The sequence below is a fragment of the Sander vitreus genome, chromosome 21, assembly GCF_031162955.1.
Source record: "Sander vitreus isolate 19-12246 chromosome 21, sanVit1, whole genome shotgun sequence".
NCBI lineage: Eukaryota > Metazoa > Chordata > Actinopteri > Perciformes > Percidae > Sander > Sander vitreus.
The window spans coordinates 21,386,606-21,530,784 of NC_135875.1; the positions used below are offsets into that span (position 1 = coordinate 21,386,606).

A 144,179-nucleotide genomic window follows, 5' to 3' on the forward strand; every position below is an offset into this window, starting at 1 on the left:
ACGTACACGTTCCACCAAAACAAGTTCCTTCCCAAGGCTATTTTGCAGCGGCACCATGGCTTTTTCTGCCCAAGACAATTGCGATTGGTTTAAATAAATGCCAATAAACTAGAGCACGTTTTTCTCCCATCTCGGAATGCTGTGTGGACTAGCCAGACCCTCCTCCGCAGTAGAGGAAGGTCTGGCAAAGCGAGACTACCTTAACACTAGGGTTGGGTACCGTTCACATTTGTATTGGTACCGGTACCTCAATTTCAGTTCCGGTCCCCAGTGTTACCTTTTTTCGGTACTTTCCCTCTATAATAACAAAAATTATTTCAGTTGTAAAAATATTAACATTTTGTTATAGAACATTTTACACTCAAAACAAAATAAACTAAAATAAAACCCCTCCCTCTCGCCACACAAAGCCGTCCCTACAACCTATTACATCAAATAAATATTAATTTCTTACACTGCACTGTAACTTTAATTCTCTATTTGTATATGATTCTATTTTAGCCTGTTTTATGTTCATCATGACCAGGGCATAACCACTGTTGTGCCTGCTTGTCTCAGAGAAAGTGTAACTGCATCGCGACCGCTTTCGCCTCGCCATCATATGCGCCGTTTATGTTTTCCTCCGTGGGTGCTCACGGCCTTTAAAAAAAAAAGTAGTCAAAAAATGTTTGCATTTCAGAACCTTAGGAAATGGACAGCGGCCGACACTAACACACACGCCTATTAACTCAATAATAAAGCTGTAAAGTAGGCTATCTTTCAACTCAGGACAGCGCCACTTCTCAGAAATACAGAGAGGATTGGAGGTGAAAAGTTTAACTGACATGTAACCGCGATCAGCTTCGTGGGAAATGCATGCACTGTATAGTGGGGGGGTGGAGGGGGGTCACTAAAGAGGCGTTTTCATCCGAGAGACGCTGTGATTGGTGGATAGGATATGGAGCAGGGGACTGACAGTGACATAATCAATCACACTATGACAGATGCTCCACTTAGTACCAACTGCAATGTTTAATTTTAAATGAATGTAGCCTACTGGCAGTCTGGCACATGTGGGTGCTCAGTATTTTGCTCCGGAGCTCAAGCACCCACGGTATCGGCGCCTATACTCGCCATTAATATCATATTGCAGCGAATGCTGTCTGCGTGAAATTTTGAAAACTGTAACGTCACTTGCAACCGCTTTACCAGCGTTGCCTTGACTCACTGTGACTTGAACAAGCTGCAGAGCTGACGTAGTTTGCTCGAGTTTGCTCCGCCCGCACCTGTGTGTGTGTGTGTGTGTGTGTGTGTGTGTGTGTGTGTGTGTGTGTGTGTGTGTGTGTCTCGGAGCGCCGCTCTCTGTCAACATGCAAAGAGGACAGATAAGCTTGCCCTTACTCGCTCTCAGTTTCCGAAATTTGGCACCATTTGATTTAATGTGAATGAGCCGACATAATTCGGTCTGTACCCCAAAAAGTACAGAGTTCGGTACCCAACCCTACTTAACACGAACTTTGTGTAATTATTTTTGGAGTTAAAATGTAACACTTCTTAAAACTAAGCAGGGTTAGTTTTTCTCTTGCACTTGTCAGTAGTGATAGACATGAATTCTCTCACAGGATCGTTTGCTAACTATACAAGTGTTAAGACCTTTACACACCAGGGGCGTGACAGATAAATGACACGAAAAATGTGAATATTTTGCATCAAAACTATTCATACCTGCAGCAATGCAAATATATTCGTGTCAGCTCATCTACCGTGTGGGTGGGACAGTTTGTGGTCCCTCTGAGTGCGCTGCTGAAGCAACAGAGAAAGATGCGGTGTGAAGATATCAAGTCAATATACAGTAGCTAGAGTCTGCAGTTTGAGCACAAATAAATTTCCTCGGCTGCTGAGTGGAGTGACAGGGGTTAGCCCCGGAGACTCCAGCCCCGTTTCACCCTGTGCTGTTCGACCACGGTCGGGAAGCTGAAGCAGGAAAGGCTAACACTAAGCTACTGTAGGCTATTTATTAAGTTTCCTTTTAGCGAGTGAATTTAATTTCCTCTGGTAAAACAGGATGCAGCCTAGCATTTGTCTAGGGATTTTATTGTGAAAAGTAAGAACGGCAAACACTGCCTTTGTCAAAATTGAAAGTAGTAATAAAGTTTGCCGTCTATACAGCCTCTGTGTTGTTGTATTATGATCATAATGAGTAAACTTGATTGGTTGGTGTCTTTGTTCGTGATGTGAAAGCTCACAAAAATCAACCTCATTCCGAAAAACAACTACATTCCGTAAAAGTACTGAAAAAACAACAGAAAACAAGAAAAAGAGGCCTTTAACCCCATATTAACACTGTATGGTGTAAATATAGCTGTTCTGAATTACTCAAATTGCTTTAAAGAGGCGCTATGCAGTTTTGGCCAAAAAGCTTGATTTAACAACTGCCCTGATCTGACTGTCGAGCTTAAGATCAGAATCCATGTTGTGATTTGTATAGTCACAGGATGTACAAATAATAAGGTCACATGAGACACAGCCATATTCTAACCGTATACTAAGTGGGAACTATATTCTCCAAAAGTGGAAGCACTGCTACTTAGGCGGAGTGATTAGCGCAACACCGAAAAGCACAGTTACTTCTGTCAACAAAACCAATGTGAATAGCTAGTTAGTAGCGAACGTGACTGGTGATCATGGTATTATTTGTACACCCTGTGACTATACATATCACAACATGTAAATAGGAACATGTTTGCGTTATTTTGTCACTTATTCAGAGCAGTCGGCTAGTTGGAACCAGTTACCTGCATGATCTGTGCTAGGCTAAGCTAATGCTGGGGGTGTCAAGACAGCATTACAGCACGCATGGAGATGAGAAGGGTATCTATCGACTTGTCTAACTCTGGGGGTTACAGTGAATAAGCTAAAGTCCCAATAAGTCGGCGTGTTCAATTTAAGAGCCATTCAGGCCTTTATGTCATCAAGTCATTTAAGTAATGGTCTGATGTGTCATTGTGTCATTCTTTTTAAGAAACACATAAATCTGGTTATCGTCTGCATAACAGTGGAAAGACATACCATGCTTCCTAAGTATGGAACCAAGGGGGAGCAAATAAAGAGAGAAGAGAAGAGGGCCTAAAACTGAGCCCTGTGGGACCCCCACAAGAAAGAGGAGCAGAGGAGGACAGAGTCACCACAGCTGACACAGAAAGATGGATCTTCCAAGAAGAACCTGAACCATTTGAGTGCTATGACCTTGATGCCCACCCACTGCTCCAAACGAGAAATCAGGATTTCATGGTCCAATGTGTCAAACGCAGCACTTGTCCAGAGCTTGTTTAATGATAAAGTGGTTATATTGTTGTGGTTTTTATTTCTAGCTGTTATTTTGGAGCACTGCAGGCGGCCTCTCTGCTGGGGGTGTTGCACAATAACGCCAAGAACGCATCGTCTCAAACTATTAACACCGTTTTGTGTGCTTGTGAACTTGCAAGTTCATTCTTCCAAGAACAACCAGCAAGAACATTCTCCCCAAGAACACAAGTCCGTTCTCTGCATTCTTGAGATTGAGAAACAGCCATTAAGTTGTTACACTTTACTAATTTTGTGATTGGCGGGCTGGCTAGTTTGCTAGCTTGCCTGTTCAGTTCAGCATCATCTGTATTAGAGAAAACAATCAATTCATCCGATGTTTAAAGTGAATAAAATGGGCTTGCCAGCCTACTTACTGGAGTTTCACAACTACACATTTCCTTAACAAGTACAATTGTGGATGTATTATTTGCGTCCCCTTCAGAAATTGCTTTTGAGAAATTGTATGTTTATTGTGTGCCCCCCCCCCCAACTGTTAGATGAAATTTACGCCCATGTCTGGTAATAAGTGCCATAATTTATGACCCAACTTGTAGTTGAAACATCTGAATATGCATCTAAATGTGGTGTCTGACAGTAATTCGCCACATTCCAAGCTGGCTATTGTTTTTATTTTAGAAGGACCAACCTCTAAACGCATAAAACAATCATTTTCATAGTGAATGGCCAATTGACGCTGGTGTTGCTTCACTAGAGATTTTGTAAGCTTTTTGATTTTTTTTTTACAAAAATATATGTTTAGCTTCAAAATGCATAAAGTACATATGGATAAGAGGGGCCATTTAAAAAAAAAATACATCTTGGAAAGAGAATCATGAGGTGGTGTTTGGCAATCAATTTCTTATCAGGAATGAGGTCTTGAACATATGGTGGTCACAGACGTGTGCAGCAATGATGATGAAGGGAAAATGGAGTCAATTAACATCAAAAATCCTGAAAATCAACATTCTTTTCTAACAAACTCTATTATGGACTTTTGCACGCCATCTTTGAACCCCACAGCACCTAAGATAGTCAAATTAAATTATGTTGACAGATATTGGCAAATATTATGTGTCAGCAGATGAGAGCCAGGGATGGATTATTCTTCCAGAAGAAACTTTAGAGCTTGGTTTCATAATCTGGCTGCCTGTTTGTTTGGTTTGCTTTCACCACAAAGAACCTGTTTCTTCCATCTCACCTCCTTCAACATTCAACCTCAGGATGCCCAGGATATGTGTGTGTGTGTGTGTGTGTGTGTGTGTGTGTGTGTGTGTGTGTGTGTGTGTGTGTGTGTGTGTGTGTGTGTTTAAGAAACACAGCGGGTGATCAGTTAACCGAAAAGGAAGACAAAGTCACTCTAAAGGTCTAATACAAGTAAAAGTTACAAGTAAAAGTCTTGCATTGAAAATGTAGTATGTAAATAGTATGTAAGTATCATCAGGAAAATGTACTTAAAGTATAAAAAAGTAAAAGTACTCAATGCAGAAAAATTCTTACATTTTAGAAACTGGAAACGATCCAAACTGTCTTGTGTTTAATGGTCTAATCATTTCAGCTGGACTTGTAGGCTGTTATATTGTTGAGTAGTTTAATTTATAATAAAACATTGTGCATGTGTTTTGTGAGCAAAAATCCCGATTTGTAAAATAACTAGTAACTAAAGCTTTCAGATGAATGTAGTGTAGTAAAAAGTACAATCTTTCTCTCTGAAATGTAGCGGAGTAGAAGTAGAAAGTGGCATGAAAAGAAAAGACTCAAAAAAATAAAATACAAGTACCTCAAATTTGTACTTAAGTACAGTACTTCAGTACATGTACTTAGTTACATCCCTCCCCACCACCACACACACACACACACACACACACACACACACACACACACACACACACACACACACAGAGAGAGGCTTGTCTTACACCACTGTTTGTTTATAATTTCAATCAAGTCGTGGTCATCGCCAGCGAATGATTATGTGGTCATATCTGTCTGCACGCACACACACCCACAGCCAGAAACACCAGCCCTGTATGTAATGTAATCTCAGTTTGACATCAGAAAAACACACTTTTTACATACACACACACACACACACACACACACACAAACCTACGTGCGCAGTCACCCTGTGGGCCAGTTTAGCTTCTGAAGTGGATCCACTCTGCAGCTGTGTCCATTAGTCAGCGGGTCCAGGATAATGGATCCCTGCCAGCTTCCCCCTGTTTACCTCATCTCATTGTTCTTCCTCCGTTACCTCAAAGCACTCGTCCTCCAACTCTCTGAAGTAAAGTTTTCTCAACAGGACACTATACACTACAGTCTGAATATGACAACGTTGTGTGACACATTTGTTACTTCCAGTAATTGCACAGGTAACACGTGAATTATTGCATCATACTGCTAAAGAGTAACACACTGTCATCACAATGTAACACACAATGTCCATCTTTAGGTTCATTTCACTCTCTCATTAGTAGGGCTGGGTACCCAATTCAATACTTTTTAGGCACCCACCAAATTGCCTCTAAAGTATCGAGTATTGAAAAATTACTCAGAATTCAATACCCAATTTCATTACCTAAGCAGTAAATCTCATCACCGTCAGTGAGCCAATAAGCATGCAGCATGCTTCTACCAAAATCTAATAATGTTTGTGATTGGCTGTCTTACGTTACACGACAGGAAAAACTCTAGGTTACGCACTGTATGAGTGCGCTCCCTATGCACTCATACAGTATGGAGATGCAACATCAGTTATTCTCCCAAAACAGTGTGTTTATCCACCAAGCGTAGAGCCTCCCAGTTTCCACACAGTGTCCAACACAGAAAACGTCCAAAAAGTGACAGAGAGAGCCCGCTGAGCTGTTACAGCGCGCCGGTACTTTGTCTCTGGTGAAGTGTCTCATTTTGGATGATCTGGATATTCAGGGTCTCATGGCAGAGTTTATCAGCCGAACTCCATAGCGCAAATCTTGTGTCTTACATCTCTGCGTCTTTTTCCTGTCACCGTGCAGGCCCAGATGGTAGCCTATTTTTAGCCTAGTATGATAGTGATTTATGTATGCCTATTATAAAGAAACAAATAGTCTGTACCTTTTTTAGAATTTGTCACATACTGTCGGAAAAGAACGATTTTGCATAGTCTGTTACTTTGTGGCACTTAGGCCTTTTTTTGGCCGTTTTGCGGTTTATGAACACTTAATCTAGTTGTGGTTGTTTTAAAATAAACATACATTGTCATCTAGAAAACTGATCCTGGTGCATCGAGCTCCTTGTTTTAACAGACATTTTGATTATGCATGTATTGCTAATAATATATCATTTACATTGGTTGCACTATATAAATAACATTTTAGTTTATATGCACACATTCACACAGATATTTGATAGGCCTACTATTTTCATTGCTGGTTTTTGGAGTTCGCTGTGCAGTAGGTCCTATGTTGGGATATAGTTTGTATGCACCTTCAGCACAGTTGTACTTCATGGAGGGGAGGGGCGAGTGAGTTTTTAAAAGGAGACAGAGGTAGAGTGGTCTGCAGAATACGGAGCCTGTGTAACATAGTATCTTTAGACTGTACGTGGACCGCATTTTTTTTCATCATTTCTTTGTCTCGACTTATTCCACACCCCCATTGCCTCCCTCCGTCCCTTAGTTTCCGTTACCTTGAGAGCAGGGCCACGCCTTAACAACACTTAACAACAACTACTATTACTATTATAACTGGGTTAAGACATTTCATCTTCTTCATCTTTTGTCTTTCATTTAATCCTGTGGATACCCCTCCAGTACACTGTCTAAAGGCAAAAGTGTGTATAGCCTGCCCTCATATACAGTATAAGGGAAAGACCAAGCAGCAACCTCTGGTGATGAAAAATGAAGCCAACGCAGAAGTGCAAAAACTGCAGTTCCTCGAATAGCCACATGAGGCTGGCTCCAAAAGGAAGTCAATACCCATAGACCCCCATGTTAAAATGCCCAACTTTACAGCAGAACTTAACTAGCCTGGTCCTACCAGACTCTCATACATTTCATTTGTATAGAGAGTCTTCAACGTCATTGTTCTCAGCCACTCCCTCTGTTCACTGATTGGACCGCCAAATATTTGGCCGGAGAAATCCCAAGAATATACCGCAAACCCAGATGGAGTACTGAAGGAAAATGAAAATTGAGCAGACGTACGTAGGAGGGCGGAGCCAGGCTAGAACTTCTAGTACAAAAAAAAGGTGTTGTGGTCTCTATAGCTAAGTTCCTCCAGAACTGAACAGGTTTATTTTTTTTAAATCACCCGTTTATATGAAGTCTTAAAAGTATGCATACTTAAGGGCGTGCCATTTTTAGTGACAGGTGGCTGCCATTAAAGGAGATTGTCGGCTTTACTCAGCCTGTATGAACACCATCCACCTCCACCTCTTTGCCCATTTATGGATTAGCCGGGAGTTCGGCGACGTCTAGTCAGACCTATCGCCATAGCGCTGTGTCAGCGATGGAGTTTAGTCTGGCTACACCACCTATCTTTTTCTGGGATAGGGAGAATTGCTATGGCTTGTTTGTATTTTTTTAAACCAAAACTATGCTCCGATAGTGGAGCTAGCAAGAGGGGAGGGAAATCCGCTGCGTCTGTCACAGGCTTTATCCCAGCAATGTACGTCCGTTGAGCCAGACAATGCGACTTCTGGCACGGCCAAGGTGCCAACGGCCAGACCCACGGGAGCCGCCCACTTTGAGCTCTATTTTGGCTCTTCATAAACCTATGGGTGACGTAGACTACGCAGACTACGTCCATATTTTTTACATTTGGGAATAACAGTGCCCCGCACACTTTTGTCTCTCCTCTCCTCGAAAGCACTTTGTTGTTCAAAAAGTTATTGTGAAAAGAATGAAAAAATTGAGCCTAAGAGAGAAGTTCAAATGTTTGATTGTTGGTTTTTGGAAAATTGCAAAGCTAGTTGGCAGCAAAGCTGAGGGTAAAAGGGAGAATCTGACAATCTGAAAAGCACTTTGAAGTATACTCATGTCTTAACCAGAAACAACAACAAAATACTACTTTTAGGCCATTAAACTTTTAGACTTATCATGTTGTAATCCTAATCCGTGAAGGTCCACTTAACCATGGCACAAAATGCTTCACCTCAGTATAAAGTTCATCAAGTATAAAGCCCAAAATGGACATTTCTTCCACTTTTTTATTTTAGCAGTCATTGCAAAAGGAGCAAGTCTACTATCTTGAAACAAGGCACACGAGCATATCACTCTAGTATCAACATATCAAGCCGTATCTCAGCCCTGTGGCATTTTTCCTTCTCAGGACAAGTCATTTATTTTATAAACACATAAAATCTCATACATTTGAGAGTAGCTGTGAATTGAAAGATTCAATTTTTCAGCCAACTCACTCCCTGGCCACTTTTAGCCAGAAAATTGCTGGTCTGTATCTCTTGTTGCTGCCTTTACAGTATTTATAACCATGTATCATTTTATATCTCTGAAATATGGCAGGATTGGGGCCAGACTGCACAGATTGTTTGAAGATGTGATAGCAATATGAGCAATATGCCATTTTCTTTTGCACCCAGATCCATCTCTGTATTTGTCATGGTATAATGGGATGATTCAAGCTGATACGATAGAGCATAGAATAGGGGAAAAGTTGGAGCTACCTGCACCCACATTTTGACTCTCCCTGACTGTACATTTTAATGGAGCCTCCTGCTGTTCCACTCTTTGGAGGAGTAATGAATTGCATGGTGATGGGCTGCAGATGTGCGTTCCAACCCACAGGAAAACAAAACAATCTGTTGTCTCAAATCCCTTCCCAACCTGGAGGAATGGTTCATACACACTCAATGAGCTGACGGCCTTCTGATGTGTGTGGAGACAGCGCAGAGACACATCTTCATTGCCACTGATCCATGTGGGAGGATTGTCGGTCAGTGTAATGAATGAACTGTGATAGCAGTCCTTACTGGCTAACTAACACTTATGTAACTCCAGTTCTCATTTTTCTCTGGCGTTCTCTTTGTGGTTTTCTGCAGATTTTGGGCTGAAAGCAGCTTTGATGTGGCCAATAAGTCCGATCAAGTAATGAAGCTTTATTCCCTCTGGAAGAGAGCCTCATTTGGCTATAATAACCCACCCACAAAGTAAAGTGGACCAGCAGAGAGAGAGAGAAGAAGGATCAAGTCTCGCTACAAGAATGTGTAATTTTTATACTACTAATAAGAACAGTATTAACTAAGGGTTGGCCCCTTTGGTTTGACACTCTGTCCATCAAGTTCCAAATTGTAACACTGTACTTTATTATTTCCATTTTATTATGTGTGTTGTATTTCTTTCCTCCCAGTGCCCTCAGCTCTAGTCTGGATCAACGGAAGAACATTTTCAGGAGAGTTCTGGCAATGCAAGACTATGTCAGCTCAAACCATTGTGATAGCGTGCACCCTGCCAGCGGCCTTTTGAAGACTCAGAGGAAAGAAAAAACAAGTTGTGGGGGGAAAAAAAGACAAAGCTGTCAACTGATTAAAGAAAAGCCTCAAGACTACCGGCATTGCTTCTTAATTGTGTGATCAGTATCTAATATAAGATGCAGTACAACAGTATGAAGTATTAGAATTAGCTCCACCTTAATTAGTGACAACACTAACATGTTTACACATTATGCATTAACATTTACATTCAATAGTTAAAGTTATTATCCATATTTCATTGCATCAAATCCAATTTGATACTATTTAAGGCCAGCATTTAACAGGAAAAGTCATTCAATGTACTTGCATTGAATAGCAGTTATTTTGTCAGTGTTGGAGTCCACCGTTCCTGTGCTGGATTCAAGTCACGTACCCACGCTAAACAAATTCCCAGTAAATAATGAATGCATACTGAACATATTTAAATGCAGTGGACAGAAGTCAATGATACATTTAGTGTTACTTTGTATGAGTAAACGATACTTGGCTGTCTTCTTTAATGGAACAATGTGACCAGTGTTGTAGTACTTGGGATCGTCTTGGGCTTAAGACCGGTCTCAACACCACTTTTTGAAGGTCTCGTCTCGGAATTGACCGCATTTTTAAATCTATAGAGGACATAGGATATTATTTCAAGACCACAACTGCAGGGATATCACTAAATTGCCTTTGCATTGTCTAATTGTATGTGTTAACATCATTACTGTGATTAGATGTAAAACTTCCTGCTTCAAATGCAACCAATAACATGACTCCCACTTTGATGACTGCCCACCTTAACACACACTCCCAAGAAAGTGAATGCGGGAGACAGGAGAAGCTCTGGCTGTCTGGCACTAGTCTGGTCTTGGTCTCGACTCTGTCTCAACCCCTCAAAGTCTTGGTCTTGACTTGGTCTCGATACACTCTGGTCTTGGTGATGACTTTTTTATTTTTTTTGGACTACAAAACCGAATGTAACATCAGTCTCCCATGCACTGTAAATTGATTAATGGATTTATTAGAGAGCTCATTTTACAAAATACTGAGTAATAAAGTGAGAAATATAGACAAATAGAGAAAGGTGGTTTGACATTTAAACAAAGGATGATGTGATTGTTGATTTCATTATTAACTATTTCTATGTATTTATTTTCAGTTAGACTGTTGGAATGGTCAGTCTGCTTTGTCACGTTTTCTTACCGCTGTGGCATAGTTCCTATTTAAAATAATAAATGAAGCAGTCTACAACCACACACGTACCTGCTCCCTTCAAACCATCTTACATATTGAAGATGTCCAATAGGACAAGTACAGTCAGGTTAAGCATGAGGTATGCTTCTGCGTTAAATCTACGCCGTGGCGTAGGTACGTGGAGACACGTACCCTACGCCGAAGCCTGACGTGCACCTCTCAAAAAAAGTAACTACACGTCGTGGCTGCGCACGTCGCTTGGCCATGGCTTGGTAGCGTTGCATTTCCCCTAGTCTATATCCTTGCCATGTTTTCAAACACAGCCCTGGACATCGTGGTTCAAGATGGCGCTCTATTCATTGCAGTAAAGGCTGATCATGGTAATAATAATAAAGGTAAAGATAATTTACTGATACGGCTCTTTGAGCCTTTTTAATTTAAATCAAACTCATGCCAAAACCACCTCACACACAGACTTGCCATTCCCACCACTAACTACATATGTCACCTAATGAAACGTGGCAAAAATCTTAAAGGAGACATATTGTGCTAATTTTCAGGTTCATGCTTGTATTTTGGATTTCTACTAGAATTACTAACTAATATATGCGATAACTTGCATTGTAGCTTTTTTCGCTGCTGCTAGTCTATATCCCAGACGTTCCACTTCCGGGATTTCACTCATTTAGGCCGGATATCCGTTGCCTTGGATCTTTGTTGGTATTTTAAACTCCGGTGGATTTTTGAGGACTATGGTTAACTGCTCCTCAGATCTCTGCAAGGTAAATCCAGACAGCTAGCTAGACCATCTGTCCAATCTGAGTTTTCTGTTGCACGACTAAAACTACTTTTGAACTTACATGTTCCACCAAAACAAGTTCCTTCCCGAGGCTATTTTGCAGAGGCGCCGTTGCTCCATACGGCACTTAGCGCCGCCCAAGACGATTGTGATTGGTTTAAAGACATGCCAATAAAACAGACCACGTTTTTCTCCCATTCTGGACTGCTGTGTGGACTAGCCAGACTCTCCTCCACAGCGCTGTGGAGGAAGGTCTGGCGATGCGAGACTACGCTGCTGCTGACTGCAGCGTTCTTGCTTAATCGTGGACCAATTTCAAAGATTGTTGTCCCCATCAGTCAATTACATTGAAAAACTATGACTAAAAGACATAGGAAAATAAAGTCCAGGTAAAAAAAAAAGTATACGAAGTTACCCTTTAAGTCAATGATCTGAACCCCCCCCCCCCCCAAGGAAGGGAACAAAAGAGCATCCTAATTTAATTACAGCTCTCAACGTTCTTGTTGTCCTTGCTTTCATTCTTGGGATTTAGTTGTACCTTGGCAGTGTTTTAAATGTTTTTTCTTTTAAATGTTTTTTTTTTTTTTTTTTTTAATATGATTTCATTTTGAACTCTGTCTTATTTGTATTCCCCCATTATTCTGTCATTTATTCTCCTCCGTCTGCTACATTAACAAACTTCATCCTTTAATCCACGGAGCAATGGAGAGCAGACAGCAGTCACACACACACTCACAATCCATCATGAATAGTGAGTATACATTAAAGATGTATTTATGCATTCAGTCAAATTGCTATTTACAGCAGGTTTAAGGCTTATGTGATAAAGCGTGTGTTTTTTTGAGCACCTGATTTATGCAACTGCCCCTTAGCAATTGGCCTGACATTTAGTATGCCAAAAAGGATAAATACACATGCAGGCACACACAGAGAGCAGAGCTGTCAATTTGGTAGGAATAATAATCTTTGTGATTTGTATGTGTGTGAATGTGTGTGATGACTAATGAGGTTAGTAAAGTCTGTAAAGTCTCTTGTGATTGCAGAAATGTGTGACAGGCAGTTGCACTGCATCATTTACTGTATAAGCAGTCCTGATGTGGCTATTTTTTTATTTTAATTTTTTTTTTTTTTAACCTTTATTTATATTTAGGGGAGGTTCACTGAGAGGCAGCCTCTCTTTTGCAGGAACGCCCTGATCACATTCACACAGTTGCACATATTCACACCTGGAAGCTGCATGCACCTCAGCTCAAGGGCACCTCACTGCTCTTTCACTTTCCCACCCAGATTTTATCCTGTTGGTCTGGGGTTTCAACCGACGACCTCCCGGTCACAAGCTCTCTCTAACCTCTAGGCCACCACTGCCCACCACTGGCTATAATAGCTGCTCATCAGTGCTCCCTCAATCCCTTTACAGATAGCCTGTCATTTTATGGCGATGACCTTTAAACACACCATGCAGAAGCAATGTGACCCCTGCTGTGATAAGATCCAACAGCGAACACTTCTACTCGAAACTATCTACTTTCCATGTAATCCCTCAGACACACACACACACATACACACACTTTCCCACAGAACAGTATTACTGTACATAGCAGCCGATAAAGGGGTTTGTTAAGAATGCAGAGAAGAAGCCCGCTTGCTTGTTTTTGCGACTGACATCGTTACACCTGCTCGACTCTGATAGAAACTCTTCGACATTTAATGCGGTCATAAAAGCAAATGCACATTGTCAGAAAGATTTGTGTCCCTCTTGAGCATGCCAAGTGGCTTTTCCGGCAACCATTTATCATTTGAATCCTGCTCCCAATATGCTGTAGTTTCATGAATACTACATGGGGGCTGCTCACCACACGGTAGCACTTTCTTTTATTATCCAGTTTGACAGTCATAACGGAAAAAGAACATAAATAAACTACTTTAAAGTAAAAAATGTAATTAGGTGATATTACAGCTGTAAATACAGAGGTATAAAAGGCCTAACTGAGTGTGCGTTTCTGGATAACATCAGTCTGCGTGGAGGCCAGCTCTGCTTAGATTATATTAGATGCAAACTGTGAAAGTTGCCTTCCTACTGATAATAATTAATTAGGATGTGTGGATTGGATTTATTTCCCACTTAGCATAAGTTTTGGTGTGTATATTTGTTACAGAGCAGTCAAATAAAGCACCCAATCAGCAGAAGTGGTGACAAAAACCAACCTCATCAGTTGTGTAACAACAAATGAGTCATTTTTTACCCACAAATGCTGTGATTTATCTGAGGCAGGTTCTTTCATGTTGACTAACAACAATTTTGCTCATAAACTTGGCTGTTGCTTAAAATGCAAATGTTGGCAAGCAAAAAAAAAAGGAACATTGACCTGTAACTTATACTTTAAGTTGCCCACTCGGACATAGTGTCCATGTTAGCTGCGTGCTAACAAAAAATTATGTTACGTGTCCATATAGGCGTATTTTCACGGCAGGGATTGCCTTGCTTCCCAGCAGCTATCAGTTTCTCTTCACTGACCACTGAAAAGCAAAGAAAACAGGCTACACCCTCCTACAAGCCCGCTGCACCTGATTGGACGAATGCTTCATGTGGGGCTCTCTGCTCCCAGATTGCAAAACGGATCATAATGGCGTCTCGTTTGGAATACGATCTCTTATTTTTCTAAAATAGTTTTAAAACATGTTTCTGAAAACATTTTATGCAAGAAAAAAGCTATGCAGTTGATAAATCTGTCAATTTAATGTAATTTTAATGTAATTTCAGATCGACAACGGTCAACGACAACGGTTTTTGAAAGGTGTCAAGAAGGCTGCTCCACATTTGCATGAAGTTGCCTGGTTTCAACTTTATGCAAATGAGGAGCGGACGCCTCGACGCCCCACTTCTCTAAAGCCCCCCGCGACACTACCAAAATGCATTGCACAGCTGCTCCTACAGAAATAAATGGGAAGTGTTAAAAATAGGGCTGTCAAACGATACATTTTTTTTAATCGCTGGATTTCTATAGTTAATCGCTTTTTAGTTTTCAAGTACATATTAACAATCAAAAACAATTTTTACCAGTGTATCTTGATTGGGAATCAAATTAATGCAAATAAAGTTACTTTATGAACTTGGTTTTAAGATTTGTAATTATTTATTTACTGTAAACAAAAGAAAAATGTGTGAATCTGTCATTATTGCACAATTCCTCCAAGTACCTAACTAAAAAATAAAAAATACCTATCCTTACCAGAGTCAATATAGTGTTTAGTAACTCCAAAATTTCCCTGGTGGAGGTTGCTGAGGTAGTTCAACAACTCCACAGTGGCAAAGCCCCAGGAATTGATGAGATCCGTCCAGAAATGCTTAAAGCTCTGGGTGTGGAAGGGTTGTCTTGGTTGACACGCCTCTTCAACATTGCGTGGAAGTCTGGGACGGTGCCTAAGGAGTGGCAGACTGGGGTGGTGGTTCCCCTTTTTAAAAAGGGGGACCAGAGGGTGTGTGCCAATTACAGGGGTATCACACTTCTCAGCCTCCCCGGTAAAGTCTACTCCAAGGTGCTGGAAAGGAGGGTTCGGTCGATAGTCGAATCTCAGGTTGAAGAGGAACAATGCGGATTCCGTCCTGGTCGTGGAACAACGGACCAGATCTTTACTCTCGCAAGGATCCTGGAGGGAGCCTGGGAGTATGCCCAACCAGTCTACATGTGTTTTGTGGATCTGGAGAAGGCGTATGACCGGGTGCCCCGGGAGATACTGTGGGAGGTGCTGCGGGAGTACGGGGTGAGGGGGTCCCTTCTCAGGGCCATCCAATCTCTATACGACCAAAACGAGAGCTGTGTCCGGGTTCTCGGCAATAAGTCGGACTCGTTTCAGGTGAGAGTTGGCCTCCGCGAGTGAGGGGACAATGGCGCGGGAGATTGGTCGGAGAATCGGCACAGCAGGTGCGGTATTACATTCAATTTATCGCACCGTTGTGACAAAAAGAGAGCTGAGCCAGAAGGCAAAGCTCTCAATCTACCGGTCAGTTTTTCTTCCTACCCTCACCTATGGTCATGAAGGCTGGGTCATGACCGAAAGAACAAGATCCAGGGTACAAGCGGCCGAAATGGGTTTCCTCAGGAGGGTAGCTGGCGTCTCCCTTAGAGATAGGGTGAGAAGCTCAGTTATCCGTGAGGAGCTCGGAGTAGAGCCGCTGCTCCTTTGCATCGAAAGGAGCCAGTTGAGGTGGTTCGGGCATCTGGTAAGGATGCCCCCTGGGCGCCTCCCTAGGGAGGTGTTCCAGGCACGTCCAGCTGGGAGGAGGCCTCGGGGGAGACCCAGGACTAGGTGGAGGGATTATATCTCTAACCTGGCCTAGGAACGCCTGAGGATCCCCCAGTCGGAGCTGGTTAATGTGGCCCGGGAAAGGGAAGTTTGGGGTCCCCTGCTGGAGCTGCTACCCCCGCGACCCGACCCCGGATAAGCGGATGAAGATAGATGGATGGATGGATGGATAACTCCAAAATAATGTTGATCACCAGCAGCAGCCTGTAGCAGCAGGATGTATTACGAGGAAGTGGCAGCTTGATGATAAGTAACGGTGCTGCAAAGGGTCAGAATAGTAGCCTGTTAGGCACGACGCAAAGCCGAGTGAAGTGTAAAATAAATTAATAAATGCCGGCATGTGATTAATGCGATTAAAAAAAAATTTAAATTTTTTTTTTTTTATTGTTAACGCTGACAGCCCTAGTTAAAAATGACTCTAACAGTAGACACGTGTTTGGATTGGATTTCATAGATTTTTATTTATTTTATCAGTTTATTTGTCAGGGACAGTACATATAGGCATTGTAACCAATGCAATGTATATGGGACTTCTAGCCGTAGGCTAATTTGCAGTCCTTGTCCCTGGTTAGATTGAAAGTCATAATCCTTAAGATTTTTTGCTCATGTTGATTTGGCAACACCTGTGGTTACTGTGGTAACACTAATTCTTAATCTTAGTCTTAAAGGGCCCATACTATGCCAATCTACAGATTCATACTTGTATTTGTATTTGCTGCTGCTGCACTGATTGCCACTAACGTAATTCCGTGGTGTCCATACAATGACAGTAAAGTATCTTGAATCTTGTATTTTGTTTCTCCAACATGTATACATGCCTTAATGTTAAACACATTTTTAAAATCATAATAATCATAATTCATCTTTTCAAAATCTTTTTGAATTTTCAAAGCCCCACCCACCCACTTTCAAATTCTACCAAAAATATTTGCTTAACCCTTGTGTTTTCAAAATTTTTATATCAGAAAGATGGGTTTCTCTTTAACTATACCTAATTTTGATTACCCAAAAACAACATGGATGATTCCATACAATGTTTTCACAACGCTTCACCAATACAACAAAAGATCGGATCTCTACTTTTATTAAATTTTGGGTGTTTCATTAAATTTTTTAGCATTTGAAAAGAAAAAGTGATTATCCTTCCTTTAATATTAAGTCTAAATAATTCATAATTTCTGCTTTTTTAACTCAAGGATTATGTATAATTTCTTATAATTGAGGTTTATTGACCATGAATTCCAAAAATATGTGTAAAACTGGTAATAAATTGGTAGTGTTGTTAATACATGGTAGTGAAAAGAAGCGTTAAAAATCAAAAACTCTTCAGGAAGTGTTGATTTTCGACTCGGGAGGACGACAAGTGCATGGTCGAATGGAAGACATAACAAGGGTTAATAAGCTACTGTTTGGCTAGCCGTAAGATTCTGGCACCTTAAACCGCAGCAGTTATCCGTCAGCAATGTAACCTATAATAGGCAGAGTCTAGTTTACTGCTAGACTCACACACCCCAGGCATAATAGGGTAACTCAACGCTGCTTTTATATCAGAGATCAGAAGAGGTGAGGCTGCCTGTGGAAAACAGGGAAGGTGACAATCGGGTTTCATTGTTTCAGCAAAAGCCAAATATATAGCAGTTGTCACGGTTGTGGATTTCTGTTTTAGTTTTTGTTCTGTTTTATTGTGTTGATTTATTCTCTGTTTCCTTGTTGTTTTACTTTTCATGTTTCTGTCTTCTGTGTTTTACCTTGTGTCTATGTTTCATGCCTAGTGTCCTGTTTTATTTTGTAGTCTCTCTGTTTCTCCCATGTCATGTCCTGTTTTACTACCTGCCTTGTGTTTTTCCCACATGTGCGATTGTCTGCCACGCTCTGATGTCTTTCATCTGTTCCCCAGCCCTTGTGTCACCTGTCCCTTGTTTCACCCTTGTTGACTTGTGTTTAGTCTGTGGGCTTTCTGTGTCTGTTGTTTGTGGTTTGTCGTCATTCGTTGTCAGTCTGTGAAGTGTTCCCTCCTGTGTTCTGCTGTATTTTGTGTTCCTGGATTTGTTTCCCATTCCTTCCATGTTCCTTTTTTTCTGGATTACTTTACCAGCTCAGCTTACATGTTTGTAAGGCTCTTAGTGGTATCTATTAAATTAATATCAATAAAACTGCTGCACACTCCTTGCCTTCCTGCACGTGGGTCCAAGCCAGAAGCCTGACAGTACAAACCAACCAAAGATGGACCCAGCGGAACCATTTGAGGAAGAACTTAGTGACGTAACATATACCCTTGTCTGTGTTTATAGGGATTGGAAAAGAGCTCCTAGTTAGGAGGAAAAGGAAGCAGCTCTAAGGTTAGCTTGCCGTAAGTTTAACACAAGGCCCTGGCTCAGGATCTCCTTTCATGGGTGAATTCAGGACTTCCTTGATACCCCTAGCTGTGAGCCTTCACTCCAGCCTGCTAGCAGGTTGCGTACACCACATCCATGGTGGTCACCATCTTCCTCTTGGCATGCTCAGTGTTAGGTGACGGCATCATGGATCACATTCTCCAGGAACACCTTCAGCACACAAAAAAATGAGAAATGAAGGAATTTACGTGAACTCGTTATGATCCCATTCATTTTGACAGCCCTAATTCTAACTTTAAAGTTGCAACATTGTCAACTCACGTGGACACATCTTCACCTGAGTTTGCACTGCCAAGCATGAATTTGCATCTATTCACATCCACTCATGTCTTAAAACTTTATGTGCAGTCATTTTCCCTCCAAAATGCACTTCATAGTCAGTCCAAACTCACCTTAAAAACCAAAACAAATGCCATCAGAATAAGATGCTTTTTCACATTGATGTATGACATGAAGGCTGGGTCATGACCGAAAGACATCGGTGACATTTTCCCTCTTTAGCCTATATGAGCAGAAACAGAGGGCCAAATATATTGTTTGGCTTGGCTCACCCGCCCCCACCACCCTGGAGCAGATGATGTTTGATGACTGTGCTTGGGTGAAGTGCTGCAGTGGTACAGTAGGTGACATTGACCCTGACATATCCATTTAAAATAATGAATAATGGAGACTGGATACATAACGCTGGAACAAATGGGCAGCTTTATCTCTTTAGCTTTTGATTTATATTGAATGTGTGTTTGTGTCAGCAAGGTTGTTCTGTCAGTGTGTAATGTGTCTCAAGTCTCAGCGTTGCATATCAGTGTGTTGCACACACATGCCCGTTGCATGGAAATAGATGGCACAGGGGTTAGAGAGAGAGAGAGCTGAACACATTTCCTGCATACCTTTCTCTTACCCGTTCTCTCCGTCTTCTCCCTCCCACTTTGTGCTTCTGAGCGACAGTGCCTCACTAGCAGCGCTCTCCTGCGTCTCTCTCTCTCTCTCTCTCTCTCTCTCTCTCTCTCTCTCTCTCTCTCTCCCCTCTATTGCTCTCTTTCTATCTCTGGCACTCTCTCTCAATCTCTCTCACTCTCTCTCAGTCAAAGGGGGGGATTCTCCGTAACCAGCCGTAGCTTAATGTGATCCTCTCTTCTCATCCTTTCATTGATGTTCTCTCTCTTTTTTTTAATCATTTTCTCCTCTTCTGCTGCCGATGTCACAGCTGACAGTGTTTGGATGCTACCAAGGTGCACAAAGCGTAGAGGGAAAGGAAAATAACTTTTAAGCTGTCAGTGTAGCTTTTCTTTGAATCTACACATTTTGGGTTGGTTTATTTGCTGTTGAGAGACTAGTCAACAATGGAGGGATTTCTGTCATGTAGTGGATGACTCATTTGGGTTATTTTTTCCTTGGAGATTGCTGGATATAGATGTTCCGTTCTTTTTGTTCCACCTGTGTGTTTCACCTCTCAGATACCCTGTAGAATCTGTTGGGACTTTTATGGAGTGTGAAATTTTTGCAGTAAGTGTGAAGTTTGGAGGGGCAAAGTGAGACAAAGCATGGCTAATGGAACCACATCTGAGTGTTGAACCCTTCTGTCCTGGGAGGTAGTCCAGGTAAGACTGTTTGTACTCTAATTCACTTGCATGCACAGTGGAGTGAGCCTGACGGCTTCTGACAAATATTTACAAATGATGTTCAGCTTCGAGTCGGGTTCGGCCTGCTTTACATAATGCTTCAGGTTCTTTTTTGTAAAAAATATATTGTGTAAAAGTACGTATAGTTTAGTGATATATAGTTATTGTCTGACAGGGTAACACAAACTCAGTGCTTCAGCTTTCTTTAACTGTGTCGGGTTGGTATGGACATAAAAAATCATTGCCTGTCGGGTTTGGGTCTGGCTTGCTTACTACTCTCTCAGTCTCGGGTCGGGTGCAGACAGATTCTAGTAGGACCTTATTAGTAAGAACTGAAATGTAATAGTTACCCTGTCTGACTTTATCTCTGTGGCTGGTGCTTTTGAAACAACATATTTCCCAAAGGAACTTCCTTAATTAAATATGTCTTAATATTGACATTTTGGGATTAGAATGGACAAAGGGAGACATTTATGACTGAATATAAAGTTCTCCGTGTTCCCTCAAGAGTTGTATCAACTCTTAATACATTTGGCTCTTTCAACATACAGCTGGGTGCGTGCATCAAAGAACCTTGCATCATTTTTGCCTGTATCCTCTCAGAGGGTGATGCATTTTGTCATCAACCCGCTGAAATGCTGCTAATGTAAATAATACTCAGGTACAATATCACCCAATAAGTCATTAGAAATTCTTTAACTGTATGAATGTCTAATTTCATTAGTATTAAGCGATCAAAATGCAACCTTCCATCATTTTGTGTCTTTAATGCTTTACAAACCACAACAGTATGATTGCACTTCTGTTTACATTCAGTCCAGACAGTTGCCATCTGAAAACTTGTGTTACAAGAAGACACTTCATAGTGTTTTATATCACTGTAAATAAAAGTTAAATTGAATAAGCTTGGTGCTATTGTTAGAACTGCTTTCTAAGCCATAAGTAAAATGAGGGATTTCATTCATCAAATATGAGTGAGTTGGTCATGGTAGGTATCTACTTCTCCAAACGTGCAAGCAGTCAGAGGTTTAACTGAAAGAGGCAGATATTGTAAATGACTAGAAGAGAGAGCCTGAAAAGAAGCTTTGCATTGAAAGCAAGCTCATTAAAGCCTTCCCTAATGCCATCTTGTGTTACCAAAGAAAATCATGAATGGCATAAAATAAGCTAGTAAAGTTTCTCTGACTATAATAGCCACCATCTATTTGAGATCCAATTTAATCAAATAATAGTCCAAGGACCAGTCCAAGTTTGAAGACAAGGGTTCATTTTTTAATGTAATTTCCCTATACAGTTGCCACTCTCACCTCCTACATTTCTGTTCCCAAGCATCCAGATATGACCACAGTGTCCATGGAGCCTGTTGGAGTACTCACGGAAAGGGGTGCCAATGCCACCAACCCTCCTCTGAACACGCATGAGGACACAGCCGCAACCTTTACCATCGGCACCATCCTCTCCATCATGTGCCTCGTTGGAGTCTCGGGGAACATCTACACCCTGATGGTCATGTGCCAATCCATGAGGACTGCAGCCTCTATGTACATCTACATCATAAACTTAGCTTTGGCAGATCTGCTGTATCTTCTCACCATACCCTTCGTAGTCTGCACACACTTCCTAAAGTGGTGGTACTTTGGGGACGCAGGGTGTCGGATTCTAATCAGCATTGACTTCCTGACCATGCATGCCAGTATCTTCACACTGACTGTCATGAGCACGGAGCGCTACTTTGCTGTGCTCAAGCCACTCGACACAGTCAAGCGGTCTAAAAGTTACCGGAAGGCCATCGCTCTACTAGTCTGGGTTGCATCTCTCATCCTCACCCTACCAATGATCGTAGGCATTCAGCTAAGGACAGTGGGCGACAAGGCTATGTGTCAGCCCACCTTGTCGCCACTCTCCTACAAGGTTTACATCTCCTTCCTGTTTTGCACTAGCATTGTCGCCCCTGGACTGATCATTGGATATCTCTACATCCAGCTTGCACGGACGTATTGGGTTTCACAGACCGAGACCTTCAAACAGACTAAGAAACTTCCCAATCAAAAGGTCAGTGCACCTCAAGATAGTATATTTCAAGAATTACAAATGGTTCTCAGTCACAATGCAGGCTGCATGGAGTGCTGCTCGGGTGTAGAAAGTGCTTCAGCTTGCGGATCCGAGTGTAAAAGGGTTCAAGGATTGCCATTGCCTTGTTGTAAATGATTTAGCCAAGAAATGTATTAAAGGCTTTTTAAACTGTACTCTCTTGAGTGCCTCAGTGTCCTTGAACCCTTACAAATGGTTCTATTTCACACAAGATCGCTTTCTATTAGTGCTTTTTGGGCTTTACTACTGATCTTCAAAGATGTACACAGTGAATATTTGCATGTACAGTATGTGCTCAGGCATATATGGCAACCCTACTCCAAACCCAAAACTTCCTCAAGAGTAAAACGACAAACTAAATTGTTCCAGTTACAAATCAGGCTATTTTCTGATCCGTCACTTCTAAGATTTGGTTAAGTTTTGCCACTGAAACTATTAGGGTAAGGGAAAGATCCCGTTTGGTTAAAAATAACTACTTGGTTAAGATTGGGAAATGATTGTGGCCGTTAAAAATAACATTTTGACTGTCTGCAGGGCATGAACAGTGGTCTTCTGTGTAACAGTTTGACCTTTTGTTGAGCCATCCAACAACACCAACCTCTTCCCTCTGTGGAGTTAGTGGAGAGAGGACAGGTCCTCCAATCCAATCTGAAGCCAAGTTCTCCTTTTTTGGTGTGCAGCATCATCCTAGTCCTTGTTCATCACATCGTACCCAGTCTGCATCTCAGCTAGAGATGGATCCAGAAACATCTATCAGGTAGAACCTGATTGATAGGCAGGAAGTTAGGCAGAACGCTGCTGTACAAACTCCCGCAGAAGACATTCCACTCACCAAGGCTGTTGATTCAGTCATACTCCTTATGGAGATATTCTAAGTCCTGAGGAAGGTGTCCTATCCTGTAGCTCATAGGCTGGTGACATTCAGTTGCATTAAAGGTTTTTCATAGGATTTACTTACCTTTGAGCAAGAGAGAAAGCAGACTGTGCAACTTAATACAGAAATAATTAACACTGTCGCTACCAGTGCTGTGTGTAACTGTGGATCTCTTGCTCTGATCACAATGGGGAAAAGAGGGTTTGACAAGCCATCCTTGGCTTTCATGTTACTGATCACTGGAGAGAAATGAGTGGGGCTGACCAGATTTCATAGTTTTGAACAGGTTAAACCTGATATTCTAACATGGTGCATTAATGTTTCTCATTAATGGTTCCTCTATTTTGCCCTCTAAGGTGCTGTACCTGATCTTCACCATTGTGCTCCTCTTCTGGGCCTGCTTTCTGCCCTTCTGGATCTGGCAGCTGCTGGGTGAGTTCCACCCCTCGCTGTCCCTGTCTACCGAAACCAAACGCAACATCAACTACCTGACCACGTGTCTGACGTATTCCAACAGCTGCATTAACCCTTTTCTGTACACGCTGCTCACCAAGAACTACAAGGAGTACCTGAGGAAGCACAAGCGGTCCTGGTCAGCTGGCAGCTACTTCAACAGGAAGAGTCGCTTTCAGCGTTCGCCACGCAGGTCGCCATCTTCCAGCAGTCAGCAGTGTACTGAGAGCTTTATGCTCACACACACAGCCTCCCTGCGAGCACATAACACCAGTTTGTAAGGTAGGAGCAGATTTTTCTGACTGACACTTTTCTAATTTTGTTAGCTGATGAGAAACCCAAAAGTATGACTAACTCTTTTCCCTAAACACAGCTCAGCACTGTAGTCATTTCCAGACATTATGGCTATTATTACCAATTATGTATCAACAGCGTGAAAGCCAGTGGATGGTTTAGACTTAGTGGCTTTGGTGGACTTTTCCGTCAGAGGAAAGATTGGTTCTGATGGGTTATGTGATTACAGATGGTATTGATTTCTGGCCCTCTGAAAACACTTTTGTTTAGGATTCCTACTTCCTGGTATGCAGTGTAAACAGTGGTGCCTCTTGATGTTTATATATGGAACTGGGTGAGATGCTAAAACATTTTCAGCAATAATAAATATTCGATTGCATGTGAAATTCACAAGATTGAGGACAGCAATGGGATTCCGTCAAACTTTTTGTGCTATCTGTTTTCAGAGAATTATCTCTTACCTCGAGGGGCACAAAGCATGTGTGAATCAAACTCATAATTCATATTGAGCCAAGAGATAGTCGACCTATACATATTTGGAAAAGAAAAAACAATTCCTCTGTTGGAAGTGAACAATTTATTTGTGATTTAACGCTAAACCTATACATCAATCACTCCTGGTTTCTTCATGCTGTATGTTGCCAACCGGCACTATACTGCTGTGATTTGACCATATATTACACTGTGTAACCTAATCTAACTTAAAAGGTCTACTTACTCGCTTTTTAGGACTTTCAACTGCAGTGGAATAGTAGGTGGACCTTAGGGCTGAACAATTAATAGTTTTTATATTGAAATCACAATTTGAAATGCACTCAGCTGTAGCTATTTAGGATTTATTTTCAGTGCTAAAACATGAAAACGTGATCTTGACTTTTATTGCATTATGCTTTGTGCATGCTGATAATATTTACATTTGGCAAAAGATGGCTGGTTGAAGAGGAAACACCGCGGACTGGATTCTCTACTCACAGAGTGATGGCTGGTTGATTATGAACGAGTCCAGTGCGGGTTGAATGCACATTAGCAAGTCATCGGCGTTACGCGGTGTTAGTGTATGTAATGTCTGTATCGACGTGTACCGGTCACACAGCCACGATGGTCCGTGCATTGTCGTAGACACATGCAGCCTCTTTTCTGGAAATCCTTGCGTGTCCGTGCAACCGACACAAGTCCACAGCGGTCCGCTGCGTGTATGTATGAGGCCATCTCCACCGCATCCATCTGTGAGGTTGTCAGCTTTGTGTCTGCCTGGCTCAGAGCGCCGTCCAGCAAAAAGCCACGAAGCTTAAAACGCTCTCAAAGGTTAGCGTTGGCTGCTTCTCGCTTGCCATGCCTCTGTCACATCCCGTGTGGAGCGTATGAGCGCGCAGCTGAGAAGGCAGTGTCGCTGTCAAATCTGTCCCTGGGAAAAGTGACGTTGCGCTGAATTGAAAAAGGAACTACGTTTCGTTACCAAATTTTCAGTAGTAGCGCCATACACTACTTCTACATAGTTACGTTAGTGTAACACGTTATTAAGTAACGTAACTACTTTATTGGCAGTAAAGTAACTGTTAATGCCTAACCCTAACCCAATGTTACATACCCTATTAGGAGACCTTAAGGAACAGTGTGAAATACCCTATATAACCATTCTATCACCCCTTTAACAAAATTGAATATATTCACATATTATATATTTTTGTAACATATTAACATAATATAGTATAAGATGGACATTATTATATAGTGAGGGAATGAGACATAGTATATGAGCAGTAGTGTAGTAGTAATGTGGTATATTACAATATTATAACAGTATAGTATAGTATAGTATAGTGCAGCAATATAACCTAAGAAGTATAAGTATAGTGCAGCAATATAACATTGTTACACAAATTTTTCCCAAAGGTAAAAAGTGAACATCCATGCTCATATTTAACTATATATATATATATATATATATATATATATATATATATATATATATATATATATATATATATATATATATATATATATTTATTGTACAGTTAAATGTTTTTCTGCAGTGATAACATTGGTATACATGTCTGAATATTTGTTGTTTCTAATAAATAAAAAAAATACATTATTCATGGTATACATTATTCTACGTGCACAGTATAGTACAGTAACTAAAGCTGTCAGATTAATGTAATGGAGTAAAAAGTACAATATTTCTCTCTGAAATGTGGCGGAGTAGAAGTAGAAAGTAGCATGAAAAGAAAAGACTCAAGTAAAGTACCTCAAATGTATACTTAAGTACAGTAGAGTAAATTTACTTAGTTACATTCCACCACTGCCGCTCAATTATGTTGAGTATTATCCATGGAATTTCTATTGCCTCAAGAAAGCTATAAAATGACTCTGAAATATTATCCTTTATAGTTGTTATTTTATGTTGCCTTAAGGTTTCCTTTCCTATTCATTTCTATAGTGTTGTCAGGTTTTGCCTTATTTCAATTTTTTCACTGACAGTCTGTCTTTTGTTAACAATTCCGTCGTTAAAGGATAGAATGATGGCAGAATGATGGCTCTTGGGCGGAATCTGTATCATATTATTATATATAGTACAAAGATGCACTACAAAAATATTGTATTTGTATTTATGTATGTGTCTGCCAGTCTGCACAACTGTCTCATACATGAAATGGGTCTTAGCTGTTCGTCGCAAATGTTCCGTGCAGAGGAAGCTGGAGGACTGAATCATAGTGCAGCGGAGGGGAACGAAGGGTGAAGAGCAGGGTGAGGGGAGAAGGGGTGGGGTGGCAGGACACACACACACACACACACACACACACACACACACACACACACACACACAGAGGCACACACTTGACACTGACCTGCGACTATAAAAGTTTAGTTGCACAGCCATATATATATCTGTCATGCAGGGGAAAGCCAGCTGACACACAACACAAATATAAAAATATTTTTCTTTTGCAGATAACAACATCTTCTAAATAAATAACTATAATGAATGTTGATCATAAATAAATCCAGATTGGCACAGCAGGATATTATAGCTGAGTATTTTATCTTTTTTCCAACATAACCTCTCCAATGAATCTAGACATTTTAATGTTCTACAATAATAACACTTTTCATGCCAATTCATCCGACGAGGGAAAAAAAAAAAAGAAGGAAAAATCCAACATTTACAATCCCGTTCATAACTTTGCACTCAGCTAATAATGCTTTACCCTTGATGGCTGTGTGGTGTGTGTGTGTCCAGGCTGCCTGCAGAAACTGAGTAGCAGTGAGCCATATATTACTACTCTGCCTTGGAGTACAATGTGCTGAGTGACACCAACCATAATTCACAAGGGCAGAGAATATGGCTCCATATCTGTGCCTGCATACACACACACACACACACACACACACACACACACACACACACACACACACACAAAGTATTTCTCCATTACACTTACCACCACTGTGATTTTATTCAGATACAAGAAGTGTTGGGGAAAGTGTTTCCTCTAGGATTTTTTTCAGCAGTGGGGAGAAAGGGTTAACGTTAGGTCAAGGTTAGGTTTGAAACTTAGTGGGGGTGCACTAGCAACACTGCTGGCTGGCAAAAGCAATGAAAAAATATTGCAGGTGTTATGAGTCCTGAGCGTGGTCCCATATGAATACATTATGTTGGAACACCTGGAAACAGTAACATTAAAGTTATTACTAGGATTTTTCCAGTTTGGTTTTGAGTGCTATGCAACCCTACTAACCTGATAAACATTTTAAACAGTAAGCGAATACAGAATGTCGCGTAAATACGTCTGGTCTGCAGCAGGGAGCGGAGCAGACAGACCGCAGGGTGTGCTAGCTTCTTGTCTAATGGGTCTGATAAACAGTAAATTCATCATCAAAGCTATTTTCCAAGCCACTGTAGTTGACATATTCCACAGGACCCGCATGAGCGCAGTTTCCATGGGAAATCAGCCATCGAAGCTTCGTTGTCATAACTTTGCGAGTGATTGACGTCCTGCCACTGTCCAGTTGCTCATCCTCAAAGGGCAGAGAGAGAAGATGACCGTTCGTTTGAGTTCAGTGGCGTGGAACAGCTGAGCAGAGTCATGTTCAGGACATTTCATGAATTCTGAAGCCGTGAAGGCCCACACCAGAGGTGAAAACCATTTTTCGCTCTGCATTGACTTTGTGTTGCGTGAAGGTGCCTCCTTGTCTTTTCAGTCTGCTAGCAAACAACAGAAAAATGCCTAAAAGCTGCTGTGTGGTTGGATGCACTAACAACAGGGTAAGAATTCATCACTAAGTTTTTTTAGCCACCAAACTAACTTGCTAACACATAGCTGACATTAGCTTACTAACAACCAACATGTCCTCTCTACTAGACATAGGTTGCTTAAATATTTGACATGCTTAAAGCTAATGTTTTTTGCTAGCTACAGGGAGTTTGCCCTCGGTTGCTTATTGTGGCGCCGATTGTTTTCCTCTCCACTGGGCATGGCTTTTTAGAGTATGGCACTTTGCACTCCATATTGGAAAAACATTTATAATTTTAAAACTGCAAATACTTACACTTACTAATTCCAGTAATACTTTCTTGCTGTGTTTCCGGGACGTTTATGGAGGGCTGATATTCCTTTTTTCTTCCTGTTTGTTTAGTTTACAGACTGGGCATTTAGTTTAGCCTGAGTGCTGGTAGAGGGGGAGGTGGCTAATGTCTGGCAAAAAAGGAGGAGAGGCCGTAGAGGCACCTATACAGGGGCTGTCATGTACAGCTCATAAACCACTCTGAAGGTTGTGACTCAGCCCAATCGCTCCTCTAAGCAATCACAGTCTGGCCTAATGCCCTTTGATTTAAGCCAACAACACGTGTGGGAAATGTGAAAATGCTGTTTTAATTTACCAATAACAATATACAGTATGAAGTTTTAATTATGAAATATAAACAGTTTATGTACCCTGGAGAAACACAGCGTGATTTTACAGTTATCACAAACAGGACAACCCACCAGCTGGAAAATCCTCTCATTTGCTTTTATAGTGAGGGAAAAACAAGAAAGCCACGATATCAAACTGAGAGAGTGTATTGTTTTTATATCATGCTACTGTGGAATTACAGCCACTGTGGCTGAATGATCTGAGGACACAGCAGCAAAGATAAGACAAAGATAAGACTGGTTTCTGTATGCATGAAGATGTAATATCATTTGCTCTTTCTCTGGGAAGAAAGAAAATGTATTATCTCAGATAAATGTTTAGCTGACTGATAAAAATCTATAAAACCAGGTGAAATCTTATCTATTTCCACACTGACATTGTATTCATTATTAATTTATTAATAGCAGCAGCCTCAAAGGAAACTTCAGACTTGGTTTTGCTGACTTTTGGGAAAGTGGTGCATAAAAAGGCCGGCTCAGGGAGATTCAGCACCTTTGGAAAATCAGTTTGGGAATAAATGAGCTATTGGAAAACTCAATGGGTCATACAAATGGAATTATAAATTTTAGTCTACTTCTCCATAAAATTATTTTAAACTGACACCTCTCTTTCTTTTTATTGCTTTCCACACACATCTTTCATTGCCCTTAGTGGATTTTTGTAAAAGAGCCCCTTGACAATGCGTAAAATCTTTGTGCTCAATGCTGACCTGTAAATGTTTCCTCAATAAAAATGTGCAGGTTTTTTTTTTTTTAATGGAAGCACCCAGCGGATGTAGGAAATGGAAGGAATCAGGCGTTTTTTTTGCAGTCACTGTGGAAAATACCTACTATATCCCGTGTCTGAAATTAACTTTTTGACTCACTGGCCAAGTTGATGTAGATGATGGTAGATGAAAAATGTTTTATTGGCCAAAATATTAAGTTGCGTTTTTTTGTAACATACATGACAAAACTTTCTGGTTGGGGTTGCGAGTCCTGCAGGTTTATCCTCCGTTTTCATCGTGCTTTCTTTTGGAAGGCTGGCTGACTTCTGCTAAGAATCGCTACATACTGGCAATTTTTTTTTCTTTTTTGGGGCATTTTTTCCCTTTATTAGATTATGTGACAGTGGAAAGGTGGGAGAGAGATGGGGGATGACGCGGCAAAGGGCCGCAGGTCGGACTCGAACCTGGGCCGCTGCAAAGGATTCAGCCTACATGGGGCGCACGCTCTTACTGGGTGAGCTAGAGGTCGCCCCACATACTGGCTAATTAATTAGCTTGACGTAAATGCTAGCTATCATTTAGTCTCGCATTGCAAGACCTTCCTCCACAGCGCCGCGGAGGAGGGTCTGGCTAGTCAACACAGCCTTCCGGGATGGGAAAAAAAACGTGCTCTGGTTTATTAGCATTTTTTTTTTTTTAAACCAATCACTATCGTCTTGGGCGGCATTAAGCGACGGTGCGTGTGCAAAATCTGTCTCGGGAAGGAACTTGTTTTGGTGGAACATGTGTACGTTCAAAAGTTGTTTTAGTCGTGCAACAGAAAACTCAGATTGGACAGATAGTCTAGCTAGCTGTCTGGATTTACCCTGCAGAGATCTGAGGAGCAGTTAACCATAGTCCTCAGAAATCCACCGGAGTTTAAAAATGCCAACACAAAGAAAGCGGAAGGTGACGGACATCCGGCTGAAAATGAGGGACTTCCGGTGGAATTTCCGGCGGCACCTGAACAATCCCGGAAGTTGACGATATAAACTAGCTATCATTGGACAGAAGTAACGTGGTGGCTGGCGTTCCAGTCAGTGTGTGCCCACCCCGACATGCAGACAGCAGTGGAACAGAAGAAAGTAGCTGCAGTTTCACCAAAATGAAGACAAAAAAAACGGAACTATTTTGGTACAAACATTTACCCGCCATGTGGCTGATAGCCCCCTGAGGAAAACGGAAAATGTAACCGCATTTAGCACTTAGCGAGTTCATTTCGGGGCTGTGGTTTAATATTCACTTCCTCAGCAAGGGCATATGGAATATCCCCTCTGACAAGTTTAATTATTCCATACATTCAAAGGATGAATATTCCCCCCCCCCCAACACACAGGTGGGAGATAGCCCTGAAATGTGCTGTTAAAGTGTTCCAGGAAATTAACTGGCTAAAATGGGATGAGGAGATTGGTTGCTTTTGTATTGCCTGTTCCCTATGGCAACTTTGCGCAATGGGATCAATTATCTGCAAAATAAAAGGCTCAATGAACACTGTCTGGATACAAACTGTATCCTGGCTTTGGTAACAAAAAGAAATATAATTAACATTCATATAATCTGTGCCTATATGACTATAAATAATAATAACCTCTTCTGTATGTGCTCACAAAAACACAGTAATATATCACACATTTTTATTGTGACATATCTAAATGTCTGCCCTTTTCCTCTCAGAGAAGGCGAGGAAACTACTCAGCAAAGGAAGTGGGAATTCTAATAAAAGAACACATTTTTAGGTAATATTTCTCTTTGTGTCAGGTGTGCATGACTAGAAAAAGGTGACTAATTAAAAAAAAACTTTACAAACCGCTTCAGAAAAACACTTACAGTACAGTATTTGTGTACATAATTCATTAGCTTCCATTAGTTATTGTCTTTCAGTGTTTTTATGTTAATAAATGTGTATTGTGCTCCCAGAAAAAAAAAAAGACGTTGGTGCCTGTGGGTTTTTAAATGAAAGAGTGCCAAAGCAAACTTTCAACAAAAAATGTTTCATTTTGCCAATGAATGTCAATCTGTTGGTCAGTCCACCATTTTCATCAAAATAGCTCAACAACTATGAGATGGTATGATATTTAATGCCTGATTGTTGCCTGACTCAAGGCCATCACATCACACAGCTGTGTATATTCATAGCATCTACATGCAGCTATGCACAAATCTTGCCCCATAAACTCCATAAAGATCAAACGAGAGAATCCTTGACCGCTATTAGAAGTGGCTATTAAATAATCATTTCCTCACAGACCAGACATGCTCCATCTTTAATTATAATTGCTTTAATCCCATGTCTAGAGCCACACTTTAAAGCCACCATCTTCTGTCACAGGCTGTGTCAGAGCATGGTATAGAAATATTGACAGCGGGCTCTTGGTTATCATGGTATAAACTTTTACACAAAGAGCTTCCATTTCAGCTGCCAAATGAAAGAGCATTTGGAACAAGGGCTTGGCAGAATCGAGCAGGGGTCACCTCTTTTAAAAGTCATCTTGAAACACACACTAACTCATTTTATTTCACTCATGACGGGAAAAGGACTATCAATCCCAGGCGTATATCTGAAATCTGATTACATTGACTCGGCTCATTTTGGGAATTGGAAACGGCAGTTGTTGTTCTCCTCTCATCATAGGTGATAGGAAGCTTTGCCTGTAACTATAAGTGGAATTGTCTGGGAAAGTCTCCAGTGTGATCAATACGCACCTTGACTCACAAGTTATATAGAGACTGATTGATTGAGCACCCTTATCTTCGCTGGGTTTACACTAATGTTCAAAGAAAGGTCTTAAGCTGATGGGACATGGGATAATCTGATGATTTGATGCACATAAATGTATTACATATACTTTTTTTTTCTGGGCCATTTATCCTCATTAGATTGGAGCACATAAATGTCAGCACTTGACTCTCCGGAGCTTGTGCGTCATGTTTTTCTTCTTTCCCAGATTCCAGTCAGACTCCTACGTATTGGGAATGAATGACAGTTTGTGCACAGTTTAGCAGTGTAAGCAGACAGGAAGTGTTGACAAGCTTTTTATTTTCAGAGTTTCCTTTTTGTGCTCGGAGCGCTTGATCTTGCAAATATTTAAACGCTTTTTGAAAAGAGCTGCATTTTTCACATTTAAATGATAGGTAATATGTCAGAGTTTGGGAACTTGTAGACAGCAATTACTGTACCTCTCATGTGGTTCATGCAATGTTTAGGCCTACCTGTGTAGGGTATGAACTAACCTGAGGTACAGTACATTTCCTCATTCATATTTCCTCTTGATTTAGCTCCTAAATGTGAAACGGGATGGGAAATGGGAAAGTTTAAGGAGGTTTGTGTTGCTTGCCCCATTATGGACATGGAGTTGTGTTTAGATAATCCCTGCAGCGGAGGTGGTGGGGGTAAAAGAGAATAAGATCCATATTAAAATGTTCTTTTAAAACAAAACAGGCCATATTATGAACTAATGCAGGACCTGTTGTAGTTGATATTGTACTTTACTAATGCAAAGACAAATTTACATTTTATCAAATTTCATGCAACCTATTGACACCTAGAAGCTTACACCTATACCTTTTGGGATCCCTGGGGACCCAGGGGCAGTTTCCCGCTTTGCCTAGTTGGAAATCCAGTGTTAATCTGGTATTAGTCAGAAAGATAAGGCCGCCGTATAAACCCAACCTACTGTACCCAGACCATACTGAAGCATAATGGAAAAACTAACTGCAGTGTGACGGCATGGGTACAGCATGGCACACCAAAGCAGAAGGGGGAAAAAAATGTTCAGACCTCTAGCTGCTTGCTCTTTTCCAAGAAAAAAATGCCTGCCTGACTTTAGGCACTTTAAGTGTTACAGGCTGCTTCTACGAGGATTCAGAGCTTCTGGGTTTACACTGAGGCAAAATGAATGAAAACAGAGATAAGAGTGGAAAGATAGGGAGGGTCAGAGTATGACAGATTTTAACTGAAAGATCAGGACAGTTGACTGTTCTTAAATTTGTTCTGCTGTTTTCGTGTAACGAAAAAGAACAAGTCCTCCAAACCACACGACAATATCGGCCGTTTATTCCTACCCTCTAATGTGACTTTCAGGAGCATTTCATTAATTAGCGCACCTAGCGGTGGCAGGAAATACAACCTTCCATCTAAACCAGAGAATGTAACGGTGGCGCTTTTAAACATGTCGTTAACGTTGTCAAACAGTCGCAGTTTGGTAGTCTATATTGACGACGTTTCAATTACGTGCACATGTTCCCCCAAAAGAAGTGGTATTATTTATTTATTTTATTTAACCTTTATTTAACCAGGTAGGCCGTTGCGAACAGGTTCTCATTTGCAATGGCGACCTGGCCAAGAAAAGCATAAGAGTAGAAGACAACATACAGTTTCACATTCAATATAGTGCAAGGAAACAGAATACAATAGGCTACAAAGGTACAGATTAAGTAGGCAGTTCAAAGCCGGCGCAAAGTGAGGTGTAAGTAAGTCGATGGATATGTGAAAGTGGTATGGTGATAACATAATATACATGAAAAGACAATCTATAGCATTGCTGAGATGTAGTAAAGAGCCAGAACACAGTTAGTGCAAATTAAATTGTGGTCTAGTTAGTGATGTGGATCCAGTGATCAGTTATAACGCAGTATATATAAATAGATAGTCTATATGAATGCTGAGAAGTAGTGAATACAATATACAGTTAGTGCAAGATGTAATCTAGATAGTGATGTGGTTCAGTAATAACACAGTAAACATGAACAGTCTGTCTAAATGCTGAATATAGTAAAGAGTCAATATACAGTTAGTGCAAATATTTGTCTATGTAGTGAAGTAGAAACAGGAATAACACAACATACATGTAAAGACAGTCTATATGAATGATAACAACCTTCCCAAGGTTATTTTGCAGCAGCACCGTTGTTCCGTCCGGCGCTTAGCGCTGGCCAAGCTGATTGTGATTGGTTTAAAGCAGGGGACTTCAACGTTTTTTAAGCAAAGGACCCCTTTGAAAGAGAGACGGAGCAGGGACCCTCTACTACATATATTGTATAAAATTAAGTTGCATATTAAACTGGGCCTACAATAACTTGTAGGGTGGCCTAATGTACATACCTTTTTTGCATAGAATACTAAGCTATTAAAATAGCCTAATAATTGTTGGCATGACTTTATAAATCATCTTTTAATGTTAAACATACATGTGGCACAGTGAATCCTTAGGATTAAATGTATCTGTGGATTGCCTTAGTGACAACCTAGGCCAGTAAACAGTGGGGATTTATATTTGCTAATAATATGTCAATATTCATGTTAAGACTTTAACATGTAACTTTTCAAAATTAACATTAATTTGGAGGCCCCCTGCATTGACTCTGAGGAGCCCCTGTTGAAGATTCCTGGTTTAAAGAAATGCCAATAAACCAGAGCACGTTTTTTTCCTATACCGGATGTCGTGTGGACTAGCCAGACCCTCCTCCGCAGCGCTGTGGAGGAAGGTCTGCCTCACTTTCAGTTACTTTTTAATTTTCTTTTTAAACAGGTCTCAAACCCTAGCCTGGCTCCGCCCTCCTACGTACTTACGCTCAATTTTCATTTCCCTTTAGTACTACGTCTGGGTGTGGGTATAGTCTTGGGTTTTCTCCAGCCAAATTTAAATAGTTTTAAACAGAGTCCCCGCCTTCAAGGAAGTTAACACTTGTCAATGGAGAGTGGCCAGACTCTCTGTACAAATGAAATGTACCAGAGTCTGGTAGGACCAGGCTACTCAAACCCTGGTCTCCTGGGTGAAAGTCCTGTTTGTTTGACCCATCCACCACCCTAACCTTTAGTGCTCTTGTAAAGTACTTTGTCACATTACTTCCTGCTTTGCTCCCATCATAACCACTATGGCTACTAGAGGGCGCTGCCACTATAAATGTAAATATGGTGGAATGGTGGAATGTAACTAAGTACATTTACTCAAGTACTGTACTAAAGTACAAATTTGAGGTACTTGAGTACTAGACTTTAATTGAGTCTTTTCTTGTCATGCCACTTTCTACTTCTACATTTCAGAGGGAAATATTGTAGTTTTTACTCAACTACATCAATGACCGCTTTAGTTACTAGTTACTTTACAAATTAAGATTTTTTGCACACAAAACAAAGTTTATAAAATACAATGTTTTATTATAAACTAAACTACCCAATAGTAGTAATATAAAGGCCTACAAGTCCAGCTGAGATGATTAGCCGATTAAACACTTAGTTGATTGACTGACAGAACAGTTTGGATCGTTTCCAGTTTCTAAAATGTGAGGATTTTTCGAGTACTCTTAATTTCAATACTTTAAGTTAATTTTCCTGATGCTAATTACATACTTTTATCTAAGTCACATTTTTAATGCAGGACTTTTACTTTAACAGAGTATTTTTACAGTGTGGTATTAGTACTTTTCCTTAAAGGGTAAATAGGTAAAAAGGTTTTTTTTTAACCTGGACCCTATTTTTTCTATGGTATTGTGTTTAAGTGACTGATAGGAACAACAATATTTGAAATTAGTCCAGAATTAAGCGTGAAAGCTGTAACTGGCGGCCACAGACCGGGCTGCAATGTAACCCTATGGGGCAAATGTTCAGTCAGTTTGGTCCACTGAAAGGCTCAGATTATTATTTTAAGTGTAACATTGTATTTAAATTACTTATCCAGGTAAGTTGATTGAGAACGGCAACCTGTCACATTCACACAGTTACACATTCATACTACTGGTGGGGAAAGAATGCTTTCACTTTCCCCACCTGACCCGGTCTGGTGATTGAACCGACGACCTCCTAATCCCAGCTTGTTCTCACTTCTTTAACCTGTAGGCCACCACTCCCAGGAGAGCTAGTTAGACCTTTTTATAACCTCTGAGACCTTTCTGTTTAACCAGAAACAGCTCTAAACCCACCAGACTCCATTTAAAAAAAAAAAATGCTTTCATTTTCATCAAAACTCATTTTCAGAACAAACAGACAGCCTTTTTAAGTGAAGATTATAAAATTCCACACATTCTGCAAGACATTACAGGTGATTGGGATAAACATTTTAACTAACAGATATCAACATGACACTTCCCCAGTTAATTGCTTACATTAAGACATGTTTTTGCATTACAAGTTTTCTGAAATTTTATGTTTAAATATGCAAAAGAGGCATTATGTAATGCTAATTTTGAGTGAATTTAGGAGACATTTGCAGGTGCAAATAGACACAATGTAGTAAAATAAACACCTAAATGTGTATTTTGGATGTGTTTTTCCCAATAGTCGGAAAGAAGACATGCTACAGAAACAAAATAGCCCAAAAACTCAAAAATGGTGGTTTTGCCTGGGGTGTCTCCCCTTAAGTAAAAGATCTAAATACTTCTACCACCACTGATAAGGTTTTCGGGAGAGGACAGTTTAAAAAAAGAATGATGTAAAAAGAAAGAACGGAGTAGTCAAAAAATAGAATCAGTGAGAAGACAAGAAAATAGATGTAATTTGTGTCAGTGAAGAACAGAGAAGATGGTATACGTATATTTAGATGTTTGAGTGATGAAGCTAAGGACAATATGGATTAGGATTGGTGTGTGTGTGTGTGTGTGTGTGTGTGTGTGTGTGTGTGTGTGTGTGTGACTGACCCAGGACAGCTGTGTGTGTTTATAGTCCTTAGGTCCTCAGCTGCACACAAGCTTGTAAATACTTATCCTCTGACCCTGGACAAAAGTGTCTGGCATCTGCACACAATGAGGAGGGGGCAAGGCCAAGGCAACACGTATACAAGCAACACCAAGACATTAAAAATCAGCTCTGCACTCATCAGTGTTAATCCACGTCTACTGTATTGAACTCCTCCAAATCCTGCACCTTCTAGCGTTTCCCTTTGTGCTCCTGTCCTGTTCTAAGAATGGAAATGTGTGTGTATTTTTGCAGAAGAAGAGAACGATACAGCTCAGTGGATGATAGAATGTTCCAATGCACAGAACTGTGACAGAAATGTAGTTACATTTACGTAAGTTGAGCTTGTTTTTTGGGGGTTTTTTGCTTCCCTTTCCTTTCACCTATAAACAGAATTTGTGTCTTGAACAGTGCAGACTCTCGCTGCAGCGGTGTCAATGAAATATTGTTGCACTTCATAACTGCAGTAAATGGAACTGCAGAGCAGTCAATTTTTCATGTTCCAGCTGGCATCCTGGGATGGATGCTGACCTTGGAAAATGAGTGATGATAAACCTTTTAAAACAACTGAAAACAATTGATGGTGGCAGTAGTTCTATCCCCTGACAGTAAACATTTGTAACCTCCAGTCTCTTCTTGCAGCCCACTGGTCAAACAAAAACAATATATATATATATATATATATATATATATATATATATATATATATATATATATATATATATATATATATATATATAGCATATACATACACACACAACAGAGAAATCCCACCCCAAGCAAACAACAGATGCTGCAATGTATTGGCAGTATAGAAAAATATAGAAATGATTACATACAAGAATTATACAGGAAATAAATAAATAGCAAAGTACATACAGATTAAACCAAAGACAAGGAAGTCTGAGTCTCTGTAGGAAGGAATGCAACGGTTTCCAAAGACTCCAGAATTTGTCTGAGTTGTGATTGAGATCATAAGTCAGTTTCTCCAGAGGGAGAAGAGCCGATATCTGTGATATCCACATGATGACCGTGGGGACCTGCGGAGCGGACCACCGCAGCTTTTTAGCCAGAAATAAAACAATTTAACAGTGAACTGGTGTCCATATCAAAAAGATTTTTCGAAGTATGGTTTAACAGATAAAATGAAGAAGACTAGTAAACTATTTATTGGTAACCTCCTGGATCACAGAATTAACCTCTTTCCAAAATGTATGGATGCAATGACAACATTTTTTATAGTTAATATTCTGCTCTTGCTTTAACAGGTTTGATCCATGAAATAACGACCCAGGAAATCGGAGTAGAGAGCGGGTTTTAGTAAGGATCTTTCCAATTTTGTAATACTGTGGAAACATAAAAATATGGCATTACAAACTGCCCATATACATAGACATGAATACGCAACTCAAGTCTAGCATATAGCTATCCCATAAGAAATATTAACCATTATCATGAGACTTGCAGGACTAGTTAGCATTTAAGCTAAATGTAACATGGATGTCTATGGAGAAATGCTAATAGCGATTAGCATCTATTAATACAACATAAATGTTATGCTAAAACGGAAAATACACAAAGTATATCAAAGTAGATATACTTCATACAGAAATACTTACAGACTTAGACCTTCAAAACCAAACCAAAGGCAAAGAGAGAAGAGTAACTGCAGCATGTCCTCAGTAGACTAGAGTCAGAAGCAAAAAGGAAACTAACGGCAAGAGAGGAGGGTCTTAAATATGAGAACACAAATGCAATACAACTTTATACCACTAGATGTCTCTAATGCAACACAAAGTGGGGGCAGAACAGTTAATATCAGGTGACTAAAACTACTTGGTTACGGTTAGAGATTGTGGTTGTAGATCATAAGGTATGGTTATGTTTACGTGATTAAAGTGCTTTGTTAATCCATACACCCAAAACACACCGCAGGTGTAAGCGTCGCGTATAGCAGCTGTAGCGCAGCTATTTTTATTTTCGGCACCCATGTTATCCAATCTGTTCGGCCACACTGGGCGCGTAGCGTCCGGATAGCGTCCGCATAGCATCTGCATAGCACATTTCAAAATAAAACAGCCAGGTCTACGGTGATTTTGGCTGTCTTGACTTCTCACAGCGAGACAAGCGATTAGGCACACAGAGAGAGAGACTGATCTCTTAATACATCCATGAGACCGACGGACTGACAGAGAGAGTGACACACACACACACACACACACACACACACAACCACATATAGGCTACAATTACCACAGTTTCCCCACTCATCCTGTCTCTTTCTATCGTGCAGAGAGAGAGAGAGGGAGGATTGCTTTGGGAGCAGCGTGTAGAAATACCCGTCCAGTGTGAAAGGCCAGGCGCACAGTCAGGCACGTATCTACGCTACGCGACACTTACTCGGGCGGTGTGTTCCCAGTGTTAGGGTTGTCTATAAATCCACCTACAAATTAAATGCTCCATAGATCTGCCTCATAGGGCGTAGCAGGGTGTAGTGGGGCATAGCAGGGCACAGCAGGGCGCTGAGCAGGACCACGGCTACAGCTGCAACCATGATTTAGGTGCCACCCTAATCAAAGAAAAACTGCGGGGCGGGAAAACATACGGACTCCAGGGAATAAGCTCCCCAGAGCTAAGTTAGGATGAGTTTGATTAGGGTCAGATGTATAAACTGGTATTTATAAAGGAAGAATGTACGATGAGTAGGGTTGGGCATCGTTTTGATTTTAACAATTCAGATTCTTCGTTCGATTCCGGTTCTTATCGATTCTCGTTTGCGATTCTTTGAGGGGTGGAGTTGAAACGGGTCACATGCTTATTTCACAGATATGAGGAACATCTTATTTTGATTCAATGGTGGTTTACAGTTTTACAGGGCTTTTTCAACGTGGAATAAAGCCACACTAGAGCGCCGCTTACTGTGCTCCATGGCTGCAACAAGGGCCTGGAAGTACGGTGGCCGCTACGCAAACCAAAACTCAATGACCATAGAAGCGTTTCATAATTTAACTCACCTATCGTTGGTAGGAAATATGGCAAACAGGAGCATTTTCCATCGTCATATCTAAAAGTAACAGTTGCCTTTTTAAGCATGTCGTTAACGTTGTGAAACGGTCACAGTTTGGTTAGGTTTAGGCACAAAAACTACTTGGATACGTTTAGGTTTAGGATAGGTATAGGTTTAGTTAAAAATCAGTACATTTGTTGCGTTACTTCACTTGCGTGTGCACGGACATGACGTAATTACGCATGTGACGTGGTTCCGTAAAGTTAAAATAACTGGTTACTTTTATTTTCAAACTGGACATGAACCCTGGTCTCCTGGGTGAGACTTGGTGACTTGGACTCAAGTCAACTCGAGTTACCGTTTTGATAATTTGCGACTTGACTAAAAATAAATGACTTGAGACTCGACTTGGACTTGTAAGTTAATGACTCAAGACTTGATCTGAGGCATGATGACTTGGAATCATAACTTTGAATGTAAGCTATTAAATATAAAATAATATAGGTTAATGTCCCGTTTCTGTCTAACTATCAAGTATGCTATGCAGCGGCAAACTGTGAATCATGATTGGACGACTCAGAAAGCTGTCATTGGATGACTGGCTGTCACACTCCTTGCTATGGCAACATGTAACATCAAAGACCCCTACTACAGGTAAGAGTGCTTTGTCTTGGGTGTGACTTTATTTGGGACTTGACTTAACTAAGGACTCGACTTAACTTGACATAACCTGTGACTTGACTTTACCCCACAATAAAAAACCACTTGAGATTTGCTTGAGACTTGGACCTAATGACTTGAGACTTACTTGGGACTTGAGCAAAGATGACTTGGTCCCAACACTGGAGATAGGGAACAAGAGATTGTTTTGGGCAAAGATTAGGTCTTTTTCATGGCTACTTCCATGAATTGAAACCATAATTAATGTTATTGGTTACACCTGTGCTTTTCCTGCTTTTACAAATCAAAATGGCTGCCATGCAATAAGTCCTGTGTTGTCCTTGAAAGTATTGTATTACAAAATTGTCCAGCAGGAGCCATTCTGAGGGAGACTTGGCTGCACTCCACTGAGATCCTGGACAAAATGGATGCATTATTTCATGTAAAAATGATTCTTCTGAATCAAGTGCATTCTGCTGTAATGGCCTCTCCAAGGCCAGGCAGGGTTAGGACCTGATAGCTTCATCCCTCAGCAGACTTTTCCAGGCTATATAGGAGCACAAGACCAGAACGACTCTAAATGAGGAGGATGCATTATTTAAACAGTCTTAAAACAAAGTGTCCCAGTTTCCTTTCCTTTATTTTTACAGTGTCTGTTCTCTATCAGCCTATGTCTCTATCTTTCTTTTGCTCTTGTGTGTATCCATCTCCCTGTCCATACAAAGAAAATCAATCTCAATGATGGACAGGTTTAATAGGTATACCAAGAAGCTCCGTGCATGTTTGAGTTCCTTTCCTAATCATTAGTGGAGGGTTAAATGGCATCCATGGGAACAAAGAGGTCTTTTATTACACTGAACAAATTTTTTTTATATTTGTCTGTGAGTGTTCACTGAGCGATCCATACTGCAGGCTAAAATGGTGCAGTAAATCACAGTCATCTAGCAGTCATAATAAGCTATTACAATCAATAAGGTGTCTGAATGTGTTCTCAAAAAACAACCTGAAAGCACTCTACAGCTTTCTCTGTCTCCCGACCAATCACCTTTCATGGTGAAAATTATGCGGACTCATGAACAGAGTATACACTGTAAAAAAGCCAATTCATATTCTTGGGCATAACTTTGAATTTTAGGAAGTATTAATACATTATTAACATTCAAAAAATATGAAGGACATTTGTTGTGTCTTTACTAAGGATGTAGCCATGCATCGTGAATCGGTTAAAAATCAATATAAAAGTGTGAAGATACCAACTGGTTGAGATAAAAAAAAATAAAAAAATGAATCGCGATACAATTTTTAAACGGTCTAGGGCGTTTTGATTGTACTTATTTCACTTTAGACATCACTACATGTTCTTAGTTTATTTATTTGAAGAGATTATTTTTCTATCTATTTAGTTATTTTGATGTGGGATTTGTTTTAAAAGTCTAATTATTAATTATTTATTTAATTTCTGTTATTTAAGATGAAATACAATTTCAGTTGCACATTTGAGAAAATCGTATCGTGAACTTAAAATCGAGTTGACTGTATCGTTACATCCCTAGTCTTTACAGATGTCTCCTCACTAACTCAGATCTTGAATTTAATTTGCTTTGTGCTGGCACGTATTTACTGGTGTATTTGCAAAAGTAAATATCACTTTTAAAGCAGCTTCGGTCCCCTTGCAGGTTGGAAGCGTAATTGTCCATTACCACTGTCGTAATGCACGGAGATGAGAAGGGTATGTATCGACTTGTCTAACTGGAGGTTACGGTGAATAAGCTAAAGTCCCAATAAGTCGGCGTGTTCCTTTAAAAATCAATATAAAAGTGTGAAGATACCAACTGGTTGAGATAAAAACAAAAATGAATCGTGATACAATTTGTAAACAGTCTAAGGTGTTTTGATTGTACTTATTTCACTTTAAACATCACTACATGTTCTTAGTTTATTTATTTGAAGAGATTATTTTTCTATCTATTAAGTTATTTTGATGTGGAATATGTTTTAAAAGTCTAATTATTAATTATTTATTTAAGATGAAATACAATTTCCGTTGCACTTTTGAGAAAATCATATTGTGAACTTAAAATCGAGGTGACTGTATCGTTACATTCCTAGTCTTTACAGATGTCTCTCACTCAGATGTTGAATTTAATTTGCTTTACTGGTGTATTTGCAAAAGTAAATATAACTTTTAAAGCAACACTACAGAACTTCCCACTTCGGTCCCACTACAGGTTGGAAGCGGAATTGTCCATTACCGCTGTCGTAATGTCTCATTATGTCTCATTCAAACTGCAGATCCGCCCCCCAGTCTGGCAAACTTGCCAATTGACAATTCCGCTTCCAACCTGTAGGGGGACCGAAGCGGGAAAAGTTCTTCAGTGTTGCTTTAATAACAAAAAGTGTCAAAAGCATAGGAAAAAGCACCAAAAACGCTACAAAAGTGCCAAAAAGGACAAGGACAACAAGTTCATGGTTTCTTTTTCTCTTCCACAGATAGCACTTTTTCTCAACTGCCTAAAAACGCCTCGCCCACATTCCAGTTTGAAATACCACCAGCCCAGTTATTCATATGTGCTGCCCATTGGTGCTGCCTGAGCAAGCACAGCCTGCCCAGTGGCTTGTTTGAAATTGGTTGACCAAATACAACAGAGTGGGCTGTTGCCAGCTGACCAATCAGAGCAGACTGGGCTTTTCAGGAAGGCGGGCCAAGAGCTCAAACAGAGTGTTTCAGGTGGAGGCACTGCAGCAATGGGCAGTATGAGAAACATAATGTGTTTTTTAAACATCAAAGCATGTAAACCTATTCTAGTAGACCCCAAGAGTAAAAAATATGATGCTGAGTAGGAGTATAATAGGGGCTCTTTAAATTAAGTTCGCCAGTTCGTAAATGCTGTAAACATATTCTTTGTAAATCTTTACAACCATTCACTGAAAGAACCGAGCAGGCCTGCCTTGTTGAACGATCCAAATTGTCTACAAAACTTAATAGCTTGCTAGCTCAAAGTTTGTTGTTTTTTCCGAAACTAGAGTTTTGCAAGGCGAGGGACATCCCACGGAAGATCCGGCGGCGACGGATGTTCCGGCGATTATGCGGTAAATGAATTGTCCCATTGACCACAAAAATCTAATCAGTTCACCCTGATGTCCAAGTGGACGTTTCTGCCAATTTTGAAGTCCTGAGATATCGCATTCACAAGAATAGGACGGATAGAAACCCCTAAAACAAAATGGCACTGCCATGCTGTCCCCGGCGCAGAGGCATAATAACTCCACCATTAATAACTAAATGAATGGAAGATAAATAATTAAAGAAGGTGTACCCAGGCTGTAACCTTAACATTTAACCTTGATATGTTAATAACAAATGTCATTATTTTTATATTTGATCCTGTCTGTCCTCTATCTGTTCACGTCTTGTACTTTTTTGCCCTTATGCTCCATCTCTGTCATTTTTTATCTCTCCCTTATTGATCTCCTTCACATCATGCTGCTATCTACAATAGTTGAATATGCTGTACTCCTTCAGTTTAGTGATGTGTTTACACCTCGGAGACAAATACAGCATTGCCCTTGCTCTGTCACCTTTAGTCAGCAAACGAAGGGATCAAGTGATCCATCACTTGGAAACATCCAATATTACCTTGTTAGTATAATGAAGGACATATTTTTTACAACAACCTGGACACCTTGAGCATGCAGGTGCTGGAACCGTTACACAGAGCCATTGTTACTAAATAATAGCATCCTGAAGCATTTGCCGACAATTAAGCCAACATCCTGGTGCCCCATATTCGAAAGGCGTTTGTTGGTTTCAAATCAAGGGTCAGAACTGAAGTCTCAGTTCATGTTCCTGAGCCATGATGAGCACATTATCCAGCTGGAAGAATATCACAGCCAGGAACGATTTTCTTTGAGAGTCATTCGTAGAGGTAATCAGTTTCTAATTTACATTAAGAAAAGAAGAATAACATGTAATTTGATATTGAAACCGATAGCACAGATTGAGCAGGCAATGAAACTGTGGAAATGAAAACCTAAAATAAAAAATTGAAATGGCTAAAAATAACTAATTTCCCATCAGACTTCATTTGAATTAATGTGGCCAGTTAGAGTGAATAGCCAAAAACTTTAAATTTCTCTCCGACAACGCCACCTAGTTTGTAGAGACTAGGAACTCTGCATAAAATAATTCACTTTAAAAAGGTTCTTTTAAACAAGGGGGAGCAATGCCTGGCAAACAAGGTGACACCTAAACAAGCTGAGCATGATAAAACAACGTGGCTAAGGGAACTACCACACAGATCGACACTGCCAAGCCTCCTACTCACCAACACCAGATCGATCACACACAAAATGGATGAGCTACAAATACACACGGAACTGCTGCGTGATGATTATCACAGAAGCCTGGCTGAACACACGTATCACAGCTAGCAGCTAACAGCTAGCAGTTAGCAGGGCGAGCTAGCTACTGGCAGGATAGAGACAGGGTAGGTGAATTTAAACAATGTCTGAGTTGAAAACGCATCTTGTTGTCACGTAAGGGCCCTGTTCATGTGGCACAGACATATTAATTGCATTTTGTGTCTGTTAAGAGGCACTCTAAAACTTGCCCCGACAACTGCCGCTTTAGCTCAGTGGAAGCTCGTAGATGTAGCTGCAGCAAATCCAGTTTGCCAGCACCGATTCTGGTCGGGGTTTTTTAATCGAAAGTACTCGCATATTTATAGAGATCAAGATTAACGTAAAAATTGGCTGGAATTCTCCTTATAGAGGACAATATTATTTAAAAAATTAAATTAAATATAATAAATTAAAAAATATAATTAATTAAAAAGATACGGCAACTACTCAGGAAAAAGACACTGACGGCAGACTGTGACCAAACCCCACTGCCCATGTGATACATGCTTTGTTTCAGTGAAACACTTGACTTTGGAACACGTGGGGACGCAAACCCCTACAACTGTGATTGGCCTGTTTGGCCGTGGCTTGGTAGCGTTGCATTTCCCCCGACTTCCCCCGATTTCCTGGTTCTCCTTCTCCATAAACAACATGAAATCAAGGAGAGGGTTAACTTTTCCTGCTACAGATTTACCACCGTGGTCAGAAAGCACAGGGGAGACACTTTGTTTCTCCGCCTACGCCTCCAGAGTCGGTACTCGCTCCGAAGCTATATCACTGTCACTCTCTCACTCGCTCTGCCGCACACTCCCCACAGACATGCCGGCCCTTCTATCTATATCTAATAAAGTGGGACGTCTCTCTGTGTGTGTGTGTGTGTGTGTGTGTGTATGTATATGTATGTCTGTGTGTCTGTCTTTGAAATATCTCATGAACCATTCATCCAATTTAGTTCCCACTTGGTTTCCTGGGTACCCAATGAACTTGGGGTTTTGGATTTTGGAGCAATTTGAACAGCATTGGATATTGGATATTAAAAATAAAACTAAACGGACAAACAATAAACTGCTGGTACCAGCACGCAGCAGGCTCTTGATACGCTCTGGAAAGCAGCGGGGGTGGTGGAGGTTTACCGGCTTTGACTGCGGTTCAATTTTTGCAGCTTATAATATAATGTGATTGCTGGATATACCAAGCAAGTTTTTCTTCACTTTCCTGAAGCACAACCGGATAGTTGACAGGAACATCGTAAATGTGTTAAATAAGGTTTGAAAAAAGGCGCTACGTAGCGCTGGCTTTTCCGTGTCTATTAGTGTTTATTATTTTGCTAAAAGGAAACAAAAAAAAAAGCCATTTGCCAACACTAACCAAAGCCAGACACTATATTGTATTAACTTGCTGTGAGCTGTACATTCACCACTTCTAAACAGAGGCAGAACATAACCTCATCTTGGAGCTTCCTCCACAGAGCTGTGCAATGCAACGCTATCTTGGAGCTGACCGGGCAAAAAAGGCAGTTTCATCAGACTCACCTTGGGTCTGGTTAATTAAGTGTACTGCTAACTTATAACACTAATAACATTACCGTTGGTAAAAAAAATACCCCCGTATGAAATCCATACTTCAACGTTCACCGTCAAGCCACAAGTGTTACATTCGTTAATGATATGAAATGATTCGTCATTATAAACGCAGACTGTGGAATCAACATGCAATATCGTTGACGAAAAAGACAACACTAAAATGTTTTGTCTCTCTCTCTCTCTCTCTCTCTCTCTCTCTCTCTATATACACACACACACACACACACACAGAGTCCAGTTCTGGTGGTTGATTAACGCAGATAGGTGCTGATTAGCTCTCATAAAAGGGCCCAGTGGGTAGCACACCACCATAAGTCCATGAGGCAACTGTCTGATTATTCCACATATTCATTGTGATATTTTGTGATTAAACTCTGAATCTGCAACATTCTCTGTCAGGTAAATATAGTAGTACAATGTCTTCCTCTGATGTCGAAGTACACTGTAAGTCAGTAGTAGGGTATACAGTGGAATTGCATATGAATTAGTTTGGGGTCCTTCTGTACGTCATTTTGGGGTACAATTTGGTTCTGGAGAATTCTACAAGCAGCAATACCACAGGCCACGCAATCGGCCCGTTCTAAACAGGCCCAATTTGAACGGGCACTGTACTAGTTCTCTTAAAGAAATACGCTAGAACAATACAGACACCAGCACACAAGTAGTATAAACCTCAGGCCACTTACATGTACGTAGGCTACGGCGTAAGCTCTGCGTAGAGCCCCTGCAGAAGCATAAATTCTGCTTAACTCTCGGGAAAGAAAGCAAATAAGCTCATAGGCTTCACTTCATTTCCATTTCTTTGCTTTGACAATGGACTGCAGTGAAGATGAGCTGACAATATAACGTTGCCTCACATTCAGGTATGTGTTTTTATTTTGTAATTTCATTTTTATTAATTTTATTTTGATTTTATTTACTTTATTACTGACTCAATGGCCTCTATTTCATATAACTGCTTCTATACTGGAAGCCTTTTCGCCACTAACTGCATTCTGGCTGTCCCTTCCCTTTCTAAATCTGTCCATGTCTCAGTAGTCTGTAAAATCCCTCCTAAACTTTTCTGAAGGATCCTCGCCACTCCATTAAAGTTAGATGAAACATTCGAGATGAAAGCTTCAGCGGGCATCACAAGTCTTTCGAGACTTAAGGGGAACAAATAGAACAGAGGGAGTTTGAGTTTGTTTCGACAATTTGCTGTCAAATACCTTTTGTTTCCATAGCAACAGGGCTGCAGCTCAGGGGTATTTGTTTCTTTGTGAGGCCAAGTCTACAGTCCGATAAGGCCAACTTCAACGGGACACGAGCATTTTTGCATGTTCCTTCTCATCAGAGTTAATAATCAATGCTTTTACATACATAATATATAGTTATATATGATAGATTTTCTTTTGTAATCAGTGCTTTTTATTGTTTTTTAACAAGAAACGATAAAACATCAATTAGCCTTCAACATAAGGCTATAAGAAAACAGAGATACAAGATACACAGAATAGACAAAGATATTAAATGATATAGTTAAACAGTAAACAAAGCTGACACAGCTGACACAAACTGGGTATAAGAAAATATTTAATATATATTTGATTAAATATGGAAATTATATTTGCATACATTTCCAGACGAGAAATCTGAACATTGTAAAAAGCCAGGTTCAAAATGATTGTTTCATTTTGTTGACATATTAGAGTCAAAGGTTTTTACAGAGGGGATTTTGGATATCTCTTTATCACTCCATGAATCAGAATGTGGTGTCAACAGCCATAAAAAAACGTTTTTAGGTATAAAATATTACATAAATCAGGCTGTGAATGATACAGCAACAACTCCCTCTGTAAAAAACCTTTGGATTATAGATAGGAGTGAAGTGAAGTGGAGATTTCTGGCTCAGAGTCTGAGAAAAAAAAACATTTTGAGAAAGCGGCTATTATAAAATTCCTTAAATTATCAAGACATTACAGGTAAATAGGGTAAAAAAACAAAACAACTATATACAGTTGTGTTCAAAATAATAGCAGTCCAACATCACTAACCTCATAAATCAAATTATTTGGTAGAGGTTATATTTCTACATGGCAAATCATTTACTAGTAAGTGTTGTAGAGTCATAGAAAACCAACAGACCCAACAGTCATGACATGCATGCTGCTGATTCTGTGTAATTGACTCTGTAACATGTTCTGTAGGGGCATGTTCAAAATAATAGCAGTGTTGTGTTCAATTAGTGAGGTGATTGATTCTGTGAAGAAACAGGTGTCAATTATGGCCCATATTTAAGGAAGGAAGGAAGCAAATGTTGTGCATGCTGGTTATAGTGCATTTCACACTGAAATACTCAGCAAAGTGGGTCGTTCCAGACATTGCTCTGAGGAACAGCGGACTTTGATTAAAAAGTTGATTGGAGAGGGGAAAACATATAAAGAAGTGCAGAAAAGTATAGGCTGCTCAGCCAAAATGATTTCAAATGCCTTGAAATGGCATCCAAAGCCTGAACTACTTGGGAAAAAACGGTCAACTACCATTCGAATGGATCGAAGAATAGCCAAATTGGCAAAGGCTCAACCAACGATTAGCTCCAGGAAAATACATACCAACCTAAGCCTGTTGGCTGCTAACTCTAGCAGGAGGATAACACGGTGTAGGCAGCACCGATTGTTTTCGTTTTTCTCGCTACTGACAGCACACCAAATTTACAACAGACAATTTAAACAACAGAGCTACGTATTGAAATTGACCGGAATTCTCCTTTCATGTGATTCCCAATTAAGATACACTGGTAAGAATTGCTTTCCATTGTTAATATGTACTTAAAAACAGTTCTGAAATGCAAAATAATAACATTTTATTCATGTGATAAAACATGCGATTAATCGTGATTAACTATAGAAATTTGGCGATTAATTGCGATTAAAAAAATTAATCGTTTGACAGCCCTTATATCTATCTATCTATATATATATATATATATATATCTCAACATGAAACTTCCCCAGTTAATTACTTACATTAAAACATATGTTTTCTGAAATTTGATGTTTAAATATGCAAACAAGGCATTATCTAATGCTAAGCTTTGGTGAATTTAGGACAAATTTGCAGGTGCAAATAGACAAAGTATAGTAAAATAAACACCTAAATGTGTATTTTGGATGGGTTTTTCCTGGGGTGTCTCCCCTTGACATTAAAAAATAACAGCAGTTAAATAATTACAAATACATACATACATTACTTAGAAATATATACATACACACATACATAACTATACTTTGGCGGATGTGTAGGTAGTTTAGTGGCTCATATCATGACTCTGAGTAATTCCTAAGGATTTGTGTTGGTATGTTGTCGTATAGTTGAATTAGGGACATTTGATGAAGGAGATGTAATTCCCCCACTCAGTACTCTGTTTCTCCACCAGATTGGTCAGTCTAAAGGAAAGGGCCTCATGTGCAGCCACAATAGCCAGCAGAGAAAACCCAGGAGTGATCGCTGTCCATTCTGTCACCATGCCCCAACATCATGGATGTCTGGACCCAGTCTCTCTCAATCCGCCGGATTTCACTCATTTAGGTCATATATCTGTTGCCTTGGGCTTCCTTTGAGTTGGCATTTAAAACTCGATTTATGAGGACTATGGTTAACCTTTTCTCAGATCTCTGCAGGTTAAATCCAGACAGGTAGCTAGACTATCTGTCCAATCTGAGTTTTCTGTTGCATGACGAAAACAACTTTTAAACGTACACGTTCACCGAAACAAGTTCCTTCCGAGCCTATTTTGCAGCGGCACCACGACTTTCTCCGGTGCTTAGCACTGCCCAAGACAATTGTGATTGTTTTAAAGAAATGCCAATAAACCAGAGCACGTTTTCCTCCCATCCCAAATGCTATGTGGAGTAGCCAGACCCTCCTCCAGTGCGCTTTGGAGGACGGTCTGGCAAAGCGAGACTAACCCAGTACAAACAAGCTCGGGGGGGAATGGTATGTCTAATTTCAGAGTTTCTACATGTTTAACCAAGTCAAATTTAAGACTTTTTAAGACCTTTATCGCAACATTAACTGAGTTTTTTTCAAGCCAAGTAACGCTAAACTTGCACTTTCCCATAACTGAAGAATGAAATCCGTTTTATGTCCATGGTACAATCCGAAAGAGATTTGTGCCAATAACACAAAAGCTGATTGGCTGCAATATAAGTTGCATGTTGGTCTCATTTGTAGTCATAATACAGTGAAATTATATTTGGACTAGCGAAAGAACTACAACACCATGTAATAAAAAAGAGCATTAGAGGTAGCGTTGCATGGATGTAAGAAAATTAAGGGATAATTTAAGACCTAGAACACAACACTTCAGCGAATTTAAGACTTTTTAGGCCTAATATTTGGATTTAGAAATGTTTGACTTTTTAAGACCCCACGTAAACCCTAAATTTAAGGTGTCATTTTGATATTCTTATGTACAGGTGGCCAGAATTTTTGTACAACAGGGCAGGACCACATCACGGGGAGGAGAGTGCCACTGCCCACTCTGCACCTCCAGCAAATGTGCTATATGTGATAGTATTTTAAATATGTGCTGGTTTGCATACTTTACAACATGGTCTGATTCAGCAGGATTTTTTCTTTCATGTGTGTTTCTCTGTTCTTGCCTAATCATCTTGTGAGCAGATTTGCACTTAAGAGAAGCAGTAAACTCTGTACTTTCCAAAATCACATTTCAATTTGTGAAGTCAGTCCATGCACTTACAACAACAAGTGTTGTATTGTATTCCCAGCTCCACTGCCCCTCTTCACCCCGCCTGCATTTTTCATACTCATGCCTTATTAATTTTATGAGTCACTGTCTGGGTGTTTGAGCTGTTTGAATACATTAGTACTTGTGCTTAATTAGTGGATGCTGAGTGTCATCTGTACTCTTTGGCCAGATACAACTTCACCACGTGAGATTACAGCAGTGCGAGCAGAGAATGTCAGAACATGATGTTTATTTCTATTCCTCATGATTAGTTCAGCAGCCAATTATTTTTCATGCAGACAGCAAGAAAATCCATTGTGTAGTGTTGTGCAGTACTGTAACTAGCATAATTACAGTAGCCTATGGATGTTGTAATAACAAGACTGGAGTGAAATAAATATAAAATGGTAGTGGTTGCCTAACTGCTTGCAGTTCTAGTAATTTTTCATGTTCAACATTTAAGAATACACACATTGGGTGCTTGATTAGCTCACCATGTAGAGCGCACGCCTATATTGAGGCTCGGTCCTCGACGAAGCAGCTGCAGGTTCGATTCCAACCTGCGGACCTATGCTGCATGTCATTCCCCCTCTCTCTCCCCTTTCATGTCTAAGCTGTCCTGTCATAATTAAGACCTAAAATGCAACCAAAAAAAAGCCCCACATCATCACATACCCTTCACCATACCTAGAGATTGGCATGGGGTACTTTCCATAAGATCATCTATCAATGCAAATCAAATCAGCTATTAGGCTAACTGAAATAAAATCATGCCAATCTCTAGGTATAATGAAGGTTATGTGTTGATGTGGGGCTATTTTAATTCCAAAGGCCAAGGGAACTTTATCAGGATGCATAGTATCCTGGATCCATGAAATAACTGGCCTTTAAAAATAAACTGCCTGCCTCTATGGGAATTTAACATAGGGGTGTGCATACTTATGCCCCCTGTATTTTAAGGAAGAACATTTATTTATCGATGATACATTATTCTTTCACAAAGGAAATTGGTGTCCTTAAAGATTGGATTCTTTATTATTATTATAATTTTTAATTAAGGCATTAAGATCAATTTCCAAAAGATGATTTTTTTATTCCTCTTTTTAGTCAACTTTAGCATGGGTTCCTAAACTCATGAGCAGCACTGTAAAAAGAAGCAAAAAGTTGTCTGATGTCACTAATTATTTTTATTTTTTTGGGGGGGAGGCATTTTAGGCCTTTATTTTTATAGGAAAGCTTAGACTTGAAAGGGGAGAATGACATGCAGCAAAGGGCCACAGCTCGGATTCGAACCCGCGGCTGCTGGGTGAAGGAGTAAATCTCTATATATGGGCGTCTGCTCTACCAGGTGAGCTAACCAGGCAATTTGCATAAATTAGGTAGGGTAGGAATTTGTCGTAAACAACTTTTACTAATCCTGAAACGTACATTTGTTACACTATGCTGGAGCAGAGCTCACAGAATAATTAATAATTAATTTCAGTTCACAAATCTGCAACATTTGAATACTAATTGTAAATAAAGGATCCCCAAAAGAACATTTACTTAATTATATTAGATTTTATAGGTAGTAGCATAGTAGTTAGTCTATGTCCACGGTGTTCCACTTCCGGACTGTTCAGGTGCCGCCGGAAATTCCGCCGGATGTCTTTCATTTCGGGCGGATGTCCGTCATCTTCCGCTTTCTTTGTGACATTTTTCACAAAGACTAGCTAGCTAGACTATCTAATCTGAGTTTTCTGTTGCACGACTGAAACAACCTTTGAACCTACACGTTCCACCCAAGCAATTTCCTTCCTGAGGCTATTCTGCAGGCGCTTAGCACCGCCCAAAACAATTGTGATTGGTTTAAAGAATAAACCAGAGCACGATTTTCTCCCATCCCGGAATGTTGTGTGGACTAGCCAGACCTTCCTCCGCAGCGCTGTGGAGAAAGGTCTGGTAATGCGGGACTACATAGTAGTAGACCTAAAAGATTCTGGGCTTTTGAGAAAACATTTGGGGCTGGAGCCCTGGAAGCCAACCCATTGCTCCGCCCCTGGTCACAAAGCTGAAATGGGGTTTTTCTGACTCAGGAAAAGTTTTGGAGATAGATAGCTTCCACAGGACAGCAACAAAAACAGTTGTTTTCTTTCTCTTTTCGCGTGAAATTGACTACTTTTTCACACATACAGTCATTTAATCCAATTTTAATATAATAATATGGTTTAGTGCAGCTTTAAACCCAATGATGACACTAGATAAATCAGAATCAGAATACTTTATTGATCCCCCCCAGGGAAATTGTTCGCCAAAGCCAATACAATTCAATGTTTCTGGGAACATGTACTGTACTACACTTCATGGCAATCCATCTCATACTGTAGTTGTGATATTTTAGTTTAAACTAAAGTAGTGGAACTGAGTGAAAGACAGATGGAGAAAGCCGACGGGAGAGATTAATCGAGATAGTGAGGGATGAAATAAGGATATCTCTCAGAGAGCATAGAACCTGTTACTAGAGAAATTAATATCTAATGCTAAAAAGGAGTGCCCACAGGGTTAGATCTGGATGATTAATAACGCTGAAAATATTTAAAGGTTTAGCATTAATCAGAGTTAAATGTCTTTTTCTGATGGTTCTCACAGACAATTGTGCCATGAGACTAGTTTACTTTGACAAGGCAACAACTGCAATCAATATGCCACGTCTACAAATACAAATAGAAGGCTTTCCAGGGACAAAATTTGAAAACACTTTGTCTACCACAGGCACGCACACACACACACACACACACACACACACACACACACACACACACACACAAATCAGAAATCCCAAATGCACTCCGGCTGGTCCCAAATTCATAAGTCCATTTAAATAAATATGAAAACAAGAAATAACAATTTAGACTAATGCCCCGAAGGGTTGGAAACTATTCACCTCAAACCATTATTTTAATGTTGAATTCATTCAATTTCAATTTAATTAGATTAATAGTGTCAACTCATAACAGAAGTTATCTCAGGACACTTTCCATTTAGAGTCGGGACCACGCTCTATAATTTACAGAGACCCAACATTCCCCCATGAGCAGTGTTGGGGTAGTTACTGAAAAGAAAGTAGTGGATTACACATTATTAGTTACTTTTATTTTATAGTAATGCCTTATGTTACTGAATTACTCACGGCTGAAAGCAATTAGTTACACTACTAGTTACATTACAGTAATTTTGGATTACTCGGTAACATCACCTGAGATGCACCATAACTTACTTGCCAAATATCAATAGAAAGGTAAACTTCATATACGCCCAGATCAACACAAATCGCTATTGTAATTAGGACATACTACAAGATATACACCAGGTAGCTTGCAACATTTTTCCTGTCTGATGGCGGCCGTCCGCTCTTCGTTACCTGTATCTTGCCCAGTATGTTTCGGAAAGACTGCAATTCCACTGGCGAAAGAGGCGACATTTCTTCCACTATGTGGGCGGTCGTGGCTGAGGTGGTAAAGCAGTCGATCCCTGGCCCGATCCCTATGTTGAAGTGTCCTTGGGCAAGACACTGAACCCCGAATTGCTCCCGATGCTGCGCCATCGGTGTGTAAATGTCTGTGAATGTTTATCTGATGAGCAGGTGGCACCTTGTATGGCAGCCTCAGCCACCAGTGTATGAATGTGTGTGAATGATGAATGGTTTCTGTACTATGTAAAAGTGCTTTGAGTAGTCGTTAAGACTAGAATAGCGCTATATAAATACAGTCCATTTACATGTATGCTGTCTGTTAGAATCATTTCATTAACAAATGATGGACAGAGACCACTGAATATATATTAAAGTTCATTTTACTTGAGAACCCAACAAGGAGGCCTTCTCCGCACTAGATTTGTGCAACTGTGGCGCTAATAACATTACTTCTAACAGGCAGAAATCTCGCTCATACAGAACCAATCTCTAATTGTTTTTATTAATGTGACAAGGATGTGCCAACAGGCTAAGGTACTTTTACCTATTTCCAGCACACATCAAACACAGCACACTGGTATATTTTCTTTTGCCTTTTGTAGGAACATATTCTACAGAAATAAAAAACTTAAAAGCCTTGAAAACATGTTGATTTCAACATTTTAGACAAAAGACATTTATTATTTAAAAAAAAAAACTCTAGGTATTTGTCTTGATCATAATGGGCCTCCCTGGTGGAAATAAAAATCCCAATTTGTGAGAATGTGGCAAAACGAGCTTCTGTGATGGTAAATACAAGCTGGACAATTGCACTATTAACTTACATTGTAGCTTGTTTCGCCGCTGCCGACTGCAGCGATCTCGCTTAATACTGGACCAGTTTCAAAACGTTGTTCCCATCACTCACTTAGACACAAAAAATAGGGTTGAAAAAAACAATGTCAGTGTGGATTCCGGCATGAACAACACAAGCACCGATCCCAGCAGTTTCCAGGATATTCAGAAGAGAAGCTGCATGTTGAGTTTTTCTTTTTACTTTTAAGTACAGTCTACTTGTTCTCTCTGAACAGAAAGCAATTATGGTATACAAGTAGTGCTACCCCATACATTTTCCAAATTATGATTGCTGTAACCTTTAAAGGAATGATACTCCAGCAATTTGGTATTGCAATTCCAAAAGATTGGGGGGACATTCAGAAGACCTGGATTTTTTGAAATATCATGACTTTTTGTCCCTAGTGTGTATTAAAGAATAGCTCTGGTGATATTCTATAGTTTTCTTATCGTCAATAAACTTCATGAAAAGATCCAAACCAACGATGAATTCACAATAGGCCTGCAGGATATTGGAAAAAACTGACATTGCGATATTTTGTTTTTCCTGCGATATATATTGCAATATGAAAAAAAGACTGTAATTTTTACAAGATGACATAAATAGCCCTATTTAGAAATACTAAATCATTCTCAACTACTGGGGTGATTTTATAGGGGAGTGCATCTAAATAGAAAATAAAAATTAAAAAGAAACTTTTCTTATGTGAACCATTCTTTGTTGAACTTTAATGCTTTACAAAAACCAAAGCAAGTAAGCGCTGTGCCTACTCTTCTGAAGTGATTTTGGAGAAGGAAAATAGGAAGAAATACACTGGTTGACTGACATGACACCATTGTATTCATATAATACTATCAATCCAGGCTAAAGTGAATGATATTAATAATGCATGCATGTTGCTTCCTCTAAATTTCATGTTGTGGTCGACTAGCGGGGCCTGCTTTGGTTGTTTGATAAATTGATCAATATTGATTGTGATTGGTGGTTTGCTGTGCATGCAGAGCCTGCATGTCACACTCTTGCAACAAACTGTGTATCCAAGAGCACTTAAATCAGTGTAAATGATGTTATATCAGAAACAGACTGCTGTTGTAGCTTAGTGTTACGTTTCCAGTGTTGCGGCTCCGAAACATAACATTTTTTTTAGGCTAACTATAGTAGCTTTAGCCTGGCTGGTAGCAGCTTTCTGCGGTGAAAGATGGCCGGGAGATGTCGTGATTACGTTGCATTATTTAGGTGATTTAGTTCGTCTTTGCAGCGTACATAAAACACTGACTACCAAAAGTGTTAGCGTCAACATCGCAACGTCCTGCGATGTGACTATCACACATCACGATGTAGACGATGAAACCAAATATCGTGCAGCCCTAATTCACAAGTATAGATATTGTGCTATTGTGATATTGTGCCATAGAGCTCCATCACTGTCCAAAAACAATTAAAAACACATCAATGAGCCACACTGTTGCACCTGGTGACACGTTCCTTTATTAGTACGAACACATACACTGCAGTTTATTTTGTCCCACGTACACCGTCCTGCTGCCATACGTACCACCAAATCCACAGCTGAAACATAGTCCCCAACAAACATGTTTCCTCCAGTTTAAATAACATTTGCTAACATCAATCAGTTTTAAATTTTATTTGTCAGACGCAATCGTACAAGGTACAATTTCAGTGAAATATAATCGCATAAGCTTCTACAACTCCTTGCCGATCTAACCCCTCTCCCCTTGTGGTCCTGTTCGGTGCTGTTTCTGTACGACGCAGTGATGTTCCCTGTCGGGGCGCTCTCGATAATGCAGGAGTAAAAATTGCTCAGTATTTGAGGGGAGACACGGAATTTCCTCAGGTGACTGAGGTGAAACAGTCTCTGTCTTTCCTTTTTCACCACTGAGTCAGTATGCAGTGCCCAAGTCAGACCCTCGGTGATGTGGACACCAAGGTACTTGGAGCTGTCCACCCCCTCCACTGAGGACCCATTGATAGTAAGTTCCTTTCCTGCTTCTTCCCAAAGTCCACTATCATCTCTTTAGTCTTGCTGACATTCGGGAGCAGGTTGTTGTCCTGACACCAGCGGGTCAGGTACTATACTTCTTTCAAGTAGTTCATTGATGTCTGTGATCAGGCCCCCAACAGCTGTGTCGCCAGCAAACTTGATGATTTTACTAGGTTGACAATCTTGCTTTGCCTGCAAATTTCAAGGCAATTTATCACCAAGATTATTTTTTGGGCATGTTTGACCTTTATTCAATAGGACAGCTAAAGACAGAGAAGGGGAGAAGAGAGAGAGGGAATGACATGCAGCAAAGGACCCGGGTCGGACTCGAACCCCAGGCCGCTTTATTTCACTCCAGACAGACACTATGGTTACCATAGAGCTGTTCTGTTGCTTTCTGGAGTTTTTAATTTTTATGTGTATCTTAGTTTATTATAAGTTAAGTAACAGCTTACTGGTGCATTTGCTGACTCCACAGGATTCTCCTTGGCCTGAACTCCAAAGGGTGTATAATTTGGTCCAAAGCATGGACGTTTGTTTACTCAAAGGCATTTTTAACCGACAGGATATCGGCTCTGAAGTTATGTTTTACTGAAGAATCCATTCATCTCTGAGCCACAGCTTATTTCTCTTCTAATAACTTCTATTTAACTGGGGTCGCAACATTAAGATAAAAGTCTCCTTTTGAAGTGAGCCACGGCCGAAAATACAATTTACAACTCTGACTCCTAAAAATGGAGATAAACAGCCAACTGTGAAATACAGAACGGCATAAAAGAGCCAGAACACTTATGTGTGATACAAACCCACGGTTTGTATCACGGTTTTAGGGTCACGGTTTTCGGTTCTGTACGGTTCTTGTTATTTTTTCTTTTAATCTTTAACACTCCAGAAATATACTTCAGCATATGATATATAGCTAAAATTAGCATATTGAATGCATGTTGCACAATGCTTGCACACAGTGGCAGTTCTATCTATTGTTTTATTTCCGCTGTCATCATAGGTAACATGAAATCCAAAATGTTCCCACACACCAGACTTATACACCTTCCTTATCTCTCCCACTTGCCATTTCTACATGTGACGTGACCTGCAGCACTCCACACTCCACTTAAGGAGCGGTCGGCTCCGCTCGCCACCTCTCAAAAATCTGACGAAAAGATTTTCGTCAGATTTTTGTTGATTAAAAAAAAACAGACAGATTCAGCAACTGTATAGCCTATTTCTCGCTTAAAATGTTTTCAGAAACACGTTTCGGTGAACTATTTTCGTAAAATATGAGATCATATTCAGAATGAGCCGCCATCAGAGTCTGTTTGGAAATTCAGGAGCAGCAAGACCCACGTGACGCGTTCGTCCAGTCAGCTGCTATGTGTTGCATTCGTCACGCTCATCCCGCTCATCATTTCCGGAGTTTTAATATAGGTGTCGAAAGTGGGCACTACGGTAGTAAGTGTTATTAGCAGTGTACTGACGAACCGTGCGATGCACACACACGCCGAACCGAGTCAAGCGAACCGAACAGTTCAGATGTTTTTTCATGAACCGTACCACCCCTATTATGGGCAATGGCTGTTAACATGCACTTTAGTGAGAAGCTCCTGCAATCCAAGATTTTAAATTGATCAAAATTGAGATGATACAATTTATTCCGCATTTATGCATTTATCTACTTCCAGGCAGTTCTGCTGCTTTATTAGAAGGAATACAGCACAGCAGCAAGTTACAGGAAGAGAGAATGACTTTCAACACAGAGTGTGAGCCATAATTGAGAGGACATTTCAAGTACATCCTGCACACCTTCGCCTGCTGAGCCAGCAGGACCCTTCAGAGTTCAAGGCCTTCGGAGATTAAAAGTCTTAATGGGGTCTGATTACAGCAATAACTCCCTGGCACTGTGGATTACTCTGAAACAGACTTGATGCATGTGTGCGCCAAGAACTTTGCATATACATACTAAATCTAAATCTTTTGGCACACAGCGTGTTGCATCTCAATTATGGCCGTGCAGATGCTGCATTGCAACTAAACATTTTTGTTGTCAACCAAGGCATGATAAAATCTCATAAACATCCTGTCAGTCTTCATCTCGCCCAGGTAAACAGATTATCCATTGGAATGGAGTCGTGAATCGCAAACACTTAGGCATGATGGGACCATATGCGAGAAGAGGACCAAGCCTATTGAAAGATGCCTACGCAGCAGGAGAGAAAAAGCTGGAGGATTGCTTAAGGGGGGGTGGGGGGAGGCGGTTAATAGACACATGCAGGGCTAATTACAATCTGATCACACAGGGTGAAGGTGGGGCGGACATCGCAGTTTGCTTGCAGAGATTGCAAGCAAACCAAGAGCCAAAACACACTAACAAACAGGAACATGGCGCAGATGCGTTCCCCTCGTTCAGACACACACTCTCAGGTTGTCAGCATGAAATGATCAGTGTTTCCTCCAGGCGCCTGTACTGCACTTCAAGTGACTGAAACCTGGAAGAGCAGCAACCCGTGAAGAGCCATAAATAGTTTTCTTCAAACTATTAAGAGCTTTTCCACTGTAGGTCAAGCACTCATTCTGTAGCACAGTCTAAAACCATCTCATTCATTCGTTATTTCCTCTCTTTCTTGTGAGATAGTGAGACAGTGAGATACATATGGTGCCTGAATTTTTTTTTTTTTTAAAGATTATTTTTGTTGGGGCTTTTTCTGCCTTAAATGGACAGGACAGAAAGGGGGAGGACATGCAGGAAATTGTCACAGGTAGTAGTTGAACCCTGGACCTCTGCGTCGAGGCATGAACCTCTATATATAATTTATGTGCGCCTGCTCTACCCACTGAGCCAACCCAGCCTCATGGTGCTTGAGTTATGATCAAAAGGAAGGCCTGAGACCCAGAGAAGGGTGCGTTTAAGGCAATGGTTCCCAACCTTTTTGGTCTTAGATACCCCTACAGCCGACACTATTCATTTTATAAAATTCGATATTGTTAATTTCTTCATACTTGAAAACTGTCAATGTTTAGGTTGGTTTTGACAGCAATCGGGCTACACAATTAATCACAATTTTATTGAGACAGACTAAATAAAAAATGTTGTTTGGTACAGATCCTCGCAAAAATATAACTATAATCATTTAATATTTTTCAATGAAAATGAGACTAATGATACAAATATGAGCATTCCCTCCAATATCGTGAATCATATCGCAATTGCAACATCAGTCAAAATAATCGCAATTTACTTTAAGCTAACTATTTCAACTGTTATCCATTACTGTTAGCAAATCATTTGAACTGTTTAGTCATCACTTTTAGCTAACTATTTCAACTATTTATCCATTACTTTTATCTATTTATTTCTACCATTGATTCTTTACTTTTGGCTACCTGTTTAAACATCTGTTGCTACTACTGGTAGCATTACTAACTAGTTTTCATACACACTCTTACATAACTGCAACATGTAGTGTTTCGGTGCTACAGCTGATATATTCTTTTAAAATAAATCATAATCATAATTTATTCAAATTAGTTGAGCTGCTCCACAATCTTTCCACGTACCCCCTGGCAACAGCAGAAGTACCCCCTGCGGTGATGATGATGTGCAGGGCTGATGAGTTGGAATAAGCCTCTGTGCAGGGCACCAGAAACTCGCTGAATGGTTTTAGTATGAAAATGATGTGAATCACATGCTGTGTGCGGTGTGAGTCACAAAAATTTTGATGATGATCTGGAACCCTTTTGATTGCAGTCATGATCCTGGTCTCTTTTGAAAGGTATCTCTTTTGAGGTCAGTATCAAATAATCCAAAATGTATCAATTAAAAGTGATGCTCAACTAAATGTACAGAGGCACAAACATTGTCAAAATGTAAGATTTGAAATGAAACCTAGAAAATGCTCAACATTTTGTAAATATAGTTCTGATACCTACAGTTTCATGGCCACTGAGCAAATTCTAAGTAAGTAAGACCATGCGATGCAGTCAAAAGCTCCAGAACAAGTGTAAGTGATGAAGGGAAAGTGTAAGTGGACCTTGATTACGAGACAAGATTGTTCCGTCAACTGCAGTTTTAAAGGCCAAGAATGAGATGTCAAACTCAACAAATTCTATTGGCTTTCTTTAATTTCTCACTCATCTGTATGTATGAGTTCTGACCCCTCATGCTACTAATAAATCAATTTATTGATTATCAATATCAATTTCACCAGCAGAGAGGAGAGGAAATCGGAGTGTACACCCAATCTCAATTTCCAAAAGTTGACTTTTTCCCCCCAGGCAAATATGTTTGCTGATTTGTTGTTATTTTCTGAACACTTTCTCAACCTTGCTTCTTTTTGAGTTATTTGTGCATAAGCATGGATATACACACAGTAAGTGACACGACAAATGAAGTTTCAACAATATCCTTGCAAAGTCTGCAACAGCCGAGTTAGAAAAGACAGCTTCAAAACGTTTTTGGAGTTCCAAACTGCCAGCAGCTGGTGACAGCATTAGATGGTATTACAGTAGGCTGGTTTAATCCCGTTAACTCCTGAAGTCTACAGTCAACTCTTTCCATACAACTTTGACTGTTAAAAGAATAAAGGAAGTAAAGGGTACGCTTTGTACTCTGCTACAGGAAGTGTCACAGGCAATCTCTTTCCCGTGTTATTCATGAGGTCATCCGCAATGCCATTGCATTGATCCGGTTGTGTACTGAAGCCTGAAGGCGTACTCTTTTCTGTCTTTTCACTTGTTGTCACTGCATCAGACAGTGGAGGAATTTCAGAAGCAAGAGGCATGTTTTTCGCCGAATTTCATTGCATAGAGCGAGTCTTCGTCTGCACTGTCAGTCACTTCAAAGATGCCAAGTTCAGTGACAGCAGGCTTTATGTTTGATCAACTAGGCGTGTTAATGATATAGCCCTGCCTCTCTTCTCGAGGAATTATGTTGCATACAGATGTGGCATTGGATGTCTTCAGTTGAGAGCTAAAGGAATGTTTTATTGTATTGATCATGATGCTTTGAAATCGTACAGGTAAGAATCTACAGATTTGACTTTTGGTTTCTTTTTTCTTTTCTTTTCATATAGACTATCTGGCAATCAGAAAGTCCAATTGGCATGAGTTTCAGTAATGATTTCGACCACATCCGGCGGCACGTTTTCATAATGAACCAAAAATGTTTTTACACTTCTCGGGTGGCAGTCTGTGCAGTCTGCCATGGGGATTCAACTCAACGGGTCAGGGAGGGCCGCTCAGTGTGGGAGGATCCCCTTGTCTCCCCGCATGTCCTCTGTAGCGGCACGTCCGACAATGCAGCATACGTCGGTTTGGAAAGGCTCCAGGCGAAGGTGGCTTGCAGGTTTGCAGTACGCCTCGCCTGGACCTCTCTACTTCCCGGGCGGTGGACTTAATGCTCGCTGCACCCTTTCTTCCTGCAAGGAGGGAAAACTGTCAACCAGGGCAGACTGTCCTCAGTGCGTTAGGGGTCTGCCGCGATGTCGGCAACACACCCATCCCCACTTGAAGCATGGACCCTGTCTCGTTTACCATGCTTTGTGGGTGTGACGTTATCACCATTTATATCTATAAACCAGTGGTTCCCAAAGTGGAGTCCTTGAGGGGGTTCCAGGAGGTCCTCAGCAAAAAGGGGAATCATTTATTTTCCCCATAATTCTATCCATAAGTAAGACAATGAGAGAATGTATGGCTATTTTGGTCATGGGTTTCATACATTTTCTGTAATAAGTGGGGGTCAGTGGTATAATGTGTCAGTTTAGGGGTCCTAGACATGGAAAGGTTTGGGAACCACTGCTATAGACCACCTGTCTTTCATGTTCAAACATTTCTGAACCAGTGTTAGCTGTCATTGAAGGTGGAGACAGTTCGGACAACTCAAAGCTGTGTGGCTTGAATGCATTTTGTGAAGGGGTGAAGCAGAAATGGGGTGATAAGTTGCTTTTTAAGTTTGTACTACACTCAGAAAGTGGCAAAATTGGAAGCCAGCAAGCTAGTCTAAGTAGCTTCTACCCGCAAAGTAGAAGCTAGTTCACCTAGCTTGATATCATTGGCATTGATTCTCACTTGATGTACATTTCCTTCACATTATTTCAAAACCTGCTGAGTCAGCAACAACTCCAGCACACTGTGTTCGTGTGACATTACACATATGCATAGCCAACAATGTATACAGGGTGTGATTTGTGAAAAAAACAGAGGGGGGGATTTTTGTTTTTTTGATCATGCAGAACAAAACAAAACATGCAAGAATTACATCCCCCTTTCAATACCATGGACATAGTGCCACTCAGCCAGCCATGCCAAACACTTATATGCACTTCAATATTCAATGGAAAATTATGTCAAAATGAAATATCACAACGTGATGTCAACATAAAACACGGCGCTTTCAAGCCGGAGAGCGGAGTTCACTTTGTGGCGAAAACAAAATACTTTCACCCAGGAAATGCTCGATCGTTCCTTGGGAATGTCTTAATTCAAACCACAATATTTTTCCTAAACTTAACTAGTCGTCTTGGTGCCTAAACTTGAATGTCATCGCCACATGAGGCTAACTTTTTCTGGCTAAACTCCACTACCATGGCCCCTGAAAGGACTGTCATCTGGCGGTGCCAGTAGCCGGCTCATAGTCACCTATCAGCGGCTAAACAACTGCTGCTGGTAGCCGGCGTCTCTGAGCTCTGTAGCGGCTAAATCCAACTAGCAACTGCCGCTTGGATTTTATCGTTCTATCGCACTACAGACTGTTCACGTTACAGCACTTTACTTATTTTAAAATACTTCTATTTTAGGTTTATAACATATGGTCTATTGGTGAAATAGCAGTGATTGAATTTTTATTTTTATATATAACTAGGGATGTCAAAATAACGCGTAAAAACAACCAACACAGATTCATCGCACTCTGTGACCTGCTGTGACGCCTCTTGACCCCACACACGTTCCACAGTAGCTTTGTAAACATGATGTAGGCGGATGAGAAAAAGGTGCTCAGCGTACTGAATGGACGATTTACATTCAAAAAAAGACCTGATGTTACCAGAGGAGCCGTTCAGACAAAATTTAACATACTTGTGCATGCATTAGGTCATGCCATGTGACAGTGGAATATGCCATATGAACAGTGGAAACATGTTCTGAATGTCTGGGAAATAAAGATGTTGCTCTTTTAAAGTTAATAATGTATATTCTTTTCATTGATTCACTCATCTACCAAAATCCATTTGCATTCAAAAAATTTGAAATGAAATTCATTAGATACATTTTGTAAACCGCTTGATAGCCCTAAAAATAACTGAAGCAATCTTCATTGTAGAGGTGTTCTTCAATAATGTGTCGCCTGTGTTTTGTTTTCGTGACAGGCTGGAAAGTTTTTGACGGCGAGCATTACATTTATCACAACATGAAACGTTATCAGTGAGGAGTACATTCCAGTGTGCCATTTCCGACAAGAGTAAGGTCACCTGTAAAAAAAATACCTTAATTAGGAATACACTTCTGCAAACACACCAGGACATTTAGGCTACACCCACACATATCTTGCTTGATGTACCAACATAATTAATTGGAAATGGCATCAGTTCACATGGAAAAATGTCATAAATTCTTATGCATGTGGCTTGCCGAGGCGGCACGGATTTGTTTCATTATATCTACCAGATACCTCAGCAATGGGAGAATGGTCAACAGACATTATGTAAACGTTATTTACATAATATCCTGCTGAAAAACAAGACAATTATATGAACAAAGATGCCAGCAAAGAGGAAACGCTCCTGCAGAGATAAATAGTAAGGACAGGGAGCGTGTGGGAAACCATTTTCATCTCTCTGCAATCAAGGACTCGGTTGATATAATGCCACAAGACAAATTTCCAAAGTAAAGCTTTTAGCTGTGAGGCTTTACAGCTACACATGTAACTGCAATGATCACAGGCTTTGTTGTTAAGTTAAAGCAGGCGGCGGGATGCACACAATGAGCTCTTTGATTACTGGGTTGACAGTGAGGCCAAACCCTGAGGAATGAGGAAAGTGAACTTATTTTCCTTTAGTAACCACATCAAACATTGGCTTTGTTCCCTCATAGTATACACTGTCTAGACTTTAGTACTGATAATATATTAAGGCATCCACCTATGCTAACATAGTTAAATAAGTTAACATTAATCATCACCAACTTTAATTACACGTCCCCTTTCAAATAAGATGTATGTATATATACACAATATAGAGTTTGCTATAGTAAAACTCAGGAGCTGCTTGACTTCTGGATACATGACGGTTCGGGAGACTTTGATGACTTACACAGAAGCATTTAATGGAATCTGGATCGAGGAGAAATTAGGCAAACAGCACATTTTAACCACAATGTGTTATTGTGTAGTGCCATCCCAACTCTAAAGTTCCTGTGTCTCTTCCAGATGCATATATCCCTCGCTCAAGCTGTCAAGTTTGTGTTATGCCTATAGGTATTGATGGAACCAAAACAAAAGAGAACGAGAGGGTGGAGCTGGGGAGGCCATTGTTGCTTATGGCTGCAATAGCCCTGTGCTAAGCTAAACGCTAAAGAGATAAAGTTGACGATTTTCAACCCTTCTGAAGCGAGTCATCCAGTGAAGATTTACCGTTGGGCAAACACGGACCAGCAAACTTTCCCTTAAGTTAACGCTAACACTCATATTAGCTAGCTATCTTAGTTGGCAGGACGTTGAACAAGACATTTTTAGGCGACCAAAATGTTCCAATTAACATTGATGAAGTGAAAACACACAGTGGGAGGGTCATTGGGGCCATAAACTCATTATGAAAATGTTTATTGAGGTACTAAATCAAGTGAGAAGTAGGGTCTTTTTTCCATAGACATCTATAAAAACACTTATTTTGCAACCAGTGGAGTCGCCCGGAAATTAGATAGAATGCAGGTTTAAGGCACTTCTGCATTAGCACACTAGCTTTCCTCCATTATTTTTTACAGGCTATAGGTTATTCTAATGGAAAATGCTCAAATGTTGGCCATGCAGCTTTGTTCCATTAGAGGTATCATAGGAAGCAACACTAAAGAAACAAGAAATGATAAACACAAATAATCTGATTTGGCCTTGGCTATAGTATTATTAAAAAAGCACATAGATACATAATACATAATGGGAAAACTTCACTTAAACTGAAAGTAATTTCAGTATACAACATTTGCCTATGCTGTTCAAAGAGGACTCTTCAGTAATTGGCCATATCTCTGCGCCTTTTCCGACTTTTTTTGTCGCATTTTCCTTTAATGGCTAAGTTCCTTTTTTGGGGCTTTGTGACGACTAAACTGTAAGTGAGAAAGCTATATGAGACATGTAATAATACAGTAAAAGATGAAATAGAAGCATGTGAATAAACGAAACATGTGGCCCTTGATGTGATTCTTATTTTCCATTATTAAAAAAACACAGACATATATAATACATAAGGGACTGTTCGTTATTTATTTCAGGGGCCACCGGAGGAGTTTTGGGATCCCTTCACCAGCAATACATTTTGGATGACCCTCCAAAATTATATGGAAAAATGGGATGACCCTCCCCAACAATTTATTGATGCATTCTGTACTGGTTTGCGCTTGGCAAAGATATACAGATAGACAATGTTTTTTTACAGCCATGACTTACGTGACTAAACCTCTGCATTCTCATCTTACGCATCACACTCCTCTGCTATGGTGTGGTGGCCATTTCAGTAGATTTACTCACTAACATAGTTGTGGAAACACAATAAGCATGGAAACTAAATGCACACTGCATTACTGCATTACTTCAAATACTAAGTTACTCATCTAGTAAACTAGTATTCACATGAAATAAAACAATAAAACATTGAGACCATTCAACAAAGGACACTGGGAAATAACAAATTCAACACTGGTTGCTATGGACTTGTCACTATGCTTCCTCAGTCATTGTATATTTTAGCATAGGTAAGCTTGCCGAAGCTAAACATTATCCAAAACTCCATTTCTCAGACAAGCGTCAATTTGGGGGCTTGCATGCTACCACTCGTTCCTTCTCAAATGGCTTGAAAAGGCTGTCGTTTGCACAATTTCACAAATAATCACCGGGACCGAACCTCCCGTCTCGCATGCCCTCCCGGCTGGTGCAGTCCGCGAGCTTCAACTTTTCAAAATAAAAGCTTGCCTCTGGTATGTTTGTATGTTTTGTACAGTGTTTTGGATGTTTTTGAACTAAACAATCATGCTAATGAATAAAATAATTTTTTCAGCAGATGTCTTAGTTACAATACGATGGAGCTAGCAAAGCAATTTTGTGTTTATATGTGCGAGCGGGATTTATTCAGTTTAGGAAATCCCACGGTCTGTAAAGCTACAGCTCAAATTGTCTGGCTGACTAAACAGGGAGGGACCCATCTGCTAGCAATAGGGGCAGAGACTGAGAGAGCTACATGGAGCTACATGAATAAATATGCAGCAAACAAGCCACTTGGAAATGTTGCTGTTCTCATGAATACAAAAATTGGATGACCCTCCCATCAACAAAGAATAAAAAGACATGACTCTCCCTTATTTTCCTCCGGAAGTCCATTCCATAAATACCGAACGGTCCCTAATAGAAGCACTTCACTTAAACTGAAAGTAATTTCAGTATACAAAATTTGCCTACACTGTTCATGGAGGACTCTTCATCAATTGGCCATATCTCAAAACCCATTAGAGCATAAAGCCTTTTAAATACTAATTCCCCTCAGGATGGTAAGTACAATAATTAATAATAATAATAATAATATTAATAATAATAAACAGTCTTGAATAAGATTTTCTCCACAATATATGAACAATTTTACAGTAATAGCAAACACAATCGCAGATCCCCTATAATTGAATTCAATTCAGTTTTATTTATAGTATCAAATCATAAGAGTTATCTCGAGACACTTTACAGATAGTATAGACAGTGTAGACCACACTATAATTTACAAAGACCCAACAATTCCAGTAATTCCTACAAGAGCAAGCATTTAGTACAACAGTGGCGATGAAAAAAAATAAGGGCATACATAACATAAAGGAACATGCTCCCCAGAGTTAGGTTTGTAACAAGCATTTGCCCACAGATGAAAAGAGAGAGTAGCTCAGTGTGTCAAAGGAAGTCACCTGGCAGTCTAAAACTATAACAGCATAGCTAAGAGCTGTAGAGAAGCAGAGATAGGGAGGGGGCGGCTGTGACTGTGGCTACACACCCTTCCCCGCTGGTCTAGGCGAATGCTGCAACTCCTCACTCCCTAAATATAAGCTTTCTATGAAGAGAAGCAGAGATAGGGAGGAGGCGTGCCATGACTGTGGCTACACACCCTCCCCCGCCGGTCTAGGCGAAGGCGGAAACTCCTCACTCCCTAATTATAAGCTTTATCAAAGAGGAGAGTTTTAACTTTACTCTTAAATGTGGTGACGGTGTCTGCCCCCTGAACCCAGATTGGGAGCTGGTTCCACAGGAGAGGAGCCTGATAGCTAAAGGCTCTGGCTCCCATTCTACTTTTAGAGACTATAGGAACCACAGTTAACTCTGGGAGTTATTCTGGGAGCTCAGTGCTTTAGTGAGACGATAAGGTACTATGAGCTCTTCAAGATATGATGGTGCTTGACCATTTAGAGCTTTGTAGGTCAGGAGAAGGATTTTAAATTCAATCCTGGATTTTACAGGAAGCCAATGCAGAGAAGATCTGATGAGATGATCTCTTTTCTTAGTTCTTGTCTGCAGCATTCTGGATCAGCTGGAGGACTTATTTGAGCAACCTGAAAGTAAGGAATTAAAATAGTCCAGCCTGGAAGTAACAAATGCATGGACTAGTTTTTCAGCATCATTTTGAGACAGAATGTGCCTAATGTTGGCAATGTTACGAAGGTGAAAAAGGCTGTACTTGAGGTTTGTTTTAAGTGGGCATTAAAGGATACATCCTGATCAAAAATAACTCCTAGATTTCTGACAGTAGTGCTGGAGGCCAGGGCAATGCCATCCAGAGTAGCTACAGTATATTTTTAGATAATGAGGAGGTGTTTAGGGCCCAGCACAATAACCTTGTCTGAGTTTAAAATCTGAAAATTGTAGGTCATCCAGGATTTTATATCTTTCATGCATGCTTGAAGTTTAGCTAACTGACTGGTTTCGTCTGGCTTGATTGATAGGTATAACTGGATGTCATCCATATAACAGTGAAAGTTAATTGAGTGTTTCCTAACAATATTGCCTAGAGGAAGCATATATAAGGTGAATAGAATTGTTCCAAGCACTGAGCCTTGTGGAACACCATGGTTAACTTCAGGGTGCCTGGAGGATTCATCGTTAACATTAACAAATTGAGATTGATCAGATAAATAGGACTTAAACCATTTTAGTGCGATAATGTTCCAACTAAATGTTCCAGTCTCTGTAACAGGATGGTATGGTCAATAGTGTCAAAGTCCTTTGTCTGAAGCAGTTAGAAGGTCGTTAGTAATTTTCACCAGTGCCGTCTCTGTGCTATGATGCATTATAAATCCTGACTGAAAATCCTCAAATAAACTATTGCTATGTAGAAAGTCACATAACTGATTAGCGACTACCTTCTCAAGGATCTGAGAGAATGTGATCAAGACAATTTGCAAGTCATTTGATCTTCCATTCAGCTGGCTGATTGATCAGAAATGATCAGATTCCTGGATATTAGACATGCGTTGTTCTGAAAGGAGATCAAGGTTTCTGAAGTAGTCGCTCTATGCTGGCAAGACTCAGCCAGCCTTATTTGCTTTTGGTCAAGTGAAATGTGACACAGGGATATAAAGATATCCGTGCTATATTTTTCCACCATGACACGAATAGACAAGGGGAAAGCCACGAAATGAACACACACACACACACACACACACAGAGACAGGAAAAAGTGTATCAGAGAGCCATGAAAAGAACACACACATACAGGAAAGAGTGTATGAGAGAGCAAAGAGGGAGAAGGGATGAAAGAGAACCAATAAACCCAACCTTTGATCTTCCTAGGGTGAAATCAGAAAGCTAAAGAACAGTTGTTCAACAGGTGTGGGAATAAGAACAGTTAATGGAGAAGACATGGAGAAGACGAGGGGTAATGTGGCTTTGCTGGCAAACCCAGAGGAGGAAAAGCTCACCTGTGTTTTCCATGGTCAAGCCGCAGGTGGGTTGCTTTGATCAGGTTTTGTGATTTTGGTTTGACTTATCATTTTTTTTTCAGAGAGCACAGGTAATGCCTGTGAATTGAGGCACCATAACATAAGTCACGTCAACATTTCGGTATGCTGGTGGAGACGTAGAACTGATACTCAATAGCAATCTTTAAAACGCTCCCATACTTTTAAACAGGGAGATTTTACGAAGCAGAGTTCACCGTTGTAATATTGGGCCGTCGGACCAATGGCATGGTACCCTTTCCAAGAAGGTTGGTAACAGGTCAATGCTTTCTATTTGATATTCTATTTGAGACTTTAAAGGGAAGGAGTAATCTCAGTTTTAGCTCGTTTCATCGCCTACTGTGTGACTTTTTCAAAACACGGGAGGTGTGGGGGTACACAGAGGACAAGGCTGAGGTGTGAGGGTGGGGGTAGGGTTAGGGGCACATGTAGGATTTTTGTGAAATGCAGAGGGGGTGATAACATATACAAGACTTCAATAAGTAATTTAAAAGAAAAGTGTGTTATGATATAACACACTTATAATTCTACTACGTAGGTTGACACTGTCTTTTTTAATCCATCACGGAATTACAGTGTCTTGGTAACATAAACAAATATGAATCCAAAAATCAACTTGAGTATGTTCCGTTTGCTTCACGACCTTTGGACCCATCATCTCGCTGTAATCAGATCTCGTAAGCCGACAGTTATCCCTTTCTAAAGAGTCCTTTGGTGTCTTTGTAGCCCTTCCAGAAGCTCAGTAATCCGGCCGAGAAGTAAAAAGTAAAAATAATTCCAAAGCAATAAATCTACGATTGAATGGCTATTTACTTTATTTAGCCATATTTTTGTACCAAAGAACGATCTATTTGTGTTAGCCAGGTTCCATCTTGGATTGTGGCATAGTGACTGACAGCTGGCTTGACCAATCACATCAAGTCATTTGGGGGATCGAGTTTGCTCAGCGTGTGTGTGTGTGTGTGTGTGTGTGTGTGTGTGTGTGTGTGTGTGTGTGTGTGTGTGTGTGTGTGCGCGCGTGAGTGTGTGTATTGGAAGACAGAGGAGAAAAAGAAAAGAGATGGCAGAATGAAGCCTGGAGGTTCAAATGAGTGTGATTTGGCCTACTGATGTCAAATAGCAGACAGATTGCATTAGAGGTGACACAACTAACCTTTTTGGATAAAAGCATATGGACTTTTCTGGCAAAAACACCTAAATAGTTAGTTACAGAGTTTATTTTTGTTTCCTCTGATTGCCAACATTTGGGAGAACAATTTTCAAAAGCCAAAAGTCTTAGTCATTATTGTTTCCTGTGTGATTTCAATACATTTCTGTGAGATTTCATTTCCATTTAGTCTTTTCTTTTGTCTCTATAGTCATATAACAATGTATACATTAATGTGACATCCCTGCAGCATGCATATCCTGATAGCCCAGGTTCTCCTGAAATAAATTATTTATATAACTTGATTGTGCATAACAGAGTTGAGGCTATACAAGCATTATTACACAGGGAGACCAGGCGAACCAAAGATGGGAAAAAGGGGTTGCTTTATGCTACCTGTCCAGCATTAATCTCCAGACAGATAAAGTTGACAAACAGCTAGTGAACACGTTGGAACATTTAGCAGTTCAAGAGCCAGATATTTCCCTCAGGTGTTGTTAAAAACCAAAAAAATACATTTGCCAAGTGGCCACAAATTCTTCAAGTGAATGCTTATGTTGCTCTGTATCTGTTGGATGTTTTAATAGGCAACTGCGTGCTAACATGTGTGCCATATCAATTTATAAGCTCATAATATGGCCCAAAAAATCAGTAATTGCAGGTTTGAAGTGAGCCAATGTGACATTTAAATGAAGAAGCGTCATAGAAACAAAATGTTGAATGTGTAAGTATCCATTTACAATTCAATACACTTAGGAGTTGTGCTGCTACATCTTCACCTCTACTTGTTTAGGTAGCTATGGCCAGTGGCTAACATGAATGTTAGCTAGCTTTCGGTAGATATTACTGCCATTTCCGACTCATTCCGCTGACTCTATTTGTCTTTTCTACAGTACTTGTGCTTCTTTTACACTACTTCTTATCATGTGTCACATGTACACATTTGATTTTATCAAGAGCAAAGACATTGTACCTTACCAGAAGGTGTTTGTTTTCCCTGTTGTTTCAATTTCTCATTGTATTGAAATTACAACTTGTGGCCACAGTGGCCGCTGTTCAGAAAGAGGAACATAGCCTTAAAGCAACACTATGTAACTTTTCCTGCTTCGGCGCCCCTACAAGTTGGAAGTGGAATTGTCCATTACATTACATTATGCAAGTTTGCCAGATAGGGTAGCGGATCTGTAGTTCGAATGAACTGGACAATGTAATGTAATGGACAATTCTGCTTCCAACCTGTAGGGGGGCCGAAGCGGGAAACGTTACATAGTGTTGCTTTAAACTGTGTTTAAAATCAAAGCTTTTACATAAAAAAAATAATAACAGTGTGCCCAGGTTCTATAAGTTCACACTAACATGACAAAGGGCATGGATTCGAGGATTTCTCTTTGACGTATCCCAGGAGTAAAACAACTCTCAGCTGTACCATCTTCCTGTGATGCAGACATCAATACAATTCCTTTCTATCCTACTTTAAAAGGAAGCTTTTCCAGCGACCTTGCCCTACCTCTCTTTGTTCTCGTCTAGAACAAAACCTTAGCCATATACTCTGGCGCCCTGTAAAAGTACCAGGCAGATGTAGACACCAAGAAAGGTTCATCTGCTCTTTACTGCTTTTATAGGAACTGTTCAGGCTCATGGAAGAGTAATGCCCCACTAGTTAGTGACTTGGAGTCTCACGAAAAGACCTCAGCATATATACTCAAATAGGCACATGTAGCTGTACAGAAGATAAAGATAAAAGCTTAACACCTAACTATTGTGGCCATATTATAATTATCCCTTTATTTAATGAGCACACACATACATTTTATATATTTGGGGTCATGTAAATATACACATATAAACCACAAGATAGCATAAGTATTATTATGATAAGTCACATCATAAGAACATGTACAGTAACAAATAATAAAACAGATATATCTATTACTTTTGGTTATGTTGTAATTTATCGCTCATGATTATCTGGCACTTCTGCCATAGCAGAGTTCCTCTCATCATGTTTACAGTGGGCTATACATTCCCATAATCCAATGCTTTTATCTTGTTTGTTCAAAAGATACCATCTACAGAGGCTTCACAGAGGCATACTGTATCTTTGTGCACACACTGAAATCCTTCCATCTGTCTTCATTAAATTGGATGAGCAGGGATGCAACTATTATTAATAGGATTTCCAACAATGTCAGTTTAGCTTTAAGAGTGATAGAGATATTTATCTCTACTGAAGAGCAAAATAATGTGATTGTAATTACCCGTTATATTTAAATAGCATTAGTAAACTGCAAAATATCATATCTCAGTTGTCATATTAAATGTTTGGTTTGCATTGGCAGTAACTTCATACAGTTCTGATATAGCGCTTATAGGGTAAACGGTAAATAGCGAGGCTGATATCAATGAAATTAAATCACAAACACGTTGGATTACATGCAGCATTGTTTCCTCTGAGTTCCCCCGTGTAGGGTAGTTTGAATCCAGTGTGGGACAGGTGGATTAACAAAGAATAAGTTTACAGCATTTACTATCTAATGGGGAAGTTATGAGACCGATTGACGGGGATTTGCTAAGGACAAAATACACACGGCGATACACTGCTAAGAGCAAATTATGTTTAACCATGTATCCAGCTAATTTAAATAGCTCAGGTTACTATATTGTGTGAACAGTTAACTTCATTTAATATTGTATGTGGTGTTTTCTTTTGCAGAGTGCAAATGTTCCACCAAAACAAGTTCCTTCCTGAGACCATTTTGCAGAGCCACCGTTTCCGCGACCGAAGCTTAGCGCTGCCCAAGATGATTGTGATTGGTTTAAATTAATGCAAACAACCCAACAAACTGGAATGTACTGGAAGTGGTATAGACAGACCTTATTTCACAGTGCTGTGAAGATAGGTCTGGCAATGCAAAACTAACTTTCATAGAGAATCTTGAGAATTAGAACTTTAATGAACTGCAGCACTAACTTTGACACGTCTCCCCGGAGCCATGTGAACATTTAAGTTTCTTACTGAGGTTACTTACTTACTTACTTATAATGGTATAATTGAGCTTGAGCTGTGTTATTTTAGAGGATAGCTGGCATACTGAAATAAATTAGAAAAGCATTGGAATTAAGATACATATATATCATTATATGCCTAGAGTGAGAAATGTTATATAACTTGCATTTCTAATTTATGAAGTTAAAATTGAAAATACACAAATTTTTTGCAAGTATCTGGTAATATGGATATATTATAAAAGTCTTTCCCCAGCTACTTGGTATACAGTACTCATGCAGCTGACAATTTGAATATGAATTAAAGAAAAGCGCACATTTTCCTGTCAGAGTTAAAGCACGAACGTGTAAACAGAGACACATGTGCCCACACACACACATTTTTCGACATACTCTCATTATTAGTGGACTGTGTGCATTGGTGTAATTGCATGTACGGTCGAGGCCTGCAAGCCAAAGATAAGAAGCAGCCAGCGTGTTAAGCCAGGTGGGATAAGCCAGGTCTATATGTCCTGCCAGAGAGGGAGCGAGCGAGAATCGGAAGCCGTAACAGCCAGGGAACCAGCAACACTGGCACACAAGCCCTCATGTTCCAAGAACTGGAACTCAAACTTTAAACCCATCTTTTACTCAGACATTCAGCCTATATCTCACCCCTGCCCAACCACACACACACATAAGATTTAACTTTCTGCACCTCTCGAGGCATTTTTCATCCAAAAGTAATTTATTTCAAATTTAAATTGGCTGCCACCTAGGTTGAATGTGATCCTGGGTGTGTGAAATACATTACAATAACAGCTCTGATGACCACAATAATTACCCCGGTAATCTTTCTGCCAGATCTGCCATGGAGGAGATTCACCCATCTGCTGCCTATAAGCTTCAACTTTGCAGTCAAGTGAATCCATGGTAGCCAAATGCTCCTTTCAACATTTCAAATACCATAATACAATTCCTTAACCATCTGAGGACAAAAGATGCACCGGCGAGTCCAAACGATGTTTGACAAAACTCCTACTCAAAAAGCGATATTACAAAATTACATTTCAGACATTCATTTACTATTTCAATCATATACAACCTAAGACTTTTGTAAACTCATTTCAAGCACTGAAAGAATTTGTACAACACATTATAAGTTATGGTTTGTTTTCAAAAAAGATTTGAGGTTTAAGCTTTAGTGCCAAATTATCTCTTTACATTTTTTACAATGCTCTAGAAAAAATGTGGGCATCACTAAGCGGTAAGCTGAGTTTGTTCTGAACATATGCCTGCTCAAATAAAACTCTCAGAAAACTAAACTCATTCCATTCATTGTTTGCATATACTCCTCTAACACAGGCTTACATGTGCATGAAAAACAACTCAGGGTCTATAAAGTTGCAGTGGGGTGAGAGTCAGTGTTACTTAGATTTTGTATTGCTTGCTTTGTCAGACCAGGTCAAGCAAGATGCATAATGTAATGTGCTATTTTTAGGGCTTTATCAGTGGATGTGTGCAGGCATTATCCTGTGAGTCCAATATCAATGTTCAGTGCCAATGCAGAATGTAGTGTATCAAGGCAGACAGCAAGAGTGTGGACGTCTTTAACCCTATCCAACGTTGACCAAACTGAAATAAAGAGAAATGGTTTTCCCACAAACACAGTCTTCCCTAACCATAAAGTAGAAAGCTTTTGTTTTGTAAAAAATGTTTCTGGATGTAAAAATATAATGTTTAAGGTTGATTTCACACCTGAGCTGTTTGGTCCATCTTAACTGAACCCTGGAGCGTTTCGTGGGATAGTCCGGTTCATTTGGGGTGGTGTGAAAGCTTTTTCGAACTCTGGTCCGCTTAAAAACGGGGGTCTTGGTTCGCTTGAGGTTTAAGCTTGAGGTTTAAGCTTTAGTGCCAAATTATCTCTTTACACAATGCTCTAGAAAAAAATGTGGGCACCACTAAGTGGTAAGCTGAGTTTGTTCTGAACATTTTGATATGAAACACATCATCATCAGTTATATACAAATACCCTAAAAAGGTAAATTTAAGCAGATGTGTGAAAATTCCCTTAGACCACAGAGGGTTAAAAATGCAGCGTGTAGCAAGCAAGCATACTGAAGGTTGCTACTTTTAACATCTGTGGAGTTGCAGGAAATGGCAGAGGACACCACCGTCAGTCACTTAACCCTTACTTCCCTCAGCATATTGAGATCCACTCATGGTCCCCGATGAGCTCTTGATGATGAAGCCTTGGCAACGGGGGGCAAATCTGCACCACGGCTGCTGCCAAGTGGGCTATAGGGAGGTGTGATGGAAGAGGACAGTGGAAAAAATGAGAGAAGGGGTAATGAAGGAGAGACATTAATGGGGCTCACAGCCAAATGCATCGCAACCTCTTGTCAACAGGTGGCCAATGAACAGCTGGACTAAGGGCCGGGGAACAGAGTCATTCATGTTTCTATTTTCTGCCCACTGCTATTCAGCACAATGACATGACTCTATTACTGAAGCATTAGGGAAGAGGAAATATAACTGGTATTAATGAAACAACCTCGGTAGGCAGTTCCTAGTGTGTGTTCCCTAGCCTAGGCTATGAGCTAGTAAAGCAGTCTAAGCATCAGACGACAAATCAACAATTCATGTTTTATGGCAGTGTCATAAAGCAGCTGTCCATTCATCCATCCTGGTGGGAATGGCATTCGTTTGGTTTTGGTATTTGGTTAAAAACCAAAGAACTGAAACATTTGTTGGGGATTTTGACCTGATGATGGCGCTAGATGAAAAGTCACAAACAAAGTGATTGCAGTCCATCCTGAGGAGGACATTCATGTCTTAATTAAATTAATTGTTTATAGTAGGAAGCTGATAGAAGCTGGGAGAATGTTATCAGGGCCTTCAACCAAGAGTAACAACCAGCAGGAAGCCATACAGACACTGTGGAGAGAAAGACAGCAAGAGACGATACATAGTACAAAATTCAGAGCAAACTGGTTGTCTTTGTCATAATAAAGTAGCCACCTTCCAGCCAATCACAAGTATTTACCAAATCTACGCCATACAAAGTAAAATGCAGACTTCCATCAATGGTGAAATGCCATTAAAACAAGAAGACATGCCAGAGATACAATAATAATTTCCAATTTATCCATTAATATAAGGAGCTGCCATATTGACATGATTATCCCAGAAATTTGAAGTGAAATATGCCTGCTCAAATTGCTTAAATGAAAAGCTTACCAATCTGAGAAAACTAAACTCATTCCATTCATTGTTTGCATATACTCCTCTAACACAGGCTTACATGTGCATGAAAAATCAACTCAGGGTCTATAAAGTTGCAGTGGGGTGAGAGTCAGTGTTACTTAGATTTTGTATTGCTTGCTTTGTCAGACCAGGTCAAGCAAGATGCATAATGTAATGTGCTATTTTAGGGCTTTATCAGTGGATGTGTGCAGCCCATTATCCTGTGAGTCCAATTTCAATGTTCAGTGCCAACGCAGGATCTAGTTTATCAAGGCAGACAGCAAGAGTGTGGACGTCTTTAACCCTATCCAACGTTGACCAAACTGAAATTTAAAAAAATGGTTTTGCCACAATCACAGTCTTCCCTAACCATAACCATAAAGTAGAAAGCTTTTTTTGTAAAAAATGTTTCTGGATGTAAAAATATAATGTTTAAGGTTGATTTCACACCTGAGCTGTTTGGTCCATCTTAACTGAACCCTGGAGCGTTTCGTGGGATAGTCCGGTTCGTTTGGGGTGGTGTGAAAGCTTTTTCGAACTCTGGTCCGCTTAAAAACAGGGGTCTTGGTTCGCTTCCAAGATCATTAAAGTTTGGTTCACTTCAGGTGAGAATGCAATCTGACACAAATTTAGAAGTGGACCAAAAAACAATGCATTTAATAGCCTGCAATTTCAACCTTGCACACAATTGACGGACTTATATATGATTTAAGGGATGATAACTTTCAAATCCATAACTTATTATGAACATACACAGGGGCGCAACTACCCAGTGTCAGAGGGGTATGCAGCAGCAATTTTTGCAAACATTATGTAATAGATTTTCCATTAGTTTTTCCATATTAATAATATTAAGAACTGAATCTGTTGGTCTCAAGTGGCTCCCCCTACACTTCCACCTAATGTTAGACCTACCTGTTGCCTTCCCCTGTCCTTCCTGATCCTTCCTGAATGAAATAAACTCACTGTTAAATATAGCAGCCTAAATTCAATTCTTATATCAGCCTAGTGATGGCATCAGATAAGACTACTATTATGCAGTAAGGTTGTGCTGCTGTTGAAATTACATTCACATTTTGGATTTTAAAAAGTACAAATATGGAGAGCCATTTAGCACAGACCTTTAAAGAGAGAGAGAGAGAGATCTGACCATGTCACCCAACAGATACTATCCTCATCCATTATGTATAACCGTTAGTTAATTATCCATTATGTATAATTAACTATAGCCTGTATGTCTGACAGCACAGCTAACATGAACAGCTAATGGGAAAACAAAATATATTAATGATTCCATGGTACACCTACATTTGGCTGCTACCTTTCCAGTGTTAGCAAACGCTAGCTAGGCTGTTAACATGAATATTTTCAAGCCTCCAAGCACAGACGTCACACTTTAAATCCTACCTGTTGCCTTTCACCATCCACTTATTTAACTGCTGTCGCATCCCTTGACATGCCATCTCCTTTTCCCTCTTTCTTTTTCTATTTTTAGCCCCCGACAGCTTTTTACCTTTAGCCATCGTTTTCCATAGACGACAACTCACTACTCGTACCTGCCCCCCCCCCCCCACTCCCTCTTCTATGCCAACATTCTATGATGGAATCTTATGAGACAGGGTGCCTACTCTAGCCTGTTAGTCCTCTAAAATGTTATATAACATTGAGGAAATGCAGAAATGATTTAGAAATGCACAACAGCAGCTACATATAGAAAATACCCACAAAATAATTTTATTTTTTTATTTATTTTTCTACCATCGCTTTGGCTATAAGCGCCCCTATGCGCTACATATAGCGCATACTCACTTTTTGCGCCACAGTACATGGCTTGTTGTCTGTGTGACAACACATTTAAAATCTCTCCCTCATCAGGGCCCACCCTCTGCTTCACTTTGCAGCTGCATTCTGTCAGCTGCTCATATTGTTTGCCTTCTAAAATATTAGAAGATTCTAAAACTAAGAGATAACTAAGACATGTATCCGGCGGAATTTCCGGCAGCACCAGAGCAATCCCGGAAGTGGAACGTCGTGGATATAGACTATGTGAACGCAAACCAAACCAAATGGAAAATACAACAATGTTGCAACTTCACCCCCGAATCACAACGAGTCCATAGAACTACAGGTGGTAAAGTCCTGTAGTTGTAATAGATGGGTTTACAGTATTAACTTTTCTGTCTGCCAATAGGTTTAAGCTTACCAGGCTAATTAACACTTCTGAATATTTTGGCCAAGTTGACTTGTATGTACAAGCCTATGTGATATAAATTTAGTTCACCACAGAAGCGTAACATACATCGAGTCTGATGTGGTGTGTGTGTGTGTGTTCACTCTGACTGTCACAACCTCAATCCTATTTTCCTATATGAAATTCTCAACAAAAAAAGAACTAAAAGAAAATCAAATGATAAAATGTGAAATGTGTTTATCTATAAACAATGTTATACATTTGACATTGTGCAGACATCATCCTCCCAATCTCCTCCACTTTAACTGAAGGGAATGTCCCAAGTTTGAAGGAAATTGGCCCTGAAAGTGCTGAAACATGCACCCCAAAATCACTCTTTTGATTAAGATAAGATGAACATTAATAATCCCATGCAGGAAGATTAAAGTCTCACAGAAGATAAAGTAAAGAGCAGATGCATAGCATAGATAACTAATCTGTATAGGTGTTTGCAACCAACAGAGTGTACAAAGTGTTTCATAATGAGCTGATTCAAACAAAGGATGGATTTGTTTTTGTTATGTTAGCTACTGACCCGTGCACTGTTACTGAACATACAAATTGCTCACATTTGCACTTTACCTTATCAGCCAAAGGTGACTTTGCCTAAATATGTAAACAGTCCTACACAACTGGTACACTGCTAAGCATATAGTATCACATTTTAAAAGCAATATGCTGGGTGGGTGCAATATGACGTGATGGTGCAAAAGTTGACTTTAGAAAGCGAAAAGTTCAAATATTCAAACACAGATCGATCAGACAGCCTAGCTTTAAAGTCTTAGTATTAGATTTAATAATTAAAGTAATCATGGAGTCCAAATATGTGAACTTCAGCTCTGATCGCAGTGGTATGCATTAGATAAACACAAAGATAGAAATTGAATTAGGGAAGAAAATGTCAAAAAAAGAGAGATGTTGAATGAAAGAAATGGTGTAGATTCTTTCAGCATTTTGCATGCCAACTGCAACAGCATTATAGAGTGGGAAGGAAAAGTCTTTAAGTGCCCCTGTTGTGTGCCAAGTTTTTTGTGTGCGTGAGAGTGTGTATTCGGTATCTTTTAATGATAGAGCTCTCACATTTACAGGCCAGGGGGATGCTGGATGTTCCAGTGAGAGATTCTTGTAAACTGGATGTGGAAAGAGTGACGAGAGCATGACTTCAAACTGCATCTGCTCATGCTAACAAGCAAGTCTCTCACATCCACACACTTCATTACGGATGTAAGTTGAAAGTATCGTTATGGTCCAAAACTTTCAGTAAGACTTTGCAGTGAAATCACTCAAGACTTAGTTAGTGGTTTAATTGTTCTGGTAAAACTAGGATGCCTTGCATTTTGAATACACATTTTCTTTTTCTAAAATGATGTCGGATATATTACAGAGTTATATAATCTTTTGAATTTATAGCCATGCTTACAGCTTTGTTCGAGACTGAAATATCTAAAATATTGGATGGATTACCATGACACTCATGGAGTATGAATTGTACTGACCTTGGTGAACCCCCGACATTTCATCTAGTGCAATCGTCAGGTCAAAAAACATATCTAATACTGCGAAAAAAAATGAGTTTATGTTATGTTTGTGTTTTGTGCTAATTAGCTATTGTTAGCATGCAAACTAATATGGTGAACTGCCACTGCCATTTTTTTTTATCCTGTATCCAGTTTGTATGTATTTTAAAGGCATCTCTTTTTTAATGGTGGTCTTTGGGGAAAATGCTTTTTGGGCTGTAAGGGATGTTTTTGTAGCAGTACCGGCAGCAAGGCTGAGTGGTAGTGCTATATCTAGCTCTCTTAATACATCTACGACCATGATGCAGGACTATTTATTGACCTTAAACAGCAACGGGCCGGCTACATTGCACGCATAACGTATGCGGAGCAGATGTTCCGAACTACACTTCACTATAATCAATAAAACTGGCTGACACAAGAGCAGCGCGTAGTGGTGCCTATGCTCCGCGGAGATCCGCTCTACAAGTGTAAAAATAGGACAGTCTTCTATTTAAATGTTTTACCCGAGGTGTGTGCGGCCGTTTTACACAGAAATGGATCATACATTGTCTATATGTCTTTTAAATTAAACTTCCGATATACAGGAAACGACTTAATGACTGTCAATGAGCGTATTGGGAGTTTCATTTTGAGAGTTTTTTGTTTTTATTTCTTGTTTCCTCTCCCCTGCTGACAGTAGATTAACATTTAACAGTGCTGTGCCGGCTCCTTAAAACTGAAGAAGCAACAACAATCCCAAAGCAAAAGCTCAGCATCTTGCCTGTGACTCACGCAATCCTACGCCATGTGTGCGCAGTAGGTGTAGCCAGTTAAAAGATACATTCCGCAGCACATACGCTACGCGAACAGTGTGCATAAGTTACGCGTTCAATGTAGCCAAAGCGTAAGTCCTGGATTCTTTGTTGGTTGGTTTTACAAGTCCCGGCCAAGTAAATAATCCAAAACATAACCCTCGTAAAACTGCAAATGTATTCACTTTGGGTTTATTAAAGATTGATAAACCAAGATAACGAGATAAGATAAGAGACGTGGACTGTTTCCCTGTTTCTATCTTGCTGTGCCGTGCTAAGCTAACCATCTTCTGTCTCAAGCCACATATTTAGAGTACAGACATGAGAGTGTTATTGTTCCATCTATAATTCTTATTAAGAAAGCAAATAAGCGTATTTCCAAAAAATATAAACTACCTCTTAATTATTCAGTGTGGCTTTATAATGATATTGTGTGTTGCTAATGGAATGTGTATGTCAAATAATGCACCTATGTATGCTCAAAGCTACATTATAGACATTTTTTTTAATTATAATTCAAATAGGAAGTCCTGACCTGAACCATGCTAAAGGAAGTAGAGCCAGAAATATGATGCTAAATATTTGGAAGAGCAACAAGGCCGCTTCATTTACCATCTCATTTTTACTTTGTGCCACTTTTTCCCCATTGATCTTTGCAATTTCTTGTATCGTTAATAAAATTTACCAAGGACCCTTTCTTTATTTTTTTGCAATCTCAGTGAGCTTAACATGGGCAATATTACACTTGTTTAATACAAATAATATCATTTTAATGATTGGAATATGTGTGTATATGCACTGTATATTGGAGTGTAATAATTATATTCTGTTGCCTTTTTTTTTGCAAATATTGAAAAAAACAAACCCTTTGATTAATGAATTACTTCTACAACATGCGGCAATCAGCAAATTCAATAAATATGTTTCCTTATTGCATTCAGATTATTGGAATTGTTGGGTCTTCATAAATTACAGTGTCTAGACCTGTAAAGTGTCTTGAGATAACTCTTGTTATGATTTGATACTATAAATAAAATTGAATTGAATTTGAATAGATTACATTCAGTGTTGGGAGTAACAGCGTTTAAGTATAACGGCGTTATTTTTTCGGTAACGGAGTAATCTAATTAATTAGTTTTCCCATCGTTGCAACGCCGTTATCGTTACTGAGAATGTAAAGTGATCGGAAGCCAATGTAACATGGATAAAACAGGAGTGATGTGCAAAATTCTGCTGGACCTGGTCAACAGCCTTGCAGCAGAGTTCTGGACCAGTTGTAGACGGTCCTGGGACGCCTTGCTGAGAGAGGAGGAGGGAGGAGGATCTCAGTGAGCGGTAAGGGGTGTAAACTTCCAGGAGGTCAGTGAGGTAGGTAGGGGTATAATTGTGTAGGGCCTTGTATGCCAGAAGCAGGACTTTGAAACATATGCTGTAGGCAACTGGAAGCCAGTGCAGTTGCATAAGCAATGGTGTTAAATGGCTAGTGGATTTGGAGCATGTTCTATTCCTCTCTGCTGAATGAGTTGGAGTCGGTGGAGTAGCTTATTAGGGATTCCAGACAAGAATTACAGTAGTCAAGGCAGGATGTCACATACGCATTGACAAGGACTTCTGCACTCTGCTGGGTGAGCACTGGGCGAAGCCGTGCAATGTTCCTTAGATGGAAAAAGGCACTTCAAGACATACTGTTTATGTGCACACTAAATGAGAGTGTATTGTCCAGTATGACACCAAGGGTTCATCGAGGAGCTATAGGCGAGGATACAGGAGAGCAGCCTTCCCGGAAGCCGCGCAGCTGAAAGAGTTGCTAACTCCGCCATACAGCTGACGAATTCATGTGACGCTTAAGAGGACTAAGACGCGACCATGAGGAGGCAATTTAAGCAACATAAGATGCAGCAACTGTCTCACCTCCACACACCCGGCTGACTCCTGTGTAAAGTGGGCGTGTTTGTCGATCGTTGTTTCAGAAAGTTGTCAAAGGCAGCCCTCGCAATTTCGGTGTCGGAATGGGTGTGCTTTTCGTTTTCCATCCAGTCATCTGAAGCCACAAATAGAAGCTAATCTTTTGGAAATTAGTTTGTGATCCAACCTACAGACATAAAGTGTGGTTTAGGATTTTGAGTTATGAGGAAATGACAACAACAGATAGCCTTTCTTTTGTAAAAGAAACTCTAGTAGGCACCTCTGAATTTGATGAAAAAGACTATGACTAAGCTTACAGCTCTGCAAAAACTCCACCCTGGGGAAATGTGCTTCATCTTAAGCGGTTATACATAATGGATGAGGATGAACTGTTTTGGTGTGAAAGTGTCAATAATGGATCAAAGATGACCAAAGACATCACACACACCATTCACATCTGATACTGCCAGGCAATCCTGTCAACCATGAGCTCTAAATCATGCTATAATGGTGTGTGTGTGTGTGTGTGTGTGTGTGTGTGTGTGTGTGTGTGTGTGTGTGTGTGTGTGTGTGTGTGTTTGGGCAAACCAAAAATAACTGTGCCTACCTTTGTGAATGCACACAGGAACTGATAACTGCTTCTTTGCTATTTTTACATGCTGTTTCCAAAGAGAACATGCTCTGCAAACAGTGGGAAGCGTGTGTGTGCGTGTGTGTGCGTGTGTGTGCGTGTGTGTGCGTGTGTGCGTGTGTGTGTGTGAAGGATTTACAACCACAGTATTAATAGCCTGTCCTTTGTCACCCTGATAGATATGACCGAGCTGTGCTGGAAGAGGAAGAAAGGACAGAAAGAACCTGTTGGAGACATCAAAACCACGAGCAGAATCTGATCTTCTCATCACCACAACTGTGAAAGAGGATGAAGAAGATTGAAGATACTTTTGTATTTGCAGTTCAATGCGTGTGGACCAGCAGGAACTGAATGAGAAGCTGGTTGCTGCCGTTTGAGAATGTGCAAAGTAGACACCCTCACGTCTGTATTTATTTGTCACTCCCAGAACCTCCTGTGGCATGAGGAGAAATCAGATCAGCATATTACATAGCAAAAGGAGACTTTAACTTTTATGCTTTCTCGTATGGTTACCCTCTGTGCTTCTCAAGTGGCTTCGTGAAATACATGTAAAAGTGTCTTTGAAACTGTTATTTCTGTTACAACAGGGGAGTAAGATAAAGGCAACATGATAGAGGCATCAGTGGCTTCAAAAAAAGGGAAATGAATGTCAGTAAAGCTGAAGTGAAAAAATGTGTCTGGTATTTTAAATCCATGACAGATAGAAAATGCATGAATTAGCTTCAGCTGTAGCGAAAGACTGATTTCGGAGGACAGCTTGAATGTTTGTATTTTAACGGCAAGGCAGTGTTCAGACAGAGAACAACATTGCGTGGAAAAAAAGTAGCCCCCCACCCCCATTCATTTTAATGGTACCACTACGTCATTATAGGGAAGAAATGCAAGGTTGTTAAAGATAAAAGACACATTCCTAGCCGATTAGTTTGCAATGACAACATCGTATTTCTACTGCTTTCCTCACGGTAGATAACGAGATAAGATTGTCACAGTGCATTGTTTTGGAATCTGATAATCCTTTAAATGTATTGATCTGTTTCTAAATCTTTTTTTTTTTGATTTTCTGGATCGCATTTCATCATCTGATATTTAAAGCAACATGCCTCAATTAGCATCGGCATTTTTTTTTTTTAAAAACACACCCACAGTTTTTGGTCTGAACATCCAGTAAGTCTGGCATTATATATTTTTCTTGTTGTCAACAAATCCCATGAAAAGACCGAAACCAACAGTGAATGGATCCCACTAACTGCGTTACCTGTGTAGCCAAAGCAGGACATATCTTCCTATGTGCTATAGACCTCAGTTATTGTCAAACAAGACTAAGGGGGCTTTCAGATCATGGGCCTAGGCCCGAATCTGGGAACCCTTGAGCCAAAAGTCCAGTTTGTTTAAAAAGTGTGAACACTGTGTCCACTTGAAAATACTGTCTTGAGTACGGATAATGTGTACTCGGGTACGGTTAGCATCAGGTGTGAAAACCATCTGTACCAAAACACAGAAGTGGACTGCTATTTAAATAAACTACAAGGAGTTTTTAACTGGTTATGAAACTCTCAATGTATTACTGATGCCTCTATATGACCTACATAAGCAAATGAGACCATGATCGAAAATATTTTTTATAGCTATTCTTAATGCTTGTCGCCGGGTTTGATCCACACAAAAATCAGAAGGCAGCGACCAGCCTGCTGTGGAGTGGCTGCAGTCGGAGCTGCGGCGAAAAGTGATCGGACCTCAGGGACCGTACGACTCAATCAATCAATCAATCAATCATACCTAATATGAAAATGACCTAAGGGACTAGAGCCATGCTAGCAGCTCTGTGACGCTGTAGCTTTGAGCTAAATGCTATCATCATTATGCTAACATGCTCACTATGACAAGGCTACAATGCTAATGGTTACCAGGTATTAACATGTTTATCATTTTAGTTAAGCATTTTAGCATGCTAACACAATCTGATTAGCACTAAACCCAAGGTATAGCTGGGGTTGATGGTAATGTCATTGCTTTTGCAGGCACAAACCAAGTGTTGGACAAATTTAAATGTAAAAAATCTATTTAATACTTGAGACATATCAGCCTGGACCAAAATGTAGACTAGCATGGCTAAAAAGCTATTACAAACACATTCATGAGCTACTCAGTAGCACTGGCTGACATGTGCCTTTACAACCATGATGATGGGCACAGTAGTTGTTGTTTTTTGAGTCAATTCCACATATGCCATGGCGCCCACACATTGTTGGTTTTGATCTTTTCAGGGTTTTTTGCATTTGAAAAAGAGAAATAAAGAGAAATGGCTGCCTTATCCTTTGTGTAATACACGGTGTTCCTTCAATAAATGAAAACATCAGCACCTTGCTTTGAACCTTTAAAAATAAATTGTAAAAAGTCTAATCAAAATGTAATATATGTTTGAGAAAAAATCTATTCCCTCATATAAATATTGTTGCTGATGTATTTCATCTGTTTACAGATATTTTAATTCCTTTGCATGTAAATACTGCTATTAAATGTTACTGTTCAATGCTGTCAATTTCTACAACATCAACAAATGTGGGAAGCCACCGTTTTTTTTTCAGAACTGTGAGGCTCCACTGAGGCCTCTGTTGTCATCCCAGGCCAGTTTGATCATATTATGGCTTCAATTCTGTTACAAGAAAAGATACAAAGTGTGAGCAGAGTTGCAGTTTAGGAAGCAAGCTGTTAGATCTCTATTGATTTAACTCCCAGAGCAGCAGGAGAAAATCTGCAAACATTGCCTGGCTAATGCATATTTAACCAATCTATCCTCTGAAGAAATCTTGTTATAGATCTGGGAGCATTTGTAGCAGGAGCTTGAAAAATGGGAGAAATTACACAGATATCACCGTGGGATCTGAGTATGTTCAATAGCCTTTCTTAGGTGTAGCTTGCTGGCTTTGTACTCAAGAAGCAGCCAGTGTGTATTTTATTTTTTTCTTGTGCTTGAGTCTACCATGTCATAAATAAACCAATTTACTGGCCACACATAGAACTGCCTGCCAACCAACAGGATTGACATGGTTTGGTTGCTTTCTATCCTCTTTTACTTGGCAGTGGGTTACTTGGAATAAGAAAAAGTGATAATTTGAACAATGTATAATAGTACTGGACAGTCACATATGTAAAACAAAACCGTGCTTTCTGCAACGCACAAGATCCACATTATTATTCCTGACAAGGCATGGTGATGACACTGATTAATAACCACATTTGGATTGTAATCATAAACCAATCCCAGCCTCTGTATTGCCTGCCCCAACTGCAGATACATCCAGAGTTTCATTGGTGGAAAGGAGAGCAGAGCTCAGTGGTCCATCAAACCCTCAGAAGAACTCACTACGGGCATAAGCACAAATTATTTGCATTTACATGTATTCATTTATGTTATGAGGAGAGCAGTTGAATGTGATCTGTTGGAGGGAGCTTTTAAAAGTCAGAAAAAATAAACTTCATGATTTCATCAGGGTTATCTGGCTTGGGCGTGTAGACGGAAAATTCAGAAATTCTTCCGGGATTACACACTAGGGTCATGGACTTTGAAAGACTCTGCATACAACAGACAGGGAGGGTCCAACAAAGTTCCAGCATTTTTTCATCTTAATCATTCTGGGACTAATCTGGAATCTGGATCTGGGCCTCTACTGCTTCGATTTGTCTTCTCTTTTAAATACAACTCTTAATTCCCCCAACTTTTTGGACATGCAATACAAAATCGCTAGAGTACCCCTTTAATTGTCATATATTATTGCGTTATCTAATTCAATGAAGCAGAATATGAAGTAGTCCTAATTAGTCACATAACTCCAGAGAATGTTAGCATAGTCTGGAATTGTTGGGTCTTTGTAAATTATAGAGTGTGCTCTAGACCTACTCGATCTGTAAAGTGTAATGAGATAACTCGTGCTATGATTTGATACTATAAATAAAATTGAATTGAAAATTGAAATAGTCAGTAAAATAATCACATCAAATAAAATCCCACCAAATATGCACGATTGCAACAAAATGCTGTCACAGTGCATGCATGCAACATAATCACAATGTCCCAGGTTTGATTCTGGCTGGGGGCCTTTGTTGCATGTCATGTCCATTTCTCTCACCCCTTGTTTTCATCTCTCAACTAAAAAAGAAAGAAAAAAGTATTTAATAGAATAAAAGCTGTCAGGCTAAAATTTTCAACATTCTGAACGATTTATATCTGTCAATACGTGATTTTGCAACCCGTTCTCACTCCCAAGTCGTCACATACTGACGCTTGGTCAACGTCAGATACCGACGTGCAATGCACCCTTTAGCGTCTATATAGGATGCACTGGGCTGAGCAGCAGCTCAACTGTGGCGCTGTAAGATGACATATTATGAAGAGAGACAGTGGTAGCGAGTAGTATAAAGACCGAAATTCAGTTATGGAGGCAGGTTGGGGTGGTGGATGGCTCAAACAACACAAGACTTTCATCCAGTAGACCGGGGTTTGTGTCCCGGTCTCGTCCCATGTGTAACAAGCGTGTCCCAAGCGTTTTGAAAAATGACGGCAAAGGAATACCCAGAGTGTTAAAAAGTATCGCCAAGGTCCTGGCCCAGAGCGGCAAAAAGATGATGATCCCGAGGGTATTCGTGAGTTGGGAGTGAGAATGTGTTGTTTTTCGTAATGACCGCAGGAGTAAAAACATGTCAGAGCATTGTTGCTGGACACCTGATGAATGTTAGTCCAATATACTCTCAATATTTGCATCCTTAGCCGAATATAAAGTCTGTAGCTGCTAGATGTTCAAGTTTCCTTACCGAAAACTAATTAGCTTCAACTCTCTTGTTACTGAGCAGGTAGTGCTCTCTATGCATATAAGAGCTTATTGGCTGAAATAAGACTGCCTGCACTTTAACTGTGTATTCAGACAGAACGCAAAGCAGATTTTAGCATACCATTTTGCATACAAAGTCAATTGAAAGATGCAATTTGACGCAAATTCACAAACTGCGGCGTGAATTGAGTGTTGATAATGTTTCAACTGGAGTGGGGCTTCATGAATCTGTTTCATAAGTGTACAAAGATGAGTATGTAGATGGAAAATCTGCTTCACTTTCTGTCTGAACACAACTTAATATGAGATAACTGATGAGAGTGGTGAGACTCAACCATACCTTCTGTGCCAGAAACCTAAAACAATGAGCTTAAAGAAGCTAAAAGTTGCATAGAACTGCAGATTTACCTTATTGCTATAAGCTTAGCCCACTTCTATTCAAATTCTCACAATAACTAAATATAACAGTAAATGTCATAATGTGGTTAAATTAAGGTCTACCTCCTGTTAATCCTGTCCCGTTCTATTTCTTATACACTAATGTATATTTTTTCTGTGTCACCTCCAGCTGTGCAATATTTCATTTCTATCCATCCGCACCTTACTCATCTGTATATCTGTGTTTACATACTGTCTGTTTATAGAAGGTTTATTACTGTGTAAATATGTTTGATTTATTACTATTATTATTATAACTAATTCTATTCTTTCTCTATTTCTTATACTTAATGTATATTTTTTTCACCTATGTCTACTTAATATGTAGTTGTGGTATTCTGTTGTGTGTACATTGTTTTACTTTTGAGCTGCTGTAGCAAAGGAATTTCCCCAGTGTGGGATTAATAAAGTCTATCTTATCTTATTCCCAACCAGGGGTACTTGTACCCGAGAGGGTACGTCTACTAGTATCATGGGTACTTGGAAAGATTGTGTAGCAGCCTAACTAATTTGAAAAAATAAAAATGAATAGAAATTATGATCAACTGTAACACCTGGACACAGACGTTTAAACAGGTAGCTAATAGCTAAAGTAAAGAAGAAATAAATAGTAGAAATAAATAGCTAAAAGTATTGCAAGAGGCTGTAATGGTTACCTAAAAGTAATAAGTAAACAGTTAAAATAGTTAGCTGAAAGTAGTTCAATCAGGAGAGACTTTGTTGCAGATATGAAAAGGTTTATTTCTACATATACATAATATGAAATGTACAGAGTCTTTGGAGATTAGACTCCATCGTTATGAAATAATTTTAAAAGGGGTAGAAAAAAACATATCCCTGCTAATGGAGTCTAGACACTGGTGGTGGTGGTGGTGAAGGAGCCCGAAGACTGGACCGAGGAGCCGACAGGAGGACCCAAGGTACAGTGGGTGATGTTGACTGGAGGTGGAAGGGGAGGAGGAGGATTGGCTCGTGAAATTCATGGCCGCTTCTGATTGGTTTAACAGAAAAGTGAATGCCTCAAAACAGCTGTTCAGTTTTAGGAAGAGAGAGAGATGGATGAAGTTTAGAAGTTTTCCTAAAAGAATTTACACTGAGCTTCATTATACAAATGTTTGGAACATTCAGCTTCACTCCAAGTAATAATAGTAACAATTTTTGACCAAACTAACCGTAAACCAGATTATTGACAGTTCAATTTTATGAAAAAAATAACAAAACCTACGTTTACATAATGAATAGTGTCATACATTTAGAACACATTGGGAATTGCTGAAGGAGTACGTGAATGTATTAATTCAAAGCTTGGGAACCACTATTGTAGCCGACCATTCTTTAGTAGGCCTACACTGCGTACGTAAATCTCCACCTGCTTAATTAGGCTGTGATATAATCAAATAAGAGATGACGCACACGGTCTAGTCATGTGGGGTTTGTCTGCCCTTGGCTGATGTTGTATTTATCTTTTATCTCATTCTCCCTGTGGGTAACATAACACCTGGAGCTACAGTGCAAAACTGATGGCGTTTTTCTGTAATTCTCAACTGCAGACAATGAGTAATGTAAATGATGTGCACTCGTATTAAAAATAATTGTTAGACCTCTATGACTCTGTGTCTTAGCTGTTAGTTTTAATGATTTTCCCATAACTCAAACAACTCAAGAATTATACCGTTTCTGTAAAGTGTTACCCACAGACTAAAACTGTTGCCACAGCAGTAAACACAAGGGAAGAAATATTTACACATTTGGGGCACCATTAGCTTAAGAGATTTAAAGCGATATTTCACCGTTGGAAAGATGAATATATCTTTAAATTGGGTCACTTATGAAGTAGAAATGAGAATTCTTTTTAGAAATTGGTGCCTTCTAGGCCGAGAAAGGCCAGAAAATGTGTTTTTGGCTCATGTGGATGAAAGACACCAAATCCCAGAATGCACTTGCTTCGCTGCTTTAGAGTCCACTCCCAAGCCACGCCTCCCGTTTACAGACAGACAGTGAGGCAGCAACTCAAGTGTGTTTTATTGTCATTTCAACCATATACACTAAACAACATTTCACCGTGGCTCAAGTGGTGTTTCACATTTAAAATATATAAAAACGACATACGAAACAGGCTACATTTAGTGCACACACATTATATGCTCCGTAAAGTTCAGCTAACCCATACTAGCGCTTGGTGGGCTGTAAATACAGAGTATAAACACAGCCGTAAATTTGCGTGCAATGTAGAATGATCGGCATTTAACAGTCACAAACTCCACCAGCAGTTAGCAGTTAGTTGGATACAAGCACCCCATTTCTGCACCAGTCCGTGTTAACACAGCCCACCTCCACTAGCTAGTCTTACCCGGCCTGGAGTCCCACGTGTCTGCGAAGCGGCGGAACTCCTCAGTCCGTTGTCGCTGATGACTGTCTCTGCGATGCCGTGATGAGCGAATGCAGATTTGAGTTTGGTGATTACTGCAGGTGAGGTGCAGCTTGTAAGCTGCTCCATTTCGAAGAATCTACTGTAGTAATCTACAATGACGATGAAATTTGAGTGTACCATGTGAAAAGGTCTGTACCTATCACTTGCCATGGTCTCTCAGGTATATCGTGTGACCGCAGGGGCTCTTTGGGGTTGGCATCGCGTCTTTCCTGGCATATGCTGCACTGCTCTACTGTTGCTTCTATCTGTTTGCCCATCCCGGGCCAGAACAAGACGTCTGTACTTGCTTTTCTCCACGCCCATGTGTCCTGTGTGTATGCGCTGAATCATGTCTCCTCTGAGGCTCTGGGGAACTATGATTTTCTCACCTTTGAATAGTATTCCTTCCATCTCGAAAATCTCGTCTCTGTGATTCCAGTATTCCTGGATGCTGAGTGGGCATTTCCTCCTTTCGTCAGGCCATCCATTCTGTGTGGTTCTTCTAAGTGCAGTGAGCTGTACATCCTGTGCTGTCGCGTCTTTGATCTCCAGTAGCCTGCTGTCACTCACTGGAACAGTGCTTATGAGAGCTTCCATGCTGTCCCTAAGGCTGCTGTCTTGGTGCTCGATGGACTTCCGGGACAAGGTGTCGGCCACTGGGATGTCCTTTCTGGGGCGGTGAATGATGTGGATGTTGTACTTCTGGAGCTGTAGTATTATCCTCTGTAGCCACGGTGGTGCTGCAGTCAACGGTTTTCGGAGGATTGCTTCTAGAGGTTTGTGGTCGGACTCTACAATCACTCTTCGCTTACAGCCGAATAAAATGCATACAGTTCCTTTTCTATCTGAGCGTAGTTCACTTCAGTGCTGTTGAGTGACTTGGAAGCATAGGCAATGGGCTACGCGAGCACAGGGTGATGTGTTATCAGTTCTTTCCTCTGCATGAATGCTTTGTCGTAGTTTTTGTCCCATAGGAACTCACTGTCCTGCTTCAATAATTGGCATAGTGGTGCATTTACCTCAGAGAGACGTTGTGCAACGTCAGGATGGTTTCCAACTCCCCTCTGCTTGTGGGTGGCTGCATTTTCCTTATCGCCTTCACCTTTGCTGGGTCTGGCTTGACGCCTTCACTCGAGAGCGTATGGCCCGAAGTAGCTGACCTCTGACACAACTATCTGGCATTTGTCGGGATTTAGCCTTACCCCTCTTTCTCTTGTGTGGCTCAGCATGGCCCTGAGGTTGTTGTCGTGTTCAAGCTTTGTCTTGCCGACAACGAGTATGTCGTCGACAATGGTGGCTACACCTGGGAGGCCTTTATACGTCTCGTCAACGTGCCTTTGGAATTCGTCTTGAGCTGAATTGATTCCGAACGGCAGCCTCAGGAACCTGTATCTGCTGAAAGGGTGTTGAATGTTGTTAGCAGGGATGACTCTGTATTTATGGCCCATCGCCTGATCTGGCGTCGAGGACGCTGAAGTGGTGGTGTCTTCTAATGTCGGTAAGGGGTAGTGGGGCCTTTGTATCGCCTTGTTGAGGTCTCTGGGGTCCAGGCAGACTCTCAGCTTGCCAATCTGGGGTTTTTCTATGACTACGAGGGTGTTGACCCATTCTGTGGGTATTCTTCGTTGAGGGTATACTACTGGTGTGGCAGGTCAACATGGAGGTTGCACTCCCCTGGAAGATGTCTGTGTATTCTTTAAGAAGCCTGTCTGTGTCTGTGCATGGCTTCACTTCTTCCTCTGCCACAGCTAGTATCAGCTTGATTAGCTTAAGGTCTAGACTAACTCTCATCACTAGACTCTGAGGTGCCTACTATGTAGAATTCAAGTACAGTGTTGGTGTTCTTGTACTTACACTTCAGATGACAGGTGCCCTTCACTTTCAGCAACTCTCCACCATAGCCAGAGATCCTTTTGGTGTCTGGTTTTGTAGCAGTATCTCTAAACACTCTTTCAAATATGTGTATGGGAATTGCTTTGGTCTGTGCGCCAGTGTCAATTTTGAATTTTACTTTCTGAGTTCCAATTTCAATTTCAACATAAGCTGTTTCATTACATTTTCCTGTGTTTTCAGTTGTAAGTCCATCAATAAAAAATGCTACCTGCTCATCTTCAGTGTCTTCGTCCACAGTGTGTATCACTTTTTTTGCATGGGTGTTGCAGACTTTTGCAAAGTGTTTGAATTTTTTGCCTTTGGCTGGACATGCACCGTCTTTGGTGGTGTGCAGGCCTCCGCATCGGTCACATTCTCTGTGTGCTGTGGCGGACTCCCTCAGCCTGGCTTTGTAACTTGTGTGTGTTTGTCTGTGTTCAGGTCTTTGGCCTATGGCGTCAGTAGCGTCGTTGTTGAGGTCTCTGCCTCCTACCATCTCTTTGATCTGGGCTTGCGCTAGCTCATGAGTATAATATCGAGCGATAGTATAATTAGTTCCCTCCAGGAGAACGTCCCTCTTGAGACTGCAGCAACGCCTGCTGAGGATACAGAGCATGATCCAAAGAAGAAGAAGAAGGGCCTAGGCAGCTTCTTCAAGGTCTCTACAGTCACACCTCCTCAGCAACAGGACCAGGCCATAGCTAGTGAGCTACAGTCTTACCTCCAGAGGGAAATACCGGATGCTGAGGAAGACCCACTGAAGTGGTGGACGGAATCCCAGAGGCTATACCCTCGGCCAGTGACGGACTGGTAATCTGGAATTTGACAAACTGACTGATTTGTTTATAAAATCAAGTGCAGCTTCAGCTAGCACTAGCGCTAATACTGCTAGCACTAATGTTAGCGACACATCTGAGCCAGCACACCAGGGAGAAAGACAGGACAGTGAGGAATATGAGGAAGAGGAAGAACAAAACGAGCAAGAGGAGGATGAAGAGATAGACATGGATAACGAATCTATGGAACTAACCAACACAGAACAACAAGCCTGCTGTGGGTCTGAATGTGGATTACCAGAAGCCACAGAGATGGAGACCAGTGCTGCAGGAGGGTGTGTAGCAACAGGTACAGTAAGGCCGGTTACACACTGGATGTGTCGCGCGAGTGTGGCGTTTCTGTTGCGTGTCAGCTGCGTGGATTTTATGATGTGGTCCTACACATCATAAACGTGTCTGACGCGGTGCTGCTGCTGCTAGGTACAGGGAGGGCTATCTCGGGACATAGCGCCGTCAGATTGAAACTCTGAAAAATGGGTAAATGGGCTGTCTGTTTATAACAACTTGTGTAGCTGTAAGAGCCTATATTGTAAGCCTACCTAATGTTGAACCGTCACTCAGAACACACACTACGTTGTTATTGTAGCCTATCCTATCTTTATATATAGGCTACATGTATACATATATTACTACGGAAAATTAAAACGCTATTTGTTCTTTTTCAGTTCGAATTGTTGACAGAAGAAAAGCCATTGCGGCGCTTCTTCTGTTAAGAATTCGCCGGAGGAGAAACAGACGACGATGGTGGATTCACCCCATGAATCAGACAAGAAAAACTTTCGGAGCTTATTATGACCTCATTAGGGACAGCTGAAGCTGGATCCCAACAAGATCAAGGCAGTGACTGAGTGGCCGATACCTGCTACCTGGAAGCAGCTCCAGCGTTTCCTGGGATTTGCCATTTTTATCATCGGTTCATCAGGGATTACAGTAAGGTTGCGGCTCCTCTCACCCAACTCACCTCTCCCTATGTCCCATTAACCTGGGATTCCAAAGTGCACACAGCATTCACCACGCTCAAACACTTGTTTTCTTCTGCCCCTGTGTTACTCCACCCAGATTCGTCTCTGCAGTTTGTCGTGGAGGTGGACGCCTCGGATACTGGAGTAGCAGCGGTTCTCTCACAGCAGTCCCCTCAGGACAACAAGTTGCATCCCTGTGCCTTTTTCTGTCGGCGTCTGTCGCCTGCTGAATGCAACTACGATGTGGGGAATCGTGAGTTACTGGCGGTGTTGTTGGCTCTAGAGGAGTGGAGACATTGGCTGGAGGGAGTGGAACAGCCATTTCTGGTTTGGACTGATCACTGGAATTTAGCTTATCTTCGTTCAGCCAAACGACGGAATTGTCGCCAGGCTCGGTGGGCCCTGTTCCTTGGAAAATTCAATTTCACTTTGACATATAGACCCGGCTCCCACAACACTAAGCCGGACGCTCTCTCTCGACAGTTTGGTTGTCAAACCGTCAGTGAACCTGAGACCATCCTGCCCCCCTCCTGTGTGGTGGCATTGAGGCGGTGGTGAGGGAGTCTCAGCAGACTCACCCTGCTCCTATAACTGCTCCACCTAACCTGTTGTTTGTGCCTGATCCTGTCAGGTCTCAGGACCAGTGGGGTCATTCATCTAAACTCACCTGCTATCCTGGTTTCCACCGCACCTTCTCTTTCCTGCGTCGACGTTTCTGGTGGCCCACGATGTCTGCTGACACCTGAGCCTTCATGATGGCCTGCTCCGTCTGCACCCAAAGCAAGGCCTCTCAACAGCCTCCGGTGGGCTTGTTGCGACCCCTACCTGTTCCCAGTCGACCATGGTCTCACATCGCGGTGGATTTTGTCACCGGCCTTCCACCTTCAGAGGGTAACACAGTCATTTTGACTGTAGTGGACAGATTTTCTAAGGCTGTACATTTCATCCCCCTGGCTAGACTGCCTTCCGCCCTAGAGACTGCTGAGCTATTGGTTCAAGATGTTTTCAGATAGCGTGCAATACCTCGGGACATTGTTTCGGATCAGGGTCCACAGTTCTCATCCCAGGTTTGGCGGGCTTTCTGTTTAGCTTAGGATGCCTCTGCTAGTCTCTCTTCTAGATATCACCTTCAGACAAACGGCCAGATGGAACGAGCGAATCAGGATTTGGAATCGGCTCTGCGGTGTGTGACGTCACGTGATCCAGCATCCTGGTCTGCGCAACTAGCCTGGGTGGAGTATGCACACAACTCTCTGTCCAGCTCTGTTACGGGTATGTCCCCATTAATGGCTATGTTTGGTTACCAACCACCCCTTTTTCCTGAGCAGGAGCGGGAGGTGGCTGTCCCATCGGTCCAGGAGAACATCCGTCGGTGCTGGCACGTGTGGAGGGAGGCTCGGGCTGCCTTGGTGCGGACTGCAGCTCGGAACCTGGCTGTCCTCCTGTGATCTCCCGCTGCAGGTGGAGTCCCAGAAGCTGGCACCTCGGTATGTGGGTCCTTTCGTTGTTGATAAGGTGATCAATCCCTCTGCGGTGAAGCTGCGGTTGCCTGTGTCCATGAATGTGCACCCTGTGTTTCATGTGTCCCTTCTCAAGCCTGTCTCTGCATGTCCTCTGAACCCTCTGGCCGAAACCCCTCCGCCCCCCCGACTCATGGATGGCCATCCGGCGTTTACTGTGCGCCGGGCCATGGATGTTCGCCATCGGGTAGATTGGGAGGGTTATGGCCTGGAGGAGCGGTCCTGGGTGCCACGGAGCTTCCTTCTGGATCTGATCCTTCTCCGGGATTTTTATCGGGACCACCCAGACAAGCCGGATAGAACGCCTGGTGGCGTTCGTTGAGGGGGCGGGGTCCTGTCACGGCCTGTCCGTGACTCAGGCTGTTGTGTTTCCTTTTTTGGTCTTCTGTGTGTGTGTATGTGGGAGTGTGTAGGCAGGCGTGGCTTTCTTCAGGGCACCTGGCTCTCCAGCGCAGCTGCAGGTGATCTACTAATCAAGCTCCAGCACTAGTACTCCTGTGATCCAGGCAGCCAGCGCCAGTTTGTTTCAGTCTACCAAGTAGTAACTGCTCTCGGCTAAACACTCTAGTTCCCTAGTGAACCTGTGCTATCGAAGTTTTTCTTAGTAATACTGTGTTGTCTTACTGTGCGCAGACGTTGGAGGTCTACCTCATCTTCACTTCCAGCCACGCCACCAGCCCTGTATGTTTTCGAGCCTGCCTTGCCTACCTCCACTCCTACACTCCATTTGGATCACCACCCTCCTTAGTTGAATTGCAAGATTTCTGTTCAGCTGAACTTACATTAAAGAACTGTTTTCAAATTCCAACCATCTAGTCTGTGTTCGCTCTTGGGTCCAGACCTCACCCTAACATTAATAGTTCAAAAAGTACAATAAATGTTCAAAACTCCTTTCACCTCCGGTCATCGTCATCCACGGCACCTCGGGTCCTCCTCCAGCGTACCGCTCCTGTTGGCTCCTTCCTTCAGGTCTTCATACTCCCTTCACCACCACCAGTGTCTAGACTCCATTGGGGGATATTCCTGCCCACTCGTGGCTTCTCTACTCCCTTTATAAAATGTTATTTACACAGCGATGGAGTCTAATCGCCAAAGACTCAATACAGTTCAACTTGTGTATGACAAATAAACCTTTTGCATATTTGCAACGAAGTTTCTCCTGATTGAAATAGCAATAGTTAAAGACCCCTGGCATCGCTTTATGGAGAGCCGATATCCAAGGACCTGGACCCTGCTTTTGATTGGAACCAGGGGCGGATTGGCCATCTGGCATTTCTGGCAAATGCCAGAGGGGCCGGACCATTTTTTTTAAATGTGGGATGGTCAAATGTATTGCATAATATTAAGCATTTGGCCAGTCGGCAACGGCCGGCCTGGTCCCGAGATGGGCCGACCGACGCAATCAGAGGTTACTCAAAATGGGACGTTCAGTCAAAATCAAGTACGTCACCTTCAAACGGGATCTCCGTTGCAGGGTTCAGGCTGTACCGGACTCTCCCGGTGATCATGCTGCACTGGGGAACTGGCTGCGCAGTGAGAAGTCGCTGCTGACGGATGCAGAGCTCCGCCGGAACTCCGACTGCTGTCTGTCCGCACGGCCATATGACGGCATCAGTATTAAATTGAGACAGTTTCATTACCGGTTCAAAATGTCTCGTTGTCGCGTTAAATAGTTATGGTTTTAACGCCTGATGCGAAGTATAAGCCTATAGGAGTACATATGAAAACCGTGAACAAGCAGCGTCGTTCTGCGCTGTCTTTCTGCTGTGCCCCATTAACGTAGTAGTTTTACACTGTGAAGGTTAAACTCTACAATTAATCCGCGGTTCACATGTATGTATGAACTGTGGTGGTCCGTTACACTGTAGGCTACATTCAACATCACTGATTAAGTAGCCTAAGTCAATCCTAAATTTTTTCAACTTGGGAGCAAAACATGCTCCTTGGGGGAAAAAAGGTTACCATAAAGCCCCTCACGCTAATTAAACAACTGGACTTTGGGGTCAAGTGTTATCGTATCGGGCCCAATGTCCCAGATGTGAAAGCCCCCCTTACTGGACTACTGAAAATGAATAATATTCCATTATATTTTGTGTTTTGAATTGTTACCTGCCACCAGAATTTTGTGATTTCCTTGCAATAAATAGACATTTTTACCATAAATTGGTGCCTAAAAATGTATTAGAATGCAGGAATTTAAATATTTTACCCTCAAAATTTCCTGGGGGAGGACCCCCTGACCCCCCTGCTTTATGTGTTCCCCCAAAGACCAATTCTGAGCAAGGAAAAACCCTGAAGTATAATCACAGACAGCCATAAAAAAACATTTAAATTGCAGAGTTAGAGAGTTAAAACGGATGAAAAGATGGAGAACCAGCCAAACAATATGTACAGTATCAACAGAGAGAAACACGGACAATCGAACAGACAGACAGTGACAACAAAGAACAACATACTGTAGAGAATGACAGTAACAGCATACAAACAGCATAAACAGACAGTATGTGTACAGTTGTTATAAACGTGTGCTCTTTAAAAAGTAGTAAGCATTGTTTGCCAGTTACATTAAATGTTTGAACATCTGTTACATAAGGTACTGCTTATATTATTTCACCATCTGTACACAAATGTAATTAGTAACATGAGATAAATAAATGCACAGTCACAGTCAAGCCACCCACTGCTGAAAATCCTTAACTCCATCATCAGCAACCTCTGCACAATCCACTACACTTTGTAATAATTGGGTCACTGTTGTCTGTGACATTCTGCTTGGATGAATGGATTCGGATACTGAAATTTAGACCCCTGAGACCTAATATGATTTAATGTACAATTGATCTCACTATTACACTATAGGATGAGTTGATTGCTTGATGTAATCTTTTTATCTTAAATTGTGATGTATCTGTCAATTTAAAGTCATAAATGTGTGACTTCGGGCGCCTGGGTAGTTCACCTGGTAGAGCAGGCGCCCATATATAGAGGTTTACTCCTTGACGCAGCGGCCAGGGTTTCAACTCTGCCCTGCGGCCCTTTGCTGCATGTCATTCTCCCTCTCGCTCCCCTTTCATGTCTTCGGCTGTCCTATATAAATAAAATAAAATGTGTGACTTCATTCAGAGCGTATAGCATGATCAGGTGGAAAACTACAGTATATTTTTCAGGCCAATTGAGCAAAGAAATAGTTAATATTGAAAGCTGTATAAGCATGCACAGCGCCAACATCTCTGTTTATCATGAGGTGTTAGCAAAACAGAACTGCCATATTTAATAGTAAGTTTAAAGTTAAGTTTAGTTAACTTTACATCACAAAGTGCTGAGTGTTCTCTCTCTTTGCTGAGCGCAGTCTCTTAATTGGCGTCCCAAGGGATCCTCTGTGGATTAGCATTTCAGGACAATAAATGCTGTCCTGTCCACTTTACGGACCTAAAGCAAAAGAATTGCACAAAAATAGAAAACATCTGATGGATGCAATTCAGATTCATTGGGGGGGAAATGGTTTACTAGTTCTTTGCCTGGTTCAAAACCTGTTATGCATTCACCATACATCTGAAAGTAAAGGAATGCAATTAAAAAATGGAGCATAGCGCCATGTCATACTTCAATAAGTGATATTGACTGCTGATTCCCCAGTGGAGATTAGAAAATATTCATCTACTGCCCTAATGAGATGCTTTAAATCAGTAACCTGACACACTCACTTTGCTGGCCAGAATACAAGTACCCAGGAGTATAATCTATTCCCCCCCTCATGTGTAACTGTAGTATACATTCATATGTGTAAAAAGAACATAGAGGTACACTTTCAGGTACACACTAGTTAATCTAGCATAGCCTAGGGCTTTGGTAGGTAGGTGTAGAACTAAGACTATGTTGTTGGGGACAATAAGTCTTTTCCCCTTTTTCAGTCAAGGGTATGGCTCTGAAAGTGTTTAAATGTACAATGTCATTTTTGCTGCAAGGGGTCTCCATAGGGGTTTATTAATGTCATTTGATTACAGTTTTTCTTGATTGCTTTGACCTGCTTAAAGAAACTGGGATCCACTCGGTTTTCATAATCACTGTCTCAGCAGAGCAGAAGACACCTCTTGCAAATGTGTTAACCCTTTCTCATTGGATTGACACATTTCCCCCACCCTTTTGCAGAACAGTTAACACGGATGTCATTCAAGGAGTCCAAACTCCATTGTTTTAGCTATGGTTACCAAACAGAAAGCATCTGTTCTGTTCCTAACTATTAGAAACTACCTATGAAATCAACGAAGCACCTGTTTGACACTCCTTCACACAAATCTTCAATTAGCAATCAGTCTGCAGGGTTAGGCCATGTGGCTCCATCGTCAAGACAGAAGAGATTTCTTATACTCTACAGTAATAGATGTTTATACTTTATTGTAATAGATTTTATTTTAATTTTCTTAATTTCTTATACTCTAATAGATTTTATTTTGGTTTGGTTTACATGTATTTTGTGTAATATTTACAGTATTTCAGTTTTCAGCCACAGTTTGAAAATAAGAATCAATGGAATCAAATTTTTTTGCATCAAAGCATTTCTGATTCTGGATCCAATTCTTTGCAAGTAGGCAAATTTGACAACAAAAGGCACTGGCATGAAAGCTACGTACAGTAATAGGCTACAATGACAATCAATGGTGCACTGATTCGCACTGAGTGCTGTATTTTGTATTTTGTGGTCCACTGTGTACTGTTTGATTGGAAGAGCTCATACACTTATTTGCAAGTTGTGTTGTTTGAAGGCAAAATTTGCTTTTGTTGCATATTTTAAATGTTTTGGCACGGTTAGAGCCTTTTGCAAACAAAATGTGTCATTTTGACCATGAGTGCCACTGTTTCGGCCTGTGTGTTAACTGTTTTGAAAAATGTGGAGTTTGAGTTGACTGCTGTGTCAAAGCAATCAAGAAAAAATGTAAATAGCCACTGTGTTTTCTACATAATTAGTTAGATTATATTTGTGGTGGTAGCTGGCAGCTAAAACCACAATATCACAATTTTACAAGTCTGTGTCCCCTCTCGGATGTTTTCAGCACAGGGTGGGGGGAGGGGGACTGACTCCAATGGGGGCTTGGGGCGGCTGACTGTAGTTGCTTTATGGAGGCAAATGTCGACAACGTTTCATTTGTGGGATTGTTCCGGTGCCACCGGAGGTTCCACTGAATGTCTCTCATTTTCGGCCAGATGTCTATCACCTTACACTTTCTTTGTGTTGGCATTCTAAACTCCGGTCAATTCAGGAAACATCCTACAAGTGAGAACCGACAATCAAATTTAATTTATTCCTTCGACAGCCATTTTAATTTGAGAGCTCCAAATGTTCCTTCCTGAGACTATTTTGCGGAAGCACCGTTGCTCCGTCCAGCGCTTAGCCCAAGTATGCTGTTAGAGATGTGTTTACATTAGACCTTTTAAACATTGAAAAAATGTGGTCCCTGTTTGGGCAGATAAAATACATTCTTAACATTGATACTATGTGGGTTCTTAGCAGTAAAATGTTGCTTCCATTGTCCTTTGACTCACATTTTCATACCTATCCTGTAAAAGTACAGTGACTGGATTTTGTTCACCTGGAGATGAGTTAGACCACTCATCACTTGACACGTATAGAGTTGATGATAATTTGTATGTTGGCTTGAGCCATTTTGTATAAATGCTTGCAAGTTTACAAAAGTAGATGAATGAAATGCTGATGTGTTGTGTAAGTATTGCTAGAGACTTTTTGCCCCCCTTTACACCTGTCATTAACACAAGTCTCCTGTCCAGATTGCCGCCACAAATATGGTTTAAAGTTAAAGTGCTAAAAGCATATTGACATGTTGAACATCCGTTACGGTTTTTAATAGCAAGTGGAAAGGGGGACAAAAACAAGAGTGCACAAAGTATCAGCTGAAATGTGTAAAACGGCTTGATTTTTTTGCATTTAAAACTGATTAACCCTTGTATTATGTTAAGGGTCAATTTGACCCATTTCCGTTTTTGTGTTGACCAAAATACTGGTTAACCTATCTTTTTCTTCATGAAATGTTATGACATTTCCTCATTTAGGGTCATGAACTTGTCTGTTAAATCAGAGCACACTGATGTGTAGTAGAATGTCTGTTCAGAGTTTGTATACAAAGATGATGTTGCGGGTCATTTTGACCCAGAGACTTTGATGTGGGTAGGTAGTTGTTAAGACCCAAAATGAATATCTCTCTTTGATGCCCTTTATTTTGATTGTATTTATTTACAATTTGACTGGCTTTCAACACCCATTTAGAACCAGGTGAGTATGTAAAGTAGGAGGAGCTTTCTCACGCTTGTCCTCTTCACTGTTGTAATGTCATCTCTTTGACACGCACACTACAAAATGAGCTCCAGAAGATTTGCAACTGAAGAAGATTTTTGATGGTAATAGTGATGTAGAGGAATAGGTTTCAGAGTCAGAGGATCTTTCAGAGACCGAAGACAATGCTATTGACGATCCAGATCTTTCGAGCAACAATGTCTCTGGAGTCATTTCATGTGCTATCTCGGCTGTTCCACAACACCAGAGCTGGTTGACGTGAAAGAGACAAACTAGCTGCAATCAGAGATGTATGGGATAAATGGGTCGGAATTTTACCTGTCTTGTACAATCCTGGTCCCCATGTCACTGTAGACCACATGTGTCAAACTCAAGGCCTGTGGGCCAAATCCGGCCCCTTGCAGATTTAGAACCGGCCCGTATATCAATTTGGGTTCACAATAAATTTTGCCCGCCTAGTTGTGCGGCAAACCAAAAACACAGGAAAGTGTTTTTTACACTGCAATTACCTGACATTCAAAGCAGACATATGGCAGATTTGCTGACTCTGAGACTCAGAAATTCCCCCAGAAGCAGATTGTTTTCATATTCAGGCTGCGAAACACATGAAAAAAATTATCATTGTTTTGCTTGATTTGCTAAATTCTATGGCTAAGGAACTCTTTTGATGACTTTTGTCATTTTGTTTTCATGTCAACAAAAATGCGACAAAAAGCATACAAAAAATGTCGGAAAAAGTAACAAATTTACGAAAAGGTGACAAATGTCTGAGAAAGCCACAAAAAAGTCGGAAAGAAAACAACAAAAATGAGGAAAAAAGCTACCAAAATGTTAAAAAAAAGAAGTGACATGCAGTAACAAAAAGCACGTAATAAACTCTCCATGTCTGGCCCTTGGTGTGATTCTCTTTTTCCAGTGTGGCCCTTAGAGAAAAGGGGGGGACGCTGTCCCTTCCGACAGTACATGCCCAACAAGCCTGCCAAGTATGGCATCAAAATATGGGCATCCTATAATGCCAAATCTAGCTATGCATGGGATATGCAAGTGTAAAACAAGCACCTTGTGTGAAATGCAAGAGTTACATCTGCAGAAAGCACACATTTATTATTATTATTTTGCACATCATGTGGAGAGTAATGGAAATGTGAAGAGAATATTTTGAGAAAATGGGACAAGTTCCATGAAAAAAAATGTTTTGATGAGGAAAAAAACGTTCACTAAATAATTTCTAAATATAGTTTTGGAATTAAAAATGATTTGCATTTCTCCTTTCTAAATGTTCATATAATGTAAAATAAACTTCTTATTGGTTTTACCTGATTCTTTGACTGTTTTGAGTGTATTTACACCTTACGTGTCATTTTGACCCGTAACATCATCAATGTAATTTTTTTTTCAACATAATATGAGGGTTAATGAATGGATCATTGAGCCTGATGCTTTCAGTTTTGTGTTACAGCTCCGAAAGAATTGAAACACATTTGACGTTTTAATTTAAATTATGTTAGTGTTTTATACAGATTTAATATCCTGTGAGTTATAAAGTTAACAATTGTGTTTGTATTTAGAATTTTGTACATACACTGCTGGCATGTTTTGCATTCAAAACTGGTTAATGAATTGGAATTGGTGTTAAACACTAAAGGAATGGAATCTAAACTTGTATGTTGGTAAAGAATTTGCTTATTGTTAATGTACGTTTAACTCAACTTTGTTGGATGTTTTGTTTGAAACCAAGTTGAGTGATGGCTTCTAGGCCTTATGCTTCAGCTTACTGTTGAAAAGCACTGCTTTTTGTCATGTGCAGAAACTTGTAATGGAGAAATCAGTTGTAGCAGAACAAAACATTGATTCAAATGAACTAAAGAATACAGATGTAAAACACAGATTTTTTACATTGGTTGAAAAGTACTGATATTCAAAGATGTATGTATAATAATTGTTTTAATAAAAATGTTGGTGAATAATGTATATGGGGTTTTGTATTTGAATTTAAGGGTATATTTTTTGCCTCATAAAGGTATAAAATGCCATGTCACCCCAGCTGTACCTCATTAGGTACCAATTATGTACCTTTCAAATGGGTAAATTTTTTTTACCAAGACATACAGGTACATCACTAGGGGTACAGAACTGTTCTTTTAGAGGTACAGACAAGAAGGTACAAAAATGTACCAATGTATAAGGTACAGTACTTGTACCCGGCTAAGGTACAGCAGGAGTGACAAAGCATATGTACCTTTTTAGGTCCAATCCTGTACCTCAATTTCTTTGTGTGTACGGTTTAGCCACCAAGCAATTAGCATGAGCCATTTGTAACTGTAGACAGGTGGCTCATGCTAATGTAGTTAACTGGATTGATATTGAATATATCAATACATTAGTGTAGGTCTCTACTGTGTATAACTGTGTTGCAGAGTGGCATGTAATTAAGGAAAAAAATGATGCTTTGTGGCAACAAAACAATGCTGTATTGCTGTTACTGACTACAAATGATTAAAATTACATATTTCTATAAATGGCCCCATTAATCCCGCAAGAATTCCAATTGTGGCATGTATTTGGCATGTACAAACATGGACTGCAACCAGCAGCTTTACTGTTACTGTTTATACAGTGCAAAGGCCAAACAGGGAGGGAAAGAGTATAGAATTACAGAGGGACTCAATGAATAAACTTTGTGAAACAAAGCTCACTTCTGGATAGGTAAAACAGTCATGTTGTCAACATGTCAACACCAACTGACCCAAATAATATTCATAAAAAGTGTGTCTTTCTCCACTTGTTAATAGACTCAAGTCTTTTAGAACTAAATCATTGTGTGTCTGGCCCATGAGCAGACCTAATTACTGAAGAAGAAAAAAAATCATCAAACTACTCCAAAAAGAGAGGAATTAAGTAGTCCAGATGGGTTATATATTCATAAATATGTCCTTAAATGATCCAGTATATTACAATTTGAGCCTTATTTTCATTGAACCGACCAAGTTAATAACTGAGATCTTGGAGCGCCAGAAGAAACAGGAGCAGTCAGAAGATCAGACAGGTTTTTAAATGAAACACCAGGTTGGCCAAACTTGAGAAGAAAAAAAATTAACTTTGAACTTTGGAAGACAGAACCAAAGCAAATGGTATTCATGACAGTATTTATTTTAACTATTACATGTTGCCAAAGGACTGCAGCTGAAAAGTTAGCTGACTGGCTAACACAATTATAGAAATATTGATTACTGTATGTTATCCTTTAAAGCAGTTATAGTCAATATTTCTTCAATAACTACAGATAATTATGTAATATGAAAGCAAATATTCTTAGTGACAAAACAAAGTTAGCCACTAGCTGCTAAACATATTGGACCTTTTAGCAGCTAAAGAGACAATAATATCCCCTCAGGAGCTGGTGAATAAAAACTAGACAGACAGACAGACAGACAGACAGACAGACAGATAGATAGATAGATAGATATGACTTTATTGTCCACCTTGGTGGAAATTTGTCTTTGGCTTTTCCAAAGCATTAAAACACAACCATGACAATGGATTTGATCAAACATTAAACATAGAGCATACTAATACTACACACCATTAAACATAAAACAATTGTGCAATGGCAGAACCAACAGCAGGTGGAGAGGAGGTAGGATACAGCCTACAATTAGTACCCAAAACTACTGTTGTACACATTCATTAAAGTTTACAGACTTGAGGCGCCTGGATAACTCACCTGGTAGAGCGTGAGCCCCCATGTACAGAGGCTCAGTCCTCACCACAGCAGCTGCAGGTTCAATTCCAACCCGCAGCCATTTGCTGCATGCCATTGTCCCTCTCTCTCCCCTTTCATGTCCAAGCTCTCATATCAAATAAAGGCCTAAAATGCCAACAATGAAAAAAAGCTTACAGACTTGCATCTTTGTAACCCTGACCATCGGTACTTGCTGAAGTTGAGCATACACAGCTTTTATGTGCAACATGGGATTGTTAGCTACAGTTTAGTTGTGCTCACTTTTAGTTTTTCCTTGGCTTGTTTTTTAACCAGTTTATTCTTCTCAACAATTCTCTTTGTTTCTCACCTCAATAGATTTTGAATTTTTTTTTCCAGATCTTAACATTTACTTTGGTGGCAACAATTCTATCATATCCAACAGAAATTATGTTGTATTTTATGCTGTCCCTAAGACCTGAGATTTCAAAGTATTGGTACATCACTTCAGGTTTGTTCACACAACTGGGAGTCTTGTTTACCTCCACTGTTGTATACCTGCTTGTAGGATAGTAGTAATACCCGGATGGCAATGGGGGGGGCAGGGGGGTAGGGGTGCGCGCGCATCTCTTTCTAGCGTTCTGATTGGTCGGAAAAAAAATAAATAAATATTATATTCATATATATATTATATTCATTACTTCATATATTTATTTTTTTTAAATGCCGAAATAAATGAAATCAATAGTCCTTGGTTTGTTGTGTGCCCACTGAGGGGAAGGGAAATCCGTGAGAACCAGAACCATGACTGCACGGAGTGGCCTGTCACAGTCTGGTGAAGTTTTAAAATCATGTATTCCTAAAAGGGAGTCTGGCGTGGGTTAGGGTTATAGCTACCACCCCCCGTCTGTAGTGGCGTTTCGCTGCCCGAGTGCGTCATGGCGTAGTCATCGAGGCCGCAACTGTGTGACGTAGTTAATATTGGAGCTTATTTAGATCAAGGTGTTAAAAAATGCAGGTGTTAGACCAATGGTCATAATACATATATATATATATATATATATATATATATATATATATATATATATATATATATATATATATATATACATATGGTATCTTATTGTGTAGGTCGTCTTTACCTCTACAAAAGCGACCGCGTGGTGATGGGCTTTCAATAAAGCCAAGAGTTGAAATCCACGGGATCCAACAGGCATGTGAATCACAGCAACTATTTGTGGACAATAATATCCCCCAAACCAAGTCGTCTTCGCAGAATAAGGAAGACACCTATTGTGGTGAGTTGAAAAAGAACAAGTAAAATAAACATATAACACGCGTAATATTTAAAAAGGGGTTATTTTCTCATAAAGTGTGTGTGTGTGTGTGTGTCTGTGTGTGTCTCAGAAATCTCAGGGGTCTTTCCCACCCAAACCGTCATGTTCGACCATTGCTAGTGATGAGGCAGCATCTACTGTAGTAACCAAGGGTCTATATATTAAAACTGTTTTCCTATATGTTTTCAGACGCTAAATGCCGTAGCAGCGTTGCAGAGAGTGCAACCATTGGCAGTGGGGTCATTCACACCTTCATTGGAGGTGTTACGTTTCCCAGAGCGGTACGGTGATGAGAAGGGGCCCACAGGTGCCCACAGTTGTAATCGACCCAATCCAAGTTCTACCTCAAAGCGCAGCTGAAGAGGTGAGTACCTGCTAGTGTTCTGTAGAATTGTGTATATGATAGGTTGTGTGTAGGGGGTTATCACATGTTTGAAGGTGTGTGTGTGTGTGTGTGTGTGTGTGTGTGTGTGTGTGTGTGTGTATGTGTGTGTGTATGTGTGTGTGTGATTATTTAAACGAATCATCAGAGACAGACCACACATCGATTACCCCTAATCAGGAACCCTGTCAGTGTCAGGGGAATGAAGGTGATATAGAATGTACTTGTATATGTTTTATTCCAGACACACCCATCAGCCAGAGGCCTGGTGTTTCCTATAATCACACGGTGAATGGAGCAGACAAAGTGCGCCCCCAGTGCTCATGCATCAAATGTCTCTGTAAATACAGAGGATATTGATGCGGCATTTGAATGTGGTCAAATATTGGATTGTTTTAGTACTAACAGCAGTTTTGAGACAGGCGCCCCCATAAATCATCCTGAGCAGATAACACTATTACAAGGTGAGGCACTCTTCGAATTCTGCGCCGAAACTACACGTCGACACACGGCGTCAAATGCGATACATGGCCAAATAGAATCCAAAGTTCATAATTTACACAAAAATATCAATATTCTGGTGAATAAAGTAGACGCATTGCAGACCGCTAATGCACAGTTGTTTGACATAGTCACAACCTTGGGTGCAGCGTTAGACAGTCATGGCAGAGGTCTTGAGAGGTCTGAGGCACAGCATCTGCAGCGAGCAGTCGCCCTCAATACACTACTGGTTCCGCTGATAGCCATATTTCAAAAGACAATAACAAAAATGAAGTGAATCAGTCATTAGGCGTCTGTAAAAAATAAATAAAAATAACATTAATAGCAAAAATGGGTACCCCCGCCAAAAAACCTAAAAAATCAGATCAAATACATGTGATATACTACTATAGCCGTGCTGTGTGCCATCACGAGGCATATATTCAGTTGTGTGAGAAACAGAGAAAAATATTCCAAGATGTACTGAACAACATATGTACAGCTGGCCCCAGTGGCACACTTCCCCAAGAAACAGCCAACCTTGTCACCATACAGCCATCAAATCATGCCCCACCAACAGTATATCCAGAGAGACCTAGGGATTGTCTCGTCACCATACAACCCACAAATCCTGAACTGAACAACATATGTACGGCTGGCCCTAGTGGTACATTTCCCTAAGAAACAGCCAGCCTTGTCACCATGCAGCCATCAACTCATACCCTCATATACAACAGTATATCCAGACAGGCCTGTGGATTGTACCATCACTATACAGCCAACAAATCCTAATCACACAAGGCAGACATGTTTTGTTAGAGTCCAATCATCAAATTATACAGATGATTATATAGAACCACAGCCATCCACAAGTACATACATGGGGCCACCTATAAATCCTCAGGGGCCAATACAGTGTGGAGAGGGTTGGGTTTCTAGGATAGCATCCAGAGAGATTCCTGTTTTTAACACGGCGGAATTTCGCAAGCCGTTGATTATCGAAATATTGATTTGACGGATATTGGTAGTGTGCCAGCACGAGTGCATAGTACCTTAACTGGGTTAATCGAGAGGGCATTAGACACTGCGTCACAGGACAGTGTTTTAAGTGTCGAGCTAAGGGTTCCATCTGTGGCTGCACCTATCCAGACAGTGTTGAACTCCAGCGATGGATATAATGTAGATGCATTTCTGGAGCAAATTTCACAAGCTATGCAGAGTAATGATACTTCTTTGTCTGAGGATTCATTACTTGTAACAATAGCTCACAGTATGTCGGGAGGGGCCGGGGCCCAGCTAAAGCTAGGAAGTGTATGCTACGATAAAATATTGTCCTTAAAGGGTAATGCTTTATATAACCCTATGAATACCAACTCCAATGACAAACTTTGCTTTGCTCTATGTCTGGCTCACTATGTAAACCATCAGCTGTCTCAAAGTGAGAAGATAGACTACGCAAAACAACTGCACCGGGATCTTGGGCTTGAATATTCACATACGGTTTCGTTCACAGATGTTGACAGATTTCAGAAACATTTGAACATAAAAATCGTAATATTTCATCATGGAGAAGGTCATAAAAAAAACACAGATCTTCATGGTTGTATCTGCATAATGAACATTACTACCTCATCGAAAACAAAACTTTTTGGGGCTCCATATGTGTGTGATTTGTGTTACAGATCATACAACACGGCATTGGATCACAGGTGTAGTCTGCTTTGTAATGTGTGTCACACAGCATGCCTTGCAGGTAAAACTATTAAGTGCACAGCTTGTAAACGCATATGTAAATCGAAGCACTGTTTTGAACAACATAAAAGGCTGGATGCAAAACATGGACTCATTCCGTGCAACAGATGTAAATATTGTGAGGCATGTCATATGACATATAGGGTGGCGAAAAAGCCTCACGTATGTAGAGCTCCAAAATGCACACATTGTAGAGAACCGAAAATTGATACAATGCATGAATGCTATATACAACCCCTAAAAAACATAGTGACAAATATATCATTTTACGATTTCGAGACTAGATACCACGATGGCCGCCATGAGGCTAATTTCGTATGCAGTATGAATATGAAAGGCAAAAAATACTGCTTCGAAACAACAAAATGTGTGGAATCATTACACACAGCCGGCCTATAAAGGTTTTACCTTTTATAGCCCACAATGCATCAGGTTTTGACAGCTATCTTGTGCTCGAGTACATGGTGAATCAAAGCATATGTCCAACGATTGCTATGCGCGGTTCGAGGGTGATTATGATGATCGATGCTACTTGCAATCAACGATGGATCGACTCATTCAGTTTTCTCCCGATGGCTCTAGCTAAAACACCCACTGCTATGGGTTTTTCAGATGTACTCAAGGGTTATTTTCCCCATTGTTTCAATACTCGGCAGTACTGTACTGTAATGTACTGTGTCACCCCCCAGATACCTGTATCATCCGGTTCTGCCCTATCGATTTTCCAGAAACGGAAGACGAGAAACAAAAGTACGTAGAGGACTACTATGTCCAGCTGAGGGTATACATCTATACCCTGCCAAGATAGGTGTTAACAAGGCAGTCAGAAGTATTCAAAAACTTTTGCTTAACAGTCTTTAACCAGCTGATTGTAGGATTTTATGTCTCAAGCATGTGGTAATTTAGAAGTGCAAAATGTTTTTCCAAAGTATGTTCATCACAGAAACCTCAGCTGTATATATTTAGTGCAGAATCTGTTTATTCAAGGCAAGTCCAGTCGTACAATCAGTTTGAACACAAACTATATGATATTATTTAAAAATCCTCGAGATCAAATTCAGATGAGTTTAATAGGCCGTCAGATGTTCCCGGGAACAGCATTCAATGATAGGTACAAGCTCACCGCTCACCGCTCAACCCTAGATCAGTACGTATGGCTTCACCCATGATCAGGACACGCTGGCTAGTTTTTTGATTATTTTTTTATCGTCAAGTTGGTAAAGACATTTAATGATTGTAATTGCCTATTTTCTAATTTTACATATTGGCTGTTTTTTATTTTTAATACTATCTTTACATAATTTTCCTAATTAAATGTGGCTGTGACACCAAAAAACTGTGTTTTTTATCATCAAGTTGCAAAAGACATTTAATGATTGTATTTTCTATTTTCTGTTTTACATATTGGTTGTTTTTATTTTTTAATACTAATTTTTTACATTATTTTCCTATGGCTGTGGCACAAGAAAATGTTTTTTCCCTACTGCGAAAACCTAAAAAGACATTGAATGTAAAACTGTGACAATATTGGTTGTATTTATTTTTTCAAAACTAATCATGTATTTTCCCTATTATGTCTAATTGTTTTCCATGTATAGCTCTCTTTTTGAAAAGTTTGAATAAAAACTATTACAGAAATTGGTAAGGCTGCTGCTGCTAGGTACAGGGAGGGCTATCTCGGGACATAGCGCCGTCAGATTGAAACTCTGAAAAATGGGTAAATGGGCTGTCTGTTTATAACAACTTGTGTAGCTGTAAGAGCCTATATTGTAAGCCTACCTAATGTTGAACCGTCACTCAGAACACACACTACGTTGTTATTGTAGCCTATCCTATCTTTATATATAGGCTACATGTATACATATATTACTACGGAAAATTAAAACGCTATTTGTTCTTTTTCAGTTCGAATTGTTGACAGAAGAAAAGCCATTACGGCGTTTCTTCTGTTAAGAATTCGACGGAGGAGAAACAGATCATGATGGTGGATTCACCCCATGAATCAGACAAGAAAAACTTTCGGAGCTTATTATGACCTCATGTAGGGACAGCTGAAGCTGGATCCCAACAAGATCAAGGCAGTGACTGAGTGGCCGATACCTGCTACCCTGGAAGCAGCTCCAGCGTTTCCTGGGATTTGCCATTTTTATCATCGGTTCATCAGGGATTACAGTAAGGTTGCGGCTCCTCTCACCCAACTCACCTCTCCCTATGTCCCATTAACCTGGGATTCCAAAGTGCACACAGCATTCACCACGCTCAAACACTTGTTTTCTTCTGCCCCTGTGTTACTCCACCCAGATTCGTCTCTGCAGTTTGTCGTGGAGGTGGACGCCTCGGATACTGGAGTAGCAGCGGTTCTCTCACAGCAGTCCCCTCAGGACAACAAGTTGCATCCCTGTGCCTTTTTCTGTCGGCGTCTGTCGCCTGCTGAATGCAACTACGATGTGGGGAATCGTGAGTTACTGGCGGTATTGTTGGCTCTAGAGGAGAGGAGACATTGGCTGGAGGGAGTGGAACAGCCATTTCTGGTTTGGACTGATCACTGGAATTTAGCTTATCTTCGTTCAGCCAAACGACGGAATTGTCGCCAGGCTCGGTGGGCCCTGTTCCTTGGAAAATTCAATTTCACTTTGACATATAGACCCGGCTCCCACAACACTAAGCCGGACGCTCTCTCTCGACAGTCTGGTTGTCAAACCGTCAGTGAACCTGAGACCATCCTGCCCCCTCCTGTGTGGTGGCATTGAGGCGGTGGTGAGGGAGTCTCAGCAGACTCACCCTGCTCCTATAACTGCTCCACCTAACCTGTTGTTTTGTGCCTGATCCTGTCAGGGTCTCAGGACCAGTGGGGTCATTCATCTAAACTCACCTGCTATCCTGGTTTCCACCGCACCTTCTCTTTCCTGCGTCGACGTTTCTGGTGGCCCACGATGTCTGCTGACACCTGAGCCTTCATGATGGCCTGCTCCGTCTGCACCCAAAGCAAGGCCTCTCAACAGCCTCCGGTGGGCTTGTTGCGACCCCCTACCTGTTCCCAGTCGACCATGGTCTCACATCGCGGTGGATTTTGTCACCGGCCTTCCACCTTCAGAGGGTAACACAGTCATTTTGACTGTAGTGGACAGATTTTCTAAGGCTGTACATTTCATCCCCCTGGCTAGACTGCCTTCCGCCCTAGAGACTGCTGAGCTATTGGTTCAAGATGTTTTCAGATAGCGTGCAATACCTCGGGACATTGTTTCGGATCAGGGTCCACAGTTCTCATCCCAGGTTTAGCGGGCTTTCTGTTTAGCTTAGGATGCCTCTGCTAGTCTCTCTTCTAGATATCACCTTCAGACAAACGGCCAGATGGAACGAGCGAATCAGGATTTGGAATCGGCTCTGCGGTGTGTGACGTCACGTGATCCAGCATCCTGGTCTGCGCAACTAGCCTGGGTGGAGTATGCACACAACTCTCTGTCCAGCTCTGTTACGGGTATGTCCCCATTAATGGCTATGTTTGGTTACCAACCACCCCCTTTTTCCTGAGCAGGAGCGGGAGGTGGCTGTCCCATCGGTCCAGGAGAACATCCGTCGGTGCTGGCACGTGTGGAGGGGAGGCTCGGGCTGCCTTGGTGCGGACTGCAGCTCGGAACCTGGCTGTCCTCCTGTGATCTCCCGCTGCAGGTGGAGTCCCAGAAGCTGGCACCTCGGTATGTGGGTCCTTTCGCTGTTGATAAGGTGATCAATCCCTCTGCGGTGAAGCTGCGGTTGCCTGTGTCCATGAATGTGCACCCTGTGTTTCATGTGTCCCTTCTCAAGCCTGTCTCTGCATGTCCTCTGAACCCTCTGGCCGAAACCCCTCCGCCCCCCGACTCATGGATGGCCATCCGGCGTTTACTGTGCGCCGGGCCATGGATGTTCGCCATCGGGTAGATTGGGAGGGTTATGGCCTGGAGGAGCGGTCCTGGAGTGCCACGGAGCTTCCTTCTGGATCTGATCCTTCTCCGGGATTTTTTATCGGGACCACCCAGACAAGCCGGATAGAACGCCTGGTGGCGTTCGTTGAGGGGGCGGGGTCCTGTCACGGCCTGTCCGTGACTCAGGCTGTTGTGTTTCCCTTTTTGGTCTTCTGTGTGTGTGTATGTGGGAGTGTGTAGGCAGGCGTGGCTTTCTTCAGGGCACCTGGCTCTCCAGCGCAGCTGCAGGTGATCTACTAATCAAGCTCCAGCACTAGTACTCCTGTGATCCAGGCAGCCAGCGCCAGTTTGTTTCAGTCTACCAAGTGGTAACTGCTCTCGGCTAAACACTCTAGTTCCCTAGTGAACCTGTGCTATCGAAGTTTTTCTTAGTAATACTGTGTTGTCTTACTGTGCGCAGACGTTGGAGGTCTACCTCATCTTCACTTCCAGCCACGCCACCAGCCCTGTATGTTTTCGAGCCTGCCTTGCCTACCTCCACTCCTACACTCCATTTGGATCACCACCCTCCTTAGTTGAATTGCAAGATTTCTGTTCAGCTGAACTTACATTAAAGAACTGTTTTCAAATTCCAACCATCTAGTCTGTGTTCGCTCTTGGGTCCAGACCTCACCCTAACATTAATAGTTCAAAAAGTACAATAAATGTTCAAAACTCCTTTCACCTCCGGTCATCGTCATCCACGGCACCTCGGGTCCTCCTCCAGCGTACCGCTCCTGTTGGCTCCTTCCTTCAGGTCTTCATACTCCCTTCACCACCACCAGTGTCTAGACTCCATTGGGGGATATTCCTGCCCACTCGTGGCTTCTCTACTCCCTTTATAAAATATTATTTACACAGCGATGGAGTCTAATCGCCAAAGACTCAATACAGTTCAACTTGTGTATGACAAATAAACCTTTTGCATATTTGCAACGAAGTTTCTCCTGATTGAAATAGCAATAGTTAAAGACCCCTGGCATCGCTTTATGGAGAGCCGATATCCAAGGACCTGGACCCTGCTTTTGATTGGAACCAGGGGCGGATTGGCCATCTGGCATTTCTGGCAAATGCCAGAGGGGCCGGACCATTTTTTTAAATGTGGGATGGTCAAATGTATTGCATAATATTAAGCATTTGGCCAGTCGGCAACGGCCGGCCTGGTCCCGAGATGGGCCGACCGACGCAATCAGAGGTTACTCAAAATGGGACGTTCAGTCAAAATCAAGTACGTCACCTTCAAACGGGATCTCCGTTGCAGGGTTCAGGCTGTACCGGACTCTCCCGGTGATCAAGCTGCACTGGGGAACTGGCTGCGCAGTGAGAAGCCGCTGCTGACGGATGCAGAGCTCCGCCGGAACTCCGACTGCTGTCTGTCCGCACGGCCATATGACGGCATCAGTATTAAATTGAGACAGTTTCATTACCGGTTCAAAATGTCTCGTTGTCGCGTTAAATAGTTATGGTTTTAACGCCTGATGCGAAGTATAAGCCTATAGGAGTACATATGAAAACCGTGAACAAGCAGCGTCGTTCTGCGCTGTCTTTCTGCTGTGCCCCATTAACGTAGTAGTTTTACACTGTGAAGGTTAAACTCTACAATTAATCCGCGGTTCACATGTATGTATGAACTGTGGTGGTCCGTTACACTGTAGGCTACATTCAACATCACTGATTAAGTAGCCTAAGTCAATCCTAAATTTTTCAACTTGGGAGCAAAACATGCTCCTTGGGGAAAAAGGTTACCATAAAGCCCCTCACGCTAATTAAACAACTGGACTTTGGGGTCAAGTGTTATCGTATCGGGCCAATGTCCCAGATGTGAAAGCCCCCTTACTGGACTACTGAAAATGAATAATATTCCATTATATTTTGTGTTTTGAATTGTTACCTGCCACCAGAATTTTGTGATTTCCTTGCAATAAATAGACATTTTTACCATAAATTGGTGCCTAAAAATGTATTAGAATGCAGGAATTTAAATATTTTACCCTCAAAATTTCCTGGGGGAGGACCCCCTGACCCCCCTGCTTTATGTGTTCCCCCAAAGACCAATTCTGAGCAAGGAAAAACCCTGAAGTATAATCACAGACAGCCATAAAAAACATTTAAATTGCAGAGTTAGAGAGTTAAAACGGATGAAAAGATGGAGAACCAGCCAAACAATATGTACAGTATCAACAGAGAGAAACACGGACAATCGAACAGACAGACAGTGACAACAAAGAACAACATACTGTAGAGAATGACAGTAACAGCATACAAACAGCATAAACAGACAGTATGTGTACAGTTGTTATAAACGTGTGCTCTTTAAAAAGTAGTAAGCATTGTTTGCCAGTTACATTAAATGTTTGAACATCTTTTACATAAGGTACTGCTTATATTATTTCACCATCTGTACACAAATGTAATTAGTAACATGAGATAAATAAATGCACAGTCACAGTCAAGCCACCCACTGCTGAAAATCCTTAACTCCATCATCAGCAACCTCTGCACAATCCACTACACTTTGTAATAATTGGGTCACTGTTGTCTGTGACATTCTGCTTGGATGAATGGATTCGGATACTGAAATTTAGACCCCTGAGACCTAATATGATTTAATGTACAATTGATCTCACTATTACACTATAGGATGAGTTGATTGCTTGATGTAATCTTTTTATCTTAAATTGTGATGTATCTGTCAATTTAAAGTCATAAATGTGTGACTTCGGGCGCCTGGGTAGTTCACCTGGTAGAGCAGGCGCCCATATATAGAGGTTTACTCCTTGACGCAGCGGCCAGGGTTTCAACTCTGCCCTGCGGCCCTTTGCTGCATGTCATTCTCCCTCTCGCTCCCCTTTCATGTCTTCGGGCTGTCCTATATAAATAAAATAAAATGTGTGACTTCATTCAGAGCGTATAGCATGATCAGGTGGAAAACTACAGTATATTTTTCAGGCCAATTGAGCAAAGAAATAGTTAATATTGAAAGCTGTATAAGCATGCACAGCGCCAACATCTCTGTTTATCATGAGGTGTTAGCAAAACAGAACTGCCATATTTAATAGTAAGTTTAAAGTTAAGTTTAGTTAACTTTACATCACAAAGTGCTGAGTGTTCTCTCTCTTTGCTGAGCGCAGTCTCTTAATTGGCATCCCAAGGGATCCTCTGTGGATTAGCATTTCAGGACAATAAATGCTGTCCTGGCCACTTTACGGACCTAAAGCAAAAGAATTGCACAAAAATAGAAAACATCTGATGGATGCAATTCAGATTCATTGGGGGGAAATGGTTTACTAGTTCTTTGCCTGGTTCAAAACCTGTTATGCATTCACCATACATCTGAAAGTAAAGGAATGCAATTAAAAAATGGAGCATAGCGCCATGTCATACTTCAATAAGTGATATTGACTGCTGATCCCCAGTGGAGATTAGAAAATATTCATCTACTGCCCTAATGAGATGCTTTAAATCAGTAACCTGACACACTCACTTTGCTGGCCAGAATACAAGTACCCAGGCGTATAATCTATTCCCCCCTCATGTGTAACTGTAGTATACATTCATATGTGTAAAAGAACATAGAGGTACACTTTCAGGTACACACTAGTTAATCTAGCATAGCCTAGGGCTTTGGTAGGTAGGTGTAGAACTAAGACTATGTTGTTGGGGACAATAAGTCTTTTCCCCTTTTTCAGTCAAGGGTATGGCTCTGAAAGTGTTTAAATGTACAATGTCATTTTTGCTGCAAGGGGTCTCCATAGGGGTTTATTAATGTCATTTGATTACAGTTTTTCTTGATTGCTTTGACCTGCTTAAAGAAACTGGGATCCACTCGGTTTTCATAATCACTGTCTCAGCAGAGCAGAAGACACCTCTTGCAAATGTGTTAACCCTTTCTCATTGGATTGACACATTTCCCCCACCCTTTTGCAGAACAGTTAACACGGATGTCATTCAAGGAGTCCAAACTCCATTGTTTTAGCTATGGTTACCAAACAGAAAGCATCTGTTCTGTTCCTAACTATTAGAAACTACCTATGAAATCAACGAAGCACCTGTTTGACACTCCTTCACACAAATCTTCAATTAGCAATCAGTCTGCAGGGTTAGGCCATGTGGCTCCATCGTCAAGACAGAAGAGATTTCTTATACTCTACAGTAATAGATGTTTATACTTTATTGTAATAGATTTTATTTTTATTTTCTTAATTTCTTATACTCTAATAGATTTTATTTTGGTTTACATGTATTTTGTGTAATATTTACAGTATTTTAGGTTTCAGCCACAGTTTGAAAATAAGAATCAATGGAATCAATAAAATTTGCATCAAAGCATTTCTGATTCTGGATCCAATTCTTTGCAAGAAGGCAAATTTGACAACAAATGTCACTGGCATGAAAGCTACGTACAGTAATAGGCTACAATGACAAGCAATGGTGCACTGATTCGCACTGAGTGCTGTATTTTGTATTTTGTTATCCACTGTGTAATGGTTGATTGGAAGAGCTCATACACTTGTTTGCAGGTTGTGTTGTTTGAAGGCAAAATTTTCTTTTGTTGCGTATTTTAAATGTTTTGGCACGGTTAGAGCCTTTTGCAAACAAAATGTGTCATTTTGACCATGAGTGCCACTGTTTCGGCCTGTGTGTTAACTGTAAATGTGGAGTTTAAGTTGACTGCTGTGTCAAAGCAATCAAGAAAAACTGTAAATAGCCACTGTGTTTTCTACATAATTAGTTAGATTATATTTGTGGTGGTAGCTGGCAGCTAAAACCACAATATCACAATTTTACAAGTCTGTGTCCCCTCTCGGATGTTTTCAGCACAGGGTGGGGGGAGGGGGACTGACTCCAATGGGGGCTTGGGGCGGCTGGCTGTAGTTGCTTTATGGAGGCAAATGTCGACAACGTTTCATTTGTGGGATTGTTCCGGTGCCACCGGAGGTTCCACTGAATGTCTCTCATTTTCGGCCAGATGTCTATCACCTTACACTTTCTTTGTGTTGGCATTCTAAACTCCGGTCAATTCAGGAAACATCCTACAAGTGAGAACCGACAATCAAATTTAATTTATTCCTTCGACAGCCATTTTAATTTGAGAGCTCCAAATGTTCCTTCCTGAGACTATTTTGCGGAAGCACCGTTGCTCCGTCCAGCGGTTAGCCCAAGTATGCTGTTAGAGATGTGTTTACATTAGACCTTTTAAACATTGAAAAAATGTGGTCCCTGTTTGGGCAGATAAAATACATTCTTAACATTGATACTATGTGGGTTCTTAGCAGTAAAATGTTGCTTCCATTGTCCTTTGACTCACATTTTCATACCTATCCTGTAAAAGTACAGTGACTGGATTTTGTTCACCTGGAGATGAGTTAGACCACTCATCACTTGACACGTATAGAGTTGATGATAATTTGTATGTTGGCTTGAGCCATTTTGTATAAATGCTTGCAAGTTTACAAAAGTAGATGAATGAAATGCTGATGTGTTGTGTAAGTATTGCTAGAGACTTTTTGCCCCCCTTTACACCTGTCATTAACACAAGTCTCCTGTCCAGATTGCCGCCACAAATATGGTTTAAAGTTAAAGTGCTAAAAGCATATTGACATGTTGAACATCCGTTACGGTTTTTAATAGCAAGTGGAAAGGGGGACAAAAACAAGAGTGCACAAAGTATCAGCTGAAATGTGTAAAACGGCTTGATTTTTTTTGCATTTAAAACTGATTAACCCTTGTATTATGTTAAGGGTCAATTTGACCCATTTCCGTTTTTGTGTTGACCAAAATACTGGTTAACCTATCTTTTTCTTCATGAAATGTTATGACATTTCCTCATTTAGGGTCATGAACTTGTCTGTTAAATCAGAGCACACTGATGTGTAGTAGAATGTCTGTTCAGAGTTTGTATACAAAGATGATGTTGCGGGTCATTTTGACCCAGAGACTTTGATGTGGGTAGGTAGTTGTTAAGACCCAAAATGAATATCTCTCTTTGATGCCCTTTATTTTGATTGTATTTATTTACAATTTGACTGGCTTTCAACACCCATTTAGAACCAGGTGAGTATGTAAAGTAGGAGGAGCTTTCTCACGCTTGTCCTCTTCACTGTTGTAATGTCATCTCTTTGACACGCACACTACAAAATGAGCTCCAGAAGATTTGCAACTGAAGAAGATTTTTGATGGTAATAGTGATGTAGAGGAATAGGTTTCAGAGTCAGAGGATCTTTCAGAGACCGAAGACAATGCTATTGACGATCCAGATCTTTCGAGCAACAATGTCTCTGGAGTCATTTCATGTGCTATCTCGGCTGTTCCACAACACCAGAGCTGGTTGACGTGAAAGAGACAAACTAGCTGCAATCAGAGATGTATGGGATAAATGGGTCGGAATTTTACCTGTCTTGTACAATCCTGGTCCCCATGTCACTGTAGACCACATGTGTCAAACTCAAGGCCTGTGGGCCAAATCCGGCCCCTTGCAGATTTAGAACCGGCCCGTATATCAATTTGGGTTCACAATAAATTTTGCCCGCCTAGCTGTGCGGCAAACCAAAAACACAGGAAAGTGTTTTTTACACTGCAATTACCTGACATTCAAAGCAGACATATGGCAGATTTGCTGACTCTGAGACTCAGAAATTCCCCCAGAAGCAGATTGTTTTCATATTCAGGCTGCGAAACACATGAAGAAAATTATCATTGTTTTGCTTGATTTGCTAAATTCTATGGCTAAGGAACTCTTTTGATGACTTTTGTCATTTTGTTTTCATGTCAACAAAAATGCGACAAAAAGCATACAAAAAATGTCGGAAAAAGTAACAAATTTACGAAAAAGGTGACAAATGTCTGAGAAAGCCACAAAAAAGTCGGAAAGAAAACAACAAAAATGAGGAAAAAAGCTACCAAAATGTTAAAAAAAAGAAGTGACATGCAGTAACAAAAGCACGTAATAAACTCTCCATGTCTGGCCCTTGGTGTGATTCTCTTTTTCCAGTGTGGCCCTTAGAGAAAAGGGGGGGACGCTGTCCCTTCCGACAGTACATGCCCAACAAGCCTGCCAAGTATGGCATCAAAATATGGGCATCCTATAATGCCAAATCTAGCTATGCATGGGATATGCAAGTGTAAAACAAGCACCTTGTGTGAAATGCAAGAGTTACATCTGCAGAAAGCACACATTTATTATTATTATTTTTGCACATCATGTGGAGAGTAATGGAAATGTGAAGAGAATATTTTGAGAAAATGGGACAAGTTCCATGAAAAAAAATGTTTTGATGAGGAAAAAAACGTTCACTAAATAATTTCTAAATATAGTTTTGGAATTAAAAAATGATTTGCATTTCTCCTTTCTAAATGTTCATATAATGTAAAATAAACTTCTTATTGGTTTTACCTGATTCTTTGACTGTTTTGAGTGTATTTACACCTTACGTGTCATTTTGACCCGTAACATCATCAATGTAATTTTTTTTTCAACATAATATGAGGGTTAATGAATGGATCATTGAGCCTGATGCTTTCAGTTTTGTGTTACAGCTCCGAAAGAATTGAAACACATTTGACGTTTTAATTTAAATTATGTTAGTGTTTTATACAGATTTAATATCCTGTGAGTTATAAAGTTAACAATTGTGTTTGTATTTAGAATTTTGTACATGCACTGCTGGCATGTTTTGCATTCAAAACTGGTTAATGAATTGGAATTGGTGTTAAACACTAAAGGAATGGAATCTAAACTTGTATGTTGGTAAAGAATTTGCTTATTGTTAATGTACGTTTAACTCAACTTTGTTGGATGTTTTGTTTGAAACCAAGTTGAGTGATGGCTTCTAGGCCTTATGCTTCAGCTTACTGTTGAAAAGCACTGCTTTTTGTCATGTGCAGAAACTTGTAATGGAGAAATCAGTTGTAGCAGAACAAAACATTGATTCAAATGAACTAAAGAATACAGATGTAAAACACAGATTTTTTACATTGGTTGAAAAGTACTGATATTCAAAGATGTATGTATAATAATTGTTTTAATAAAAATGTTGGTGAATAATGTATATGGGGTTTTGTATTTGAATTTAAGGGTATATTTTTTGCCTCATAAAGGTATAAAATGCCATGTCACCCCAGCTGTACCTCATTAGGTACCAATTATGTACCTTTCAAATGGGTAAATTTTTTTTACCAAGACATACAGGTACATCACTAGGGGTACAGAACTGTTCTTTTAGAGGTACAGACAAGAAGGTACAAAAATGTACCAATGTATAAGGTACAGTACTTGTACCCGGCTAAGGTACAGCAGGAGTGACAAAGCATATGTACCTTTTTAGGTCCAATCCTGTACCTCAATTTCTTTGTGTGTACGGTTTAGCCACCAAGCAATTAGCATGAGCCATTTGTAACTGTAGACAGGTGGCTCATGCTAATGTAGTTAACTGGATTGATATTGAATATATCAATACATTAGTGTAGGTCTCTACTGTGTATAACTGTGTTGCAGAGTGGCATGTAATTAAGGAAAAAAATGATGCTTTGTGGCAACAAAACAATGCTGTATTGCTGTTACTGACTACAAATGATTAAAATTACATATTTCTATAAATGGCCCCATTAATCCCGCAAGAATTCCAATTGTGGCATGTATTTGGCATGTACAAACATGGACTGCAACCAGCAGCTTTACTGTTACTGTTTATACAGTGCAAAGGCCAAACAGGGAGGGAAAGAGTATAGAATTACAGAGGGACTCAATGAATAAACTTTGTGAAACAAAGCTCACTTCTGGATAGGTAAAACAGTCATGTTGTCAACATGTCAACACCAACTGACCCAAATAATATTCATAAAAAGTGTGTCTTTCTCCACTTGTTAATAGACTCAAGTCTTTTAGAACTAAATCATTGTGTGTCTGGCCCATGAGCAGACCTAATTACTGAAGAAGAAAAAAAATCATCAAACTACTCCAAAAAGAGAGGAATTAAGTAGTCCAGATGGGTTATATATTCATAAATATGTCCTTAAATGATCCAGTATATTACAATTTGAGCCTTATTTTCATTGAACCGACCAAGTTAATAACTGAGATCTTGGAGCGCCAGAAGAAACAGGAGCAGTCAGAAGATCAGACAGGTTTTTAAATGAAACACCAGGTTGGCCAAACTTGAGAAGAAAAAAAATTAACTTTGAACTTTGGAAGACAGAACCAAAGCAAATGGTATTCATGACAGTATTTATTTTAACTATTACATGTTGCCAAAGGACTGCAGCTGAAAAGTTAGCTGACTGGCTAACACAATTATAGAAATATTGATTACTGTATGTTATCCTTTAAAGCAGTTATAGTCAATATTTCTTCAATAACTACAGATAATTATGTAATATGAAAGCAAATATTCTTAGTGACAAAACAAAGTTAGCCACTAGCTGCTAAACATATTGGACCTTTTAGCAGCTAAAGAGACAATAATATCCCCTCAGGAGCTGGTGAATAAAAACTAGACAGACAGACAGACAGACAGACAGACAGACAGATAGATAGATAGATAGATATGACTTTATTGTCCACCTTGGTGGAAATTTGTCTTTGGCTTTTCCAAAGCATTAAAACACAACCATGACAATGGATTTGATCAAACATTAAACATAGAGCATACTAATACTACACACCATTAAACATAAAACAATTGTGCAATGGCAGAACCAACAGCAGGTGGAGAGGAGGTAGGATACAGCCTACAATTAGTACCCAAAACTACTGTTGTACACATTCATTAAAGTTTACAGACTTGAGGCGCCTGGATAACTCACCTGGTAGAGCGTGAGCCCCCATGTACAGAGGCTCAGTCCTCACCACAGCAGCTGCAGGTTCAATTCCAACCCGCAGCCATTTGCTGCATGCCATTGTCCCTCTCTCTCCCCTTTCATGTCCAAGCTCTCATATCAAATAAAGGCCTAAAATGCCAACAATGAAAAAAAGCTTACAGACTTGCATCTTTGTAACCCTGACCATCGGTACTTGCTGAAGTTGAGCATACACAGCTTTTATGTGCAACATGGGATTGTTAGCTACAGTTTAGTTGTGCTCACTTTTAGTTTTTCCTTGGCTTGTTTTTTAACCAGTTTATTCTTCTCAACAATTCTCTTTGTTTCTCACCTCAATAGATTTTGAATTTTTTTTTCCAGATCTTAACATTTACTTTGGTGGCAACAATTCTATCATATCCAACAGAAATTATGTTGTATTTTATGCTGTCCCTAAGACCTGAGATTTCAAAGTATTGGTACATCACTTCAGGTTTGTTCACACAACTGGGAGTCTTGTTTACCTCCACTGTTGTATACCTGCTTGTAGGATAGTAGTAATACCCGGATGGCAATGGGGGGGGCAGGGGGGTAGGGGTGCGCGCGCATCTCTTTCTAGCGTTCTGATTGGTCGGAAAAAAAATAAATAAATATTATATTCATATATATATTATATTCATTACTTCATATATTTATTTTTTTTAAATGCCGAAATAAATGAAATCAATAGTCCTTGGTTTGTTGTGTGCCCACTGAGGGGAAGGGAAATCCGTGAGAACCAGAACCATGACTGCACGGAGTGGCCTGTCACAGTCTGGTGAAGTTTTAAAATCATGTATTCCTAAAAGGGAGTCTGGCGTGGGTTAGGGTTATAGCTACCACCCCCCGTCTGTAGTGGCGTTTCGCTGCCCGAGTGCGTCATGGCGTAGTCATCGAGGCCGCAACTGTGTGACGTAGTTAATATTGGAGCTTATTTAGATCAAGGTGTTAAAAAATGCAGGTGTTAGACCAATGGTCATAATACATATATATATATATATATATATATATATATATATATATATATATATATATATATATATATATATATACATATGGTATCTTATTGTGTAGGTCGTCTTTACCTCTACAAAAGCGACCGCGTGGTGATGGGCTTTCAATAAAGCCAAGAGTTGAAATCCACGGGATCCAACAGGCATGTGAATCACAGCAACTATTTGTGGACAATAATATCCCCAAACCAAGTCGTCTTCGCAGAATAAGGAAGACACCTATTGTGGTGAGTTGAAAAAGAACAAGTAAAATAAACATATAACACGCGTAATATTTAAAAGGGGTTATTTTCTCATAAAGTGTGTGTGTGTGTGTGTGTCTGTGTGTGTCTCAGAAATCTCAGGGGTCTTTCCCACCCAAACCGTCATGTTCGACCATTGCTAGTGATGAGGCAGCATCTACTGTAGTAACCAAGGGTCTATATATTAAAACTGTTTTCCTATATGTTTTCAGACGCTAAATGCCGTAGCAGCGTTGCAGAGAGTGCAACCATTGGCAGTGGGGTCATTCACACCTTCATTGGAGGTGTTACGTTTCCCAGAGCGGTACGGTGATGAGAAGGGGCCCACAGGTGCCCACAGTTGTAATCGACCCAATCCAAGTTCTACCTCAAAGCGCAGCTGAAGAGGTGAGTACCTGCTAGTGTTCTGTAGAATTGTGTATATGATAGGTTGTGTGTAGGGGGTTATCACATGTTTGAAGGTGTGTGTGTGTGTGTGTGTGTGTGTGTGTGTGTGTGTGTGTGTGTATGTGTGTGTGTATGTGTGTGTGTGATTATTTAAACGAATCATCAGAGACAGACCACACATCGATTACCCCTAATCAGGAACCCTGTCAGTGTCAGGGGGAATGAAGGTGATATAGAATGTACTTGTATATGTTTTATTCCAGACACACCCATCAGCCAGAGGCCTGGTGTTTCCTATAATCACACGGTGAATGGAGCAGACAAAGTGCGCCCCCAGTGCTCATGCATCAAATGTCTCTGTAAATACAGAGGATATTGATGCGGCATTTGAATGTGGTCAAATATTGGATTGTTTTAGTACTAACAGCAGTTTTGAGACAGGCGCCCCCATAAATCATCCTGAGCAGATAACACTATTACAAGGTGAGGCACTCTTCGAATTCTGCGCCGAAACTACACGTCGACACACGGCGTCAAATGCGATACATGGCCAAATAGAATCCAAAGTTCATAATTTACACAAAAATATCAATATTCTGGTGAATAAAGTAGACGCATTGCAGACCGCTAATGCACAGTTGTTTGACATAGTCACAACCTTGGGTGCAGCGTTAGACAGTCATGGCAGAGGTCTTGAGAGGTCTGAGGCACAGCATCTGCAGCGAGCAGTCGCCCTCAATACACTACTGGTTCCGCTGATAGCCATATTTCAAAAGACAATAACAAAAATGAAGTGAATCAGTCATTAGGGCGTCTGTAAAAAAATAAATAAAAAATAACATTAATAGCAAAAATGGGTACCCCCGCCAAAAAACCTAAAAAAATCAGATCAAATACATGTGATATACTACTATAGCCGTGCTGTGTGCCATCACGAGGCATATATTCAGTTGTGTGAGAAACAGAGAAAAATATTCCAAGATGTACTGAACAACATATGTACAGCTGGCCCCAGTGGCACACTTCCCCAAGAAACAGCCAACCTTGTCACCATACAGCCATCAAATCATGCCCCACCAACAGTATATCCAGAGAGACCTAGGGATTGTCTCGTCACCATACAACCCACAAATCCTGAACTGAACAACATATGTACGGCTGGCCCTAGTGGTACATTTCCCTAAGAAACAGCCAGCCTTGTCACCATGCAGCCATCAACTCATACCCTCATATACAACAGTATATCCAGACAGGCCTGTGGATTGTACCATCACTATACAGCCAACAAATCCTAATCACACAAGGCAGACATGTTTTGTTAGAGTCCAATCATCAAATTATACAGATGATTATATAGAACCACAGCCATCCACAAGTACATACATGGGGCCACCTATAAATCCTCAGGGGCCAATACAGTGTGGAGAGGGTTGGGTTTCTAGGATAGCATCCAGAGAGATTCCTGTTTTTAACACGGCGGAATTTCGCAAGCCGTTGATTATCGAAATATTGATTTGACGGATATTGGTAGTGTGCCAGCACGAGTGCATAGTACCCTTAACTGGGGTTAATCGAGAGGGCATTAGACACTGCGTCACAGGACAGTGTTTTAAGTGTCGAGCTAAGGGTTCCATCTGTGGCTGCACCTATCCAGACAGTGTTGAACTCCAGCGATGGATATAATGTAGATGCATTTCTGGAGCAAATTTCACAAGCTATGCAGAGTAATGATACTTCTTTGTCTGAGGATTCATTACTTGTAACAATAGCTCACAGTATGTCGGGAGGGGCCGGGGCCCAGCTAAAGCTAGGAAGTGTATGCTACGATAAAATATTGTCCTTAAAGGGTAATGCTTTATATAACCCTATGAATACCAACTCCAATGACAAACTTTGCTTTGCTCTATGTCTGGCTCACTATGTAAACCATCAGCTGTCTCAAAGTGAGAAGATAGACTACGCAAAACAACTGCACCGGGATCTTGGGCTTGAATATTCACATACGGTTTCGTTCACAGATGTTGACAGATTTCAGAAACATTTGAACATAAAAATCGTAATATTTCATCATGGAGAAGGTCATAAAAAAAACACAGATCTTCATGGTTGTATCTGCATAATGAACATTACTACCTCATCGAAAACAAAACTTTTTTTGGGGCTCCATATGTGTGTGATTTGTGTTACAGATCATACAACACGGCATTGGATCACAGGTGTAGTCTGCTTTGTAATGTGTGTCACACAGCATGCCTTGCAGGTAAAACTATTAAGTGCACAGCTTGTAAACGCATATGTAAATCGAAGCACTGTTTTGAACAACATAAAAAGGCTGGATGCAAAACATGGACTCATTCCGTGCGACAGATGTAACTATTGTGAGGCATGTCATATGACATATAGGGTGGCGAAAAAGCCTCACGTATGTAGAGCTCCAAAATGCACACATTGTAGAGAACCGAAAATTGATACAATGCATGAATGCTATATACAACCCCTAAAAAACATAGTGACAAATATATCATTTTACGATTTCGAGACTAGATACCACGATGGCCGCCATGAGGCTAATTTCGAATGCAGTATGAATATGAAAGGCAAAAAATACTGCTTTGAAACAACAAAATGTGTGGAATCCTTACACACAGCCGGCCTATAAAGGTTTTACCTTTTATAGCCCACAATGCATCAGGTTTTGACAGCTATCTTGTGCTCGAGTACATGGTGAATCAAAGCATATGTCCAACGATTGCTATGCGCGGTTCGAGGGTGATTATGATGATCGATGCTACTTGCAATCAACGATGGATCGACTCATTCAGTTTTCTCCCGATGGCTCTAGCTAAAACACCCACTGCTATGGGTTTTTCAGATGTACTCAAGGGTTATTTTCCCCATTGTTTCAATACTCGGCAGTACTGTACTGTAATGTACTGTGTCACCCCCCAGATACCTGTATCATCCGGTTCTGCCCTATCGATTTTCCAGAAACGGAAGACGAGAAACAAAAGTACGTAGAGGACTACTATGTCCAGCTGGGGTATACATCTATACCCTGCCAAGATAGGTGTTAACAAGGCAGTCAGAAGTATTCAAAAACTTTTGCTTAACAGTCTTTAACCAGCTGATTGTAGGATTTTATGTCTCAAGCATGTGGTAATTTAGAAGTGCAAAATGTTTTTCCAAAGTATGTTCATCACAGAAACCTCAGCTGTATATATTTAGTGCAGAATCTGTTTATTCAAGGCAAGTCCAGTCGTACAATCAGTTTGAACACAAACTATATGATATTATTTAAAAATCCTCGAGATCAAATTCAGATGAGTTTAATAGGCCGTCAGATGTTCCCGGGAACAGCATTCAATGATAGGTACAAGCTCACCGCTCACCGCTCACCCCTAGATCAGTACGTATGGCTTCACCCATGATCAGGACACGCTTGGCTAGTTTTTGATTATTTTTTTATCGTCAAGTTGGTAAAGACATTTAATGATTGTAATTGCCTATTTTCTAATTTTACATATTGGCTGTTTTTTATTTTTAATACTATCTTTACATCATTTTCCTAATTAAATGTGGCTGTGACACCAAAAAACTGTGTTTTTTATCATCAAGTTGCAAAAGACATTTAATGATTGTATTTTCTATTTTCTGTTTTACATATTGGTTGTTTTTATTTTTTAATACTAATTTTTTACATTATTTTCCTATGGCTGTGGCACAAGAAAATGTTTTTTCCCTACTGCGAAAACCTAAAAAGACATTGAATGTAAAACTGTGACAATATTGGTTGTATGTATTTTCCCTATTATGTCTAATTGTTTTCCATGTATAGCTCTCTTTTTGAAAAGTTTGAATAAAAACTATTACAGAAATTGGTAAGACAATTATTCTTCACATATTTTTATTAGCTAAACAAGCACTATTACACAACACTTTTACCTATATGTTGCACATGCACATTGTACACATTTAAACTTCTGATCGTGGCACACATCGGGGTGTATTTTGTTAACAAAATGACTGACCATGGTATCGTTACAGACAAGATTAGTACCATACATGTTCAACAGTTTTGTATAAGACATTTTTTTTTCTCTGTATATTACATAAAAAGAACACACAATGCTGTCCACAGGTTGTCGAATAGTTATTTTGCACCTGTACCCCAGAGTGGTACATCTCCACACAATTTTTTAAGAGGAAATGGCTGATTTTTGGCAGGAAAACAGTCGGACTGTATCCAAAGCTATCAAAGAACAAGCCATGTTTGTTTTCGGTAAGGTATATAGCCAGCCAATGTTGACCCGGTTTATCACTTGTGTCCGTGTTTACCACTAACATTGCGAGTAGTTTACGAATGATGGTTTTTTGGCAGTTGATCACAGGGCATGACGCCTAAGAAATTTATTTCCTCATTCATTCTTTTTCTAAGCACACTGGTAAGCTCTATTGTATTCATACTAGTAATGATCCAATAGGACTTGTCGATGGTTAGATATCTCGATTACAGAATCAAAAACAGAATAACAGATCAGGGTTACCGTCCGTGGGAGCGGGTTTCGGAAACGTACTTCACATTGTCTTAATCAGTGATACATTTCCTCCCCTGCCACCATCGGGTTCCAGATTGAAACAGAACAATGTGTAACCATCACCAAAATCTGATCGTGTTATGGCTAATGATCTGTCCTTTAAATGACGCCCTGTTGATTCCACCATCTGATAATATTCACGAACATATTGTCCTCTTTGAAAATGTGGTTGAAAAGGTCGGGCAGAGTGTGGTTGTCCCTCAGCATATAGGCCTATAAATTCTGCATCATAGTGTCCGAAATTAAATGGGTTACGTGCATACGAACCGGTGTATGCTTCATTATCAACAAAAGCTATAACTACAAATTTAGGTACCTGCCCTATGAATAGATTCTCTTGATTGCACACCCGCGTACCTGTCGGTATGGAGAACGTTTTTATGGCTACTCTGTCAATAGAACATTTAGCATTAATATGCTGTAGCACTCTACCATGTGCTAGTCTCACAGTGGAAGCCACTGATATTTTCTTTACAAATAGACTGGCAGACATTATTTTCACAGTGAATTGAACATTTCCTGGGGTCATTAGTACAAAGTCATCTTTTGACCGGATGAATTTAAGTGACATGTCCACACCATTTAGCAGCAGTTTTTCTTGAAAAAACAAGTCGGCATGTACTGGCGATATTAATTTCACAATACGACTTTCACCAGTGTAGGCACCCCGTTGCTCTAACCCCAAATTATCGCCTGATGTATCATCCATTTTTCCACCCGTGTCTTTACAGAATAGTCCAATGCTGAACTGTGTATCTAGTGTTTCCTTTCCATAGTTTAGCAAACATTCAATAATTCCTCTGTATGGGTACGTATTTGAAGACTGTGTAATCAATCTATCGCCCAGCATTATATCTACTTGGGAAAAAAGACTGCGTCCAGGGTACTTTATAAACCCCACATCAGCTGCATTAGCCAGCAATGTGCCGTCAGGATTTGTAATCCTTACACGTGTGTACAGATATGAATCGTTCAGGTCTAGATAATCTTCTCCACTAGCAGATATGAAAAACTCTATAGGTCCACTGTCTGTTACAGCGGACATGGGTGGTATTTTTAGAAAAGTTGATAGATGTCTGGGTGTACGGTACGGTAAACAGGTCCAATTCTGTCTTCACACACTCTTCCGACTGATTATGAATGAACGCCATGATTACTTCCTAAGATTAATTTAGAATATGTCTTTTGCTAAGACCAGAGAGCGTCGGGTCGGAGCTCTGCGTCTTCTGGAAGCTGTCTTCTTTTTGATGACTCTTCGTTTTTTGGTTGTGGTTTTATGTTTTCTAGATACCGCCTGGTTACGCCCACATCCTGAGGGGACTTCTTCTTAACGGTTTGCGACTGTATACCATGAGACCATTTCCCTGCTGTCTGCTTGCTATGGTATTCTAAACATTAGCCACAACGTCCCCAATAATACCCGTGGCTGCAGTTTTCAGATGCGGTTTGGCTAGATTAAACCCCTTTTTTTCAAAAGGGGGACAGCCATTCGGAACAGATTTCTGAATATACGCCCCCTAGGCCATGACCATATTGCATACTGGAGCCTATGTAACCAGGGAGTTCTCCACCGGCCTGGTTCATATAGTAGGCTGTATATCTCCCATCATCTGAGGTGTATGCTTTGCGCATCATTTTAATGCTGCTTCACGGGTCTAAAATGTAGTTTGACAATGACGTTTCCGTATGAGAAGGGAATGTGTTTGTTCTGATCGTCGCGTAAATCTATTTGAATGTCCGTAATAGTTGAGCGTGACAGCGATGTGTAATGAGGCGTATCGTAACTCATAGTGGGGATGCGATGGTTCTCATCAGAGATATTTATACACCGGAGTAGTGGGACATGGCTATCACCGACTAACTGGTAGTCTACTATGTCGCTATAAATAAATATATTATAGCGACCCGCATGGATGTCTGCAGGTCTGGGGGCTACACATTTAATACGTGGGTTGGAATCTATTTCGAACACAGTGTCTGGAATGAAGCCAAGAATCTCGGCCACACGGCCTGTAAATGCTAAATGATACCCCGCACCGCCGGTAAAGTAAACCCTGTTTAATGTTGTTGTAGCTTATGGTTATGTCAGCTGTCCCTATACTAGACATGCATCTCATATTATACTCTTTAACAATGCTAGCCACTGAATTATAACAACCGACCGCTAGTTCTATTCGATATGTATGTTTAGTTTTCGTGTCAAAAATTTCAACCTCAGCATCATCTGTGGTAAAATTATTCCATATCCTGGGGTACTGTATCTCTATGAGGCCTACCTCGTAGGGCTGCTGGAAAATTAACGGTTTTGCCAAGTTTGTTCTGAACTGCCATATCTTATTGTTCGGATAAACTAAGGCTGAAGCATTACTGGGGAGCGTAACAAAAAACCCATTCTTATTCATTGTACCTACGCCTTTCATTACCGAATCAGAATGACTAGTTTAAGTGTTTGTCATGCTAGCTTTATCTCACATCAACTATGTCTTTTTCAGCGACCCATGAATTGAATTTATCAGGCCACCCTAACCATTTCACTAGATTTTTACGACCTACTTTACGTTATCGTTTTCCTCAGACTATTCAGACATATCGACCAAATCTGCCTGAAATTGTTTATCGATACTATTAACTAACACTCTGTTCCTGGGGAAATGTCTCAATGCCGGAGCGTGTAGAGTATACACATCCTGACGCAACAGAAACTTTTTAACCGTAGGTATTGGTGGAGCCATCCCCGTACATACTTTGACTGCATTGCGAAGCTTATGCAGCCCACCGAACCCTCCAGGGTGTGCGGGGTCATAATATATTTTTCGCATAACCCTCTCCATGATTCATCTAGGACACAAGTGAGCACATTAGTTCTATGCCAACCTTTTTTATTCTGCAACACGCACATGACAATTATGTGGACAGCGGAATCCCCTCAATTACAGATAGAGTTTTGGCTAAAATGGATACATCCGTTTTACTGATTATGAATACATGTAGTTTTTGCAAATCATGTAAGACATCGTTACAATGTTTTTCTTTCACATACAAACTCACCACATCTATAAGCATAGTGTACATAACCAGTATATGATATACTTTCAGCATCTTGAAATTGTGTGTGATGTTAGTTATGACTGTACAAAATGTCTCCACAACACTCACGAGTTATTAGCATTGATAACAACATTTGCATCAACTCATCCCAAGGGGGTGTGCTATACTGGCTTCTAACAAGATCCATCAGTTTTTCTAACCTACACACATCAAGGCTATTTACATTACGCTTACTCTGGTACTTTTTAACATCATTCACATTGATGGCAATGGTTTGATCTAAAATACGGGATAACCGAGTTATCACATAGCTCTCACTGATATGGTTATACATTACACGTAAACAGTACTTCTCCAGTACTAGATGATGCATTTCGGGGTGCACGGTTCAGTTCAAATGTACTGGGTCTCAATTCAAATGTACTGGGAGAGCGTGTATCAAGCATACCTTCTTCTTCAACAGATGATCCAGCTTGATATCCAAATAGGTGTGTGTAAGATGTTTTTCCTCTTGCTTTTCCCCAAAGGAGTTAAAAAGAAAAATGCACAGTTGGTCTGTTTGAGATGATCGGAGGGACAAAACGAACTGACAAGCTAGCTAGCTCGCTAAAAACAGTAGGCAAAAAAGTGGCCAGACATGCTGAGACATAGCCGTTTATACCCCCTACATACCCCTCCCCTATGACCGTATGACAGTCACCTAACTTTTAACTTTTTAACCATTAACCATTGGTCTAACACCTGCATTTTTAACACCTTGATCTAAATAAGCTCCAATATTAACTACGTCACACAGTTGCGGCTTCGATGACGACGTTATCATGCACTCGGGCGGCGAAACGCCGCTACAGACGGGGCGGTAGCTATAACCTAACCCACGCCAGACTCCCTTTTAGGAATACATGATTTTAAAACTTCACCAGACTGTGACAGGCCACTCCGTGCAGTCATGGTTCTGGTTCTAACGAATTTCCCTTCCCCTCAGTGGGCACAACAAACCGGGGACTATTGATTTCATTTTTTCTTTTTTCTTTTTTTTCTTTTTTTTCTGCTTGACCAATCAGAACGCTAGAAAGAGATGCTCGCGCACCCCCTACCCCCCTGCCCCCCATTGCCGTCAGGGTATTACTACTTAGGATTATAGGATTATTTTATCTCCAGACAAATATCAGACTGAATAATAATGTTCCTGACATCAAGAGCTCCTGAGGGTACGATCTTATCTCCTTTTACTTACTTAGTACACAGCTGATTGCAAGCAAGTGTCAGACATGTGTCTTGTAATCTCCAAATATGTTCTGCCAGTGGATAAGTCAAACGCCATTGACCAGATATATAGAGAAGAGGTCAGGAGATTTAGCTTTAGAGTGAGACTGAGCCAATGTTTTGTTCCTGATTATTAAAGATCAGTGGGTTGTTGGTTGTTACATAGGTTATTAAAGATCAGTGGGTTGGTTGTTACATATGTCTGGGTGATCATGGAAATATGAACTGGAGCAAGATAATACACTAATACACACAAGATAATACAAAAATCTGTATTGTTTACCGTTTTTTTTCCTGGTTAAATAACTCCTGAAATTCCTCTGGCAGTGAAAGAGTAGCATTTAGCCATTTCTCTTGCTGGCCCTGCTTCTAGGATATGGTTGCCTTGGTGACAAATGCAGACTGACGAAAACAGAGGGGAGCTTCTCTGTCATTGCCTTGTGAATGCAGGTACTCCGAACATAACGTGCTTCAGTACGTCAGACGAAGAAAAAGGGAACACCAACCTTTCTTTTTTATGATTAAAGCTATAGTGCGTAGTTTCTGTCGCCCCCTTGAGGAATTCTAAGCAATGACAACAACACTGTTGCTGCATCCACATCAGACAAGCCTTCCGTAATCGCACACTCACCCCCCCGTCCCTTCCCCCTCCTCCACACAGTTGCTAGTAGCCAAGGAGGACATGGAGGATGACACTTTCTAAACACAGCCATGCTGAGAAATACAGTGTTTTGTGAAGCTGATAGTCTCAATTAAATGGCTTGAATGTAACGGACGTTCATTAATATAAAAAAGTTATGCACTAAAGCTTTAACATTTTTATTCTTATTTATAAAAAAAGAAAAACACAAACAAAACACAAAACATCCAACTCACAACATCAGCACATCAGACCTCCCCCCCCCCCCCCCCACACACACACACACACTCACCATCACCACCTCTCTATACAATTTAGTTTTCCTTCCTTGACAAGATGAAATAATATAGAGTACATATAGACATAATATTCAATACAATACAATAACAAAATAGAGAACAAACTGTCAACCAAATAACCACATTATGATATATGCTGACACCAGAAGTACATTACATACGTCTTTCCACAGTACATAGCCTCCTAGGACCCCTACAGAAATCTCAGGTGCTTTCCCCATTTTTCACTGTAAAAACTCAATCTAGCAAACCGTTTGCATGACATTTTTTTTCAAATGCTGCCACTCTAGCCATCTCCCAAGCCCACTTTTGGATTGAAGGTACCCCTTCGTTCCTCCATACTCTTAGAATAATCTGTCTGGCTATCATAAAAACTAGTTTGGACCCAACTTCTATCCCATTTCGGATTGAGCCATCTCCCAGAGCAAATAATCTCGGACTGAATGGAACCTGGTACATAAATTATCATGTATCTCAGTCCAAAATTCCTGGACCTTATAACAGGACCATAGGACTGTAAGTAATTGACCATCATCTGTCTTTCAATCCAAGTCTAAACTATTTGGAGGGTGTCCTTCAACTGCATGAGACACACCTTTACATCGCATGACATAGTTTTAATATTACTACCAATTCTGTCCCAGTCCCCATCATTCAGTGTTATATTCAGATCCCTTTCCCATGTCTTCTTGAGGGCTAACCAGACTCCATTCCCCAGGTTCTGAATAAGCGTAGAATAATACCCAGAAGCCTAATGACCTTTTCCAAAGTTCATCAACACCTGATCTAAACATTCGGGGCTGAAGAACTGGATCCAAAAATACCCACCAACAGATGGCGAAGTTACAAATATGAAAAAAAATTGTGACTTAGGGATTCCAAATTGCTGTACTGCATCCTCAAAGGATTTCAATATGCCACCAAGATACAGATCCCCCAATGTAACAATTCCCTTTTCCAGCCAGTCCCTCCAAAAAAGGGGCGATCTACCAATACACAAACACAAACCTTTCTGACCATAAATTATTGTGCAAGGACATACTTCAAGTATATTTTGCCGGCTATATTTAAATGAACTCATCTGTGCTAAAATGATTTGCAGATGGCAGAGTGGAACATGAGGAGGAACAGTTGTTCAACTTGGCAAACGTTTCACAGCATCTGAATTCATACTATTTAGATACCACAATTAACACCCTTTATGTTAGTAATGATTTAGATTAAACAGTCTTACATGAACACACATATACACTCATAAACATACTTCAAAGGTCTAAGAGTTGTACCTGTTTGTACATACTTATACACTGCAGGTTTGACTCTAAGATGAGGTTGAATGATGATCTGCTACAGTGATGAAGGTACAGTGTAAGAACAAACCCCAATGTCTCTGATATACAATTCAAAGTAAATACATGATGTATTTAACTAGGTTGCAAATAAACCATCAAATAACAAATGAAACAAACAGAATTCAATAAATCTGTCTCAATAACTTGAATAATTGTTGGCATGTATGCCAAAAACTAGACAAACAAGGCTTACATTTAAATCAATACACTCATACTGCCATCTACTGGTAAGAGCTAGACATACTCTTACTTTAAGATCCCATCCCAACGAGGCTACTTAAAGAAGCGTTACCTGTGGTTAACACTTCATTACTAAATATGATCAATATGTCTTTATTAACAGGTTATGTACCGCAGTCATTTAAAGTAGCTGTGATAAAACCTCTTCTGAAAAACCCACCCTCGATCCTGAAGTCTTAGCCAACTATAGACCTATATCTAACCTTCCCTTTCTCTCCAAGATCCTTGAGAAGGTAGTCGCTAATCAGTTATGTGATTTTCTACATAGCAAGAAACAGCAAGAAAAACTTGCATTTTCCTCGCCACTGTCGCACTATGCTTGCTCTTGGGGGAATTACTGGAATTACTAGAATTGTTGGGACTTTATAAATTATAGAGTGTGGTCTAGACCTACTCTATCTGTAAAGTGTCTCGAGATAACTCTTGTTATGATTTGATACTATAAATAAAATTGAATTGAACCGTGGAAACCAAATTAAGCCTATCAGACAGTGCTAACAGTAAATACTTAGCACACACTAAATAATGATATTAACAATGAACTGTATTGCACTGCACCAAACCTTGCACTTATTCATTCTAACCGCATGTAATTAACTAATGTTACTTATATAGCCTACTTCCATCATTCCAGGTTTATTTATTTGTGTTTCTTCTTTGTGCATTTATTTCTCTATGTATATGTAGGCTTTTCATTTTTTGTAGGCTATTTACTTTTGTAGGCTATTTATTTTTTCATCTAACACGCTTGCCCGTGCTTTTATTTTGACACTTTTACTTTAATTTGGCAATGGCTTGAATGTAACGGGACGTTCATTAATTTAAAATAGTTGCACACTATAGCTTTACAGTTTTTTTTCGATTGCTAACCGACAGTGGGCACAACTGGAGCCACATGTGCAAAACTCTAACCACAGTCTAAACAGCAGTTCATGTGGACAAAACTCTAGTTAGTTTTTCCTTGCTAGCATAGCAGGTGTTTTGTTTTAGACTTGTTAGTGAACACATACAGTTTTATATACTTATATATTTTTACTCAGAAAAAAATGGACCAAAGAAGACAAATTAGTGGAGGGAGACGAGGGGCAGGGAGAGTGTGGAGGTGTGGAGGTACACCTATAAGAAGACAAAGAGCTGTAATTCCCGATAAAATAGTAGCTAGTCATGTCAATATCTTATCCTTAACGTTATATAATTATCATCAAACAACAACAAAGCAATTAAAACTGAAATTATTTATTTTACATTCATTAATTTACTCTTTTTCAAAATGTGATTTCTATTCTCAGAAAGTTTTTTCCTATTTCAGCTTGCTAAAAACACGCCTACACTGTCTGAGGCCTAATTGGAGATGTTCTCACATTCCAAATAAAGACACATGTCTGTATATGGTAGCTTGTTATATCTGCATGTGCATCTCCCTTTCACACATTGTGTACACAAGCTCCAAGATGCTGACTGGGGCTAGGGGAAGTGTCATCCAGTCAATCCCAAAGAATTCAATCGTCCAACTGTGGGCCATTGGTGGGGGTAGATATGGCTGACTCTGCAGGGACCTCCTGTATATGGTAGTTCGTCCACTAGGTGACTTTATGTAAGGCATCCCTATTTGGTAGTAGACTTCTGTCTGTCCACTCTTGAACAGCTGAGATCTTGCATAATTAACATTCTTACAGCCTTTAAGGTCATAACAGGTAAATCCTTCTGTGGCTTCATACATCTCTGCTGGCAGTTGAAAATCTGTCCCTAACCTCCTTAATGTGGCACAATAGTTTTCATTAGAAAGAATAGCACTTACTGTATCACAACCAATGAAAAAGTGACACTCAGAGCCATGTCCAACTATCAATGTAATGTCTAAAATATTTCTTATCTAGACAGTGATTCAAAGTAAAACTGTTGCAGTTGCTCTTATCACTACAAAACAAGAACTTGGACCATTGGTGTTTTCTGGTCAGCCTAATATATTTTAGTCAACTTCTTTATGCTCAATGTTTTGTGTCAAAGTGTCAGGAACAAAATGAACCACTTTTGATTTACTTGCTTTGGCTGCATTGATCAAGTACATTAGTACATTGTTGGAAAATCTTCCAAATGTATTTTGGGGTTTCATAGCTTGTACTAATGCCATTGCATTACACACCCAGGTTGATCCATCAGGGATTTTGACTATGGCTGGTGGATTTACTGATCCTTCTAGAAAGTGCATTAATTTGGCTTTGTCTGTTTTTAGAAGAGAACCATCAGCGTTCGCAATTGCTGAGACATTTCAAAGAATTTAACAAATGCCTTTTCACCTCCTCTCTTTTGGATTAAGCAGATCAGCAGAGATGGCTTCTGATACTATCTCACCTGATGTAATATTGTAGATTCTCTTTTTCCAGTGTTTAATCAAATGGGTTAACCATGTGTTGTATGGTTGACAGAATGCCCTGAACATCCTTTTCATCCTGTTCTTTTCTTTTTGACATCCAATTTTGTCCTTTGTGTCATTTTCACGTTCTGCCCAGCCATGATTATATATAAGGGCAGATATACTGAGTGCAGATAATAGAGAATATTGAGTTGCAGTAGTCAATGCAGGAAGAGATACATGCATATATGAGCACCTTAAGGCAAGTAAACTACAGATCTCAGTTTACAAATATTTCTCAGGTGGAAAAAACAAGTTCTGGTCAGCTGCTTTACATGTGTGTCAAACAATATTGAATTATTAAACATCACCCCTAAATTGTGCAGGTAAGAGCGGACAGCAGAGCAAAGAGGCTCAATACATTGGGGACATTCCTTTTCTGGAGAAACAATCAGAGCCTCTGTCTTATCAGTATTGAGCTGTAATGAATTACCTGCGAACCAGTCCCTAATAGCATTAGGACAGTTAAGATAAGCCTAGATAACCTCTCTAGGTTTAAATGAAAAATAAAGCAGGATATCATCCACATATAACTGGTAAGCTATGTTGTATCTGTTTATGATCTGTCCCAAGGGCACCAAATATAAAGAGAATAGCAGGGGCCGTGTGGGATACCCCAGGACAGTAGAGAGGAATCTGACACAGTCTCCTAAAGAGACTGTAAAGCTTTTGTCGGCGAGATAAGATAAGATAAATACCAGTCTAGAGCTATGCCTGATATACCCACCCAATCGTTTAACCTGAAGTGAAGGCATATGCCTGCTGCCACTGTGCCACAAAGTCTACTGATTGTACCTGTGTGTAGATTATTGGATGAATAGCATTTAGAATGTTCATCTCCTGCCAGTATGCTGATAGGTATATACTGTAGTTTATTTTGTCATAGGAAAGGAACCCTGGCGGCATGAACTGGATGCTGGAAAGATGCAGACCCCAGTTTGCCTCTCATGTGGCCCTGATAAATGATAGGAGATACTCTACCATTTCAAGAACTTTCGAACTCTGAATTTGGTATGTCTTGTTTTCTTGATGTTTGTTACATTTTTCATAATCTTCAAGGATTGTGTTGAACTCCTGTGATTCAATAATGACCTGAAAGTCTTCTTCAGGGAAGGCACTCTGGATGTCAGCAGCAACTTTTGAAGCAGCTTGACTGCAGTCTTGAGAAAAAGTTTCAAGGTAGGCTTGCCAGCTTAACCTGTTTAGTGCCTCACATATCAACTTGTGGCTATGGATGCTTCTGGTACATTGGTGACCTGTTCCCCAACGGTGCCATGTCATTTATTCGACGCTCCATTGTTCCGAACTCTCAATAACCCGAAAAATTCCCTTTGGTCCTACAGCCCACTAGTCCGACGTCCAGTATGGCCGCGCCAAGACCCGCCCTTCAATAGCATTTATTGTCCAGGCGTCCATGCTTACGCAAGGTAACATAACCCCATTTGTGTCTGTATTTGGTCCTATCCACTGACCAATCGGCTATCCTAACCTTAACCACTCGAGGTCAAACGCCTAACCCCAACCAATCAAGCTGCTTTGTAGGACGGGTCTTGGCGTGGCCATAGTGGAATTCGTAATTTTGCCACCAGCGGGACATCGGCCTAGTGGGTTGTAGGACCAAAGGGAATTTTTCGGGTTATTGAGAGGTCGGAACAATGGAGCATCGGAGAAATGGGCAGTCCCCTCCCCAACAGACCCAGCAGCAATAACATCAGCCTCAATCAGGATATCCTGTAAGCCAGCATCCCCCAAATGCATTCCAATACAAGACAGGAAAGCCATACATGTGTGAAACTCCCCCATTCAAATAAGTCTTTCCTTGTATGTTTCACTCTTCCACAGTATTTCCTGGGATTTGGCATAGAGCGCTTTGTCAAAGACTAGAACTATCTCCTGAAATTCCAGTTTGTCTGCAATTTCTGTTGATCTCTTAAGGATGGGTTGTTTCCCAGTTCTGTAGGACTTCATCAATCACTGGAAGGTACCCAATGTTGGTTGGTGGTGGAATTGGACCTCCATGAATAAGTATGTCAAACCAGTCCAGGAAGGAAGGACTTTGCCATGGACTGCAGTCTTCATCAGGAAGTAAGCACCATCTAATGTTTGTAATGCTTTCCTGGTAGGATGTGGGTCTTTCGCTTGCAACTGTACTTGCATGTTTTGGGGGATAAAAAGTATAAAATTAAGTTAAAAAGTGTCACCTTGTTTTATTTGTAGCTGTGCTAAAGCTGTGTCATGTTCAGGTACCTGTGAGTTAGGGGAACAGTGCCCAAGACCATTTAATAAACCAGCTGAGCATCAGCTGAGCTGATCCTGTCATGTGTCTAACAGCCTAATACATAGACATCTTTCAGTGTCATGGCTGCATGGAATAAGAGTTGTGTCTCATTTGTGTCATCTATTTTCATTGTTTTTGTGTTGTCTTCATCTAATAAAGAGGATGACGATGCTGATGACAAAGATGATCCAGCTTTGGCAACTTCATCTCTGACTATTTAATGTGGTGTTAAATCCCTAACATGGACAAAGTTATGTCTTCAGAAAAGTATAGGAATTTTGTACTCTTAAGGAACATGTTTTGTAAGAGGAGATGTTTCAATTCAACTCAATTTTATTTATAGTGTCACATCACAACAGGAGTTATTCGAA

General features: G+C 40.5%; 1 protein-coding gene across 4 annotated transcripts; it reads left to right on the plus strand.

Annotated features, from left to right (window-relative positions):
- The first annotated feature begins 19,432 nt into the window (after nucleotides 1-19,432).
- On the plus strand, nucleotides 19,433-87,968 carry uts2r (urotensin 2 receptor). Of its 4 annotated transcripts, XM_078279634.1 has the most exons (6): nucleotides 19,433-20,060; nucleotides 21,411-22,133; nucleotides 23,403-23,478; nucleotides 23,601-23,781; nucleotides 81,680-81,815; nucleotides 85,618-87,968. In XM_078279634.1, exons 2-4 carry the CDS (start codon nucleotides 21,420-21,422, stop codon nucleotides 23,723-23,725), a joined length of 915 nt encoding a protein of 304 aa, XP_078135760.1. In that variant the 5' UTR covers nucleotides 19,433-20,060; nucleotides 21,411-21,419; the 3' UTR covers nucleotides 23,726-23,781; nucleotides 81,680-81,815; nucleotides 85,618-87,968. The 4 variants fall into 4 exon arrangements, with proteins under 4 accessions (XP_078135760.1, XP_078135758.1, XP_078135759.1 ...); XM_078279632.1 differs by having other exon boundaries at nucleotides 23,403-23,781; XM_078279633.1 differs by lacking the exon at nucleotides 81,680-81,815 and having other exon boundaries at nucleotides 19,434-20,060.
- The last annotated feature ends 56,211 nt before the right edge of the window (nucleotides 87,969-144,179 follow it).

Excerpts from the sequence above, each read along its gene's own strand:
- uts2r (XM_078279632.1), top strand. The coding sequence starts at position 21,420 with ATGACCACAGTGTCCATGGAGCCTGTTGGAGTACTCACGGAAAGGGGT. Across the intron at positions 22,134-23,402 it reads AGAAACTTCCCAATCAAAAG|GTGCTGTACCTGATCTTCAC; the intron begins GTCAGTGCACCT and ends TTGCCCTCTAAG.